The 138,297-nt window shown below is 40.6% G+C and overlaps 2 protein-coding genes and 2 pseudogenes across 4 annotated transcripts; all 4 read left to right on the top strand.

Moving 5' to 3' along the window:
- The first annotated feature begins 265 nt into the window (after nucleotides 1–265).
- LOC141564941 (uncharacterized) lies at nucleotides 266–26,796 on the top strand. The gene is given in 5 exon segments (XM_074307803.1): nucleotides 266–428; nucleotides 17,002–17,139; nucleotides 19,133–19,259; nucleotides 20,230–20,298; nucleotides 23,780–26,796. Coding segments are annotated over 4 exon segments (2,502 nt in total). The 5' UTR covers nucleotides 266–428; nucleotides 17,002–17,106; the 3' UTR covers nucleotides 26,053–26,796.
- Nucleotides 26,797–27,208: 412 nt separating this feature from the next.
- On the top strand, nucleotides 27,209–30,807 carry LOC141562627 (zinc finger and BTB domain-containing protein 10 pseudogene; annotated as a pseudogene).
- Nucleotides 30,808–42,964: 12,157 nt separating this feature from the next.
- On the top strand, nucleotides 42,965–108,203 carry LOC141564552 (uncharacterized). 3 transcript variants are annotated; one of them, XR_012488650.1, is made up of 6 exons: nucleotides 42,965–43,136; nucleotides 57,300–57,437; nucleotides 59,460–59,586; nucleotides 60,557–60,625; nucleotides 64,108–66,946; nucleotides 67,516–68,480. XR_012488650.1 is itself a non-coding variant. In XM_074307141.1 (5 exons), the coding sequence occupies exons 2-5, from the start codon at nucleotides 57,405–57,407 to the stop codon at nucleotides 104,852–104,854; spliced, it is 1,674 nt and encodes a 557-aa protein (XP_074163242.1). In that variant the 5' UTR covers nucleotides 42,965–43,136; nucleotides 57,300–57,404; the 3' UTR covers nucleotides 104,855–108,203. The 3 variants fall into 3 exon arrangements, 2 of the variants coding, with proteins under 2 accessions (XP_074163242.1, XP_074163244.1); XM_074307141.1 differs by lacking the exons at nucleotides 60,557–60,625; nucleotides 64,108–66,946; nucleotides 67,516–68,480 and adding exons at nucleotides 96,629–96,697; nucleotides 103,410–108,203; XM_074307143.1 differs by lacking the exons at nucleotides 42,965–43,136; nucleotides 57,300–57,437; nucleotides 59,460–59,586; ... (1 more) ...; nucleotides 64,108–66,946; nucleotides 67,516–68,480 and adding exons at nucleotides 83,252–83,423; nucleotides 93,428–93,565; nucleotides 95,535–95,661; nucleotides 96,629–96,697; nucleotides 103,410–108,203.
- On the top strand, nucleotides 66,307–70,414 carry LOC141559779 (zinc finger and BTB domain-containing protein 10 pseudogene; annotated as a pseudogene).
- Nucleotides 108,204–138,297: the final 30,094 nt, after the last annotated feature.

Raw genomic sequence — 138,297 nt, 5'->3', positions numbered from 1 at the left:
GCTCCGGTGCAAAAGGAGAGAGCCCCAGAGCTATGAAGGAGAGAGGGAAAAGGTGGCAGCCTGGGGGGAGGAGGAGATCTCAGAGCTGAACAGTGGGGTGGGTGGTGATCCAGGTGTTATAAGAGCCCTTGAGGGGGAGTTTGGAAGCCTGGGAGGAGTCCGGGATAAAAGTGGGGCCTCTCCATTGGTCAAGACATTTCTTGTGATGGAGGGCGGGGTTGGGACAGGAAGCAGTTCAGTGTCAGTCATCCTAGTCTTGGTTGTGGTAGGAGGAGACACTCTTTTTGGGAAGTCTCAGAGGCTGGCTAAGTTGGTAACTATTGTGTCCACGAGAAATTATCTAGAATGAGCTGGCTGGAAACTGGAACTTCCGGACTGGAGATCTCTCTGCCTCCTGCAAGCCAGCTCTGTAGAGGTGCAGGTCCCAGGTAGGTCCAACCACCTCCCAGAATATCTACCCCCACCCCTTCCCCTCCCCCTCAGAGGTTTGGCTAGTTTCCTTTGTCTTTGCTAATGGAGGGATGATCTGACCTTGGGCAGCACCTGGAAGGTGCTGCTCTACCAGACTGTGCTATTGAACAAGCTCTCCCTCCCCAGCCTCCCCTCTAATCTTCCCTTCCCTGACCGACCCTCTTTTTCACACCCCAAATACTTCTCTAACTTTGGAGGTTACTGTCCCGGGATTCATCATTGATTCTCATTTTCCCTGTTTCAGACCTTGCCCATAAGGAGCCAGGAGTGCAGCCTTGTTCCTGGATCCTGATTAGAAATGTAGATTTTTTTTCTCTTTCCACTTCTATCCTCTTCTAGAATTCAGGGCAATTTTCCTTCATAATTTCTTGTAATATTGTATCCAGAATCTTTTTTAAATAACCACTTTTAGGTAGTCTAATAATTGTCATGTTTTCTCTGTTCTGTTCTCTAAATTTTTTTTTCTCTGAGGCTGGGGTTAAATGACTTGCCCAGGGTCACACAGCTAGGAAGTGTTAAGTGTCTGAGACCAAATTTGAACTCGGGTCCTCCTGAATTCAGGGCTGGTGCTCTATCCACTGTGTCACCTAGCTGCCCCCGTTCTCTAGTTTTTCTAATGAGATGTTTCAGATTCTCTTCTATTTTTTTCTAGTTTAATTATTTTTTGGTGTATCATCATGTCACTCAATTCCTCTGGTTCAGTTCTATTTTTTAAGGACTTATTGAACCTCTTTCAAATTACCTTTCTTTTCATAATTTCTTGCATTGCTTTCATTTTCTTTCCCTTGCCCCCAACATTTTCTTTCTTTCTTTTTATTTTTTAATATAATTTATTAATTTTATAATTATAATTTTTTTGGACAGTACAGATGCATGGGTAATTTTTTTTTTTTAACAACATTATCCCTTGTATTCACTTTTCCAAATTTTCCCCTCCCTCCCTCTACTCCCTCCCCTAGATGACAGGCAATCCCATATATAATAAATGTGTTACAGTATATCCTAGATACAGTATATGTGTGTAAAAGCAAATTTCTTGTTGCTCGGTAAGATTTGGATTCCAAAGTTATAAGTAACTTGGGTAGAAAACAATAGTGCAAACATTTTACACTCCTTTCCCAGTGTTCCTTCTTTGGGTGTAGCTATTTCTGTCCATCATTGATCAAGTGGAACTGATTTGGATCTTCTCTATGTTGAAGATATTGACTTCAATTAGAATATATCTTCATACAATATCGTTGTTGTAGTGTATAGTGATCTCCTGGTTCTGCTCTTTTCACTCAGCGTCAGATCATGTAAGTCTCTCCAAGCCTCTGGTCATTTCTTACAGAACAATAATATTCCATAATCTTCATATACCACAATTGACCCAACCATTCTCCAATTGATGGGCATCCATTCATCTTCCATTTTCTAGCCACTATGAAAAGAGCTGCCACAAACATTTTGGCACATACAGGTCCCTTTCCCTTCTTTAGTATTTCTTTGGGATAAAAACCCAGTAGTAGCACTGCTGGATCAAAGGGCATGCACAACTTGATAACTTTTGCCCCCAACATTTTCTTGATCTCTTATTTGGCTTTTGAATTCCTTTTTATGTTCTTGCAGGAAGTCTATTGTCCTTGTTGTATGCCCTTGCTGTTATTCTTTGGGACAGGAATGGCTTATGTTTTAGGCTCACTATCTTCTGAAAAATTAACCCACATCTTGTTTTATTTCTAAAGTAGCCTGAATCCATGAATCCTATTTCTTGCCCCCACTTGAATCATGCCAACACTGCAACATCTCTGCCATCCATCTTCTCTACACTGATGTTTCCACCTTCTGCTCTAGCTCCTTGTCAGCTCACCCTTGGAGTACTGTAGCAGCCTGCTTGTGGGCTGGCCTGGCTCCATGGTGTCTGACTCCAATGCATCCCTCATTTAGCCAACAAGGTGATTTTCCTGAAGATCCAATTTTCCTGGACTGAGTAAACATTAGGGATTTTCTACCAACCTGCAAATGTGAACCCTTTCTATGTCTTGATGATGATGGGCAGGATTCTCACACCTTAGTTCTTTGGGAACTCATGACAATGGCTTCCTTGCATTCCAGGAAGATGATACCCTATCTCTCCCCTTCAAGAAATACCTCTGGCTATTCTCTGGCAATGTGGTCTCCCTTAATTGTGCCTACCAGTTACCTTCATTTTCCAACTGAAAGCTTTCTTTCTACAGGAAACCTGTTGAGTGGGACCACCGACAGCAATAAATCAGAGGCATCTTAAGGTAGAAAACAAAGGAGTTTTAATTGGCCAGATCTTGGGAGAGTTGACCATCTCCCCACCAGATAGGGTGGTCTGGCAGTGAAGAGAGGTAAGAGACAGGAGACAATGATTACATAAGGGTCTGAGGTAACACTCCTTATGGATTGGACCTTGGCCCTGATTGGACAGCGGAAATAACTTCACATTTCAAATTGTAAATGATGAAAAACTGCTAACCCAATCACATCTTTAGGATATTAAATTACCTTATATGGTACTTTTAATGCCAAGGTAGACCTTAGTCCCACAAAAGGATAATATTGTAATGCTGGAGAAACTGAGGCAAGAGAGAGATTAGAGAGTATTTAATAATTTATTTAAAAGGGAGAGATTTACTGGGACCAAATGGATCCATGGTTTGGTCCTAGGACTCAATGAGATCATCATCTCCAAGAATCCAGCAAATAATGTGAGTTCTCAATGACATATATATACATACACACACACACACACACACACACACACACACACACACACACATATATGGCTGAGACTCAAGGGGGCACAGCGAGGAGGCTGGGTATGGAGTCTGGGTGCTGAGAGAAGGATCAGGACTCTGACAAGCTGATTCTGTGAGGTTGAGGGGAGGCTTGGGGCATATCTGATCATTGGGATTATGGAGTGGGGAGAGGATGACTAAAGTAGAAGGTCTTTCTCCTTATCTGGATCATCTTGATTAGGAGGGAGTGTTGGTTGAGCAGAGTTGAACAGACCTATAATAAACCTCGGCAGAACAATTAGGGAAACTGAGGTAGGACTGGGTCAAGATAATAGGGAAAACTGAGTGAGGAACAATAAAAAAGAACTGTGCCAAAACAATATGATCCCACTCTTTGTGAAACCAGTGATCTCTGTGATGAGGTTTAGATTTGGGGAACCCAATGAAATTAGGGTTACTGGTGGTCAGAGTTAAATGAGGTCTAGTGGCAGGTTTGGGATTCAGGGAGTCAAATGGAGCCCCCCAACCTCTTTGGATACGGCTCAAGGGTAGGGAGTTTTGGGGAACTTCCTTCTGTTGGCTCAAGAAGTTCCCTGTAAAGAAATTTACATTCCTGAAAATCTAGATTGAAGAGATTTATTATGGGGATTGGAAGTAAGGTTAAGTCTGGTTAGGGAAATAGTTCAGGGTAAAGAGAAGATTTCACTGGAAACAGTATTCTAGTGGGCAGAAAGATCCTGGCTGTAAAGGGCACTGCCAAGGGCTACCTGTAAAAGCCTTAGCTGATGGAAGCTCATTATATTGCTTGTCTTGGTACGGCCCGAGTAGGTCATCAGAATGGGGGCTGGGAGAGCCCAAGTTGTCTCTGATGTTGTGGGGGCTGGGACAAGTCCAGATCTCCTATTAGAATTCAAAGGGGTCCTTGGACTAAGATTTTTGAATCAAAGGTGCAGACTTAATGCCTCAGCCAGGAGGGGCTGGAGTAATCTGAATCACAAATCAGTTTCTTAAAGGGACCACAACCTGCTTTATCTGGAGAAAGAAACTTGCATCTGTTGTATAGTGGACCTTCAATCAGTTTTTAGAATACTGTCTCCATTGTGTGAGAGAGCTTTCACAGTTCCCTTTATCCATAAGCTCTCTTGCTTCCAGTGTTTCCCTCTTTTCAGTGATATCCTATTTATCTTGTTTGCTTGTTTGCAGGTTATTTCTTATTGTTTCTCCCATTATTTTGTGAGTGTGTTGTGAGAAGACATTGTTATTTGCCTTTTTTTGGAAACCCCTGTCATTTAGCATCTGACACAAAGGAGGCTTTTAAAAAGTGTTTATTGTTGGACTGATTTAGCCTTACAGCTTAGGTTTGATATTTTCCTCCTTCTCTAAAGTATAGAAACTGAGGCAGACAGATTAAGTGATGATTTTAAAATGATAACACCCAATTTAACAATCAAGAAAATTCTATGTGGAATTTTCAGTAAGCATTGTTCAAAAATTTTAAAATAATAGCCACATAATAGTTATGATATAAAGCATAAAAATATACATTCAATAAGTGTGGGAAAGTCTTTGGTTGGAATTCATATCTTAGATATAAGATGCATCCCCTTGGGAAGCCTCAGAAATATAATGAATGTGTGGAGAGCTGGCCTGGAGGCAGGTTTTGGAAATTAAGTACCTGTTTAAGTTTTCCCTTTTACACTGAGGATAAGGTTTGCAAACTGGAACTTCTGGGCAGGAGATCTGCACTTGTTGCAGAAAAGATAGAGATTTTATGCACAAATCCTAAGTGGCAAGGTGGGGGGGGGGGGATTAAGTTACATTGCAACCACTGCCAGAGTTTGATTGGTTTCCCAATGGAAAAGGATACAACACTTCTTGGATTGTGTAATGTTCTCTAGTTCAGTTCTCTTGGGGTCTCTGGGAGCAGCCTTCATTTCAGTTCGGTAATCACCACTGCAGTAGCCAGAAGTTAAAGTCCAAATCCTTTACTGTCTCCTTCAAAGTCCTAGCTCCTTCCCTTGGGGCTTGGCTAGTTTTCTGGAGGCGTTCTGGAGTCTTAGTTTCAGCAGAGAAGTGAAGGAGGAGAGCCTGGCACCAAGGTAGTGTGAGATGGGATGAATCTGTCTGAGTTCAAAGGCTTGGCTTGTGCTCCACAGCCTCCAACCTTCTGGCCACTTGTCTTTGAATCTCTGAATCTCCCTGGGTGGGGCTTTTAGCTTATATGCTCCACATTGAGTACAAACCAATCATTATATCACTAGGAAACCATTATTTGGTATAGTCTTCTGCCACAATCTCCTTGAGCTGTTCTACCTCAGTTTCCCTGCACTAGTTTCCCTCATTGTCCTGACTGAATTTCCATGAATTGTTCTATCTCAGTTTCCTTAACTGTTCTGCCTCAGTCCCCTAAGTCATAAAACCCCCCTGGTTCCTTAAGACTGAGGATCATTTGCTCTAAAGTTACAAATTGTCAATGGGAGATGAGGAGCAGATCAGACTTCCTGACTCCTAGCTCCTTCTGCCCCCAAGAATTTATGACACTGCCCCTCTAAGATGTTCCAAAATATAAGACTATCACGGATACTTCACTGACATCTTGACTTCTGTTATTCAAACATCCAGACTCTGGCTTTTAGTAAAAGTTTATAACTTCCCCCCAATCCTGATTTTCCTGCTTTTTCCTCTCCTTTGTCTGAAGAGCTATAAAAGTGTTCATATTTCCCCCATTCATGACTGGACACTTTGAGACGAGAGTCCTGTCCAGTCAATTAAACTCTCCAATTAATAAAATATTAAAGAAAACTCTCTAATCTCTATCTTGCCTCAGTTTCTCTGGCATTACAATAGGATTAAATCATAAATGGTAAACTAGACTTAACCAGTGTCTCCTCAATTCCACTCAGTGCCTTATTTCAAGTTCTGGTCCATACCATCTCCTTGGAGGATCAGATCAATCATACTGAACCATGCTAAATGAGATAACTATTGTCCCTATCAATTCCACTGACTTAGTCCCTTGTAAGAATCCTCTGTTTCAAGTTCAGAGTTCTGGCCCCTTAACAGATTGTTTCAAATCTCCAGGGTTGTGACCAGCCCCTCTCCAAAGCACAGAGGTCTGTGATAAGTTTTCTGTATTTTCCAGCCTTCTTTCTCTGAGAATCCCTTAAATAGCCCAGTAAGATTACATCACTGCATCATACTGAGTTTGGGCAAACCCACTGAGCATGCAGGATTGTAGAACATTCCCCTAAATCTATGCTCACTGGATTGATTATGTCATTACATCACATTAAGCAGGTGCTTAGAGAACCATTATCTCACACTGAGTATGTACTTAACTATAAATTCCATGCTGACCTAGATTCAAGTTCATGTTCTCTTTTTGTTCTGGACCAGCCTTTTGTTCCATTCAGTAATCACCACAAGAGTAGCCAGTGGTTCAAATCCATGTGCTTGATTATCTCTTTGCCTGGGGCCCAGACCAGCTTTCTTGAGGCCCTCCACAAGGTGTCTTGGTTTCTGTGGGGGAGGCAGGAGGACCATCCTGGTCTCTGTCTTCCCTAGTTCTGATTCTGGCTGAGTTTGTCTGAGCTTATATGCTGTTATAGGTGTGAATCTTGCAGAACTGTATTAAGCACTAAGCACATGTACTGAACTACCACTGTCTTTTTCAGTTCTACTGACTTAACATCTTGTTTCCAGTTCAGAGTTCTGGCCCATAACAGTACAGCTTTTCAGCGCTCCTGCCCTCTACATTTTAGATTCAAAACAAGAAGAAAAATTGCCAGTGAAATAACATTAATGCATTCCTGAATTCTCCTCCATGGAAAAATCACATGATCCTTCTGACCATTTGAACCTCTGGATCTACTGCATTTCGAGTAGCATGGAGTCATTCTGATCCATTTATGCTGAATGTTTGTTCCTACAGCTCCTAATCATATGACCTCAATGTCAAAGTTTTAGTGATCTACATGTAGAGGCTCAAACATTAATAATACTGAGATGGGAGACAAGGGAGCCCTCATTCTAGTTTAGATTAGGAGAAAATCCAATCCAATCTGGATTAACAATTGAATTTAAATAGAATTTTCAATTTTCCCAAGGTCCCACCTCAAATATAGGACTTTCTGTTTGGCTGCTGCTCAGGTTTTATCTAAGCACCCTTTCTGCTCAGGTGCAAAAGGATTTTATGCACAAATCCTAAGTGGGAAGGGGGGGGGGGGAGTAAGTTACAATGCAACCACTGCCAGAGTTTGATTGGTTTCCCAATGGAAAAGGATACAACACTTCTTGGATTGTGTAATGTTCTCTAGTTCTGTTCTCTTGGGGTCTCTGGGAGCAGCCTTCATTTCAGTTCGGTAATCACCACTGCAGTAGCCAGAAGTTAAAGTCCAAATCCTTTACTGTCTCCTTCAAAGTCCTAGCTCCTTCCCTTGGGGCTTGGCTAGTTTTCTGGAGGCCTTCTGGAGTCTTAGTTTCAGCAGAGAAGTGAAGGCGGAGAGCCTGGCACCAAGGTAGTGTGAGATGGGATGAATCTGTCTGAGTTCAAAGGCTTGGCTTGTGCTCCACAGCCTCCAGCCTTCTGGCCACTTGTCTCTGAATCTCTGAATCTCCCTGGGTGGGGCTTTTAGCTTATATGCTCCACATTGAGTACAAACCAATCATTATATCACTAGGAAACCATTATTTGGTATAGGATTAAATCATAAATGGTAAACTAGACTTAACCAGTGTCTCCTCAATTCCACTCAGTGCCTTATTTCAAGTTCTGGTCCATACCATCTCCTTGGAGGATCAGATCAATCATACTGAACCATGCTAAATGAGATAACTATTGTCCCTATCAATTCCACTGACTTAGTCCCTTGTAAGAATCCTTTGTTTCAAGTTCAGAGTTCTGGCCCCTTAACAGATTGTTTCAAATCTCCAGGGTTGTGACCAGCCCCTCTCCAAAGAACAGAGGTCTGTGATAAGTTTTCTGTATTTTCCAGTCAATTCACTGATTGTACATAAGTACAGTACAGCACAAGGATCTACATTATCAGAATGTTTGATCATTTTAAGCTGCATTGTGAGTCCTGCCAGAAAAGGCAGCTCTGAGAAATCTAAATTATTAGTATATTTATTAGGAGTATAACACAAAATACTCATTTCAAAGACAATATAAAACTGAATGACCTGAAAATCATAATGGTTGCACTGTGGGAAGGCTTCTAGAAAGAGTTTTCATTTTTCAGAATCTAGGAAAGTTCTGTGGTCCATGATGTTTTGTTCTAGAAGAGGACCACAGGTAAAAGGGAGATGTCTTGATTTGTGTTGGAATGGGATGTAAGGGAGGCAGTGCTCTGCCAAGTCCAGTGGCAAGATAAAAGTCCTGAATCCTTCCTCCAACAAAACATGAGTTGATGGAAGCCTGGGGGAGGAGGAGCTCATGGGAGACTAGATGAACAGCCTGGTGGGTAAGTGGCCAGGTGAAATAAGAGTCCTAGGGTGGAGTTTGGAAGCCTGGGAGGAGTCTAGGGCTGGAGAAGAACCATTCCAGTGGTCACTGGCCATGTGATGATGGGCAGGGCTTGAGGAGGGGAGGCAGGCAACATTCAGAGGTCATCACTCTGGATGATTTTGGGAGTGAGCCCACCCTCCAACTTTCAGTGGATTTGCTGCTGGTACTCTTCAGACTCTGAGGACCTTCCTGGAATAGATGAATGGGAAGCAAGAAGGCTTGGGAATGAGATCTCTGGGTATTCTCTTAGATCTGCCATTTTCTACTTAGTGCAGCACATCTCTACTGGGGTAGGTCCCAGGTAGGTCTGAGCAGTGCTCCTCATGAGTCCCATTTTCAGCCTCCCCTTCTGGACTCCTCCCAGGCCCTCTCTCTGCCTCCAGTTCCTGTTTAGTGAATTGATTATACTGCCTTTAAACCTGATTTCTTTCTTTTTTTTTTTTTTTTAATTAATTAATTTATTTATTTATAATTTTTTAAAAATTAATTTTATAATTATAACATTTTTTGAGAGTGCATATGCATAAGTAATTTCTTACAACATTATCCCTTGTACTCCCTTCTGTTCCGAATTTTCCCCTCCTTCCCTCCATCCCCTCCCCTAGATGGCAGGCAGTCCCATACATATTAAGTATGTTATAGTATATCCTAGATACAATACATGTGTGCAAAACTGAATCTCTTGTTGCACAGGAAGGATTGGATTCAGAAGGTAAAAGCAATCTTGGAAGAAAGACAATAGTGCAAACAGTTTACACTCAGTTCCCAGTGTTCCTTCTCTGGATGTAGCTAATTCTGTCCCTCATTGATCAACTGGAATTGGATTAGCTCTTCTCTATGTTGAAGATTTCCACTTCCATCAGAATCCATCCTCATACAGTATTGTTGAAGAGTATAATGATCTCCTGGTTCTGCTCTCTTCACTCAGCATCAGTTCATGTAAGTCTCCCCAAACCTCTCTGTATTCATCCTGCTGTCCACCTGATTTCTAATGAGGTTCCACAGGCTCTGCCTTTCTGCTTCCTCGAACCCTGCTTCGTTTCAGGAACTAAAGGATTTTCCTGGGCCCATTTCTCTGGATCCACAGATCTTGGGCTTCTTCCCAGACATGAGGCTCATTGTCTCCACATTCCTTTAAAGATTCTAAGCCTAAAATCTACCCAAGTTTCTTAGGAACCTTCCCCCATCTTCCAGTTACATTTCAGGACACAGTCATCCAGTTTTTTTTCTGGTTCAGCTACCCACCTAAATCACTTCTGGACACTTAAATTTATTCTTTTTTACCCAGGCTTCCCAGCTCCCTGCCGCCTCCCTCACTTCAGGTCCTGGGAGCTGAGTCCCAGACTAGATTGGCTCTTAGCCTTAGGCTTCCTCTTGTCTTTCTCTGGGGGCTTCATCTCAGAGCCTTTACCTCCTTACTGGATCCCTCAGTTAGTTTATTGTCTAGACTATACGTCTAATGGGGAGAAGGGATGCTGGGAGGACCAAGTATCACTGGCAGGGAGATTTCTGACTCCAGGGACATTGAGTTTCTAAACACTCTCATCCCATCTGGGCCCCAAATCCTGCTGCCTCTAAGGTCTGTAGGTGGGTGGGGGAGAGGAAGGGAGTCAGAGGAGTAGGAGTAATTGAAGGTGAGCCCATCCTCCATTTTATTCCATTCCATCTCAGTCATCTCATTCCTGGGCCCTTCTATCTATGCAAACGCCTGCCTGCCCCTGTGGCCAATAGCCCTGGGGACTTTTCCTTCCCACTTTTGTTGTTTTTGACTGGGTAAAAGAGGTCATTTCCAGGCTTTAATCCCTCTGTGGGCGTTGCCTCCTTCATTCAGACTGATAGTTTAGCTTAAGGTCAAGGTGTCCCCTGCTTTCTGGGCCATCTGCAGTCATCCTGAGCTATATATACTGGCCACTGGAGCCAGGGGGCTCTGGAGGAGGAGGTGAGGCTGGAGACTTTGCACCTCACCATGGTCTCCTCCCCTGTCCCAGTTCAATTATCTGACTTCCCAATCTTGGCTTTCCCTTCCCAGTATTGGGGTCCTCTTAGAGAAGGAAGGGCAAAAAACAAGCCTGTAGAAATTCAGTTCTTTGTTAGGTTCTTACTAAGTGCTAACTAAGTGCAGTTTCTGGAGACCACAGAACTTTACAATTCTTAACTAGAGTTACAAGTATTATCTCAGGTAGGGACTTAGTTATTTCTTTTTTTTTCCTCTTTCCTTTTTTATGCTATTCTTTTTTTTCCCCCCTGAGGCTGGGGTTAAGTGACTTGCCCAGGGTCACACAGCTAGGAAGTGTTAAGTGTCTGAGACCTGATTTGAACTCCTGAATTCAGGCTCCTCCTGAATTCAAGGGTACTGCACCACCTAGCTGCCCCATTTTATGCTACTCTTAACTCTTTTATTGGAAAACTTAAATTCTCTGTTCTTCTCAGGCCTTTTCTTTTTCTTTCTTTTTTTTTTTTTTTTTATTTAATTATTTATTTATTTATTTTTAAAAATTTTTTTATTTTATTTTATAATTATAACATTTTTTGACAGTACATATGCATGGGTAATTTTTTACAACATTATCCCTTGCACTTACTTCTATTCAGATTTTTTCCCTTCCTCCCCCAACCCCCTCCCCCAGATGGCAAGCAGTCTTATATATGTTAAATATATTACAGTATAATTTAGATACAATATATGTGTGTAGAACCGAATTTTTTGTTGCACAGGAAGAATTGGATTCAGAAGGTAAAAATAACAGTTTACATTCATTTCCCAGTGTTCCTTTTCTGGATGTAGCTGGTTCTGTCCATCATTAATCAATTGGAATTGGATTAGCTCTTCTCTATGTTGAAGAAATCCACTTCCATCAGCATACATCCTCGTACAGTATCATTGTTGAAGTGTATAATGATCTTCTGGTTATGCTCGTTTCACTCAGCATCAGTTGATGTAAGTCTCTCCAAGCCTCTCTGTATTTCTCCTGCTGGTCATTTCTTACAGAACAATAATATTCCATAACATTCATATACCATAGTTTACCCAACCATTCTCCAATTGATGGACATCCATTCATCTTCCAGCTTCTAGCCACTATGAAAAGGGCTGCCACAAACATTTTGGCACATACAGGACCCTTTCCCTTCTCTAGTAGTTCCTTGGGGTATAAGCCCAGTAGTAGTATGGCTGGGTCAAAGGGTATGCACATTTTGATAACTTTTTGGGCATAATTCCAGATTGCTCTCCAGAATGGTTGGATTCTTTCACAACTCCACCAACAATGCATCAGTGTCCCAGTTTTCCCACAGCCCCTCCAACATTCATCGTTAGTTGTTCCTGTCATCTTAGCCAATCTGACAGGTGTGTAATGATACCTCAGAGTTGTCTTAATTTGCATTTCTCTGATCAATAGTGATTTGGAACACTCTTTCATATGAGTGGAAATAGTTTTAATTTCATCATCTGAAAATTGTCTGTTCATATCCTTTGACCATTTATCAATTGGAGAATGGCTTGATTTCTTATAAATTAAAGTCAATTCTCTGTATATTTTGGAGATGAGGCCTTTATCAGAACCTTTAACTGTAAAAAATTTTTCCCAATTTGTTACTTCCCTTCTAATCTTGTTTGCATTAGTTTTGTTTGTGCAGAAACTTTTTAATTTGGTGTAATCAAAATGTTCTATTTTGTGATCAATAATGGTCTCTAGTTCTCCCTTGGACACAAACTCCTTCTTCCTCCACAAGTCTGAGAGGTAAACCATCCCATGTTCCTCCAATTTATTTATGATTTCGTTCTTTATGCCTAAATCTTGGACTCATTTTGATCTAATCTTAGTATGTGGTGTTAAATGTGGGTCCATGCCTAGTTTCTGCCATACTAATTTCCAGTTTTCCCAGCAGTTTTTGTCAAATAATGAATTCTTATCCCAAAATTTGGGATCTTTGGGTTTGTCAAAGATTAGATTGCTATTTTTATTCACTATCTTGCCCTGTGAACCTAACCTATGCCACTGATCAACTAGTCTATTTCTTAGCCAATACCAAATGGTTTTGGTGACTGTTGCTTTATAATATAGCTTTAAATCAGGTACACTTAGACCACCTTCCTCTGACTTTTTTTTCATTAGTTCCCTTGCAATTCTTGACCTTTTATTCTTCCATATGAATTTTGTTGTTATTTTTTCTAGGTCATTAAAATAGTTTCTTGGGAGTCTGATTGGTATAGCACTAAATAAATAGATCAGTTTGGGGAGTATTGTCATCTTTATTATATTCGCTCGGCCTATCCAAGAGCACTGAATGTCTTTCCAATTATTTAAATCTGACTTTATTTTTGTGGCAAGTGTTTTGTAATTTTGCTCATATAATTCCTGACTCTCCTTTGGTAGATATATTCCCAAATATTTGATACTATCGACTGTTATTTTGAATGGAATTTCTCTTTGTATCTCTTGCTGTTGGATTGTGTTGGTAATGTATAAAAATCCTGAGGATTTATGTGGATTTATTTTGTATCCTGTGACTTTGCTAAAATTCTGAATTATTTCTAATAGCTTTTTAGCAGAGTCTTTGGGGTTCTCTAAGTATACCATCATGTCATCTGCGAAAAGTGACAACTTGATTTCTTCATTTCCTACTCTAATTCCTCGGATCTCTTTCTCGGCTCTTATTGCCAAGGCTAGAGTTTCTAGTACTATATTGAATAGTAATGCTGATGGTGGGCAACCTTGTTTCACTCCTGATCTTACAGGGATAGGTTCTAGTTTATCACCGTTACATATGATGTTTACTGAAGGTTTTAAATATATGCTCCTTATTATTCTAAGGAATAGTCCATTTATTCCTATACTCTCAAGCGTTTTTAGTAGGAATGGATGTTGGATTTTATCAAATGCCTTTTCTGCATCTATTGAGATGATCATATGGTTTTTGTTAATTTGATTATTAATATGGTCAATTATACTAATAGTTTTCCTAATATTAAACCAGCCCTGCATTCCTGGTATAAATCCCACTTGGTCATAATGTATTATCCTGGGGATGATTTTCTGAAGTCTATTTGCTAATATCTTATTTAAGATTTTAGCATCAATATTCATTAAAGAAATTGGTCTATAGTTTTCTTTCTCAGTTTTCGATCTACCTGGTTTAGGTATCAGTACCATGTCTGTGTCATAGAAGGAATTTGGTAGGACTCCTTCAATCCCTATTTTTTCAAATAGTTTACATAGCATTGGAGTTAGTTGTTCTTTCAATGTTTGGTAGAATTCACCTGTAAATCCATCTGGTCCTGGGGACTTTTTCTTTTGAAGTTGGTTAATAGCTTGGTCTATTTCTTTTTCTGAGATGGGACTATTTAGACTAGTTACTTCTTCCTCTGTTAATCTGGGCAAGCTATATTTTTGAAGGTATTCTTCCATTTCATTTAAGTTATCGAATTTATCGGCATAAAGTTGAGCAAAGTAGCTCCTAAGTATTGTTCTAATTTCCTCTTCATTAGTGGTGAGTTCACCCTTTTCATTTTCAAGACTATCAATTTGCTTTTTCTCTTTCCTTTTTTTAATCAGGTTTACTAAGGGTTTGTCTATTTTGTTGGTTTTTTCATAAAACCAACTCTTAGTTTTATTAATTAATTCAATAGTTTTTTTACTTTCCATTTTATTAATCTCACCTTTTATTTTTTGAATTTCAAGTTTTGTGTTTGTGTGGGGGTTTTTAATTTGTTCCTGTTCTAGCAATTTTAGTTGTAAACCCAATTCGTTGGCCCTCTCTTTCTCTATTTTATGCAAGTAGGCCTGTAGAGATATAAAACTTCCCCTAATTACTGCTTTGGCTGTATCCCACACATTTTGGTATGATGTCTCATTATTGTCATTTTCTTGGGTGAAGTTATTAATTATGTCTATGATTTGCTGTTTTCCCCAATCATTCTTTAGTATAAGATTATTTAGTTTCCAATTATTTTTTGGTCTATTTTCCCCTGGCTTTTTATTAAATGTTATTTTGATTGCATTATGGTCTGAAAAGGATGCATTTACTATTTCTGCCTTACTGCATTTGATTTTGAGGTTTTTATGCCCTAGTATATGATCAATTTTTGTATAGGTTCCATGAACTGCTGAGAAGAAAGTATATTCCTTTCTGTCTCCATTTAGCTTTCGCCAAAGATCTATCATATCAAACTTTTCTAGTATTCTATTTACCTCTTTGACTTCTTTCTTATTTATTTTGTGGTTTGATTTATCTAATTCTGAGAGTGCAAGGTTGAGATCTCCCGCTATTATAGTTTTGCTATCTATTTCCTCTTGCAGCTCTCTTAATTTCTCTTTTAAGAATTTAGATGCTGCACCACTTGGTGCATACATGTTTAATATTGATACTGCTTCACTACTGATGCTTCCCTTTAGCAGGATATAATGCCCATCCTTATCTCTTTTAATTAGATCAATTTTTGTTTTTGCTTGATCTGAGCTGAGGATGGCTACTCCTGCTTTTTTGGTTTTGCCTGAAGCATAATAGATTCTGCTCCACCCTTTTACTTTTAGTTTGAATGTCTCATCCTGTTTCAAGTGTGTTTCCTGTAAACAACATACAGTAGGATTCTCAGGCCTTTTCATGAAAAATGTTTGAAAATTGCCTTTTTCATTGAATTTTTTCCTTTGTGAAAGATGATGTTCAGTTAATTTGGGTAGTTATTTTGAGACGGCAATTCATGCTTCTTTGCCTTCTGGAATGTCATGTTGGAATCCTGACTGTGCCTGAACAATATATGAGTTGCTTCTGGCTCCTTCCAAATTTTATTCTTGACCTTCTGCAATTTGGCTATACTGTTCCTAGTGTGAGGGATGTAGAATACCCTTACCCAAAATACTACTTAGAGATCATTCAGTGAAAGGCTGAAAAGGTGTTTGTTGAAAACCTCCTGCTGATGAGCCATCCCATCAGGAGATAAAAAGAGAAAGCTCTTGGTAGGAGGGCTAAAGAAGTAGCAAAGATACACAGCTTTTATACAAGGGATTACATCTCTAGGAAGAGAGCATTGAGAAGGGGAGGGATGGGTTGTTGTTATCTGGAGAGATTGGAATGGAAGGTTTCTGTTTCTTGAAATCTCCAGTTTTCTAAGAAACAAAAAAATCAGGCCTTCACACTTAATCAAGCAGAGGTCAAGCTAATAGACTAAATATCAATAAATGTCAAACCTTGATAAATGCTCAGGTTAAGTAAATATGGGTATAGATGGCCAAGGCTCAAGTAAATATGAGCTGCACATATGATACATGTCATAGGGGAACCCCGAAATAATGAAAATAAAATACAGAAAAAGAATTCATACATTCCTGTAAGTTCTTCACTTTCTCTATTCCACACACTAGGAGTTTTCATTTGGGGATCTCTTTCAGGAGGTGATCAGTGGATTCTTCCATGTTTATTTCATTTATATTAGCTTCTAAATATTTAAGGAATTATTTTCTTCAGTGTATCTTCTTTTTCATGGAGCCAATTCTTGTAAAGGAGTTATTCTCTTTAATGGATTTTTGTGCTTTCCTTAAACCAAAGTGGTGACTTTTTTTTTTTTTCATGATTCTCTCATTCTAATCTGACTTCCTAATTTTTATTCTACTTCTCTTATTTGACTTTTAAATTCCTTTTGGAGCTCCTCCAGGAGGACTTTTTGGAGCTGTGACCAATCCATATTTCTCTTTGAGATTTCGTATTGGAGGCATTTTGATCTTGTCTTCCATGTTGTTAACCTTCCCTTCAACCATAACAATTTTCTATTTCAGAGTTTTTTTTGTTTGTTTGTTTGTTTTTTTGTTTTAAATTTTGTCCTGTTTTTTTTTTTTTCTCATTTTCCAGGCTAAACTGTGGTTTTTAAGGTTGAGCAGAGGACACTGTCCCAAGCTTTTTGCTCTGGGGTCAATTGCTTGGTCACTGGCTTCCTTCTTCAAAGACAGAGGCTCAGGGGCTGGCTCCTTGCCAGTTGTGCCAAGGGCTCTGGAACTGGCTGTATACATTCTCAGCCAATTTGCCACTGAGGTTGGGGAGAAAATTGTTTCTCCCCATTGTTTTGTAGGTTCTGTCACTCCTCTCTTAATTAAAAGTTATTTCCTAGGAAACTGCAGGGACTTCAAGCAATATCCTGCCTTTTCTCTCTTGACCCCACCAGTTTCATTTTTTAACCTGCTCCTCCTTTTAGCCTCCCTCCCCCTATTGGTTGGGGTCTCTTTTGTAAGGGCAGGGCCAAGGGCTTAGTAACTCCCCTGGGTCCTCACCCTCTGTAATTTCCTGTAGGCTAGCCCCCTGTCCAGGAAAAGAAGGGAAAGACATCTGATAATCATCCACCAACCTGCAGAGGACTAAGGCCTGACCTAAGCAGGGAGCCTGAAGCCAGAGGGAATGGCCCCTGAGATCCGCAGACCTCCACCCCAGGTGAGTGTATTCTGCCCACAGATGTGGCAACATCAGCCCAAGAGGCCATTTTTACAGATCTGGAGGATGGTCTGTGAGGCTGGCCATCTCTCTTATCTGTGGGTCCTTTACAAAAAGGACCGCAGGTAAGTGAATGCAGTAATAACAACACTGCCCTCCCCTCTCCTATGTTTTAGACTGATTCATTGTCCCTTTGGCATCTTGAGCACTAATGTCCTTCCCCCAGTCGCTGCCCCCAAGTTTGTTTAAATTTCCCCTCAATATAGGTCCCTGACAAGCATGACCCTTTCACTCATTTGTTTCTGTGTTATAGATACTATGTCTTTGCATTGGTCCAGCACCTTCTCCTCACTAGACACACACACACACACACACACACACACACACACACACACACCCCTTTTAGCCTCTCTGTGTCCTGTGGCCAAGGTCCCTTCTGTAGCCACTCACTGTTCTGGAAATCTTTGACCCTGAGTATTGTGTGGAGCAGAGCCCTTCCCCAGCTTTTGTCCTTTCGCTGGCTGGGAGCAGAGCAGAAATTGTCCTCCTGCTGCTGCTCAGCTCCTGCTGCCTCAGACCACACAGACCTTCCCAAATCTCTCTGAATCCCTTCTCTTTGCCATTTTTGTGTCTATTGTTATATTTTAATTTTTTTTCCCTCAGGCAATTGGGTTAAGTGACTTTGCCCAGGTTCACACACCTAGGAAGTATTAATTGTGTAAGGTCACATTGGAACTCAGAACTCAGGTTCTCCTGACTTCCCAGCCAGGGCACTTTGCCATCTAGTGGCCCCTATTGTAGTTTATTTTAACCTTAAATATGAAATAAGAGAAGAAATAAAGAGTCACCTAACCAGTGGAACATAAGAGCAGGTTCAATATAAAGCACACCTACATAATAACTGCTCCCCATGGTTCAGGAGCTGTCCAGCATTTCTTTACTTCCTGGTCGGTTTTCTATTATTCCATTTTATTTTCTTTATCTCCTGAAACTCTTCCATGCCCCCAAAGCTGCAATTAGGTACTTCTAGAATAACTCCATTAGAGTCATCTCATCACAAGCCTTTCTCTCCCTTTATCATTGCTTAGGTCAAAGCAACAGGCATTTAGAAAGGGAAGAGGCTCTGTGGGAATATAGAGGGAGATGCAAAGGAGGAAAAATCAGTTCCTTCCCTCAAGAAGTTTCCACTCTAACATGGAAGACAACATGTCAGCAGCTGAGTCCACACCAGCTGTGTACACTGTAGGTGGGAGGCCCATGCATGGCTGTGCTTCCAAGTGTTCTCGTAGAGGATGTGACCTTTGGATAAATCTCTTCTCTCTGCTTTAGTTTGCTTTTGTAAATTGTTAATCACTGGGCCAGATCCATTAAGAAGCCTGTGAGTCTGAAATTTGGAAGAAAAAATCTTACAAAACTGAATGTTGAAAACTATTTCCTTTATATACTAATATATTATATACTATAATAAAACTAAATATATTTTGTTTAGAAAAATAAAATACTCTTGTGGGGGGGAGGATAGTGTTTTCATCTGGATTAGACTTAATTTCTGGCCTTTGCAAAATTCACAGTATCTTTTTTCCTCCTCAGTGACCATGGAAATGTTTTAACTTTACAGCACATAATACTTGCTGGCTTCACACAAACACTTCATGCCATTTTCTTGGCATAGCACTGTCTGATTTCACCACCAAAAATCCTCATCTCTCTCTGATAGAAGCCATAACTTTCCTGATTCCACAGGCCGTACTATTTCCTAATAAGACATTTCTCAATTTTATTCCATCAGAAAATATAAGATGTGTTTCTCTATATTCCACTGGTCTTTGGGGGACTTTGGTTTCTGTTCTGGCTCTGAATACTGCCAGGATTGTCACCTTTGGGCAGATCCCTCTTCCATACGTCAGCTCCCTTCTATAAATTGAGGAGCATTGGATTAAGTGAGTTATGAAGCAGCTTCCACTCTTACATCCTCTGGGTGTTGGCGTTTTAGGAGTTGGTGACCTTCAAGGATGTGGCTGTGGACTTCAGCCCTGAGGAGTGGGATCTGTTGGACCCGGATCAGAAAGAGCTTCATAAAGAGGTCATGCTGGAGAATGCCGAGAACTTGCTCTCCCTGGGTAAGGAGCGCTTCCCTTGGAACTCTGGGAATGCCATCAAGAGGAATGTCGCCATCCCCTCCCTAGTGTTCAGAGTTTCAGGCTTTTATCAGTTGTTAGAAAGGCCCTCCTATCCCCATGAGGCAGGGTCCTCCTGCTGCCTGATTCTTTTAAACGTGGCCTTTGCATTGTAAGATGGGAACCCAGCACTTCTGTCTGCAAACCTTCTGAAAACAGGTCCTGTGCCTTTTCACTGAGGATGGGATAAGAGAAGGAACCCCCTTCCTCTTGGGGGAACCATTTTGTCTTTGTAATGTTCTTTTTGGTAAAAAATAAATAAATAAATAAATAAACATACAAATGTTTACCTCACTGCCCCTGGTGTAACCCATAAATCCCCAGCACAGCAAGTGGGCCCTTGTTCTTCCTTCCTACATCCCCCAAAGGCCTCCACAGATACAGGGAGAGAAAGGGAAGGGAGGAGGTGTTTTTATACATTTGCTGGGAGCCAGGTCTTGTGCTCAGAGCTTCCTTCATGCACTTATTGCACTTGATTCCCACCAAAACCCTTTGTAGTAGCTGCCATCTTTATCCCCATATTCCAAGTCTGGAGGCTGAACCAAACAAATGAAATGACTTACTCAGAGTCACATAGCCAGGATGTGTCTAAATCCAAATTTGAACTCGGGGGTTCTTGACTGCAGGCCCTGTGCTTCCTTCTCTGTGCTCCCGGCTGCCTCCTAAATCCAGAAAAATGAAGCAGTGAGATGAGGCCATCTTGCTGCGAAGGAGGCAGCAAAATCAAGATCTTCTGACTCCAGATTGCTTGCATGGCCTCCTTTCTCTCTGCCCTCTTCCCCTGGCAATAAGCACCCTGAACACCATCTTTGAGTTGTCCTTGGAACCACACAGTGGGCCTCATTCTCATTATTCTAATGAGGAATAAATGACAAGTTTCAAGTCTCACAGCCATTATCTTCCCCCTGCCCAGGACTTCCAGTTCCCAGAGAAGATTTCATCTCCCATGTGGAAAGAGGTGGCCTGAGGAACTCCTGTCCTGGTGAGTCCGTTGTAAGCTGGGGTGCAGGCTGCTATCCCAGGAGGCTTCTTCATGTGATGGGCCTGGGGGCAGGGAAACTGGCTTGGAATCCCTTTTCAGACTCTTGTGGTAGGGAGATCCTGAGCACTTCACTGAACCTCTGAACCTCAGTCTTTTCATCTATAAAATGAGGGGGTTGGACTCTGTGGCCTTTCAGTTCTCTTCTAATGGAGACCCTAGTGGAAGTCTTTTTTGGAAATTTGGGGCCGTCCAACTATCTACAAGCAAAGAAAGAGGTCCCAGGCTGTCTAATATGACTTTTCTCAGACCTTCCTTAAGTCTAAAAGCATTTATTTTTATGTTTTTGATATTTATTTAAAACTAAAAATGAAATAGAAAAAGACAGAAAAGAATTTTAAAAAATGTTTTACGATTAGTAGAACATGAGGATTCAAAATCTAAAATAATAAATTTCCATAAACCATAAATGTAAGATATTATATTTAGACCCATCCATTGCTTTTTGCTTCCTTGTATTTTCTTTTGTTCTCTGCTGTCACCTTTTCCTTTATTCCCCCCTCACCTCCCTTTCATCCTCTGATAACTCCCCACACATAGGCTACAGTTAAGCACAGAACTATGTAGGGAAAGCAACAACCTCTGAGGAAAGCCAGCCACCAGGCTGGAATCTATCCGTTGGAAGACTCCCTTCCTGCCTCTTTCCCCCTTCCTTCCTTCTTTCTTACTCCCCTCTTTTTCCTTCCTTACTTGTGTTTTATGATTTTAAAGGAAAGTTCGGATTCGCCCGTATAAATAACGCTCCACACACACGAAATTGAAAAGTGAAAGGAAAGAAAAATATTTTTATTAAATAGGGCAAGGTATAGACAATTTAGACTTACATAAAAAGCAAATAACAATAAGAATAGCTAATAATATAACAATCACTATTATAATGTATAGAGGAAGAGAATACATCACCAATTCAAGGGAACCCGCAAGATCATCAAACTGGTCTGGGAGCCCCTCTTTTTCAGCCTTCTCAACTTGAGTTGTGTAAAGATTTTCCCACACAAGGCGTCCCCTCACGGGCGAGGCTCTATCATAATATGGGGCCCTGACCTTTTTTATGGGTCTTTAGACAAAGAAGGATTTTTGCAAAAAAATTATATAAGCGTTTGGCACATACATCTGTGCGGGTGAGGGGTACGGGAGGGCTTCACTAGTTGACTCGTTCCACATCCTCTGCATCTTGACAGTTGTTTATTAATGCCTATGCTCAAGGGAGGGAGCCACTCCTCTCTGGAACATAAACATCTCTAGGAATGGCTAGTTCCCAGCATCTAGTGTCAAAAATATACAGAGTTCATGGAACGGTCAAGTTCCCAAAATTTGGAAGCTCAGGCCTGTTAGATTTGAGTGAGCTTATAATCCTAATATGAAATTTTAAATTTCTTATTCAGCTTGTTTCCTTCTTTTCTTTTTTCCTTTCTTCTCTCTGTTCACATAGGATATCCTATGCCCTTACCTACAGGTGCTCTTAAAAGCATTTTCCTCTCTCCTTCTTCATCACTGAACCATCACTGGATAGATTTCTTTCTTAGTTTTTACTGAGGCAATTGAGGTTAAGTGACTTGTCCAGGGGAACACATCTAGGAACTATTAAGTATTTCAGGCCAGGTTTGATGTCAGATCCTCTTGATTTCAGGGCTGGTGCTCTATCTATTGCACCACCTAGCTGTCCCAATTCTTCTCTTAGGAACAACCTTAAACCAAAATGAGTCTGATTCTCAATGATCACCCATAGGTCCCTTACTAAATCATATTTGGTCTTTATTGGGATGTTGACTAACTCAGACTGAGTATAAATCGCAAACATTTCTGCTTTGGCCAGGAACTCTGAGGGTCTTTTTAGAGTCACTGGTTTCTTTTTATTTATTGAGATGTTTTTGGACTAGGTGCTAGAGGAGATTCTTTGCTTCTATTGCTCCCTAGCCTTTATCACTTAATGCTGGAGCCTCACTCACAGGAGACCTGTTGGAGACCTTACCTTAACAAGGCCCAAGTCTCCCCCAGCACCCAGAGTCATCTGCAGTAATCCTGATCTATACATGCCCACTGGGTGCAGATGGCTCTGTGGGGGAAAGTGAGGCCTGTGACCTTGGGCACCCTGCCTCACTTAAGTCCCTCAGGTATCATGGCGTGACCTCCCTCTTGTCACTGTCCTCTCTTAGAAGAAGGGACTGACAAGAGCAGACCTGACTCTGCTTTCATGATTTTCTCTGTCCCCATTCATTAGTTTGTGAATGGGAGTGGAGCCCACCACCTTACTCAGAAAGAGTTCAGACCTAATTCAGCCACTTTCTTCCTTATCCTGGTTCCTGTTGACCAAACGTTAGCTCATTCTTGGGGGATGGTTGTTTACATAACTGACAGCTTCCCTTAGGTTAGGGATATGGGAGGGAAAGACTCCTGGTTTATTCCATAACAGAACCAGAAGCCCCAGGCCCTTGTTGTCTTCACAATGGGATTTGCTAATAGGTCAGAGGGAGCAGGAAAGAGACAGAAATAGAAACAGAGATTTGGCCCCTCAGAGGGACCAGCATGCAAGCACTGAGATGGGTAATGTCAGCCAATCAGTAAACATAGATTAAGCACCTGGTCTGTTCTATCCATTGCACTGAGCCCCAGGTATACAAAGAGAAGTAGTCCAGAAGTTTTAAATCCAGCATAGAAACTTGGAAATGGTTTGAGAATAAGCAACAGTTTATGAAATTTATTCTTAGCTAGTCCAGGCACAGGAAAGTGTATTTTATGGAAATGCATCATGTGAAACAGACATATGCATATAAAGAGAGAGGGGAAGGGAAGTTTATGAAGGAAGGAAGCAGTGAGATGGGAAGAATCGAAATCATAGTGACAACTATAGCAGTTAACAAGCATATGGTGCCTACTGTGTGCCAATAATTTTATAGGTATTATCTCATTTGATGTTCACCACAACATGGGACGTGGGTACAATTATTACCTTTACTCTACAGGAAAACTGAGGCAAGGAAGCACATTCCCAAGGGTGCAGAGCTAGTTTGTGCCTGAGATTGAATTTGAAAGAAAGGATCGAAAGTAAAATGGAGAACATGTGTCTAGTGCAATGGATTGAGAAGCCTCAGTTTCCAGGCTCAAGTTCCAATCTCTGCTGCAGGGATTTGAATCAGGTTTCTCAGCCATTCAGAGCTCATAGTCTGATTTCTAAATTAGGAGAACCTTCACCTGGCCTTTATCTCAGCTTTGTTGTGGTGGGGTCCAATGTCATTGTATTGTGTGTGGAACTGTGTGAGAATTGAATCTCTTTATTGGTGTGAGTTAAAAGCCTTTAAAAAGGATTGATTCTGTCCATTTTGGTTTGAAAACATTCTTCCTGAAGAAATCAAATGTCCATGACTTTCTTATCAGCCAGCATTAGAGGATTATTTATACACATATCTGTATTTGTTTCTTTTAGATTCAGAGACGTGTTTTGATATGAAGGTGATGAATGTGAATCTGAAAATGATCTCAGGGAAAGACCTTTGTCAATATCGTGAATACAGGCCTGTTCTTGCCAAGCACAAAAGAAACCCCACTGGAGAGGAACATTGTGAATGGAATACACACAAGAAAGCTTTAAGAAAGAGTTCCAGTGTTGCTAAAGATAAGGATATACATGCTGAAGAGAAAACACCTGAGTGTCATGAATGTGATAAAGCTTTTACTGCACTCTCTTCCTTTGCCAAGCACCAGAGAATCCATGCAGGAGAGAAACCTTATGAATGTAAGAACCATGGAAAGACTTTGAGAGAGAGATCTACTCCTGCTAAACATGAGAGAATGCACCCAGAAAAGCCATCTTACAAATGTACTGAATGTGGAAAGGATTTCAGAAGGCACAGCCATCTTACTTCCCATCAGAGAATCCACACTGGAGAGAAGCCTTATGAATGTGAACAATGTGGAAAGACTTTCTCACATTGCTCCAGTCTTACTGTCCATCAGAGAGTCCACACTGGTGAGAAGCCTTATAAGTGTAATGAATGTGGAAATGGTTTTACTTCCCACAGCTGTCTTACTTCCCATCAGAGAATCCACACTGGTGAGAAGCCTTATAAATGTGAACGATGTGGAAAGGCTTTCACTCGGCGCTCCCATCTTGCTTCCCATCAGAGAGTCCATACTGTGGAGGAGGCTTATGAATGTAAACAATGTGGAAAGACTTTCAAATACAAAAAAGGTCTTGAAACACATCATAAGATCCACACTGGGGAGAAACCTTATCAATGTAATGAATGTGGAAAGGCTTTCACCCTGCGCTACCTTCTGACTTCCCATCAGAGAATGCACACTGGAGAAAAGCCTTATGAATGCAATCAATGTGGAAAGACTTTCACATATAGCTCCAATCTTGCTAAACATCAGAGAATCCACACTAGAGAGAAGCCTTATGAATGTAATGAATGTGGAAAGGCTTTCACCCAGTGCAGCCGTCTTACTTCTCATAAGAGAATCCACACTGGAGAAAAGCCTTATGAATGTACCAGATGTGGAAAGGCTTTCACACGGAACTGCAATCTTGAAAGGCATCATAGAATCCACACCGGGGAGAAGCCTTATGAGTGCAATCAATGTGGAAGGGCTTTCGGAAGGCACAGCCATCTTACTTCCCATCAGAGAATCCATACTGGAGAAAAGCCTTATGAATGCAATCAATGTGGAAAGACTTTCACGTATCGCTCCAGTCTTGCTAAACATCAGAGAATCCACACTAGAGAGAAGCCTTATGAATGCAATCAATGTGGAAAGGCTTTCACCCACTGCAGCCGTCTTACTTCTCATAAGAGAATCCACACTGGAGAGAAGCCTTATGAATGCAATCAATGTGGAAAGGCTTTCAGTCACAGCAGCAGTCTTATTTTCCATCAGAGAGTCCACACTGGGGAGGAGGCTTATGAATGTAAGCAATGTGGAAAGACTTTCAAATACAAAAACAGTCTTGAAATCCATCAGAGAATCCACACTGGGGAGAAGCCTTATGAATGTAATGAATGTGGAAAGGCTTATACCCTGCGCAGCAAACTTTCTTCCCATCAGAGAATCCACACTGGAGAGAAGCCTTATAAGTGTAATGAATGTGGAAAAGTTTTCACCCAGAGCAACAGTCTTATTTGCCATCAGAGAATCCACACTGGAGAAAAGCCTTATAAATGTAATGAATGTGGAAATGTTTTCACTGCGCGCGGCAGTCTTATTTCCCATCAGAGAATCCACACTGGAGAGAAGCCTTATGAATGTACCAGATGTGGAAAGGCTTTCACACGGAACTGCGTTCTTGAAAGGCATCATAGAATCCACACTGGGGAGAAGCCTTATGAGTGCAATCAATGGGGAAGGGCTTTTGGAAGGCACAGCCATCTTACTTCCCATCAGAGAATCCATACTGGAGAAAAGCCTTATGAATGCAATCAATGTGGAAAGGCTTTCACCCAGTGCAGCCGTCTTACTTCTCATAAGAGAATCCACACTGGAGAGAAGCCTTATGAATGCAATCAATGTGGAAAGGCTTTCAGTCACAGCAGCAGTCTTACTTCCCATCAGAGAATCCACACTGGAGAGAAGCCTTAGATATGTAATCAATGTGGAAAAGCTTTCATATGGAGTTATAGTCTTCATGAACATCAGAAAATTCACACTGGAGAGAAATGTTATGAAGGTAATGACTTGTGGAAAGGCTTTCACTGCTAAGATGACAGGAACAAATAATGATGAATGTTGGAGGGGATGTGGGAAAACTGGGACATTAATACATTGTTGGTGGAGTTGTGAAAGAATCTGGCCATTTTGGAGAGCAATCTGGAAGTATGCCCAAAAAGTTATCAAACTGTGCATACCCTTTGATCCAGCAGTGCTACTACTGGGCTTATATCCCAAGGAAATACTAAAGAGGGGAAAGAGACTTGTATGTGCCAAAATGTTTGTGGCAGCTCTATTCATAGTGGCTAGAAACTGGAAGATGAATGGATGTCCATCAACTGGAGAATGGTTGGGTAAATTATGGTATATGAAGGTTATGAAATATTATTGCTCTGTAAGAAATGACCAGCAGGAGGAATACAGAGAGGCTTGGAGAGACTTACATCAACTGATGCTGAGTGAAATGAGCAGAACCAGAAGATCGCTGTACACTTCAATGCTGTATGAAGAGGTATTCTGATGGAAGTGGAAATCTTCAACATAAAGAAGATCCAACTCACTTCCAGTTGATCAATGATGGACAGAAACAACAACACCCAGAGAAGGAACACTGGGAAGTGAGTGTAAATTGTTAGCACTACTGTCTATCTACCCAGGTTATTTATATCTTCTGAATCTAATACTTAATGTGCAATAAGAAAATGGTTTTTATACACAAAATGGTTTTTATACACATATATTGTATCTAGGTTATATTGTAACACATGTAAAATATATGGGATTGCCTGTCATCAAGCGGAGGGAGTAGAGGGAGGGAGGGGAAAATGTGGAAAAAAGAATACAAGGGATAATGTTATAAAAAAAAAGTTACTCATGCATATATAATGTCAAAAAAATTTATAAATAAAATTAAAAAAAAAAAGATTGGAACTAAAGGTGTGAATTCTGAGCTAGAGAATTTTTAAGGAACAACTTAGCATTTAGTAAGAACCTACACATTGTATTGTGTGTGGAATTATTGGGAATTGAATCCCTTTATTGGTGTGAGTTAAAAGCATTTAAAAAGGATTGATTTGGTCCATTTTGATTTGAAAACATTTTTCCTGAAGAAATCCAATGTCCATGATTTTCTTATCAGCTAGCATTAGAGGATTATTTATATAAATATATGTATTTGTTTCTTTTAGATTCAGAGACGTGTTTTGATATGAAGGTGATGAATGCGAATCTGAAAATGATCTCAGGGAAAGACCTTTGTCAATATATTGAATACAGGCCTGTTCTTGCCAAGCACAAAAGAAACCACACTGGAAAGGAACATTGTGAATGGAATACACACAAGAAAGCTTTAAGAAAGAGTTCCAGTGTTGCTAAAGATAAGGATATTCATGTTGGGATTACTAGGTGAGAACTCGGGTTGTCTGGATAGTGACAAGGTGAGAATTCAGGTTGGACAATTACAAGGTGAGAACTCAGGTTGACTTGATGGAAGGAGCAGGCTCATTGGCTGAGGTGGTTCTTCCCAGAAGCCCTTGCATTATCCCACGCCCATTCTCTGGGAAAATAAAAGAGAGAACAGTGGGCCTGGAAAGTGAGTCTACATGGAGAAGGATAAGAGCTGGAGGAGATTCAAGGAGAAGACTTTGCATTACATCTGGCTTGACGGGGCTCTCTGCAGGAAGGGGAGTCACTTCTAAGGACAAGAGTTAACAGCAACTGCCTGGAGACAACGGTTCACTACAGGAAGAAGAATCTGTCTTAAAGATTTGAGTAGACACAGCAGATCTCTTCCCAGAGAGCGATCCGGCAGCTTCTAGAGACGACAGCTCGCTACAATTGGCGTCCACACGTGGGGCAAGGACTTTTACTTATCCTGACAAGAGGAGCTAGACCAGACCTTCGCAATTTGGCGTCCGAACAGGGACAGACTTTTTCATTATTTTCATTAATTAAGATGTTAGCTATATTCAATCCCTGGACCTCAGCTGACTCAACCCCAGCCCCAGAAGCAACCTCAGCTCCACCCCCATTCAGGAGTGGTACTATAGAGAGTATAATCAAGATAATTGAGGAGCAGAGTTTACTTGTAACTTGGGTACAGATTGCTAAACTCTTGGCTGCATTAAGACGCACATCCCCTTGGTTCTTAGAGGAAGAAAGGCATTCTTTGTGATGTCGACATTGTGGTGAGCGGACGAGTTTTCAGAGCTCACAAGAACATCCTGGTTGCAGGCAGCCGTTATTTCAAGACTCTATATTGCTTTACAAACAAAGAAAACCTTCCAAATAAAGAAAACCGTAACCAAACCACTGTTACCCATTTTGATGTTGCTGCAGTTCAAGGTTTTTCAGTCATCTTGGACTTCTTATATTCTGGTAATCTGGTGCTTACTAGCCAAAATGCCATTGAAGTAATGTCAGTGGCCAGCTACCTTCAGATGACTGAAGTTGTTCAATCTTGCCGCAATTTTATTAAAGATGCCTTAAATATAAGCATAAAATCAGAAGCTCCAGAGTCTGTAGTTGTGGACTATAACTGAAGATCTATTAGTAGAGATGGTCTGCCTTCATCAAGGGATCAGAAGGTTGCCAGATTTTGGGCAACTCGAAATCTTACGAATTTGGCAAGTAGTATAAAAAGTGAAAATGATGGTTGCAGTATTGATGAGGGCCAAATAGAAAACTACCAAATGAATGACTGCAGTTGGGTCCAGGATAGTTCACCTGAAACAGCTGAGAGTGAATCCCACGGTCAATCAAAAGTATTTGTTTGGAATGACATGGGATCACAAGGAATTCAAGAAACTGGCAAAGCAAGGAGAAAAAACCAAACTACAAAAAGATTTATTTATAATATACCACCTAATAATGAAGAAAACTTGGAAGATTGCTCAGTGATGCAGACATCTGCTTCTTACCAAGAGGAGGATTTGCAATTTATTAAGGAAGAGCCAGATTTGGATGGTGCTCTACTTTCAGGGCCTGACTGTGATAGGAACATGAATTCAGGTTTGCTGGCTGAAGCTAACTCAAGTCAAGACGGAGGTGATGCTGGAATCAGAAGGCATACCATCAGAATCAACTAATGAAGAGGGATACTGTGATTATAACAGTCGGCCAAATGAGAACTCTTACTGTTATCAACTTCTTCAAGAACTGAACCAGCAAGCAAGATCAGTTTCTTCTCACAGAGAGACCATTAATGGCCTGAGTCAAGAGACCCCCATCCCAAATAGACACAATGGACGGACTAAGTTAAGAGATGGTTTTTGGAGCAATGAATCAGGCAGGTTCGTGCCCTCTCCCCCAGGCACTTAACCTATCTTTGGCGCCATTTGGCCCGGTCACTGGCCAAAGATTAAAGCAGACACCTATATGTCTGGGGTGGGAGGATCAATAGCAGCAGAAGTTAGTGCTAGGCCTTTGAGATGGGTATTTGAAGGAGAAACAGGAGCTTTTACTCCTTTTGTGGTTGAAAAAATCCCCATCAATCTGTGGGGAAGAGACATTTTACAGCAGATAGGATTACAAATAAGCACTTCGGCTTTTTAGGCAGGGCTGCTGTTGAAGGCCTACCTGCACTTTCACCAGTTCCTATTCAGTGGAAGACTGATTCACCAGTGTGGGTAGAACAGTGGCCCTTAAGAAGTGATTTTATACATGCATATCCTGTGATTGAAAATACTGACTCTGTAGGTAAAAAAAGGAGAAGATATGCACCTTTAGATTTGAATAAAATTAAGGATTTGAAAAAAGGTTGTACCCTTTATGGGGCTACATCAGCTTATGTCAAAATGTTACTAGATGGTTTGTCTTATGAAGTCCTAACCCCGAATGATTGGAAATCCATAGCAAGGACATGTCTGGAACCTGGAGAAAATTTATTATGGCTTACAGAATTTCATGAATTATGTAAAATTCAAGTCAGATGCAATTTGGAAATAGGAGTTAACACACAATTCACTTTTGAGCACTTAGCTGGTGAAGGTCAGTATGGAGAGAATTCGGAACAGATTAATTATACCATGACAATATATGAACAAATTGCTAAGGCTGCAATAAAAGCTTGGGGTGTCCTACCTGGACAGAAAGATCGTGGAGAGGCTTTCACTAAAATACAGCAAGGTCCCAATGAACCTTTTGCAGATTTTGTGGGACGTTTACAAACTGCTGTCAAAAGAACTATTGGATAAAATGTAGCTACAGAAATAATGACCAGACATCTGGCTAAGGAAAATGCCAATGAGATTTGCAAAAGAATTATATGGGGATTAGACAAAGATGCTCCTTTAGAGGAGATCATAAGACGCTGTGCTACAGAGGGAACAAATGCTTTTTACACCCGGACAATGATGAATGTGGAAAGACAGGGTCCCTCCTGGCAAGGGCCTTCTAGAGAAACTCGGCGATGTTTTCAATGTGGAAAAATTGGACATCTAAGAGCTCAGTGTAGGTATGGAGATACAGTGAGAAGACAGGGTGAAAGAAGACCTAAAACCCCATGTCCAAAATGCAACAGAGGACTCCATTGGGCATCAGAGTGTAGAATAATTCAGAGAAATGGGATTAGGGGCCCAGGTCCAGGGCCCCAGGCAAAAAAGACTTGGGGCATGGTGGCAGCTGATGTTACACCCAAAGAGCCTTTAGAAGGTCAGGACTCTGATTTGATCAACCAGCAGAAAAGCAATCACATGGCAGAAAGGGATTACCTGATAAGTGAGTCAAAAGGCAATCAGATTGCAAAAATGGATTACACTTGGGGAGAATACAGGCCTTTTAAACCAACAGGGCTGTGTCTGTCCCTGTTCGGGCGCCAAATTGCGAAGGTCTGGTCTAGCTCCTCTTGTCAGGATAAGTAAAAGTCCTTGCCCCACGTGTGGACGCCAATTGTAGCGAGCTGTCGTCTCTAGAAGCTGCCGGATCGCTCTCTGGGAAGAGATCTGCTGTGTCTACTCAAATCTTTAAGACAGATTCTTCTTCCTGTAGTGAACCGTTGTCTCCAGGCAGTTGCTGTTAACTCTTGTCCTTAGAAGTGACTTCCCTTCCTGCAGAGAGCCCCGTCAAGCCAGATGTAATGCAAAGTCTTCTCCTTGAATCTCCTCCAGCTCTTACCCTTCTCCATGTAGACTCACTTTCCAGGCCCACTGTTCGCTCTTTTATTCTCCCAGAAAATGGGCAGGGATAATGCAAGGGCTTCTGGGAAGAACCACCTCAGCCAATGAGCCTGCTCCTTCCATCAAGTCAACCTGAGTTCTCACCTTGTAATTGTCCAACCTGAATTCTCACCTTGTCACTATCCAGACAACCCGAGTTCTCACTTAGTAATCCTAACATATACATGCTGAAGAGAAAACACCTGAGTGTCATGAATGTGATAAAGCTTTTACTGCACTCTCTTCCCTTGCCAAGCACCAGAGAATCCATGCAGGAGAGAAACCTTATGAATGTAAGAAACATGGAAAGACTTTGAGAGAGCGGTCTGATCCTACTAAACATGAGAGAATTAACCCAGAAAAGCAATTTACAAATGTACTGAATGTGGGAAGGATTTCAGAAAGCACAGCCATCTTACTTCCCATCAGAAAATCCACACTGGAGAGAAGTCTTATGAATGTAATGAATGTGGAAATGGTTTCATCCTGTGCAGCAGTCTTATTTCCCATCAGAGAATCCACACTGGGGAGAAGCCTTATGAATGCAATCAATGTGGAAAGGCTTTCAGTCCCAGCAGCAGTCTTACTTTCCATCAGAGAATCCACACTGGGGAGAAGCCTTATAAATGTAATGAATGTTGAAAGGCTTTCACCCAGTGCAGCCATCTTACTTCCCATCAGAGAATCCACACTGGAGAGACGCCTTAGATATGTAATCAATGTGGAAAAGCTTTCATTTGGAGTTATAGTCTTCATGAACATCAGAAAATTTACACTGGAGAGAAATGTTATGAAGGTAATGACTTGTGGAAAGGCTTTCATGGCTAAGATGGCAGGAACAAATAATGATGAATGTTGGAGGGGATGTGGGAAAACTGGGACAATAGAGTTGTGAAAGAATCCAGCCATTTTGGAGGACAATCTGGAACTATGCCCAAAAAGTTATCAAACTGTGCATACCCTTTGATCCAGCAGTGCTACTACTGGGCTTATATCCCAAAGAAATACTAAAGAGCTGAAAGGGACCTGTGTGTGCCAAAATGTCTGTGGCAGCTCTATTCGTAGTGACTAGAAACTGGAAGATGAATGGATGCCCATCAATTGGAGAATGGTTGGGTAAATTATGGTATATGAAGGTTATGGAATATTATTGCTGTGAAAGAAATGACCAGCAGGAGAAATACAGAGAGGCTTGGAGAGACATCAACTGATGCTGAGTGAAATGAGCAGAACCAGAAGATCACTGTACACTTCAACAACAATGCTGTATGAGGATGTATTCTGATGGAGGTGGATATCTTCAACATAAAGAAGATCAAACCCACTTCTAGTTGATCAATGATGGACAGAAAAACTACACCCAGAGAAGGAACACTGGGAATTGAATGAAAAATATTAGCACTACTGTCTATCTACCCAGGTTACTTATACCTTCTGAATCCAATTATTAATGTGCAACAAGAAAATGGGATTTACACACATATATTGTATCTAGGTTATATTGTAACACATGTAAAATGTATGGGATTGCCTGTCATCTAAGGGAGAAAGTAGAATGAGGGAGCGGAAAATCTGGAAAAATTAATACAAGGGATAATGTTATAAAAAAATTGCTCATGCAGATATACTGTCAAAAAAATGTATAATTATAATATTAATAAAAAAAAAAAAAAAACAGAAAAAGAAAGAAAAGAAAGGCTTTCACAGAACACAGCAGTCTTGAAAATTCCCTAGAAGATTGGTGTCCAAAAAAGAGTCATAACAATGACGGGAACCAATTGTTTTAATCTCTTTTCTCAATCAATAATTATTAAGAGATTTTAAAATCTTAATTTTCAATTGTTTTTATTACTTAATTTTCCTCTTCATTCTCTTGTTTATTCCTAAATGCTTTGGCTTTCCATCTTTGTGATAAGTTCTATGTTCCATGTCCTAATTTTTTTTTTTTAAATGTCTGCAAGTGTGGCTTAGGTCTCCATTTTGAATTGTTTTGTTCAATTTTGTCGGGTGGGTTTGAGGGAAAGTGAGGCCTTTTCAGAAAGCTGACACTCCCCAACCCCCAGAAAAGTGCCATAGTTTAGTGCTAAAGTTGCAGAAAAACTCTCCCCCTTCTGCCCTTGCTTAGTCTTGCACAAACCATTTGGTCACATCAGCAAGCTCTGAATGTATAGTTACTGTTCTAGAGACAGAAAAAAGAGATGCTGAGCCACCATCCTGAGTTCTCACAGCCATAGAACAGCTATAACTCCCCTTGCTATTGCAAAGTCTCAAGTCACAATTAGGGCATAGGTGGATGCCTCCTTCTTAAGAGAGGGACTTCTAAGTTTATCCCCTTCCCAAGGTTATTATGTTAATGTGACATTTCACAGCATCTACTAAAGTAAAGGCAAGATGGAGACATGACCTGCAATGTTTAAAAACTTACATGTTTAATTTTGACTTAGAGCTGAAAGGGACTTCTGGGCTCATCTAGTCCAACTCTCATCATCAGAGATGAGTACGCTGAAGAACAGAAAGGAAATGACCCAAAGGACCTATCCTTAATGAGGGCCCAGTCAAGACTTGAGACCATCATAAGAGAACAATGGAATATTTAGAAAAGTGTGTTCTGTGGTCAGCTGGAAGAAAGCAGAAAAATGTCTTTATGGAATGTGTCTCCTTATGGAACCTAAGAGCAAATGAGTGTTTCATCTGTGACCTTTGTGGATCTGTGGAGGAGAAAGACAGAAGATGTGAAAGTTCTTCCTTTATCAGAACTGACATGGGTTATATCTTATAAAGAAAACTCTAAAGCTTTAAGAATCTGGCAAGCACCGTGTATTCTAGGGTGATGGTAGGGGAGTAGATATGTGGTCACAAAAAAGAGAGGGGGGAAAGGAAAGATCTTGCTTATTTCCAGAGAGGTTGAAATGAAGTCGCTTCTCGACGAAATATGAGAATTCCAAAGATATATTAATTACTTGAAATGATTGATGCTGATTCCAATGATCTTGTGATGAAGAGAGTCATGTGCACCCAGAGGATTGTGGAAACTGGATGGGAATCACAACATAACATTCTCACTCTTCTCTGAGCACTCAGGGGATGGACTGCCTTCTCACAAGATTTTAATTAATCTTCATTCTGTGGGATCTCTGAGTAGTTATTTTTAGTCAGGGGTCGGGCTTTCCCACATACTATGGTTTCTCCAAATCTCAATATAAGAACAACTAAAGCATAACAATAATATAAATAAGGTTTTGTAATGCAGGAGAAACTTAAACAAGGTAGGAATTGAAAAGTTATATTATTTATTGGGGAGCTTAATTGAATAATCTTTGCCAATTATTACAAAGAATTCATTTAATATACAGTTGATCTTTAAATCTTTCATAGAATATACTTGTAAATCCATCTGGTCCTGGTGCTTTTTTCTTAGGAACTCATTTATGTCTTGTGCAATTTCTTTTTTTCTTTTTTAAATACCTTGCTTTAGACATTCTATTATGTCTTCTACTAATCTGATGAATTTACATCTTTGTAGATATTCTTTCATTTCACTTAAAATTGAGCCAGTCTGACCAGAACAGGGACCTTTCCATGTTGCTGATGCCCTTTGGAAAAATGGGATTGCCATGTTTCAACTTTGCCTTGTGTATCATAGAGATTAGATTTGTTTGAAGCTTTCAGAGCAGATGTGTTGCTTCATGACATGCTGGTCACCCTGATCACACTTTAATTATCTGGTGGTTGAGAAACCCAAAGACCCCAGATTTTGGTATAAGAACTCACTGTTTGACAAAAACTGCTGGGAAAATTGGAAATTAGTATGGCAGATACTTGGCATTGACCCACTTAACACTGTACACCAAGATAAGATCAAAATGGGTTCATGACCTAGGCATAAAGAATGAGATCATAAATAAGTTGGAAGAACATAGGATAGTTTACCTCTCAGGCCTGTGGAAGAGGAAGGAATTCATGACCAAAGAAGAACTAAAGATCATTATGGAACACAAAATAGAAATCAAAGGTTCTGATAAAAGCCTCATTTCCAAAATATATAGAGAATTGACTCTAATTTATAAGATATTGATATCATTAATAATTTCTTCAAGTATAATGTCCAGGTCTTGCTTTACATTAAAACTTTCAAATACTTCAGTGATTCCTAAATTATCATATCTGGATCTATTTTCTAGTTCAGGTGTTTTTTCAATGAAATAGTTTGCACTTTTTCTATTTTAAAAAATATTTTGTTTCATTGATTCTTGACACCCCATAGAATGAATTAGCTCCCACTTGCCCATTCCTAATTAAAAAAAAATCATTTTCTTCAATCTATTTGCTTTTTCTTTTTTTCTTTTTCTTTTTTTCTGAGGCTGGGGTTAAGTGACTTGCCCAGGTCACACAGCTAGAAAGTGTTCAGTGTCTGAGACCTGATTTGAACTTGGGTCCTCCTGAATTCAAGGCTGGTGCTCTATCCAATGGGCTGCTCAGCTACTTACATTTTCAAAGTGGTTTTTCTGTGTTTTTTTCTTTTTCTTTTTCTTTCTGGACTTGAGTCCTGTTCTGATTTTTCTTTATACTCTTCCCCTTAGGTATTTTGACATTTCTGCCCTCTTCTGAGTTTTTGTTTGATCTTCCTAGTCAGTATAACTTTCTATGCTCATTTTGTTTCTTTCCTTTTTTTTTTTTTTCCTCCAACTTTTCCCCTTAATTTGAGTTCTGCTCCTCAGGTGCAAGGGAAATAGTCTCAAGCTTCTTATGCCAGGTGTTATGTTGGCCCTAGATGTCTCCTTCATGTGGAGACAGTGCTCCCTTGAGGCTCACAAAGAACATTATTCCTGTTTCTGTACTGCGGGCCTGCAGAAGGATGGGGGTGACTGATATTGGTGAATGCTACAGGGATCTGACCTTGGGTTGCACTTAGATCTGTGGAATGGGGCTGATAAGGACCTTACACAGGGAGAGTAGGGATTCTTGCTGCTCTGCTATGACTGTAGACAGTTCAGGAAGTTATGTGGCTGGTAATTTACCACATCTCAAGAACAAGGAAGTTCCCCTTGGAAAGTTGGCAGATAAGACCCATGGTCAGAAGAGTTTCCCGGGCTGGTCTCTACCCGTTCACCGCAGCTGCATTGAGGAATGTGGCCGGATCCAATGTTGTTTGCCTCCTTGTCAGATACTGCATTGGGAGCTTAGGGCATCTTGCTGTTTTGCTGTACCAAGGAATGCTACTGCAATACTTTCTGTCCTGGACCATACTCTCGTTTCTTAGAAGTTTAAAAGACCTTACCTGACCAACTTCAAGTTTCTTTGAGCTAAAAGATTTGTCTGAGCCTTTCTTTTTCACTGGTTCTACAATTCTAAAATTCATTTTGAGGCATAAATGTATAATTTTTTTGAGGTGAATATGGGAAGAGTTTGGGCAATTTCCTGCTCATTCTGTCATGTTAGCTCCCAGAAGTCAAAGCTTTAAGATTCTGGGAAATACTGCCCATTTTTCTGGATTGAAGTACTATATGAAATGTAAAATTTCTAAGGAAATCTGTCCTGTGTCCCTTTACTTAGCTCCATATGTTTTATGTACATGATGATTTTTCCAGTGTACACCGAAATACACTGTGTCTAATAATGTCCATTTTGTAGGGGAAGTAGATTCTGAAATCTTTTCTCTCCTGAGAGTCTTAAGAGAGGATCTCTTTTGAAGACCTTCCCATGTTGAGTCCAGACAGGGCATGTTTCCAAAACGAATATCCTCGATATTTAACAAACTCTGTTCTAATCTGTATTGCCTTTCCACATTTGTTAAAGGGATGTAATTTCTATGTCCTTTTACTTCCTCTTCCCTGATGGGAAATAAGTGATGATTTTAGTCTAAATGCTTTTCCATGTGGCTACATTAATGATGTTTGTCCTCTGGTATGGATTCTTTTATTTTAGTTGGGGAAGAGGGCATATAAAAACCTTACCACAATCTAGACCCTTCTTCACTGTGGCTTCTCTAAAGGAGATAACATCAGAAGGATAAATAGGACCATTTTCACATCAAAGGTTTCACATCCAAAGGTTTCTCTGCAACTTGCATTCTCTGATGGTTGGAAAATGTTATATTGTTGGAAATTCTTTGCACATTGATCATGCTCATAAGGTTTCTGATATGCAGGTAAATTATGTTGTTTTTTTTTAAAGCCCTTTCCATATTCATTAAATGTACAATGTTTCTCTCCAGTGTGCATTCCCTGATGTACAACAAGATTCATTTTCATATGAAATCCTTTCCACATTGATTGCATTTATAAGGTTTCTGCGCACTGTGGATTCTCTGTATTATAGCAGCAATGGAACTCTACTTGAATGCATTTCACTCTCATTAAATTCATAAGGTTTCTCTGCAGTGTGAACTCTCTGGTGTTTAACAAAACCAGAACTTTTTCTAAAAGTCTTTACAAATTCATGACACTTATGTTTTTCTTCAGTGTGGATTCTCTGATGTATAGTAAGAGTAGTCTTCTGTTTGTAAGCCATTCCACACTGAACACATAAATAAGCTTTGTCTCCAATATGGATTTTCTGATGTACAATAAGAGCCTCTCTTCTGCTTGTAAGCCTTTCCACACTGATCACATAAATAAGGTCCTTTGCAGTATGAACTCTCTGATGTACAGTAAGACCAGTTTTGTTTTTGTAAGCCTTTTCACACCAATCACATTCATATAGTTTCTCTCCAGTATGAACTCGCTGATGTTTAACATGATTATAGCTTTTCCTAAAAGCCTTTCCACATTCATGACATTGAGAAGGTTTCTCTCCAGTGCCAATTCAGTGAAGTACAGTACAGATTGTTCTTTTAGTGAAGCCACAGGTAGCATTACTCATGAAGCTTTGCTGATGAGTTTCTTCCACAGAAATGCTCAGCTTCCCACTCATCTCTTTCATTTCAGGTCTAATCTCTCCTTCTCAAGAAAAAATAAAACAGGTACAAAGACACAGGTACACGCATATATAATAATATCCCATTGGTTTAAAGAAAACTGATCTACAGCCTTATTCTTCCAGGCTAAGATAAAAGTCTTAAGAGTTGAAAGGGTGCAATGAATCATTTGAAAATGCCAGTAGCTCACATCTGCAGGATGACTGGATTTACAAAGACTTTCATATAGAATCACCTTAGGTCCCAGGAGATATGGTTCATTACAACCTCGATTCCATTCCAGACAATATTAATCAGTTTTATAATGTACATAAATCACAGATAAATTTTATAGGAAGTGTTTATTGTAAGCCTGAAATTTTATTGGAACACTGGCCCCTTGTTTACTAGATATAAAGACTATTGGAGCATCCACAACAATCCGGTATCTACATTTTGTTTTTCCCAAATTCTATGTCTACACTTAGCATGAGTGACATGGTATAGTAAATCCCCAATTTGTTTTTGGTATCTCCGTACTATTTTTGCCCTCTCTTCTTGAGGAAGAACCCATCCTTCTTATGTCATTAGAGATAATCCAACCCCTCTGCTGATAACAAGGTCTACCAAGCAATGGGGATTTGTACTTTATTTCATTTTTCTAGAGTGTCCACTTATCAAACCCTAGAAAGACAAGATCCTAGGGAGCAGGGCCATCTCAGGAAGATCCAAGTCCACTTATTGGAGGGATCCATGCAGCCTTTTACAAAGTGGTTTTTCTTGTAGACTGAACAATTTTGGGCCTCACAATTCTCAAAACAAACCTATTTCAAAGGCAGGCCCAGCATTCTCATGTTCTGGCCTCACACAGTTTCTGCCTCTCATTCCCCTACAGTGATCGACCTCTGTCTGGCTCTAACCCTGTTCGAACCCGACTAAACCCATGGTGAAGATCACAGAAGTCCCTTTTACACCAGGGACTCTCTACCTCTCATCTCCCTAAACTGAGAGGGACCCCCATGAATCTGGCCAATGAGTTTCCAAGAATGGGTCAAAAATTGACACTTAGAGATAAGGGAGAAATTATGTTGATGACTTCTGTAAACCATAGCCTTAAATTAATTCTGTGTAAGGCAGTAGTCTTTATTGGTAGTTCCATGCTACTGAATGGAGGGAGAAAATCATGAAGTCAGGCTCCACTATAAATTTAGCCCACAAAATCTCAGTGTCGCTCTCACTGTGGCAAGGCTACCCTTTGACAAATACCAAATTGTCTCTTTGGGGAAACCAGGTGAAGGAACAGGAAATGAGCTGAACCTAGAATCAAGAACATCAAAGTTTCAGACACTTATTAGCTCTGTGACCCTGGCCAAGTCACTCCCCCTTCTTTGCCTCAGTTTCCTCACCTGCAAAATCAGTTGGAAAAGGAAATAAATCCAAAGTACTACTGTATCTTTGGAAAACAAAACAAAAACAAAGCCAAATAGGATCATGAAGGCTCAAAAATAACTGAAATGACCAAGCATAATTTGGCTGACTCCCTATTCTATTCACCACAGAAAGTTTCCCAATCATGTCATATGTTCCCATATGTTCTTCCCATCAATGATATTACCTTATATTGCCCTGAAAAAAATGGACATTTATTCAGTGCCAACTTCTCCTCACCTTCATAAATCAGAATTTTTCTTTTTGGCACAAGGACCAGATGAAACAATTCTCCTGCCACCTAAAGCAAGCTTGTTCTGCTTCCTTGGGTCCAATTTGCCCCTCAGTACACTACCTCTCTAGCATCTTTTTTCACCAATTTTCAGTCTTTCCCACCTTTTTCTAGTGACTCACAGGAGACTCATCTAGAGACTGGACAATTTGGGAGTCCATTCACCAGTCAGCTCCAATTACTCCCTTTTAAACGAATGTACCCCAAAGTTCTCTGGGAAAATGGGGATGAAAGATTATAAACACATGATGAGGTCTAGATAAGGTATATACCTAAATAAAATTAGGTTTAATTGGGGTCTAGTGGCAGGTTCGGGGTACAGGAAGTCTAATGGAGCTCCTCTGCAACCCCTTTGGATTCGTCACAAGGATACAAAGTTAAATGAGTTCTAGTGGTGGCCCAGAGTCCCCTCTAAAGGAATTTACAGGCCTGAAAACCTAGATTAATAAAAGAGGTTTTTGGGGGATTTGGAAATAAGGGTAAAGGTAGAGATGACAGGGCCAGAGCTAGCGCCAGGAGGATAGGAACCCAAACATGGCCAGAGTAAGGGTGCCATGTTTGGGGCTTCTGCAAAGAGTGGGCTCCAGAGTTCCCCTTTTTATACTGGGGTCTTTTGGTGATCTTAAAGGTAGGTGGAGTACCAGGCTTCTGGCTGGTTTCAGTCAGGGTTAGAAGTGAATAGAATTCAATGGGTTTTTAGATAAGGAGGAAGCTGTGTGTGGGTGTTGGGGAAACCTGAGGAGATCATTAGAGTGGGGGCTGAGACAGCCCAAGTTGGCTCAGATCCAGATATCTCCCTTTGGAATTCAAAAGGGTGCTTTTGACCAGGACTTGTAAATCAAAGTTCAGCCATGGGGGTTGGGGATCATAAAAGAATGTTAAAGGGAATGGGGGTTGGGGATCAGAAAGGAATCTTAAAGGGGCCACCCCCCCCCCTATCACACATACTACTGGGCTTATTTCCCAAAGAATTACTAAAGAAGGGAAAGGGAGCTGTATGTGCCAAAATGTTGGTGGCAGCTCTTTTTGTGGTGGCTAGAAACTGGAAGATGAATGGATGTCCATCAGTTGGAGAATGGTTGGGTAAATTATGGTATATGAAGGTTATGGAATATTATTGTTCTGTAAGAAATGACCAGCAGGAGGAATACAGAGAGGCTTGGAGAGACTTACAACAACTGATGCTGAGTGAAATGAGCAGAACCAGGAGATCATTTTACACTTCAACAACAATACTGTATGAGGATGAATTCTGATGGAAGTGGATATCTTTGACAAAGAGAAGACGTAATTCAGTTCCAGTTGATCAATGATAGACAGAATCAGCTACATCTAGAGAAGGAACACTGGGAAATGAGTGTGAACTGTTTACATTTTTGTTTTGCTTCCCAGATTGCTTTTACCTTCTGAATCCAATTCTTACGGTGCAACAAGAAATTTGGTTCTGCACACATATGTTTTATGTAGGATATACTATAACTCATTTAACATGTATGGGACTGCCTGCCATGTAAGGGAGGAGGGGAAAATTTGGAACAGAAGTGAGTGCAAGGGATAATGTAAAAAAAATACCCATGCATATGTACTGTCAAAAAAAAAAGTTATAATTATGAAATTAATTTTTAAAAAGTAAAAAAAAAAAAATTAGAAGCACAACATAATATAAACAACGTTTTAGTGTTGTATCCTGCTTTCTAGAACCCCCACAATAAGGTGATTACAATATAGTGTCAGGACTAGCTCTGTGGAGGATCTCCAGACCAGCCTGAATCCTTGGTTTTGGTGGAGGACCGAAGGAGGCAGGAGGGCCACCGGGCTGCTCACAGATGGAGTCTGGAGCCTGAGGTCTTCACTGTGTCTGTGGCTGAGAGCTGCTGCTCAGACAGAGCCTTCTTTCTCTGAGAATCCCTTAAATACCCCAGTAAGATTACATCACTGCATCATACTGAGTTTGGGCAAACCCACTGAGCATGCAGGATTGTAGAATATTCCCCTAAGTCTATTCCCCTAAATCTATGCTCACTGGATTGATTATGTCATTACATCACATTAAGCAGGTGCTTAGAGAACCATTATCTCACACTGAGTATGTACTTAACTATAAATTCCATGCTGACCTAGATTCAAGTTCATGTTCTCTTTTTGTTCTGGACCAGCCTTTTGTTCCATTCAGTAATCACCACAAGAGTAGCCAGTGGTTCAAATCCATGTGCTTGATTATCTCTTTACCTGGGGCCCAGACCAGCTTTCTTGAGGTCCTCCACAATGTGTCTTGGTTTCTGTGGGGGAGGCAGGAGGACCATCCTGGTCTCTGTCTTCCCTAGTTCTGATTCTGGCTGAGTTTGTCTGAGCTTATATGCTGTTATAGGTGTGAATCTTGCAGAACCGTATTAAGCACTAAGCACTTGTACTGAACTACCACTGTCTTTTTCAGTTCTACTGACTTAACATCTTGTTTCCAGTTCAGAGTTCTGGCCCATAACAGTACAGCTTTTCAGCGCTCCTGCCCTCTACCTTTTAGATTCAAAACAAGAAGAAAAATTGCCAGTGAAATAACATTAATGCATTCCTGAATTCTCCTCCATGGAAAAACCACATGATCCTTCTGACCATTTGAACCTCTGGATCTACTGCATTTCGAGTAGCATGGAGTCATTCTGATCCATTTATGCTGAATGTTTTTTCCTACAGCTCCTAATCATATGACCTCAATGTCAAAGTTTTAGTGATCTACATGTAGAGGCTCTAACATTAATAATACTGAGATGGGAGACAAGGGAGCCCTCATTCTAGTTTAGATTAGGAGAAAATCCAATCCAATCTGGATTAACAATTGAATTTAAATAGAATTTTCAATTTTCCCAAGGTCCCACCTCAAATATAGGACCCACTGCTTTCTGTTTGGCTGCTGCTCAGGTTTTATCTAAGCACCCTTTCTGCTCAGGTGCAAAAGGAGAGAGCCCCAGAGCTATGAAGGAGAGAGGGAAAAGGTGGCAGTCTGGGGGGGAGGAGGAGATCTCAGAGCTGAACAGTGGGGTGGGTGGTGATCCAGGTGTTATAAGAGCCCTTGAGGTGGAGTTTGGAAGCCTGGGAGGAGTCCGGGATAAAAGTGGGGCCTCTCCATTGGTGAAGACATTTCTTGTGATGGAGGGCGGGGTTGGGACAGGAAGCAGTTCAATGTCAGTCAACCTAGTCTTGGTTGTGGTAGGAGGAGACACTCTTTTTGGGAAGTCTCAGAGGCTGGCTAAGTTGGTAACTATTGTGTCCACGAGAAATTATCTAGAATGAGCTGGCTGGAAACTGGAACTTCCGGACTGGAGATCTCTCTGCCTCCTGCAAGCCAGCTCTGTAGAGGTGCAGGTCCCAGGTAGGTCCAACCACCTCCCAGAATATCTACCCCCACCCCTTCCCCTCCCCCTCAGAGGTTTGGCTAGTTTCCTTTGTCTTTGCTAATGGAGGGATGGTCTGACCTTGGGCAGCACCTGGAAGGTGCTGCTCTACCAGACTGTGCTATTGAACAAGTTCTCCCTCCCCAGCCTCCCCTCTAATCTTCCCTTTCCTGGCCGACCCTCTTTTTCACACCCCAAATACTTCTCTAACTTTGGAGGTTACTGTCCCGGGATTCATCATTGATTCTCATTTTCCCTGTTTCAGACCTTGCCCATAAGGAGCCAGGAGTGCAGCCTTGTTCCTGGATCCTGATTAGAAATGTAGATTTTTTTTCTCTTTCCACTTCTATCCTCTTCTAGAATTCAGGGCAATTTTCCTTCATAATTTCTTGTAATATTGTATCCAGAATCTTTTTTAAATAATCACTTTTAGGTAGTCTAATAATTGTCATGTTTTCTCTGTTCTGTTCTCTAAATTTTTTTTTTTCTCTGAGGCTGGGGTTAAGTGACTTGCCCAGGGTCACACAGCTAGGAAGTGTTAAGTGTCTGAGACCACATTTGAACTCGGGTCCTCCTGAATTCAGGGCTGGTGCTCTATCCACTGTGTCACCTAGCTGCCCCGTTCTCTAGTTTTTCTAATGAGATGTTTCAGATTCTCTTCTATTTTTTTCTAGTTTAATTATTTTTTGGTGTATCATGTCACTCAATTCTCTGGTTCAGTTCTATTTTTTAAGGACTTATTGAACCTCTTTCAAATTACCTTTCTTTTCATAATTTCTTGCATTGCTTTCATTTTCTTTCCCTTGCCCCCAACATTTTCTTTCTTTCTTTATTTTAATTTTTTAATATAATTTATTAATTTTATAATTATAATTTTTTTGGACAGTACAGATGCATGGGTAATTTTTTTTAACATTATCCCTTGTATTCACTTTTCCAAATTTTCCCCTCCCTCCCTCTACTCCCTCCCCTAGATGACAGGCAATGCCATATATAATAAATGTGTTACAGTATATCCTAGATACAGTATATGTGTGTAAAACCAAATTTCTTGTTGCATGGTAAGATTTGGATTCCGAAGTTATAAGTAACTTGGGTAGAAAACAATAGTGCAAACATTTTACACTCCTTTCCCAGTGTTCCTTCTTTGGGTGTAGCTATTTCTGTCCATCATTGATCAAGTGGAACTGAATTGGATCTTCTCTATGTTGAAGATATTGACTTCAATTAGAATATATCTTCATACAATGTCGTTGTTGTAGTGTATAGTGATCTCCTGGTTCTGCTCTTTTCACTCAGCGTCAGATCATGTAAGTCTCTCCAAGCCTCTGGTCATTTCTTACAGAACAATAATATTCCATAACCTTCATATACCATAATTTACCCAACCATTCTCCAATGGATGGACATCCATTCATCTTCCAGTTTCTAGCCACTATGAAAAGAGCTGCCACAAACATTTTGGCACATACAGGTCCCTTTAACTTCTTTAGTATTTCTTTGGGATAAAAACCCAGTAGTAGCACTGCTGGATCAAAGGGCATGCACAACTTGATAACTTTTGCCCCCAACATTTTCTTGATCTCTTATTTGGCTTTTGAATTCCTTTTTATGTTCTTGCAGGAAGTCTATTGTCCTTGTTGTATGCCCTTGCTGTTATTCTTTGGGACAGGAATGGCTTATGTTTTAGGCTCACTATCTTCTGAAAAATTAACCCAGATCTTGTTTTATTTCTAAAGTAGCCTGAATCCATGAATCCTATTTCTTGCCCCCACTTGAATCATGCCAACACTGCAACATCTCTGCCATCCATCTTCTCTACACTGATGTTTCAACCTTCTGCTCTAGCTCCTTGTCAGCTCACCCTTGGAGTACTGTAGCAGCCTGCTTGTGGGCTGGCCTGGCTCCATGGTGTCTGACTCCAATGCATCCCTCATTTAGCCAACAAGGTGATTTTCCTGAAGATCCAATTTTCCTGGACTGAGTAAACATTAGGGATTTTTTACCAACCTGCAAATGTGAACCCTTTCTATGTCTTGATGATGATGGGCAGGATTCTCATACCTTAGTTCTTTGGGAACTCATGACAATGGCTTCCTTGCATTCCAGGAAGATGATATTGTGTTTCTCCCCTTCAAGAAATATCTCTGGCTATTCTCTGGCAATGTGGTCTCCCTTATTTGTGCCTACCAGTTACCTTCATTTTCCAACTGAAAGCTTTCTTTCTACAGGAAACCTGTTGAGTGGGACCACCGACAGCAATAAATCAGAGGCATCTTAAGGTAGAAAACAAAGGAGTTTTAATTGGCCAGATCTTGGGAGAGTTGACCATCTCCCCACCAGATAGGGTGGTCTGGCAGTGAAGAGAGGTAAGAGACAGCAGACAATGATTACATAAGGGTCTGAGGTAACACTCCTTATGGATTGGACCTTGGCCCTGATTGGACAGCGGAAATAACTTCACATTTCAAGTTGTAAATGATGAAAAACTGCTAACCCAATCACATCTTTAGGATATTAAATTACCCTATATGGTACTTTTAATGCCAAGGTAGACCTTAGTCCCACAAAAGGATAATATTGTAATGCTGGAGAAACTGAGGCAAGAGAGAGATTAGAGAGTATTTAATAATTTATTTAAAAGGGAGAGATTTACTGGGACCAAATGGATCCATGGTTTGGTCCTAGGACTCAATGAGATCATCATCTCCAAGAATCCAGCAAATAATGTGAGTTCTCAATGACATATATATACATATACACACACACACACACACACACACACACACACACACACATACATATATGGCTGAGACTCAAGGGGGCACAGCGAGGAGGCTGGGTATGGAGTCTGGGTGCTGAAAGCAGGAACAGGACTCTGACAAGCTGATTCTGTGAGGTTGAGGGGAGGCTTGGGGCATATCTGATCATTGGGATTATGGAGTGGGGAGAGGCAAACTACATTCTGAGGATGACTAAAGTAGAAGGTCTTTCTCCTTATCTGGATCATCAGGATTAGGAGGGAGTGTTGGTTGAGCAGAGTTGAACAGACCTATAATAAACCTCGGCAGAACAATTAGGGAAACTGAGGTAGGACTGGGTCAAGATAATAGGGAAAACTGAATGAGGAACAATAAAAAAGAACTGTGCCATAACAATATGATCCCACTCTTTGTGAAACCAGTGATCTCTGTGATGAGGTTTAGATTTGGGGAACCCAATGAAATTAGGGTTACTGGTGGTCAGAGATTTAAATGAGGTCTAGTGGCAGGTTTGGGATTCAGGGAGTCAAATGGAGCCCCCAACCCCTTTGGATTTGGCTCAAGGGTAGGGAGTTTTGGGGAACTTCCTTCTGTCCCCTCAAGAAGTTCCCTTTAAAGAAATTTACATTCCTGAAAATCTAGATTGAAGAGATTTATTACGGGGATTGGAAGTAAGGTTAAAGTCTGGTTAGGGAAATAGTTCAGGGTAAAGAGAAGATTTCACTGGAAACAGTATTCTAGTGGGCAGAAAGATCCTGGCTGTAAAGGGCACTGCCAAGGGCCACCTGTAAAAGCTTAGCTGATGGAAGCTCATTATATTGCTTGTCTTGGTTGGGTTGGGAAGCCCGAGCAGGTCATCAGAATGGGGGCTGGGAGAGCCCAAGTTGTCTGTGATGTTGTGGGGGCTGGGGCAAGTCCAGATCTCCCATTAGAATTCAAAGGGGTCCTTGGACTAAGATTTTTGAATCAAAGGTGCAGACTTAATGCCTCAGCCAGGAGGGGCTGGAGTAATCTGAATCACAAATCAGTTTCTTAAAGGGACCACAACCTGCTTTATCTGGAGAAAGAAACTTGCATCTGTTGTATAGTGGACCTTCAATCAGTTTTTAGAATACTGTCTCCATTGTGTGAGAGAGCTTTCACAGTTCACTTTATCCATAAGCTCTCTTGCTTCTAGTGTTTCCCTCTTTTCAGTGATATCCTATTTATCTTGTTTGCTTATTTGCAGGTTATTTCTTATTGTTTCTCCCATTATTTTGTGAGTGTGTTGTGAGAAGAGTTTGTTATTTGCCTTTTTTTGGAAACCCCTGTCATTTAGCATCTGACACAAAGGAGGCTTTTAAAAAGTGTTTATTGTTGGACTGATTTAGCCTTACAGCTTAGGTTTGATATTTTCCTCCTTCTCTAAAGTATAGAAACTGAGGCAGACAGATTAAGTGATGATTATAAAATGATAACACCCAATTTAACAATCAAGAAAATTCTATGTGGAATTTTCAGTAAGCATTTTTCAAAAATTTTAAAATAATAGCCACATAATAGTTATGATATAAAGCATAAAAATATACATTCAATAAGTGTGGGAAAGTCTTTGGTTGGAATTCATATCTTAGATATAAGATGCATCCTCTTGGGAAGCCTCAGAAATATAATGAATGTGTGGAGAGCTGGCCTGGAGGCAGGTTTTGGAAATTAAGTACCTGTTTAAGTTTTCTCTTTTATAGTGAGGATAAGGTTTGCAAACTGGAACTTCTGGGCAGGAGATCTGCACTTGTTGCAGAAAAGATAGAGATTTTATGCACAAATCCTAAGTGGGAAGGGGGGGGGGGAGTAAGTTACAATGCAACCACTGCCAGAGTTTGATTGGTTTCCCAATGGAAAAGGATACAACACTTCTTGGATTGTGTAATGTTCTCTAGTTCAGTTCTCTTGGGGTCTCTGGGAGCAGCCTTCATTTCAGTTCGGTAATCACCACTGCAGTAGCCAGAAGTTAAAGTCCAAATCCTTTACTGTCTCCTTCAAAGTCCTAGCTCCTTCCCTTGGGGCTTGGCTAGTTTTCTGGAGGCCTTCTGGAGGCTTAGTTTCAGCAGAGAAGTGAAGGAGGAGAGCCTGGCACCAAGGTAGTGTGAGATGGGATGAATCTGTCTGAGTTCAAAGGCTTGGGCTTGTGCTCCACAGCCTCCAACCTTCTGGCCACTTGTCTCTGAATCTCTGAATCTCCCTGGCTGGGGCTTTTAGCTTATATGCTCCACATTGAGTACAAACCAATCATTATATCACTAGGAAACCATTATTTGGTATAGGATTAAATCATAAATGGTAAACTAGACTTAACCAGTGTCTCCTCAATTCCACTCAGTGCCTTATTTCAAGTTCTGGTCCATACCATCTCCTTGGAGGATCAGATCAATCATACTGAACCATGCTAAATGAGATAACTATTGTCCCTATCAATTCCACTGACTTAGTCCCTTGTAAGAATCCTTTGTTTCAAGTTCAGAGTTCTGGCCCCTTAACAGATTGTTTCAAATCTCCAGGGTTGTGACCAGCCCCTCTCCAAAGCACAGAGGTCTGTGATAAGTTTTCTGTATTTTCCAGTCAATTCACTGATTGTACATAAGTACAGTACAGCACAAGGATATACATTATCAGAATGTTTGATCATTTTAAGGTGCATTGTGAGTCCTGCCAGAAAAGGCAGCTCTGAGAAATCTAAATTATTAGCATATTTATTAGGAGTATAACACAAAAAACTCATTACAAAGACAATATAAAATTGAATGACCTGAACATCATAATGGTTGCACTGTGGGAAGGCTTCTAGAAAGAGTTTTCATTTTTCTGAATCTAGGAAAGTTCTGTGGTCCATGATGTTTTGTTCTAGAAGAGGACCACAGGTAAAAGGGAGATGTTTTGATTTGTGTTGGAATGGGATGTAAGGGAGGCAGTGCTCTGCCAAGTCCAGTGGCAAGATAAAAGTCCTGAATCCTTCCTCCAACAAAACATCAGGTGATGGAAGCCTGGGGGAGGGGGAGCTCATGGGAGACAAGATGAACAGCCTGGTGGGTAAGTGGCCAGGTGAAATAAGAGTCCTAGGGTGGAGTTTGGAAGCCTGGGAGGAGTCTAGGGCTGGAGAAGAGCCATTCCAGTGGTCACTGGCCATGTGATGATGGGCAGGGCTTGAGGAGGGGAGGCAGGCAACATTCAGAGGTCATCACTCTGGATGATTTTGGGAGTGAGCCCACCCTCCAACTTTCAGTGGATTTGCTGCTGGTGCTCTTCAGACTCAGAGGACCTTCCTGGAATAGATGAATGGGAAGCAAGAAGGCTTGGGAATGAGATCTCTGGGTATTCTCTTAGATCTGCCATTTTCTACTTAGTGCAGCACATCTCTACTGGGGTAGGTCCCAGGTAGGTCTGAGCAGTGCTCCTCATGAGTCCCATTTTCAGCCTCCCCTTCTGGACTCCTCCCAGGCCCTCTCTCTGCCTCCAGTTCCTGTTTAGTGAATTGATTATACTGCCTTTAAACCTGATTTCTTTCTTTCTTTTTTTTTTTAAATTAATTAATTTATTTATTTATAATTTTTTAAAAATTAATTTTATAATTATAACATTTTTTGAGAATACATATACATAAGTAATTTCTTACAACATTATCCCTTGTACTCCCTTCTGTTCCGAATTTTCCCCTCCTTCCCTCCATCCCCTCCCCTAGATGGCAGGCAGTCCCATACATATTAAGTATGTTATAGTATATCCTAGATACAATATATGTGTGCAAAACTGAATCTCTTGTTACACAGAAAGGATTGGATTCAGAAGGTAAAAGCAATCTTGGAAGAAAGACAATAGTGCAAACAGTTTACACTCAATTCCCAGTGTTCCTTCTCTGGATGTAGCTGATTCTGTCCCTCATTGATCAACTGGAATTGGATTAGCTCTTCTCTATGTTGAAGATATCCACTTCCATCAGAATCCATCCTCATACAGTATTGTTGAAGAGTAGAATGATCTCCTGGTTCTGCTCTTTTCACTCAGCATCAGTTCATGTAAGTCTCCCCAAACCTCTCTGTATTCATCCTGCTGTCCACCTGATTTCTAATGAGGTTCCACAGGCTCTGCCTTTCTGCTTCCTCGAACCCTGCTTCGTTTCAGGAACTAAAGGATTTTCCTGGGCCCATTTCTCTGGATCCACAGATCTTGGGCTTCTTCCCAGACATGAGGCTCATTGTCTCCACATTCCTTTAAAGATTCTAAGCCTAAAATCTACCCAAGTTTCTTAGGAACCTTCCCCCATCTTCCAGTTACATTTCAGGACACAGTCGTCCAGTTTTTTTTCTGGTTCAGCTACCCACCTAAATCACTTCTGGACACTTAAATTTATTCTTTTTTATCCAGGCTTCCCAGCTCCCTGCCGCCTCCCTCACTTCAGGTCCTGGGAGCTGAGTCCCAGACTAGATTGGCTCTTAGCCTTAGGCTTCCTCTTGTCTTTTCTGGGGGCTCCATCTCAGAGCCTTTACCTCCTTACTGGATCCCTCAGTTAGTTTATTGTCTAAACTATACGTCTAATGGGGAGAAGGGATGCTGGGAGGACCAAGTATCACTGGCAGGGAGATTTCTGACTCCAGGGACATTGAGTTTCTAAACACTCTCATCCCATCTGGGGCCCCAAATCCTCCTGCCTCTAAGGTCTGTAGGTGAGAGGGGGAGAGGAAGGGAGTCAGAGGAGTAGGAGTAATTGAAGGTGAGCCCATCCTCCATTTTATTCCATTCCTTCACAGTCATCTCATTCCTGGTCCCTTCTATCTATGCAAAGGCCTGCCTGCCCCTGGGGCCAATAGCCCTGGGGACTTTTCCTTCCCACTTTTGTTGTTTTTGACTGGGTAAAAGAGGTCATTTCCAGGCTTTAATCCCTCTGTGGGCGTTGCCTCCTTCAGACTGATAGCTTAGCTTAAGGTCTAGGTGTCCCCTGCTTTCTGGGCCATCTGCAGTCATCCTGAGCTATATATACTGGCCACTGGAGCCAGGGGGCTCTGGAGGAGGAGGTGAGGCTGGGGACTTTGCACTTCAGCATGGTCTCCTCCCCTGTCCCAGTTCAATTACCTGACTTCCCAATCTTGCCTTTCCCTTCCCAATATTGGGGTCCTCTTAAAGAAGGAAGGGCAAACAACAAGCCTGTAGAAATTCAGTTCTTTCTTAGGTTCTTAGTAAGTGCTAACTAAGTGCAGTTTCCGGAGACAACAGAACTTTACAATTCTTAACTAGAGTTACAAGTATTATCTCAGGTAGGGACTTAGTTATTTCTTTTTTTTTCCTCTTTCCTTTTTTATGCTATTCTTTTTTTTCCCCCCTGAGGCTGGGGTTAAGTGACTTGCCCAGGGTCACACAGCTAGGAAGTGTTAAGTGTCTGAGACCTGATTTGAACTCGGCTCCTCCTGAATTCAAGGCTACTGCACCACCTAGCTGCCCCATTTTATGCTACTCTTAACTCTTTTATTGGAAAACTTAAATTCTCTGTTCTTCTCAGGCCTTTTCTTTTTTTTTTCTTTTTTTTTTTCTTTTATTTATTTATTTATTTATTTATTTTTTAAAAAATTTTTATTTTATTTTATAATTATAACATTTTTTGACAGTACATATGCATGGGTAATTTTTTACAACATTATCCCTTGCACTTACTTCTATTCAGATTTTTTCCCTTCCTCCCCCAACCCCCTCCCCCAGATGGCAAGCAGTCTTATATATGTTAAATATATTACAGTATAATTTAGATACAATATATGTGTGTAGAACCGAATTTTTTGTTGCACAGGAAGAATTGGATTCAGAAGGTAAAAATAACAGTTTACATTCATTTCCCAGTGTTCCTTTTCTGGATGTAGCTGGTTCTGTCCATCATTAATCAATTGGAATTGGATTAGCTCTTCTCTATGTTGAAGAAATCCACTTCCATCAGCATACATCCTCGTACAGTATCACTGTTGAAGTGTATAATGATCTTCTGGCTCTGCTCGTTTCACTCAGCATCAGTTGATGTAAGTCTCTCCAAGCCTCTCTGTATTTCTCCTGTTGGTCATTTCTTATAGAACAATAATATTCCATAACATTCATATACCATAGTTTACCCAACCATTCTCCAATTGATGGACATCCATTCATCTTCCAGCTTCTAGCCACTATGAAAAGGGCTGTCACAAACATTTTGGCACATACAGGACCCTTTCCCTTCTCTAGTAGTTCCTTGGGGTATAAGCCCAGTAGTAGTATGGCTGGGTCAAAGGGTATGCACATTTTGATAACTTTTTGGGCATAATTCCAGATTGCTCTCCAGAATGGTTGGATTCTTTCACAACTCCACCAACAATGCATCAGTGTCCCAGTTTTCCCACAGCCCCTCCAACATTCATCGTTATTTGTTCCTGTCATCTTAGCCAATCTGACAGGTGTGTAATGATACCTCAAAGTATGCCTTAATTTGCATTTCTCTGATCAATAGTGATTTGGAACACTCTTTCATATGAGTGGAAATAGTTTTAATTTCATCATCTGAAAATTGTCTGTTCATATGCTTTGACCATTTATCAATTGGAGAATGGCTTGATTTCTTATAAATTAAAGTCAATTCTCTGTATATTTTGGAGATGAGGCCTTTATCAGAACCTTTAACTGTAAAAATTTTTTCCCAATTTGTTACTTCCCTTCTAATCTTGTTTGCATTAGTTTTGTTTGTGCAGAAACTTTTTAATTTGGTGTAATCAAAATGTTCTATTTTGTGATCAATAATGGTCTCTAGTTCTCCCTTGGACACAAACTCCTTCCTCCTCCACAAGTCTGAGAGGTAAACCATCCCATGTTCCTCCAATTTATTTATGATTTCGTTCTTTATGCCTAAATCTTGGACTCATTTTGATCTAATCTTAGTATGTGGTGTTAAATGTGGGTCCATGCCTAGTTTCTGCCATACTAATTTCCAGTTTTCCCAGCAGTTTTTGTCAAATAATGAATTCTTATCCCAAAATTTGGGATCTTTGGGTTTGTCAAAGATTAGATTGCTATTTTTATTCACTATCTTGCCCTCTGAACCTAACCTATGCCACTGATCCACTAGTCTATTTCTTAGCCAATACAAAATGGTTTTGGTGACTGTTCCTTTACAATACAGTTCTAGATCAGGTATAGCTAGACCACCTTCATTTAATTTTTTTTTCATTAGTTCCCTTGCAATTCTCAACCTTTTATTCTTCCATATGAATTTTGTTGTTATTTTTTCTAGGTCATTAAAATAGTTTCTTGTGAGTCTGATTGGTATAGCACTAAATAAATAGATTAGTTTGGGGAGTATTGTCATCTTTATTATATTCACTCGGCCTATCCAAGAGCACTGAATGTCTTTCCAATTATTTAAATCTGACTTTATTTTTGTGGCAAGTGTTTTGTAATTTTGCTCATATACTTCCTGACTCTCCTTTGGTAGATATATTCCCAAATATTTGATACTATCGACTGTTATTTTGAATGGAATTTCTCTTTGTATCTCTTGCTGTTGGATTGTGTTGGTAATGTATAAAAATCCTGAGGATTTATGTGGATTTATTTTGTATCCTGCGACTTTGCTAAAATTCTGAATTATTTCTAATAGCTTTTTAGCAGAGTCTTTGGGGTTCTCTAAGTATACCATCATGTCATCTGCGAAAAGTGACAATTTGATTTCTTCATTTCCTACTCTAATTCCTTGGATCTCTTTCTCGGCTCTTATTGCCAAGGCTAGAGTTTCTAGTTCTATATTGAATAGTAATGGTGATAGTGGGCAACCTTGTTTCACTCCTGATCTTACAGGGAAAGGTTCTAGTTTATCACCATTACATATGATGTTTACTGAAGGTTTTAAATATATGTTCCTTATTATTTTAAGGAATAGTCCATTTATTCCTATACTCTCAAGTGTTTTTAGTAGGAATGGATGTTGGATTTTTTCAAATGCCTTTTCTGCATCTATTGAGATGATCATATGCTTTTTATTAATTTGATTATTAATATGGTCAATTATACTAATAGTTTTCCTAATATTAAACCAGCCCTGCATTCCTGGTATAAATCCCACTTGGTCATAATGTATTATCCTGGGGATGATTTTCTGAAGTCTATTTGCTAATATCTTATTTAAGATTTTAGCATCAATATTCATTAAGGAAATTGGTCTATAGTTTTCTTTCTCAGTTTTCGATCTACCTGGTTTAGGTATCAGTACCATGTCTGTGTCATAGAAGGAATTTGGTAGGACTCCTTCAATCCCTATTTTTTCAAATAGTTTACATAGCATTGGAGTTAGTTGTTCTTTAAATGTTTGGTAGAATTCACCTGTAAATCCATCTGGTCCTGGGGACTTTTTCTTAGGAAGTTGGTTAATAGCTTGGTCTATTTCTTTTTCTGAGATGGGACTATTTAGACTAGTTACTTCTTGCTCTGTTAATCTGGGCAAGCTATATTTTTGAAGGTATTCTTCCATTTCATTTAAGTTATCGAATTTATCGGCATAAAGTTGAGCAAAGTAGCTCCTAAGTATTGTTCTAATTTCCTCTTCATTAGTGGTGAGTTCACCCTTTTCATTTTCAAGACTATCAATTTGCTTTTTCTCTTTCCTTTTTTTAATCAGGTTTACTAAGGGTTTGTCTATTTTGTTGGTTTTTTCATAAAACCAACTCTTAGTTTTATTAATTAATTCAATAGTTTTTTTACTTTCAATTTTATTAATCTCACCTTTTATTTTTTGAATTTCAAGTTTTGTGTTTGTGTGGGGGTTTTTAATTTGTTCCTGTTCTAGCAATTTTAGTTGTAAACCCAATTCGTTGGCCCTCTCTTTCTTTATTTTATGCAAGTAGGCCTGTAGAGATATAAAACTTCCCCTAATTACTGCTTTGGCTGTATCCCACACATTTTGGTATGATGTCTCATTATTGTCATGTTCTTGGGTGAAGTTATTAATTATGTCTATGATTTGCTGTTTTCCCCAATCATTCTTTAGTATAAGATTATTTAGTTTCCAATTATTTTTTGGTCTATTTTCCCCTGGCTTTTTATTAAATGTTATTTTGATTGCATTATGGTCTGAAAAGGATGCATTTACTATTTCTGCCTTACTGCATTTGATTTTGAGGTTTTTATGCCCTAGTATATGATCAATTTTTGTATAGGTTCCATGAACTGCTGAGAAGAAAGTATATTCCTTTCTGTCTCCATTTAGCTTTCGCCAAAGATCTATCATATCAAACTTTTCTAGTATTCTATTTACCTCTTTGACTTCTTTCTTATTTATTTTGTGGTTTGATTTATCTAATTCTGAGAGTGCAAGGTTGAGATCTCCCTCTATTATAGTTTTGCTATCTATTTCCTCTTGCAGCTCTCTTAATTTCTCTTTTAAGAATTTAGATGCTGCACTACTTGGTGCATACATGTTTAATATTGATACTGCTTCACTATTGATGCTTCCCTTTAGCAGGATATAATGCCCTTCCTTATCCCTTTTAATTAGATCAATTTTTGTTTTTGCTTGATCTGAGCTGAGGATGGCTACTCCTGCTTTTTTGGTTTTGCCTGAAGCATAATAGATTCTGCTCCACCCTTTTACTTTTAGTTTGAATGTCTCATCCTGTTTCAGGTGTGTTTCCTGTAAACAACATACAGTAGGATTCTCAGGCCTTTTCATGAAAAATGTTTGAAAATTGCCTTTTTCATTGAATTTTTTCCTTTGTGAAAGATGATGTTCAGTTTATTTGGGTAGTTATTTTGAGAGGGCAATTCATGCTTCTTTGCCTTCTGGAATGTCATGTTGGGATCCTGACTGTGCCTGAACAATATATGAGTTGCTTCTGGCTCCTTCCAAATTTTATTCTTGACCTTCTGCAATTTGGCTATACTGTTCCTAGTGTGAGGGATGTAGAATACCCTTACCCAAAATACTACTTAGAGATCATTCAGTGAAAGGCAGAAAAGGTGTTTGTTGAAAACCTCCTGCTGATGAGCCATCCCATCAGGAGATAAAAAGAGAAAGCTCTTGGTAGGAGGGCTAAAGAAGTAGCAAAGATACACAGCTTTTATACAAGGGATTACATCTCTAGGAAGAGAGCATTGAGAAGGGGAGGGATGGGTTGTTTATCTGGAGAGATTGGAATGGAAGGTTTCTGTTTCCTGAAATCTCCAGATTTCTAAGAAACAAAAAAATCAGGCCTTCAGGCTTAATCAAGCAGAGGTCAAGCTAATAGACTAAATATCAATAAATGTCAAACCTTGATAAATGCTCAGGTTAAGTAAATATGGTTATATATGGCCAAGGCTCAAGTAAATATGAGCCTGCACATATGATACATGTCATAGGGGAACCCCAGAAATAATGAAAATAAAATACAGAAAAAGAATTCATACATTCCTGTAAGTTCTTCACTTTCTCTATTCCACACACTAGGAGTTTTCATTTGGGGATCTCTTTCAGGAGGTGATCAGTGGGTTCTTCCCATGTTTATTTCATTTATATTAGCTTCTAAATATTTAAGGAATTATTTTCTTCAGTGTAGCTTCTTTTTCATGGAGCCAATTCTTGTAAAGGAGTTATTCTCTTTAATGGATTTTTGTGCTTTCCTTAAACCAAAGTGGTGACTTTTTTTTTTTTTCACATGATTCTCTCATTCTAATCTGACTTCCTAATTTTTATTCTACTTCTCTTATTTGACTTTTAAATTCCTTTTGGAGCTCCTCCAGGAGGACTTTTTGGACCTGTGACCAATCCATATTTCTCTTTGAGATTTCGTATTGGAGGCATTTTGATCTTGTCTTCCATGTTGTTAACCTTCCCTTCAACCATAACAATTTTCTATTTCAGAGTTTTTTTTGTTTGTTTGTTTGTTTTTTTGTTTTAAATTTTGTCCTGTTTTTTTTTTTCTCATTTTCCAGGCTAAACTGTGGTTTTTAAGGTTGAGCAGAGGACACTGTCCCAAGCTTTTTGCTCTGGGGTCAATTGCTTGGTCACTGGCTTCCTTCTTCAAAGACAGAGGCTCAGGGGCTGGCTCCTTGCCAGTTGTGCCAAGGGCTCTGGAACTGGCTGTATACATTCTCAGCCAATTTGCCACTGAGGTTGGGGAGAAAATTGTTTCTCCCCATTGTTTTGTAGGTTCTGTCACTCCTCTCTTAATTAAAAGTTATTTCCTAGGAAACTGCAGGGACTTCAAGCAATATCCTGCCTTTTCTCTCTTGACTCCACCACTTTCATTTTTTAACCTGCTCCTCCTTTCAGCCTCCCTCCCCCTATTGGTTGGGGTCTCTTTTGTAAGGGCAGGGCCAAGGGCTTAGTAACTCCCCTGGGTCCTCATCCTCTGTAATTTCCTCTAGGCTAGCCCCCTGTCCAGGAAAAGAAGGGAAAGACATCTGATAATCATCCACCAACCTGCAGAGGACTAAGGCCTGACCTAAGCAGGGAGCCTGGAGCCAGAGGGAATGGCCCCTGAGATCCGCAGACCTCCACCCCAGGTGAGTGTATTCTGCCCACAGATGTGGCAACATCAGCCCAAGAGGCCATTTTTACAGATCTGGAGGATGGTCTGTGAGGCTGGCCATCTCTCTTATCTGTGGATCCTTTACAAAAATAGGCAGGTAAGTGAATGCAGTAATAACAACACTGCCCTCCTCTCTCCTATGTTTTAGACTGATTCATTGTCCCTTTGGCATCTTGAGCACTAACTCCCTTCCCCCAGTCGCTGCCCCCAAGTTTGTTTAAATTTCTCCTCAATATAGGTCCCTGACAAGCATGACCCTTTCACTCATTTGTATTTATAGATACTATGTCTATGCATTGGTCCAGCACCTTCTCCTCAATAGACACACACAGAGACACACACACACACACACACACACACACACACACACACACACACACACAGACACACACACCCCTTTTAGCCTCTCTGTGTCCTGTGGCCAAGGTCCCTTCTGTAGCCACTCACTGTTCTGGAAATCTTTGACCCTGAGTATTGTGTGGAGCAGAGCCCTTCCCCAGCTTTTGTCCTTTCCCTGGCTGGGAGCAGAGCAGAAATTGTCCTCCTGCTGCTGCTCAGCTCCTGCTGCCTCAGACCACACAGACCTTCCCAAATCTCTCTGAATCCCTTCTCTTTGCCATTTTTGTGGCTATTGTTATATTTTAATTTTTAATTTTTTTTCCCTGAGGCAATTGGGTTAAGTGACTTTGCCCAGGTTCACACACCTAGGAAGTATTAATTGTGTGAGGTCACATTGGAACTCAGAACTCAGGTTCTCCTGACTTCCCAGCCAGGGCACTTTGCCATCTAGTGGCCCCTATTGTAATTTATTTTAACCTTAAACATGAAATAAGAGAAGAAATAAAGAGTCACCTAACCAGTGGAACATAAGAGCAGGTTCAATATAAAGCACACCTACATAATAACTGCTCCCCATGTTTCAGGAGCTGTCCAGCATTTCTTTACTTCCTGGTCGGTTTTCTATTATTCCATTTTATTTTCTTTATCTCCTGAAACCCTTCCATGCCCCCAAAGCTGCAATTAGGTACTTCTAGAATAACTCCATTAGAGTCATCTCATCACAAGCCTTTCTCTCCCTTTATCATTGCTTAGGTCAAAGCAACAGGCATTTAGAAAGGGAAGAGGCTCTGTGGGAATATAGAGGAGATGCAAAGAAAGAAAAATCAGTTCCTTCCCTCAAGAAGTTTCCACTCTAACATGGAAGACAACATGTCAGCAGCTGAGTCCACACCAGCTGTGTACACTGTAGGTGGGAGGCCCATGCATGGCTGTGCTTCCAAGTGTTCTCGTAGAGGATGTGACCTTTGGATAAATCTCTTCTCTCTGCTTTAGTTTGCTTTTGTAAATTGTTAATCACTGGGCCAGATCCATTAAGAAGCCTGTGAGTCTGAAATTTGGAAGAAAAAATCTTACAAAACTGAATGTTGAAAACTATTTCCTTTATATACTAATATATTATATACTATAATAAAACTAAATATATTTTGTTTAGAAAAATAAAATACTCTTGTGGGGGGGAGGATAGTGTTTTCATCTGGATTAGACTTAATTTCTGGCCTTTGCAAAATTCACAGTATCTTTTTTCCTCCTCAGTGATCATGGAAATGTTTTAACTTTACAGCACATAATACTTGCTAGCTTCACACAAACACTTCATGCCATTTTCTTGGCATAGCACTGTCTGATTTCACCACCAAAAATCCTCATCTCTCTCTGATAGAAGCCATAACTTTCCTGATTCCACAGGCAGTACTATTTCCTAATAAGACATTTCTCAATTTTATTCCATCAGAAAATCTAAGATGTGTTTCTCTATATTCCACTGGTCTTTGGGGGACTTTGGTTTCTGTTCTGGCTCTGAATCCTGCCAGGATTGTCACCTTTGGGCAGATCCCTCCTCCATACTTCAGCTCCCTTCTATAAATTGAGGAGTATTGTATTAGGTCAGTTATGAATGTGCTTCCCCTCTTATGTCCTCTGGGTGTTGGTGTTTTAGGAGTTGGTGACCTTCAAGGATGTGGCTGTGGACTTCAGCCCTGAGGAGTGGGATCTGTTGGACCCGGATCAGAAAGAGCTTCATAAAGAGGTCATGCTGGAGAATGCCGAGAACTTGCTCTCCCTGGGTAAGGAGCGCTTCCCTTGGAACTCTGGGAATGCCATCAAGAGGAATGTCGCCATCCCCTCCCTAGTGTTCAGAGTTTCAGGCTTTTATCAGTTGTTAGAAAGGCCCTCCTATCCCCATGAGGCAGGGTCCTCCTGCTGCCTGATTCTTTTAAACGTGGCCTTTGCATTGTAAGATGGGAACCCAGCACTTCTGTCTGCAAACCTTCTGAAAACAGGTCCTGTCCCTTTTCACTGAGGATGGGATAAGAGAAGGAACCCCCTTCCTCTTGGGGGAACCATTTTGTCTTTGTAATGTTCTTTTCGGTAAAAAATAAATAAATAAATAAATAAACAAACAAGTGTTTACCTCACTGCCCCTGGTGTAACCCATAAATCTCCAGCACAGCAAGTGGGCCCTTGTTCTTCCTTCCTACATCCCCCAAAGGCCTCCACAGATACAGGGAGAGAAAGGGAAGGGAGGAGGTGTTTTTATACATTTGCTGGGAGCCAGGTCTTGTGCTCAGAGCTTCCTTCATGCACTTATTGCACTTGATTCCCACCAAAACCCTTTGTAGTAGCTGCCATCTTTATCCCCATATTCCAAGTCTGGAGGCTGAACCAAACAAATGAAATGACTTACTCAGAGTCACATAGCCAGGATGTGTCTAAATCCAAATTTGAACTCGGGGGTTCTTGACTGCAGGCCCTGTGCTCCCTTCTCTGTGCTCCCGGCTGCCTCCTAAATCCAGAAAAATGAAGCAGTGGGATGAGGCCATCTTGCTGCGAAGGAGGCAGCAAAATCAAGATCTTGTGACTCCAGATTGCTTGCATGGCCTCCTTTCTCTCTGCCCTCTTTCCCTGGCAATAAGCACCCTGAACACCATCTTTGAGTTGTCCTTGGAACCACTCAGTGGGCCTCATTCTCATTATTCTAATGAGGAATAAATGACAAGTTTCAAGTCTCACAGCCACCATCTTCCCCCTGCCCAGGACTTCCAGTTCCCAGAGAAGATTTCATCTCCCATGTGGAAAGAGGTGGCCTGAGGAACTCCTGTCCTGGTGAGTCCGTTGTAAGCTGGGGTGCAGGCTGCTATCCCAGGAGGCTTCTTCATGTGATGGGCCTGGGGGCAGGGAAACTGGCTTGGAATCCCTTTTCAGACTCTTGTGGTAGGGAGATCCTGAGCACTTCACTGAACCTCTGAACCTCAGTCTTTTCATCTATAAAATGAGGGGGTTGGACTCCATGGCCTTTCAGTTCTCTTCTAATGGAGATCCTAGTGGAAGTCTTTTTTGGAAATTTGGGGCCGTCCAACTATCTACAAGCAAAGAAAGAGGTCCCAGGCTGTCTAATATGACTTTTCTCAGACCTTCCTTAAGTCTAAAAGCATTTATTTTTATGTTTTTGATATTTATTTAAAACTAAAAATGAAATAGAAAAAGACAGAAAAGAATTTTAAAAAATGTTTTACGATTAGTAGAACATGAGGATTCAAAATCTAAAATAATAAATTTCCATAAACCATAAATGTAAGATATTATATTTAGACCCATCCATTGCTTTTTGCTTCCTTGTATTTTCTTTTGTTCTCTGCTGTCACCTTTTCCTTTATTCCCCCCTCACCTCCCTTACATCCTCTGGCAACTCCCCACACATAGGCTATAGTTAAGCACAGATCTATGTAGGGAAAGCAACAACCTCTGAGGAAAGCCAGCCACCAGGCTGGAATCTATCAGTTGGAAGACTCCCTTCCTGCCTCTTTCCCCCTTCCTTCCTTCTTTCTTTCTCCCCTCTTTTTCCTTCCTTACTTGTGTTTTATGATTTTAAAGGAAAGTTCGGATTCGCCCGTATAAATAACGCTCCACACACACGAAATTGAAAAGTGAAAGGAAAGAAAAATATTTTTATTAAATAGGGCAAGGTATAGACAATTTAGACTTACATAAAAAGCAAATAACAATAAGAATAGCTAATAATATAACAATCACTATTATAATGGATAGAGGAAGAGAATACATCACCAATCCAAGGGAACCCACAAGATCATCAAACTGGTCTGGGAGCCCCTCTTTTTCAGCCTTCTCAACTTGAGTTGTGTAAAGATTTTCCCACACAAGGCGTCCCCTCACGGGCGAGGCTCTATCATAATATGGGGCCCTGACCTTTTTTATGGGTCTTTAGACAAAGAAGGATTTTTGCAAAAAAATTATATAAGGGTTTGGCACATACATCTGTGCGGGTGCGGGGTACGGGAGGGCTTCACTAGTTGACTCGTTCCACATCCTCTGCATCTTGACAATTCTTTATTAATTGCCTATGCTCAAGGGAGGGAGCCACTCCTCTCTGGAACATAAACATCTCTAGGAATGGCTAGTTCCCAGCATCTAGTGTCAAAAATATACAGAGTTCATGGAACGGTCAAGTTCCCAAAATTTGGAAGCTCAGGCCTGTTAGATTTGAGTGAGCTTATAATCCTAATATGAAATTTTAAATTTCTTATTCAGCTTGTTTCCTTCTTTTCTTTTTTCCTTTCTTCTCTCTGTTCACATAGGATATCCTATGTCCTTACCTATAGATGCTCTTAAAAGCATTTTCCTCTCTCCTTCTTCATCACTGAACCATCACTGGATAGATTTCTTTCTTAGTTTTTACTGAGGCAATTGAGGTTAAGTGACTTGTCCAGGGGAACACATCTAGGAACTATTAAGTATTTCAGGCCAGGTTTGATCTCAGATCCTCTTGATTTCAGGGCTGGTGCTCTATCTATTGCACCACCTAGCTGTCCCAATTCTTCTCTTAGGAACAACCTTAAACCAAAATGAGTCTGATTCTCAATGATCACCCATAGGTCCCTTACTAAATCATATTTGGTCTTTATTGGGATGTTGACTAACTCAGACTGAGTATAAATCGCAAACATTTCTGCTTTGGCCAGGAACTCTGAGGGTCTTTTTAGAGTCACTGGTTTCTTTTTATTTATTGAGATGTTTTTGGACTAAGTGCTACAGGAGATTCTTTGCTTCCATTGCTCCCTAGCCTTTATCACTGAATGCTGGAGCCTCACTCACAGGAGACCTGTTGGAGACCTTACCTTAACAAGGCCCAAGTCTCCCCCAGCACCCAGAGTCATCTGCAGTAATCCTGATCTATACATGCCCACTGGGTGCAGATGGCTCTGTGGGGGAAAGTGAGGCCTGTGACCTTGGGCACCCTGCCTCACTTAAGTCCCTCAGGTATCATGGCGTGACCTCCCTCTTGTCACTGTCCTCTCTTAGAAGAAGGGACTGACAAGAGCAGACCTGACTCTGCTTTCATGATTTTCTCTGTCCCCATTCATTAGTTTGTGAATGGGAGTGGAGCCCACCACCTTACTCAGAGAAAATTCAGACCTAATTCATCCACTTTCTGCCTTATCCTGGTTCCTGTTGACCAAACCTAAGCTCATTCTTGGGGGATGGTTGTTTACATAACTGACAGCTTCCCTTAGGTTAGGGATATGGGAGGGAAAGACTCCTGGTTTATTCCATAACAGAACCAGAAGCCCCAGGCCCTTGTTGTCTTCACAATGGGATTTGCTAATAGGTCAGAGGGAGCAGGAAAGAGACAGAAATAGAAACAGAGATTTGGCCCCTCAGAGGGACCAGCATGCAAGCACTGAGATGGGTAATGTCAGCCAATCAGTAAACATAGATTAAGCACCTGGTCTGTTCTATCCATTGCACTGAGCCCCAGGTATACAAAGAGAAGTAGTCCAGAAGTTTTAAATCCAGCATAGAAACTTGGAAATGGTTTGAGAATAAGCAACAGTTTATGAAATTTATTCTTAGCTAGTCCAGGCACAGGAAAGTGTATTTTATGGAAATGCATCATGTGAAACAGACATATGCATATAAAGAGAGAGGGGAAGGGAAGTTTATGAAGGAAGGAAGCAGTGAGATGGGAAGAATCGAAATCATAGTGACAACGATAGCAGTTAACAAGCATATGGTGCCTACTGTGTGCCAATAATTTTATAGGTATTATCTCATTTGATGTTCACCACAACATGGGACGTGGGTACAATTATTACCTTTACTCTACAGGAAAACTGAGGCAAGGAAGCACATTCCCAAGGGTGCAGAGCTAGTTTGTGCCTGAGATTGAATTTGAAAGAAAGGATCGAAAGTAAAATGGAGAACATGTGTCTAGTGCAATGGATTGAGAAGCCTCAGTTTCCAGTCTCAAGTTCCAATCTCTGCTGCAGGGATTTGAATCAGGTTTCTCAGCCTTTCAGAGCTCATAGTCTGATTTCTAAATTAGGAGAACCTTCACCTGGCCTTTATCTCAGCTTTGTTGTGGTGGGGTCCAATGTCATTGTATTGTGTGTGGAACTGTGTGAGAATTGAATCTCTTTATTGGTGTGAGTTAAAAGCCTTTAAAAAGGATTGATTCTGTCCATTTTGGTTTGAAAACATTCTTCCTGAAGAAATCAAATGTCCATGACTTTCTTATCAGCCAGCATTAGAGGATTATTTATACACATATCTGTATTTGTTTCTTTTAGATTCAGAGACGTGTTTTGATATGAAGGTGATGAATGTGAATCTGAAAATGATCTCATGGAAAGACCTTTGTCAATATCGTGAATACAGGCCTGTTCTTGCCAAGCACAAAAGAAACCACACTGGAGAGGAACATTGTGAATGGAATACACACAAGAAAGCTTTAAGAAAGAGTTCCAGTGTTGCTAAAGATAAGGATATACATGCTGAAGAGAAAACACCTGAGTGTCATGAATGTGATAAAGCTTTTCCTGCACTCTCTTCCCTTGCCAAGCACCAGAGAATCCATGCTGGAGAGAAACCTTATGAATGTAAGAACCATGGAAAGACTTTGAGAGAGAGATCTACTCCTGCTAAACATGAGAGAATGCACCCAGAAAAGCCATCTTACAAATGTACTGAATGTGGAAAGGATTTCAGAAGGCACAGCCATCTTACTTCCCATCAGAGAATCCACACTGGAGAGAAGCCTTATGAATGTGAACAATGTGGAAAGACTTTCTCACATTGCTCCAGTCTTACTGTCCATCAGAGAGTCCACACTGGTGAGAAGCCTTATAAGTGTAATGAATGTGGAAATGGTTTTACTTCCCACAGCTGTCTTACTTCCCATCAGAGAATCCACACTGGTGAGAAGCCTTATAAATGTGAACGATGTGGAAAGGCTTTCACTCAGCGCTCCCATCTTGCTTCCCATCAGAGAGTCCATACTGTGGAGGAGGCTTATGAATGTAAGCAATGTGGAAAGACTTTCAAATACAAAAAAGGTCTTGAAACACATCATAAGATCCACACTGGGGAGAAACCTTATCAATGTAATGAATGTGGAAAGGCTTTCACCCTGCGCTACCTTCTGACTTCCCATCAGAGAATGCACACTGGAGAAAAGCCTTATGAATGCAATCAATGTGGAAAGACTTTCACATATAGCTCCAATCTTGCTAAACATCAGAGAATCCACACTAGAGAGAAGCCTTATGAATGTAATGAATGTGGAAAGGCTTTCACCCAGTGCAGCCGTCTTACTTCTCATAAGAGAATCCACACTGGAGAAAAGCCTTATGAATGTACCAGATGTGGAAAGGCTTTCACACGGAACTGCAATCTTGAAAGGCATCATAGAATCCACACCGGGGAGAAGCCTTATGAGTGCAATCAATGTGGAAGGGCTTTCGGAAGGCACAGCCATCTTACTTCCCATCAGAGAATCCATACTGGAGAAAAGCCTTATGAATGCAATCAATGTGGAAAGACTTTCACGTATCGCTCCAGTCTTGCTAAACATCAGAGAATCCACACTAGAGAGAAGCCTTATGAATGCAATCAATGTGGAAAGGCTTTCACCCACTGCAGCCGTCTTACTTCTCATAAGAGAATCCACACTGGAGAGAAGCCTTATGAATGCAATCAATGTGGAAAGGCTTTCAGTCACAGCAGCAGTCTTATTTTCCATCAGAGAGTCCACACTGGGGAGGAGGCTTATGAATGTAAGCAATGTGGAAAGACTTTCAAATACAAAAACAGTCTTGAAATCCATCAGAGAATCCACACTGGGGAGAAGCCTTATGAATGTAATGAATGTGGAAAGGCTTATACCCTGCGCAGCAAACTTTCTTCCCATCAGAGAATCCACACTGGAGAGAAGCCTTATAAGTGTAATGAATGTGGAAAAGTTTTCACCCAGAGCAACAGTCTTATTTGCCATCAGAGAATCCACACTGGAGAAAAGCCTTATAAATATAATGAATCTGGAAATGTTTTCACTGCGCGCGGCAGTCTTATTTCCCATCAGAGAATCCACACTGGAGAGAAGCCTTATGAATGTACCAGATGTGGAAAGGCTTTCACACGGAACTGCGTTCTTGAAAGGCATCATAGAATCCACACTGGGGAGAAGCCTTATGAGTGCAATCAATGGGGAAGGGCTTTTGGAAGGCACAGCCATCTTACTTCCCATCAGAGAATCCATACTGGAGAAAAGCCTTATGAATGCAATCAATGTGGAAAGGCTTTCACCCAGTGCAGCCGTCTTACTTCTCATAAGAGAATCCACACTGGAGAGAAGCCTTATGAATGCAATCAATGTGGAAAGGCTTTCAGTCACAGCAGCAGTCTTACTTCCCATCAGAGAATCCACACTGGAGAGAAGCCTTAGATATGTAATCAATGTGGAAAAGCTTTCATATGGAGTTATAGTCTTCATGAACATCAGAAAATTCACACTGGAGAGAAATGTTATGAAGGTAATGACTTGTGGAAAGGCTTTCACTGCTAAGATGACAGGAACAAATAATGATGAATGTTGGAGGGGATGTGGGAAAACTGGGACATTAATACATTGTTGGTGGAGTTGTGAAAGAATCTGGCCATTTTGGAGAGCAATCTGGAAGTATGCCCAAAAAGTTATCAAACTGTGCATACCCTTTGATCCAGCAGTGCTACTACTGGGCTTATATCCCAAGGAAATACTAAAGAGGGGAAAGAGACTTGTATGTGCCAAAATGTTTGTGGCAGCTCTATTCATAGTGGCTAGAAACTGGAAGATGAATGGATGTCCATCAACTGGAGAATGGTTGGGTAAATTATGGTATATGAAGGTTATGAAATATTATTGCTCTGTAAGAAATGACCAGCAGGAGGAATACAGAGAGGCTTGGAGAGACTTACATCAACTGATGCTGAGTGAAATGAGCAGAACCAGAAGATCGCTGTACACTTCAATGCTGTATGAAGAGGTATTCTGATGGAAGTGGAAATCTTCAACATAAAGAAGATCCAACTCACTTCCAGTTGATCAATGATGGACAGAAACAACAACACCCAGAGAAGGAACACTGGGAAGTGAGTGTAAATTGTTAGCACTACTATCTATCTACCCAGGTTATTTATATCTTCTGAATCTAATACTTAATGTGCAATAAGAAAATGGTTTTTATACACAAAATGGTTTTTATACACATATATTGTATCTAGGTTATATTGTAACACATGTAAAATATATGGGATTGCCTGTCATCAAGGGGAGGGAGTAGAGGGAGGGAGGGGAAAATGTGGAAAAATGAATACAAGGGATAATGTTATAAAAAAAAGTTACTCATGCATATATAATGTCAAAAAAATTTATAAATAAAATTTAAAAAAAAAAGATTGGAACTAAAGGTGTGAATTCTGAGCTAGAGAATTTTTAAGGAACAACTTAGCATTTAGTAAGAACCTACACATTGTATTGTGTGTGGAATTATTGGGAATTGAATCCCTTTATTGGTGTGAGTTAAAAGCATTTAAAAAGGATTGATTTGGTCCATTTTGATTTGAAAACATTTTTCCTGAAGAAATCCAATGTCCATGATTTTCTTATCAGCCAGCATTAGAGGATTATTTATATAAATATATGTATTTGTTTCTTTTAGATTCAGAGACGTGTTTTGATATGAAGGTGATGAATGCGAATCTGAAAATGATCTCAGGGAAAGACCTTTGTCAATATCATGAATACAGGCCTGTTCTTGCCAAGCACAAAAGAAACCACACTGGAAAGGAACATTGTGAATGGAATACACACAAGAAAGCTTTAAGAAAGAGTTCCAGTGTTGCTAAAGATAAGGATATTCATGTTGGGATTACTAGGTGAGAACTCGGGTTGTCTGGATAGTGACAAGGTGAGAATTCAGGTTGGACAATTACAAGGTGAGAACTCAGGTTGACTTGATGGAAGGAGCAGGCTCATTGGCTGAGGTGGTTCTTCCCAGAAGCCCTTGCATTATCCCACGCCCATTCTCTGGGAAAATAAAAGAGAGAACGGTGGGCCTGGAAAGTGAGTCTACATGGAGAAGGATAAGAGCTGGAGGAGATTCAAGGAGAAGACTTTGCATTACATCTGGCTTGACGGGGCTCTCTGCAGGAAGGGAAGTCACTTCTAAGGACAAGAGTTAACAGCAACTGCCTGGAGACAACGGTTCACTACAGGAAGAAGAATCTGTCTTAAAGATTTGAGTAGACACAGCAGATCTCTTCCCAGAGAGCGATCCGGCAGCTTCTAGAGACGACAGCTCGCTACAATTGGCGTCCACACGTGGGGCAAGGACTTTTACTTATCCTGACAAGAGGAGCTAGACCAGACCTTCGCAATTTGGCGCCCGAACAGGCACAGACTTTTTCATTATTTTCATTAATTAAGATGTTAGCTATATTCAATCCCTGGACCTCAGCTGACTCAACCCCAGCCCCAGAAGCAACCTCAGCTCCACCCCCATTCAGGAGTGGTACTATAGAGAGTATAATCAAGATAATTGAGGAGCAGAGTTTACTTGTAACTTGGGTACAGATTGCTAAACTCTTGGCTGCATTAAGACGCACATCCCCTTGGTTCTTAGAGGAAGAAAGGCATTCTTTGTGATGTCGACATTGTGGTGAGCGGACGAGTTTTCAGAGCTCACAAGAACATCCTGGTTGCAGGCAGCCGTTATTTCAAGACTCTATATTGCTTTACAAACAAAGAAAACCTTCCAAATAAAGAAAACCGTAACCAAACCACTGTTACCCATTTTGATGTTGCTGCAGTTCAAGGTTTTTCAGTCATCTTGGACTTCTTATATTCTGGTAATCTGGTGCTTACTAGCCAAAATGCCATTGAAGTAATGTCAGTGGCCAGCTACCTTCAGATGACTGAAGTTGTTCAATCTTGCCGCAATTTTATTAAAGATGCCTTAAATATAAGCATAAAATCAGAAGCTCCAGAGTCTGTAGTTGTGGACTATAACCGAAGATCTATTAGTAGAGATGGTCTGCCTTCATCAAGGGATCAGAAGGTTGCCAGATTTTGGGCAACTCGAAATCTTACGAATTTGGCAAGTAGTATAAAAAGTGAAAATGATGGTTGCAGTATTGATGAGGGCCAAATAGAAAACTACCAAATGAATGACTGTAGTTGGGTCCAGGATAGTTCACCTGAAACGGCTGAGAGTGAATCCCACGGTCAATCAAAAGTATTTGTTTGGAATGACATGGGATCACAAGGAATTCAAGAAACTGGCAAAGCAAGGAGAAAAAACCAAACTACAAAAAGATTTATTTATAATATACCACCTAATAATGAAGAAAACTTGGAAGATTGCTCAGTGATGCAGACATCTGCTTCTTACCAAGAGGAGGATTTGCAATTTATTAAGGAAGAGCCAGATTTGGATGGTGCTCTACTTTCAGGGCCTGACTGTGATAGGAACATGAATTCAGGTTTGCTGGCTGAAGCTAACTCAAGTCAAGACGGAGGTGATGCTGGAATCAGAAGGCATACCATCAGAATCAACTAATGAAGAGGGATACTGTGATTATGACAGTCGGCCAAATGAGAACTCTTACTGTTATCAACTTCTTCAAGAACTGAACCAGCAAGCAAGATCAGTTTCTTCTCACAGAGAGACCATTAATGGCCTGAGTCAAGAGACCCCCATCCCAAATAGACACAATGGACGGACTAAGTTAAGAGATGGTTTTTGGAGCAATGAATCAGGCAGGTTCGTGCCCTCTCCCCCAGGCAGTTAACCTATCTTTGGCGCCATTTGGCCCGGTCACTGGCCAAAGATTAAAGCAGACACCTATATGTCTGGGGTGGGAGGATCAATAGCAGCAGAAGTTAGTGCTAGGCCTTTGAGATTGGTATTTGAAGGAGAAACAGGAGCTTTTACTCCTTTTGTGGTTGAAAAAATCCCCATCAATCTGTGGGGAAGAGACATTTTACAGCAGATAGGATTACAAATAAGCACTTCGGCTTTTTAGGCAGGGCTGCTGTTGAAGGCCTACCTGCACTTTCACCAGTTCCTATTCAGTGGAAGACTGATTCACCAGTGTGGGTAGAACAGTGGCCCTTAAGAAGTGATTTTATACATGCATATCCTGTGATTGAAAATACTGACTCTGTAGGTAAAAAAAGGAGAAGATATGCACCTTTAGATTTGAATAAAATTAAGGATTTGAAAAAAGGTTGTACCCTTTATGGGGCTACATCAGCTTATGTCAAAATGTTACTAGATGGTTTGTCTTATGAAGTCCTAACCCCGAATGATTGGAAATCCATAGCAAGGACATGTCTGGAACCTGGAGAAAATTTATTATGGCTTACGGAATTTCATGAATTATGTAAAATTCAAGTCAGATGCAATTTGGAAATAGGAGTTAACACACAATTCACTTTTGAGCACTTAGCTGGTGAAGGTCAGTATGGAGAGAATTCGGAACAGATTAATTATACCATGACAATATATGAACAAATTGCTAAGGCTGCAATAAAAGCTTGGGGTGTCCTTCCTGGACAGAAAGATTGTGGAGAGGCTTTCACTAAAATACAGCAAGGTCCCAATGAACCTTTTGCAGATTTTGTGGGACGTTTACAAACTGCTGTCAAAAGAACTATTGGATAAAATGTAGCTACAGAAATAATGACCAGACATCTGGCTAAGGAAAATGCCAATGAGATTTGCAAAAGAATTATATGGGGATTAGACAAAGATGCTCCTTTAGAGGAGATCATAAGACGCTGTGCTACAGTGGGAACAAATGCTTTTTACACCCGGACAATGATGAATGTGGAAAGACAGGGTCCCTCCTGGCAAGGGCCTTCTAGAGAAACTCGGCGATGTTTTCAATGTGGAAAAATTGGACATCTAAGAGCTCAGTGTAGGTATGGAGATACAGTGAGAAGACAGGGTGAAAGAAGACCTAAAACCCCATGTCCAAAATGCAACAGAGGACTCCATTGGGCATCAGAGTGTAGAATAATTCAGAGAAATGGGATTAGGGGCCCAGGTCCAGGGCCCCAGGCAAAAAAGACTTGGGGCATGGTGGCAGCTGATGTTACACCCAAAGAGCCTTTAGAAGGTCAGGACTCTGATTTGATCAACCAGCAGAAAAGCAATCACATGGCAGAAAGGGATTACCTGATAAGTGAGTCAAAAGGCAATCAGATTGCAAAAATGGATTACACTTGGGGAGAATACAGGCCTTTTAAACCAACAGGGCTGTGTCTGTCCCTGTTCGGGCGCCAAATTGCGAAGGTCTGGTCTAGCTCCTCTTGTCAGGATAAGTAAAAGTCCTTGCCCCACGTGTGGACGCCAATTGTAGCGAGCTGTCGTCTCTAGAAGCTGCCGGATCGCTCTCTGGGAAGAGATCTGCTGTGTCTACTCAAATCTTTAAGACAGATTCTTCTTCCTGTAGTGAACCGTTGTCTCCAGGCAGTTGCTGTTAACTCTTGTCCTTAGAAGTGACTTCCCTTCCTGCAGAGAGCCCCGTCAAGCCAGATGTAATGCAAAGTCTTCTCCTTGAATCTCCTCCAGCTCTTATCCTTCTCCATGTAGACTCACTTTCCAGGCCCACTGTTCTCTCTTTTATTCTCCCAGAGAATGGGCGTGGGATAATGCAAGGGCTTCTGGGAAGAACCACCTCAGCCAATGAGCCTGCTCCTTCCATCAAGTCAACCTGAGTTCTCACCTTGTAATTGTCCAACCTGAATTCTCACCTTGTCACTATCCAGACAACCCGAGTTCTCACTTAGTAATCCTAACATATACATGCTGAAGAGAAAACACCTGAGTGTCATGAATGTGATAAAGCTTTTACTGCACTCTCTTCCCTTGCCAAGCACCAGAGAATCCATGCAGGAGAGAAACCTTATGAATGTAAGAAACATGGAAAGACTTTGAGAGAGCGGTCTGATCCTACTAAACATGAGAGAATTCACCCAGAAAAGCAATTTACAAATGTACTGAATGTGGGAAGGATTTCAGAAAGCACAGCCATCTTACTTCCCATCAGAGAATCCACACTGGAGAGAAGTCTTATGAATGTAATGAATGTGGAAATGGTTTCATCCTGTGCAGCAGTCTTATTTCCCATCAGAGAATCCACACTGGGGAGAAGCCTTATGAATGCAATCAATGTGGAAAGGCTTTCAGTCCCAGCAGCAGTCTTACTTTCCATCAGAGAATCCACACTGGGGAGAAGCCTTATAAATGTAATGAATGTTGAAAGGCTTTCACCCAGTGCAGCCATCTTACTTCCCATCAGAGAATCCACACTGGAGAGACGCCTTAGATATGTAATCAATGTGGAAAAGCTTTCATTTGGAGTTATAGTCTTCATGAACATCAGAAAATTCACACTGGAGAGAAATGTTATGAAGGTAATGACTTGTGGAAAGGCTTTCATGGCTAAGATGGCAGGAACAAATAATGATGAATGTTGGAGGGGATGTGGGAAAACTGGGACAATAGAGTTGTGAAAGAATCCAGCCATTTTGGAGGACAATCTGGAACTATGCCCAAAAAGTTATCAAACTGTGCATACCCTTTGATCCAGCAGTGCTACTACTGGGCTTATATCCCAAAGAAATACTAAAGAGCTGAAAGGGACCTGTGTGTGCCAAAATGTCTGTGGCAGCTCTATTCGTAGTGACTAGAAACTGGAAGATGAATGGATGTCTATCAATTGGAGAATGGTTGGGTAAATTATGGTATATGAAGGTTATGGAATATTATTGCTGTGAAAGAAATGACCAGCAGGAGAAATACAGAGAGGCTTGGAGAGACATCAACTGATGCTGAGTGAAATGAGCAGGACCAGAAGATCACTGTACACTTCAACAACAATGCTGTATGAGGATGTATTCTGATGGAGGTGGATATCTTCAACATAAAGAAGATCAAACCCACTTCTAGTTGATCAATGATGGACAGAAACAACTACACCCAGAGAAGGAACACTGGGAATTGAATGAAAAATATTAGCACTACTGTCTATCTACCCAGGTTACTTATACCTTCTGAATCCAATTATTAATGTGCAACAAGAAAATGGGATTTACACACATATATTGTATCTAGGTTATATTGTAACACATGTAAAATGTATGGGATTGCCTGTCATCTAAGGGAGAAAGTAGAATGAGGGAGCGGAAAATCTGGAAAAATTAATACAAGGGATAATGTTATAAAAAAATTGCTCATGCAGATATACTGTCAAAAAATGTATAATTATAAAATTAATAATAAAAAAAAAAAAAACAGAAAAAGAAAGAAAAGAAAGGCTTTCACAGAACACAGCAGTCTTGAAAATTCCCTAGAAGATTGGTGTCCAAAAAAGAGTCATAACAATTACGGGAACCAATTGTTTTAATCTCTTTTCTCAATCAATAATTATTAAGAGATTTTAAAATCTTAATTTTCAATTGTTTTTATTACTTAATTTTCCTCTTCATTCTCTTGTTTATTCCTAAATGCTTTGGCTTTCCATCTTTGTGATAAGTTCTATGTTCCATGTCCTAATTTTTTTTTTTTAAATGTCTGCAAGTGTGGCTTAGGTCTCCATTTTGAATTGTTTTGTTCAATTTTGTCGGGTGGGTTTGAGGGAAAGTGAGGCCTTTTCAGAAAGCTGACACTCCCTAACCCCCAGAAAAGTGCCATAGTTTAGTGCTAAAGTTGCAGAAAAACTCTCCCCCTTCTGCCCTTGCTTAGTCTTGCACAAACCATTTGGTCACATCAGCAAGCTCTGAATGTATAGTTACTGTTCTAGAGACAGAAAAAAGAGGTGCTGAGCCACCATCCTGAGTTCTCACAGCCATAGAACAGCTATAACTCCCCTTGCTATTGCAAAGTCTCAAGTCACAATTAGGGCATAGGTGGATGCCTCCTTCTTAAGAGAGGGGCTTCTAAGTTTATCCCCTTCCCAAGGTTATTATCTTAACGTGATATTTCACAGCATCTACTAAAGTAAAGGCAAGATGGAGACATGACCTGCAATGTTTAAAAACTTACATGTTTAATTTTGACTTAGAGCTGAAAGGGACTTCTGGGCTCATCTAGTCCAACTCTCATCATCAGAGATGAGTAAGCTGAAGAACAGAAAGGAAATAACCCAAAGGACCTATCCTTAATGAGGGCCCAGTCAAGACTTGAGACCATAATAAGAGAACAATGGAATATTTAGAAAAGTGTGTTCTGTGGTCAGCTGGAAGAAAGCAGAAAAATGTCTTTATGGAATGTGTCTCCTTATGGAACCTAAGAGCAAATGAGTGTTTCATCTGTGACCTTTGTGGATCTGTGGAGGAGAAAGACAGAAGATGTGAAAGTTCTTCTTTTATCAGAACTGACATGGGTTATATCTTATAAAGAAAACTCTAAAGCTTTAAGAATCTGGCAAGCACCGTGTATTCTAGGGTGATGGTAGGGGAGTAGATATGTGGTCACAAAAAAGAGAGGGGGGAAAGGAAAGATCTTGCTTATTTCCAGAGAGGTTGAAATGAAGTCGCTTCTCGACGAAATATGAGAATTCCAAAGATATATTAATTACTTGAAATGATTGATGCTGATTCCAATGATCTTGTGATGAAGAGAGTCATGTGCACCCAGAGGATTGTGGAAACTGGATGGGAATCACAACATAACATTCTCACTCTTCTCTGAGCACTCAGGGGATGGACTGCCTTCTCACAAGATTTTAATTAATCTTCATTCTGTGGGATCTCTGAGTAGTTATTTTTAGTCAGGGGTCGGGCTTTCCCACATACTATGGTTTCTCCAAATCTCAATATAAGAACAACTAAAGCATAACAATAATATAAATAAGGTTTTGTAATGCAGGAGAAACTTAAACAAGGTAGGAATTGAAAAGTTATATTATTTATTGGGGAGCTTAATTGAATAATCTTTGCCAATTATTACAAAGAATTCATTTAATATACAGTTGATCTTTAAATCTTTCATAGAATATACTTGTAAATCCATCTGGTCCTGATGCTTTTTTCTTAGGAACTCATTTATGTCTTGTGCAATTTCTTTTTTTCTTTTTTAATTACCTTGCTTTAGACATTCTATTATGTCTTCTACTAATCTGATGAATTTACATCTTTGTAGATATTCTTTCATTTCACTTAAAATTGAGCCAGTCTGACCACAACAGGGACCTTTCCATGTTGCTGATGCCCTTTGGAAAAATGGGATTGCCATGTTTCAACTTTGCCTTGTGTATCATAGAGATTAGATTTGTTTGAAGCTTTCAGAGCAGATGTGTTGCTTCATGACATGCTGGTCACCCTGATCACACTTTAATTATCTGGTGGTTGAGAAACCCAAAGACCCCAGATTTTGGTATAAGAACTCACTGTTTGACAAAAACTGCTGGGAAAATTGGAAATTAGTATGGCAGATACTTGGCATTGACCCACTTAACACTGTACACCAAGATAAGATCAAAATGGGTTCATGACCTAGGCATAAAGAATGAGATCATAAATAAGTTGGAAGAACATAGGATAGTTTACCTCTCAGGCCTGTGGAAGAGGAAGGAATTCATGACCAAAGAAGAACTAAAGATCATTATGGAACACAAAATAGAAATCAAAGGTTCTGATAAAAGCCTCATTTCCAAAATATATAGAGAATTGACTCTAATTTATAAGATATTGATATCATTAATAATTTCTTCAAGTATAATGTCCAGGTCTTGCTTTACATTAAAACTTTCAAATACTTCAGTGATTCCTAAATTATCATATCTGGATCTATTTTCTAGTTCAGGTGTTTTTTCAATGAAATAGTTTGCACTTTTTCTATTTTAAAAAATATTTTGTTTCATTGATTCTTGACACCCCATAGAATGAATTAGCTCCCACTTGCCCATTCCTAATTAAAAAAAAATCATTTTCTTCAATCTATTTGCTTTTTCTTTTTTTCTTTTTCTTTTTTTCTGAGGCTGGGGTTAAATGACTTGCCCAGGTCACACAGCTAGAAAGTGTTCAGTGTCTGAGACCTGATTTGAACTTGGGTCCTCCTGAATTCAAGGCTGGTGCTCTATCCAATGGGCTGCTCAGCTACTTACATTTTCAAAGTGGTTTTTCTGTGTTTTTTTCTTTTTCTTTCTGGACTTGAGTCCTGTTCTGATTTTTCTTTATACTCTTCCCCTTAGGTATTTTGACATTTCTGCCCTCTTCTGAGTTTTTGTTTGATCTTCCTAGTCAGTATAACTTTCTATGCTCATTTTGTTTCTTTCCTTTTTTTTTTTTTTCCTCCAACTTTTCCCCTTAATTTGAGTTCTGCTCCTCAGGTGCAAGGGAAATAGTCTCAAGCTTCTTATGCCAGGTGTTTTGTTGGCCCTAGATGTCTCCTTCATGTGGAGACAGTGCTCCCTTGAGGCTCACAAAGAACATTATTCCTGTTTCTGTACTGCAGGCCTGCAGAAGGATGGGGGTGACTGATATTGGTGAATGCTACAGGGATCTGACTTTGGGTTGCACTTAGATCTGTGGAATGGGGCTGATAAGGACCTTACACAAGGAGAGTAGGGATTCTTGCTGCTCTGCTATGACTGTAGACCGTTCAGGAAGTTATGTGGCTGGTAATTTACCACATCTCAAGAACAAGGAAGTTCCCCTTGGAAAGTTGGCAGATAAGACCCATGGTCAGAAGAGTTTCCCGGGCTGGTCTCTACCCGTTCACCGCAGCTGCATTGAGGAATGTGGCCGGATCCAATGTTGTTTGCCTCCTTGTCAGATACTGCATTGGGAGCTTAGGGCATCTTGCTGTTTTGCTGTACCAAGGGATGCTACTGCAATACTTTCTGTTCTGGACCATACTCTCGTTTCTTAGAAGTTTAAAAGACCTTACCTGACCAACTTCAAGTTTCTTTGAGCTAAAAGATTTGTCTGAGCCTTTCTTTTTCACTGGTTCTATAATTCTAAAATTCATTTTGAGGCATAAATGTATAATTTTTTTGAGGTGAATATGGGAAGAGTTTGGGCAATTTCCTGCTCATTCTGTCATGTTAGCTCCCAGAAGTCAAAGCTTTAAGATTCTGGGAAATACTGCCCATTTTTCTGGATTGAAGTACTATATGAAATGTAAAATTTCTAAGGAAATCTGTCCTGTGTCCCTTTACTTAGCTCCATATGTTTTATGTACATGATGATTTTTCCAATGTACATCGAAATACACTGTGTCTAATAATGTCCATTTTGTAGGGGAAGTAGATTCTGAAATCTTTTCTCTCCTGAGAGTCTTAAGAGAGGATCTCTTTTGAAAACCTTCCCATGTTGAGTCCAGACAGGGCATGTTTCCAAAACGAATATCCTCGATATTTAACAAACTCTGTTCTAATCTGTATTGCCTTTCCACATTTGTTAAAGGGATGTAATTTCTATGGCCTTTTACTTCCTCTTCCCTGATGGGAAATAAGTGATGATTTTAGTCTAAATGCTTTTCCATGTGGCTACATTAATGATGTTTGTCCTCTGGTATGGATTCTTTTATTTTAGTTGGGGAAGAGGGCATATAAAAACCTTACCACAATCTAGACCCTTCTTCACTGTGGCTTCTCTAAAGGAGATAACATCAGAAGGATAAATAGGAGCATTTTCACATCAAAGGTTTCACATCCAAAGGTTTCTCTGCAACTTGCATTCTCTGATGGTTGGAAAATGTTATATTGTTGGAAATTCTTTGCACATTGATCATGCTCATAAGGTTTCTGATATGCCGGTAAATTATGTTGTTTTTTTTTAAAGCCCTTTCCATATTCATTAAATGTACAATGTTTCTCTCCAGTGTGCATTCCCTGATGTACAACAAGATTCATTTTCATATGAAATCCTTTCCACATTGATTGCATTTATAAGGTTTCTGCCCACTGTGGATTCTCTGTATTATAGCAGCAATGGAACTCTACTTGAATGCATTTCACTCTCATTAAATTCATAAGGTTTCTCTGCAGTGTGAACTCTCTGGTGTTTAACAAAACCAGAACTTTTTCTAAAAGTCTTTACAAATTCATGACACTTATGTTTTTCTTCAGTGTGGATTCTCTGATGTATAGTAAGAGTAGTCTTCTGTTTGTAAGCCATTCCACACTGAACACATAAATAAGCTTTCTCTCCAATATGGATTTTCTGATGTACAATAAGAGCCTCTCTTCTGCTTGTAAGCCTTTCCACACTGATCACATATAAGCCTTTTCACACCAATCACATTCATATAGTTTCTCTCCAGTGTGAACTCGCTGATGTTTAACATGATTATAGCTTTTCCTAAAAGCCTTTCCACATTCATGACATTGAGAAGGTTTCTCTCCAGTGCCAATTCTGTGAAGTACAGTACAGATTGTTCTTTTAGTGAAGCCACAGGTAGCATTACTCATGAAGCTTTGCTGATGAGTTTCTTCCACAGAAATGCTCAGCTTCCCACTCATCTCTTTCATTTCAGGTCTAATCTCTCCTTCTCAAGAAAAAATAAAACATAGGTACAAAGACACAGGTACACGCATATATAATAATATCCCATTGGTTTAAAGAAAACTGATCTACAGCCTTATTCTTCCAGGCTAAGATAAAAGTCTTAAGAGTTGAAAGGGTGCAATTAATCATTTGAAAATGCCAGTAGCTCACATCTGCAGGATGACTGGATTTACAAAGACTTTCATATAGAATCACCTTAGGTCCCAGGAGATATGGTTCATTACAACCTCGATTCCATTCCAGACAATATTAATCAGTTTTATAATGTACATAAATCACAGATAAATTTTTATAGGAAGTGTTTATTGTAAGCCTAAAATTTTATTGGAACACTGGCCCCTTGTTTACTAGATATAAAGACTATTGGAGCATCCACAACAATCCAGTATCTACATTTTGTTTTTCCCAAATTCTATGTCTACACTTAGCATGAGTGACATGGTATAGTAAATCCCCAATTTGTTTTTGGTATCTCCGTACTATTTTTGCCATCTCTTCTTGAGGAAGAACCCATCCTTCTTATGTCATCAGAGATAATCCAACCCCTCTGCTGATAACAAGGTCTACCAAGCAATGGGGATTTGTACTTTATTTCATTTTTCTAGAGTGTCCACTTATCAAACCCTAGAAAGACAAGATCCTAGGGAGCAGGGCCATCTCAGGAAGATCCAAGTCCACTTATTGGAGGGATCCATGCAGCCTTTTACAAAGTGGGTTTTCTTGTAGACTGAACAATTTTGGGCCTCACAATTCTCAAAACAAACCTATGACAAAGGCAGGCCCAGCATTCTCATGTTCTGGCCTCACACAGTTTCTGCCTCTTATTCCCCTACAGTGATCGACCTCTGTCTGGCTCTAACCCTGTTGGGACCCGACTAAACCCATGGTGAAGATCACAGAAGTCCTTTTTACACCAGGGACCCTCTACCTCTCATCTCCCTAAACTGAGAGGGACCCCCATGAATCTGGCCAATGAGTTTCCAAGAATGGGTCAAAAATTGACACTTAGAGATCAGGGAGAAATTATGTTGATGACTTCTGTAAACCATAGCCTTAAATTAATTCTGTGTAAGGCAGTAGTTTTTATTGGTAGTTCCATGCTACTGAATGGAGGGAGAAAATCATGAAATCAGGCTCCACTATAAATTTAGCCCACAAAATCTCAGTGTCGCTCTCACTGTGGCAAGGCTACCCTTTGACAAATACCAAATTGTCTCTTTGGGGAAACCAGGTGAAGGAACAGGAAATGAGCTGGACCTAGAATCAAGAACATCAAAGTTTCAGACACTTATTAGCTCTGTGACCCTGGCCAAGTCACTCCCCCTTCTTTGCCTCAGTTTCCTCACCTGTAAAATCAGTTGGAAAAGGAAATAAATCCAAAGTACTACAGTATCTTTGGGAAAAAAAAAAAAAAAAACAAAAAAAACAAAAACAAAGCCAAATAGGATCATGAAGGCTCAAAAATAACTGAAATGACCAAGCATAATTTGGCTGACTCCCTATTCTATTCACCACAGAAAGTTTCCCAATCATGTCATATGTTCCCATATGTTCTTCCCATCAGTGATATTACCTTATATTGCCCTGAAAAAAATGGACATTTATTCAGTGCCAACTTCTCCTCACCTTCATAAATCAGAATTTTTCTTTTTGGCACAAGGACCAGATGAAACAATTCTCCTGCCACCTAAAGCAAGCTTGTTCTGCTTCCTTGGGTCCAATTTTCCCCTCAGTACACTACCTCTCTAGCATCTTGATTTTTTCACCAATTTTCAGTCTTTCCCACCTTTTTCTAGTGACTCACAGGAGACTCATCTAGAGACTGGACAATTTGGGAGTCCATTCACCAGTCAGCTCCAATTACTCCCTTTTAAACAAATGTACCCCAAAGTTCTCTGGGAAAATGGGGATGAAAGATTATAAACACATGATGAGGTCTAGATAAGGTATATACCTAAATAAAATTAGTTTTAATTGGGGTCTAGTGGCAGGTTCGGGGTACAGGAAGTCTAATGGAGCTCCCCTGCAACCCCTTTGGATTCAGCACAAGGATACAAAGTTAAATGAGTTCTAGTGGTGGCCCAGAGTCCCCTGTAAAGGAATTTACAGGCCTGAAAACCTAGATTAATAAAAGAGGTTTATTTGGGGGTTTGGAAATAAGGGTAAAGGTAGAGAGATGCCAGGGCCAGAGCTAGCGCCAGGAGGATAGGAACCCAAACATGGCCAGAGTAAGGGTGCCATGTTTGGGGCTTCTGCAAAGAGTGGGCTCCAGAGTTCCCCTTTTTATAGGGGGGTCTTTTGGTGATCTTAAAGGTGGGTGGAGTACCAGGCTCCTGGCTGGTTTCAGTCAAGGTTAGAAGTGAATAGAATTCAATGGGTTTTGAGATAAGGAGGAAGCTGTGTGTGGGTATTGGGGAAACCTGAGCAGATCATTAGAGTGGGGGCTGAGACAGCCTAAGTTGGCTCAGATCCAGATATCTCCCTTTGGAATTCAAAAGGGTGCTTTTGACCAGGACTTGTAAATCAAAGTTCAGCCATGGGGGTTGGGGATCATAAAAGAATGTTAAAGGGAATGGGGGTTGGGGATCAGAAAGGAATCTTAAAGGGGTCACCCCCCCTCATCACACATACTACTGGGCTTATATCCCAAAGAATTACTAAAGAAGGAAAAGGGCCTCTATGTGCCAAAATGTTGGTGGCAGCTCTTTTTGTGGTGGCTAGAAACTGGAAGATGAATGGATGTCCATCAATTGGAGAATGGTTGGGTAAATTATGGTATATGAAGGTTATGGAATATTATTGTTCTGTAAGAAATGACCAGCAGGAGGAATATAGAGAGGCTTAGAGAGACTTACATCAACTGATGCTGAGTGAAATGAGCAGAACCAGGAGGTCATTTTACACTTCAACAATGATACTGTATGAGGATGTATTCTGATGGAAGTGGATATCTTTGACAAAGAGAAGACGTAATTCAGTTCCAGTTGATCAATGATAGACAGAATCTGCTCCACCTAGAGAAGGAACACTGGGAAATGAGTGTGAACTGTTTACATTTTTGTTTTTCTCCCCAGGTTATTTTTACCTTCTGAATCCAATTCTCCCTGTGCAACAAGAAATTTGGTTCTGCACACTTATGTTTTATGTAGGATATACTATAACTTATTTAACATGTATGGGACTGCCTGCCATGTAAGGGAGGAGGGGAAAATTTGGAACAGAAGTGAGTGCAAGGGATAATGTAAAAAAAATACCCATGCATATGTACTGTCAAAAAAAAAAGTTATAATTATGAAATTAATTTTTAAAAAGTAAAAAAAAAAATTAGAAGCACAACATAATATGAACAACGTTTTAGTGTTGTATCCTGCTTTCTAGAACCCCCACAATAGGGTGATTACAATATAGTGTCAGGACTAGCTCTGTGGAGGATCTCCAGACCAGCCTGAATCCTTGGTTTTGGTGGAGGACCGAAGGAGGCAGGGGGGCCACCGTGCTGCTCACAGTTGGAGTCTGGAGCCTGAGGTCTTCACTGTGTCTGTGGCTGAGAGCTGCTGCTCAGACAGAGCCTTCTTTCTCTGAGAATCCCTTAAATACCCCAGTATGATTACATCACTGCATCATACTGAGTTTGGGCAAACCCACTGAGCATGCAGGATTGTAGAATATTCCCCTAAGTCTATTCCAGTAAATCTATGCTCACTGGATTGATTATGTCATTACATCACATTAAGCAGGTGCTTAGAGAACCATTATCTCACACTGAGTATGTACTTAACTATAAATTCCATGCTGAGCTAGATTCAAGTTCATGTTCTCTTTTTGATCTGGACCAGCCTTTTTTTCCATTCAGTAATCACCACAAGAGTAGCCAGTGGTTCAAATCCCTGTGCTTGATTATCTCTTTGCCTGGGGCCCAGACCAGCTTTCTTGAGGTCCTCCACAATGTGTCTTGGTTTCTGTGGGGGAGGCAGGAGGACCATCCTGGTCTCTGTCTTCCCTAGTTATGATTCTGGCTGAGTTTGTCTGAGCTTATATGCTGTTATAGGTGTGAGTCTTGCAGAACTGTATTAAGCACTAAGCACTTGTACTGAACTACCACTGTCTTTTTCAGTTCTACTGACTTAACATCTTGTTTCCAGTTCAGAGTTCTGGCCCATAACAGTACAGCTTTTCAGCGCTCCTGCCCTCTACATTTTAGATTCAAAACAAGAAGAAAAATTGCCAGTGAAATAACATTAATGCATTCCTGAATTCTCCTCCATGGAAAAACCACATGATCCTTCTGACCATTTGAACCTCTGGATCTACTGCATTTCGAGTAGCATGGAGTCATTCTGATCCATTTATGCTGAATGTTTTTTCCTACAGCTCCTAATCATATGACCTCAATGTCAAAGTTTTAGTGATCTACATGTAGAGGCTCAAACATTAATAATACTGAGATGGGAGACAAGGGAGCCCTCATTCTAGTTTAGATTAGGAGAAAATCCAATCCAATCTGGATTAACAATTGAATTTAAATAGAATTTTCAATTTTCCCAAGGTCCCACCTCAAATATAGGACCCACTGCTTTCTGTTTGGCTGCTGCTCAGGTTTTATCTAAGCACCCTTTCTGCTCAGGTGCAAAAGGAGAGAGCCCCAGAGGTATGAAGGAGAGAGGGAAAAGGTGGCAGCCTGGGGGGAGGAGGAGATCTCAGAGCTGAACAGTGGGGTGGGTGGTGATCCAGGTGTTATAAGAGCCCTTGAGGTGGAGTTTGGAAGCCTGGGAGGAGTCCGGGATAAAAGTGGGGCCTCTCCATTGGTGAAGACATTTCTTGTGATGGAGGGCGGGGTTGGGACAGGAAGCAGTTCAATGTCAGTCAACCTAGTCTTGGTTGTGGTAGGAGGAGACACTCTTTTTGGGAAGTCTCAGAGGCTGGCTAAGTTGGTAACTATTGTGTCCACGAGAAATTATCTAGAATGAGCTGGCTGGAAACTGGAACTTCCGGACTGGAGATCTCTCTGCCTCCTGCAAGCCAGCTCTGTAGAGGTGCAGGTCCCAGGTAGGTCCAACCACCTCCCAGAATATCTACCCCCACCCCTTCCCCTCCCCCTCAGAGGTTTGGCTAGTTTCCTTTGTCTTTGCTAATGGAGGGATGGTCTGACCTTGGGCAGCACCTGGAAGGTGCTGCTCTACCAGACTGTGCTATTGAACAAGTTCTCCCTCCCCAGCCTCCCCTCTAATCTTCCCTTTCCTGGCCGACCCTCTTTTTCACACCCCAAATACTTCTCTAACTTTGGAGGTTACTGTCCCGGGATTCATCATTGATTCTCATTTTCCCTGTTTCAGACCTTGCCCATAAGGAGCCAGGAGTGCAGCCTTGTTCCTGGATCCTGATTAGAAATGTAGATTTTTTTTCTCTTTCCACTTCTATCCTCTTCTAGAATTCAGGGCAATTTTCCTTCATAATTTCTTGTAATATTGTATCCAGAATCTTTTTTAAATAATCACTTTTAGGTAGTCTAATAATTGTCATGTTTTCTCTGTTCTGTTCTCTAAATTTTTTTTTTTCTCTGAGGCTGGGGTTAAGTGACTTGCCCAGGGTCACACAGCTAGGAAGTGTTAAGTGTCTGAGACCACATTTGAACTCGGGTCCTCCTGAATTCAGGGCTGGTGCTCTATCCACTGTGTCACCTAGCTGCCCCGTTCTCTAGTTTTTCTAATGAGATGTTTCAGATTCTCTTCTATTTTTTTCTAGTTTAATTATTTTTTGGTGTATCATGTCACTCAATTCTCTGGTTCAGTTCTATTTTTTAAGGACTTATTGAACCTCTTTCAAATTACCTTTCTTTTCATAATTTCTTGCATTGCTTTCATTTTCTTTCCCTTGCCCCCAACATTTTCTTTCTTTCTTTATTTTAATTTTTTAATATAATTTATTAATTTTATAATTATAATTTTTTTGGACAGTACAGATGCATGGGTAATTTTTTTTAACATTATCCCTTGTATTCACTTTTCCAAATTTTCCCCTCCCTCCCTCTACTCCCTCCCCTAGATGACAGGCAATGCCATATATAATAAATGTGTTACAGTATATCCTAGATACAGTATATGTGTGTAAAACCAAATTTCTTGTTGCATGGTAAGATTTGGATTCCGAAGTTATAAGTAACTTGGGTAGAAAACAATAGTGCAAACATTTTACACTCCTTTCCCAGTGTTCCTTCTTTGGGTGTAGCTATTTCTGTCCATCATTGATCAAGTGGAACTGAATTGGATCTTCTCTATGTTGAAGATATTGACTTCAATTAGAATATATCTTCATACAATGTCGTTGTTGTAGTGTATAGTGATCTCCTGGTTCTGCTCTTTTCACTCAGCGTCAGATCATGTAAGTCTCTCCAAGCCTCTGGTCATTTCTTACAGAACAATAATATTCCATAACCTTCATATACCATAATTTACCCAACCATTCTCCAATGGATGGACATCCATTCATCTTCCAGTTTCTAGCCACTATGAAAAGAGCTGCCACAAACATTTTGGCACATACAGGTCCCTTTAACTTCTTTAGTATTTCTTTGGGATAAAAACCCAGTAGTAGCACTGCTGGATCAAAGGGCATGCACAACTTGATAACTTTTGCCCCCAACATTTTCTTGATCTCTTATTTGGCTTTTGAATTCCTTTTTATGTTCTTGCAGGAAGTCTATTGTCCTTGTTGTATGCCCTTGCTGTTATTCTTTGGGACAGGAATGGCTTATGTTTTAGGCTCACTATCTTCTGAAAAATTAACCCAGATCTTGTTTTATTTCTAAAGTAGCCTGAATCCATGAATCCTATTTCTTGCCCCCACTTGAATCATGCCAACACTGCAACATCTCTGCCATCCATCTTCTCTACACTGATGTTTCAACCTTCTGCTCTAGCTCCTTGTCAGCTCACCCTTGGAGTACTGTAGCAGCCTGCTTGTGGGCTGGCCTGGCTCCATGGTGTCTGACTCCAATGCATCCCTCATTTAGCCAACAAGGTGATTTTCCTGAAGATCCAATTTTCCTGGACTGAGTAAACATTAGGGATTTTTTACCAACCTGCAAATGTGAACCCTTTCTATGTCTTGATGATGATGGGCAGGATTCTCATACCTTAGTTCTTTGGGAACTCATGACAATGGCTTCCTTGCATTCCAGGAAGATGATATTGTGTTTCTCCCCTTCAAGAAATATCTCTGGCTATTCTCTGGCAATGTGGTCTCCCTTATTTGTGCCTACCAGTTACCTTCATTTTCCAACTGAAAGCTTTCTTTCTACAGGAAACCTGTTGAGTGGGACCACCGACAGCAATAAATCAGAGGCATCTTAAGGTAGAAAACAAAGGAGTTTTAATTGGCCAGATCTTGGGAGAGTTGACCATCTCCCCACCAGATAGGGTGGTCTGGCAGTGAAGAGAGGTAAGAGACAGCAGACAATGATTACATAAGGGTCTGAGGTAACACTCCTTATGGATTGGACCTTGGCCCTGATTGGACAGCGGAAATAACTTCACATTTCAAGTTGTAAATGATGAAAAACTGCTAACCCAATCACATCTTTAGGATATTAAATTACCCTATATGGTACTTTTAATGCCAAGGTAGACCTTAGTCCCACAAAAGGATAATATTGTAATGCTGGAGAAACTGAGGCAAGAGAGAGATTAGAGAGTATTTAATAATTTATTTAAAAGGGAGAGATTTACTGGGACCAAATGGATCCATGGTTTGGTCCTAGGACTCAATGAGATCATCATCTCCAAGAATCCAGCAAATAATGTGAGTTCTCAATGACATATATATACATATACACACACACACACACACACACACACACACACACACACATACATATATGGCTGAGACTCAAGGGGGCACAGCGAGGAGGCTGGGTATGGAGTCTGGGTGCTGAAAGCAGGAACAGGACTCTGACAAGCTGATTCTGTGAGGTTGAGGGGAGGCTTGGGGCATATCTGATCATTGGGATTATGGAGTGGGGAGAGGCAAACTACATTCTGAGGATGACTAAAGTAGAAGGTCTTTCTCCTTATCTGGATCATCAGGATTAGGAGGGAGTGTTGGTTGAGCAGAGTTGAACAGACCTATAATAAACCTCGGCAGAACAATTAGGGAAACTGAGGTAGGACTGGGTCAAGATAATAGGGAAAACTGAATGAGGAACAATAAAAAAGAACTGTGCCATAACAATATGATCCCACTCTTTGTGAAACCAGTGATCTCTGTGATGAGGTTTAGATTTGGGGAACCCAATGAAATTAGGGTTACTGGTGGTCAGAGATTTAAATGAGGTCTAGTGGCAGGTTTGGGATTCAGGGAGTCAAATGGAGCCCCCAACCCCTTTGGATTTGGCTCAAGGGTAGGGAGTTTTGGGGAACTTCCTTCTGTCCCCTCAAGAAGTTCCCTTTAAAGAAATTTACATTCCTGAAAATCTAGATTGAAGAGATTTATTACGGGGATTGGAAGTAAGGTTAAAGTCTGGTTAGGGAAATAGTTCAGGGTAAAGAGAAGATTTCACTGGAAACAGTATTCTAGTGGGCAGAAAGATCCTGGCTGTAAAGGGCACTGCCAAGGGCCACCTGTAAAAGCTTAGCTGATGGAAGCTCATTATATTGCTTGTCTTGGTTGGGTTGGGAAGCCCGAGCAGGTCATCAGAATGGGGGCTGGGAGAGCCCAAGTTGTCTGTGATGTTGTGGGGGCTGGGGCAAGTCCAGATCTCCCATTAGAATTCAAAGGGGTCCTTGGACTAAGATTTTTGAATCAAAGGTGCAGACTTAATGCCTCAGCCAGGAGGGGCTGGAGTAATCTGAATCACAAATCAGTTTCTTAAAGGGACCACAACCTGCTTTATCTGGAGAAAGAAACTTGCATCTGTTGTATAGTGGACCTTCAATCAGTTTTTAGAATACTGTCTCCATTGTGTGAGAGAGCTTTCACAGTTCACTTTATCCATAAGCTCTCTTGCTTCTAGTGTTTCCCTCTTTTCAGTGATATCCTATTTATCTTGTTTGCTTATTTGCAGGTTATTTCTTATTGTTTCTCCCATTATTTTGTGAGTGTGTTGTGAGAAGAGTTTGTTATTTGCCTTTTTTTGGAAACCCCTGTCATTTAGCATCTGACACAAAGGAGGCTTTTAAAAAGTGTTTATTGTTGGACTGATTTAGCCTTACAGCTTAGGTTTGATATTTTCCTCCTTCTCTAAAGTATAGAAACTGAGGCAGACAGATTAAGTGATGATTATAAAATGATAACACCCAATTTAACAATCAAGAAAATTCTATGTGGAATTTTCAGTAAGCATTTTTCAAAAATTTTAAAATAATAGCCACATAATAGTTATGATATAAAGCATAAAAATATACATTCAATAAGTGTGGGAAAGTCTTTGGTTGGAATTCATATCTTAGATATAAGATGCATCCTCTTGGGAAGCCTCAGAAATATAATGAATGTGTGGAGAGCTGGCCTGGAGGCAGGTTTTGGAAATTAAGTACCTGTTTAAGTTTTCTCTTTTATAGTGAGGATAAGGTTTGCAAACTGGAACTTCTGGGCAGGAGATCTGCACTTGTTGCAGAAAAGATAGAGATTTTATGCACAAATCCTAAGTGGGAAGGGGGGGGGGGAGTAAGTTACAATGCAACCACTGCCAGAGTTTGATTGGTTTCCCAATGGAAAAGGATACAACACTTCTTGGATTGTGTAATGTTCTCTAGTTCAGTTCTCTTGGGGTCTCTGGGAGCAGCCTTCATTTCAGTTCGGTAATCACCACTGCAGTAGCCAGAAGTTAAAGTCCAAATCCTTTACTGTCTCCTTCAAAGTCCTAGCTCCTTCCCTTGGGGCTTGGCTAGTTTTCTGGAGGCCTTCTGGAGGCTTAGTTTCAGCAGAGAAGTGAAGGAGGAGAGCCTGGCACCAAGGTAGTGTGAGATGGGATGAATCTGTCTGAGTTCAAAGGCTTGGGCTTGTGCTCCACAGCCTCCAACCTTCTGGCCACTTGTCTCTGAATCTCTGAATCTCCCTGGCTGGGGCTTTTAGCTTATATGCTCCACATTGAGTACAAACCAATCATTATATCACTAGGAAACCATTATTTGGTATAGGATTAAATCATAAATGGTAAACTAGACTTAACCAGTGTCTCCTCAATTCCACTCAGTGCCTTATTTCAAGTTCTGGTCCATACCATCTCCTTGGAGGATCAGATCAATCATACTGAACCATGCTAAATGAGATAACTATTGTCCCTATCAATTCCACTGACTTAGTCCCTTGTAAGAATCCTTTGTTTCAAGTTCAGAGTTCTGGCCCCTTAACAGATTGTTTCAAATCTCCAGGGTTGTGACCAGCCCCTCTCCAAAGCACAGAGGTCTGTGATAAGTTTTCTGTATTTTCCAGTCAATTCACTGATTGTACATAAGTACAGTACAGCACAAGGATATACATTATCAGAATGTTTGATCATTTTAAGGTGCATTGTGAGTCCTGCCAGAAAAGGCAGCTCTGAGAAATCTAAATTATTAGCATATTTATTAGGAGTATAACACAAAAAACTCATTACAAAGACAATATAAAATTGAATGACCTGAACATCCATAATGGTTGCACTGTGGGAAGGCTTCTAGAAAGAGTTTTCATTTTTCTGAATCTAGGAAAGTTCTGTGGTCCATGATGTTTTGTTCTAGAAGAGGACCACAGGTAAAAGGGAGATGTTTTGATTTGTGTTGGAATGGGATGTAAGGGAGGCAGTGCTCTGCCAAGTCCAGTGGCAAGATAAAAGTCCTGAATCCTTCCTCCAACAAAACATCAGGTGATGGAAGCCTGGGGGAGGGGGAGCTCATGAGAGACAAGATGAACAGCCTGGTGGGTAAGTGGCCAGGTGAAATAAGAGTCCTAGGGTGGAGTTTGGAAGCCTGGGAGGAGTCTAGGGCTGGAGAAGAACCATTCCAGTGGTCACTGGCCATGTGATGATGGGCAGGGCTTGAGGAGGGGAGGCAGGTAACATTCAGAGGTCATCACTCTGGATGATTTTGGGAGTGAGCCCACCCTCCAACTTTCAGTGGATTTGCTGCTGGTGCCCTTCAGACTCAGAGGACCTTCCTGGAATAGATGAATGGGAAGCAAGAAGGCTTGGGAATGAGATCTCTGGGTATTCTCTTAGATCTGCCATTTTCTACTTAGTGCAGCACATCTCTACGGGGGTAGGTCCCAGGTAGGTCTGAGCAGTGCTCCTCATGAGTCCCATTTTCAGCCTCCCCTTCTGGACTCCTCCCAGGCCCTCTCTCTGCCTCCAGTTCCTGTTTAGTGAATTGATTATACTGCCTTTAAACCTGATTTCTTTCTTTCTTTTTTTTTTAAATTAATTAATTTATTTATTTATAATTTTTTCAAAATTAATTTTATAATTATAACATTTTTTGGCAGTACATATGCATAAGTAATTTCTTATAACATTATCCCTTGTACTCCCTTCTGTTCCGAATTTTCCCCTCCTTCCCTCCATCCCCTCCCCTAGATGGCAGGCAGTCCCATACATATTAAGTATGTTATAGTATATCCTAGATACAATATATGTGTGCAAAACTGAATCTCTTGTTGCACAGGAAGGATTGGATTCAGAAGGTAAAAGCAATCTTGGAAGAAAGACAATAGTGCAAAGAGTTTACACTCAATTCCCAGTGTTCCTTCTCTGGATGTAGCTAATTCTGTCTCTCATTGATCAACTGGAATTGGATTAGCTCTTCTCTATGTTGAAGATTTCCACTTCCATCAGAATCCATCCTCATACAGTATTGTTGAAGAGTATAATGATCTCCTGGTTCTGCTCTTTTCACTCAGCATCAGTTCATGTAAGTCTCTCCAAACCTCTCTGTATTCATCCTGCTGTCCACCTGATTTCTAATGAGGTTCCACAGGCTCTGCCTTTCTGCTTCCTCGAACCCTGCTTCATTTCAGGAACTAAAGGATTTTCCTGGGCCCATTTCTCTGGATCCACAGATCTTGGGCTTCTTCCCAGACATGAGGCTCATTGTCTCCACATTCCTTTAAAGATTCTAAGCCTAAAATCTACCCAAGTTTCTTAGGAACCTTCCCCCATCTTCCAGTTACATTTCAGGACACAGTCATCCAGTTTTTTTTCTGGTTCAGCTACCCGCCTAAATCACTTCTGGACACTTAAATTTATTCTTTTTTACCCAGGCTTCCCAGCTCCCTGCCGCCTCCCTCACTTCAGGTCCTGGGAGCTGAGTCCCAGACTAGATTGGCTCTTAGCCTTAGGCTTCCTCTTGTCTTTCTCTGGGGGCTCCATCTCAGAGCCTTTACCTCCTTACTGGATCCCTCAGTTAGTTTATTGTCTAGACTATACGTCTAATGGGGAGAAGGGATGCTGGGAGGACCAAGTATCACTGGCAGGGAGATTTCTGAGTCCAGGGACATTGAGTTTCTAAACACTCTCATCCCATCTGGGCCCCAAATCCTGCTGCCTCTAAGGTCTGTAGGTGGGTGGGGGAGAGGAAGGGAGTCAGAGGAGTAGGAGTAATTGAAGGTGAGCCCATCCTCCATTTTATTCCATTCCATCACAGTCATCTCATTCCTGGTCCCTTCTATCTATGCAAACGCCTGCCTGCCCCTGTGGCCAATAGCCCTGGGGACTTTTCCTTCCCACTTTTGTTGTTTTTGACTGGGTAAAAGAGGTCATTTCCAGGCTTTAATCCCTCTGTGGGCGTTGCCTCCTTCAGACTGGTAGCTTAGCTTAAGGTCAAGGTGTCCCCTGCTTTCTGGGCCATCTGCAGTCATCCTGAGCTATATATACTGGCCACTGGAGCCAGGGGGCTCTGGAGGAGGAGGTGAGGCTGGGGACTTTGCACCTCACCATGGTCTCCTCCCCTGTCCCAGTTCAATTATCTGACTTCCCAATCTTGGCTTTCCCTTCCCAGTATTGGGGTCCTCTTAGAGAAGGAAGGGCAAACCACAAGCCTGTAGAAATTCAGTTCTTTGTTAGGTTCTTACTAAGTGCTAACTAAGTGCAGTTTCCTGAGACCACAGAACTTTACAATTCTTAACTAGAGTTACAAGTATTATCTCAGGTAGGGACTTAGTTATTTCTTTTTTTTCCTCTTTCCTTTTTTATGCTATTCTTTTTTTTCCCCCCTGAGGCTGGGGTTAAGTGACTTGCCCAGGGTCACACAGCTAGGAAGTGTTAAGTGTCTGAGACCTGATTTGAACTCGGCTCCTCCTGAATTCAAGGCTACTGCACCACCTAGTTGCCCCATTTTATGCTACTCTTAGCTCTTTTATTGGAAAACTTAAATTCTCTGTTCTTCTCAGGCCTTTTCATGAAAAATGTTTGAAAATTGCCTTTTTCATTGAATTTTTTCCTTTGTGAAAGATGATGTTCAGTTTATTTGGGTAGTTATTTTGAGAGGGCAATTCATGCTTCTTTGCCTTCTGGAATGTCATGTTGGGATCCTGACTGTGCCTGAACAATATATGAGTTGCTTCTGGCTCCTTCCAAATTTTATTCTTGACCTTCTGCAATTTGGCTATACTGTTCCTAGTGTGAGGGATGTAGAATACCCTTACCCAAAATACTACTTAGAGATCATTCAGGGAAAGGCAGAAAAGGTGTTTGTTGAAAACCTCCTGCTGATGAGCCATCCCATCAGGAGATAAAAAGAGAAAGCTCTTGGTAGGAGGGCTAAAGAAGTAGCAAAGATACACAGCTTTTATACCAGGGATTACATCTCTAGGAAGAGAGCATTGAGAAGGGGAGGGATGGGTTGTTGTTATCTGGAGAGATTGGAATGGGAGGTTTCTGTTTCCTGAAATCTCCAGATTTCTAAGAAACAAAAAAATCAGGCCTTCAGGCTTAATCAAGCAGAGGTCAAGCTAATAGACTGAATATCAATAAATGTCAAACCTTGATAAATGCTCAGGTTAAGTAAATATGGGTATAGATGGCCAAGGCTCAAGTAAATATGAGCCTGCACATATGATACATGTCATAGGGGAACCCCAGAAATAATGAAAATAAAATACAGAAAAAGAATTCATACATTCCTGTAAGTTCTTCACTTTCTCTATTCCACACACTAGGAGTTTTCATTTGGGGATCTCTTTCAGGAGGTGCTCAGTGGGTTCTTCCCATGTTTATTTCATTTATATTAGCTTCTAAATATTTAAGGAATTATTTTCTTCAGTGTATCTTCTTTTTCATGGAGCCAATTCTTGTAAAGGAGTTATTCTCTTTAATGGATTTTTGTGCTTTCCTTAAACCAAAGTGGTGACTTTTTTTTTTTTTTTCATGATTCTCTCATTCTAATCTGACTTCCTAATTTTTATTCTACTTCTCTTATTTGACTTTTAAATTCCTTTTGGAGCTCCTCCAGGAGGACTTTTTGGAGCTGTGACCAATCCATATTTCTCTTTGAGATTTCGTATTGGAGGCATTTTGATCTTGTCTTCCATGTTGTTAACCTTCCCTTCAACCATAACAATTTTCTATTTCAGAGTTTTTTTTGTTTGTTTGTTTGTTTTTTTGTTTTAAATTTTGTCCTGTTTTTTTTTTTTCTCATTTTCCAGGCTAAACTGTGGTTTTTAAGGTTGAGCAGAGGACACTGTCCCAAGCTTTTTGCTCTGGGGTCAATTGCTTGGTCACTGGCTTCCTTCTTCAAAGACAGAGGCTCAGGGGCTGGCTCCTTGCCAGTTGTGCCAAGGGCTCTGGAACTGGCTGTATACATTCTCAGCCAATTTGCCACTGAGGTTGGGGAGAAAATTGTTTCTCCCCATTGTTTTGTAGGTTCTGTCACTCCTCTCTTAATTAAAAGTTATTTCCTAGGAAACTGCAGGGACTTCAAGCAATATCCTGCCTTTTCTCTCCTATCTTGACTCCACCAGTTTCATTTTTTAACCTGCTCCTCCTTTCAGCCTCCCTCCCCCTATTGGTTGGGGTCTCTTTTGTAAGGGCAGGGCCAAGGGCTTAGTAACTCCCCTGGGTCCTCACTCTCTGTAATTTCCTGTAGGCTAGCCCCCTGTCCAGGAAAAGAAGGGAAAGACATCTGATAATCATCCACCAACCTGCAGAGGACTAAGGCCTGACCGAAGCAGGGAGCCTGGAGCCAGAGGGAATGGCCCCTGAGATCCGCAGACCTCCACCCCAGGTGAGTGTATTCTGCCCACAGATGTGGCAACATCAGCCCAAGAGGCCATTTTTACAGATCTGGAGGATGATCTGTGAGGCTGGCCATCTCTCTTATCTGTGGATCCTTTACAAAAATAGGCAAGTAAGTGAATGCAGTAATAACAACACTGCCCTCCACTCTCCTATGTTTTAGACTGATTCATTGTCCCTTTGGCATCTTGAGCACTAACTCCCTTCCCCCAGTCGCTGCCCCCAAGTTTGTTTAAATTTCCCCTCAATATAGGTCCCTGACAAGCATGACCCTTTCACTCATTTGTTTCTGTGTTATAGATACTATGTCTTTGCATTGGTCCAGCACCTTCTCCTCACTAGACATACACAGAGACACACACCCCTTTTAGCCTCTCTGTGTCCTGTGGCCAAGGTCCCTTCTGTAGCCACTCACTGTTCTGGAAATCTTTGACCCGGAGTATTGTGTGGAGCAGAGCCCTTCCCCAGCTTTTGTCCTTTCCCTGGCTGGGAGCAGAGCAGAAGTTGTCCTCCTGCTGCTGCTCAGTTCCTGCTGCCTCAGACCACACAGACCTTCCCAAATCTCTCTGAATCCCTTCTCTTTGCCATTTTTGTGTCTATTGTTATATTTTAATTTTTTTTCCCTCAGGCAATTGGGTTAAGTGACTTTGCCCAGGTTCACACACCTAGGAAGTATTAATTGTGTGAGGTCACATTGGAACTCAGAACTCAGGTTCTCCTGACTTCCCAGCCAGGGCACTTTGCCATCTAGTGGCCCCTATTGTAGTTTATTTTAACCTTAAATATGAAATAAGAGAAGAAATAAAGAGTCACCTAACCAGTGGAACATAAGAGCAGGTTCAATATAAAGCACACCTACATAATAACTGCTCCCCATGGTTCAGGAGCTGTCCAGCATTTCTTTACTTCCTGGTCGGTTTTCTGTTATTCCATTTTATTTTCTTTATCTCCTGAAACCCTTCCATGCCCCCAAAGCTGCAATTAGCTACTTCTAGAATAACTCCATTAGAGTCATCTCATCACAAGCCTTTCTCTCCCTTTATCACTGCTTAGGTCAAAGCAACAGGCATTTAGAAAGGGAAGAGGCTCTGTGGGAATATAGAGGGAGATGCAAAGGAGGAAAAATCAGTTCCTTCCCTCAAGAAGTTTCCACTCTAACATGGAAGACAACATGTCAGCAGCTGAGTCCACACCAGCTGTGTACACTGTAGGTGGGAGGCCCATGCATGGCTGTGCTTCCAAGTGTTCTCGTAGAGGATGTGACCTTTGGATAAATCTCTTCTCTCTGCTTTAGTTTGCTTTTGTAAATTGTTAATCACTGGGCCAGATCCATTAAGAAGCCTGTGAGTCTGAAATTTGGAAGAAAAAATCTTACAAAACTGAATGTTGAAAACTATTTCCTTTATATACTAATATATTATATACTATAATAAAACTAAATATATTTTGTTTAGAAAAATAAAATACTCTTGTGGGGGGGAGGATAGTGTTTTCATCTGGATTAGACTTAATTTCTGGCCCTTGCAAAATTCACAGTATCTTTTTTCCTCCTCAGTGATCATGGAAATGTTTTAACTTTACAGCACATAATACTTGCTGGCTTCACACAAACACTTCATGCCATTTTCTTGGCATAGCACTGTCTGATTTCACCACCAAAAATCCTCATCTCTCTCTGATAGAAGCCATAACTTTCCTGATTCCACAGGCAGTACTATTTCCTAATAAGACATTTCTCAATTTTATTCCATCAGAAAATATAAGATGTGTTTCTCTATATTCCACTGGTCTTTGGGGGACTTTGGTTTCTGTTCTGGCTCTGAATACTGCCAGGATTGTCACCTTTGGGCAGATCCCTCCTCCATGCTTCAGCTCCCTTCTATAAATTGAGGAGTATTGGATTAGGTCAGTTATGAATGTGCTTCCCCTCTTACGTCCTCTGGGTGTTGGTGTTTTAGGAGTTGGTGACCTTCAAGGATGTGGCTGTGGACTTCACCCCTGAGGAGTGGGGTCTGTTGGACCCAGATCAGAAAGAGCTGCACAAGGAAGTCATGCTGGAGAATGCCGAGAACTTGCTCTCCCTGGGTAAGGAGCGCTTCCCTTGGAACTCTGGGAATGCCATCAAGAGGAATGTCACCATCCCCTCCCTAGTGTTCAGAGTTTCAGGCTTTTATCAGTTCTTAGAAAGGCCCTCCTATCCCCATGAGGCAGGGTCCTCCTGCTGCCTGATTCTTTTAAACGTGGCCTTTGCATTGTAAGATGGGAACCCAGCACTTCTGTCTGCAAACCTTCTGAAAACAGGTCCTGTCCCTTTTCACTGAGGATGGGATAAGATAAGGAACCCCCTTCCTCTTGGGGGAACCATTTTGTCTTTGTAATGTTCGTTTTGGTAAATAAATAAATAAATAAACAAACAAACAAATGTTTACCTCACTGCCCCTGGTGTAACCCATAAATCTCCAGCACAGCAAGTGGGCCCTTGTTCTTCCTTCCTACATCCCCCAAAGGCCTCCACAGATACAGGGAGAGAAAGGGAAAGGAGGAGGTCTTTTTATACATTTGCTGGGAGCCAGGTCTTGTGCTCAGAGCTTCCTTCATGCACTTATTGCACTTGATTCCCACCAAAACCCTTTGTAGTAGCTGCCATCTTTATCCCCATATTCCAAGTCTGGAGGCTGAACCAAACAAATGAAATGACTTACTCAGAGTCACATAGCCAGGATGTGTCTAAATCCAAATTTGAACTCGGGGGTTCTTGACTGCAGGCCCTGTGCTCCCTTCTCTGTGCTCCCGGCTGCCTCCTAAATCCAGAAAAATGAAGCAGTGGGATGAGGCCATCTTGCTGCGAAGGAGGCAGCAAAATCAAGATCTTGTGACTCCAGATTGCTTGCATGGCCTCCTTTCTCTCTGCCCTCTTCCCCTGGCAATAAGCACCCTGAAAACCATCTTTGAGTTGTCCTTGGAACCACTCAGTGGGCCTCATTCTCATTATTCTAATGAGGAATAAATGACAAGTTTCAAGTCTCACAGCCACCATCTTCCCCCTGCCCAGGACTTCCAGTTCCCAGAGAAGATTTCATCTCCCATGTGGAAAGAGGTGGCCTGAGGAACTCCTGTCCTGGTGAGTCCGTTGTAAGCTGGGGTGCAGGCTGCTATCCCAGGAGGCTTCTTCATGTGATGGGCCTGGGGGCAGGGAAACTGGCTTGGAATCCCTTTTCAGACTCTTGTGGTAGGGAGATCCTGAGCACTTCACTGAACCTCTGAACGTCAGTCTTTTCATCTATAAAATGAGGGGGTTGGATTCCGTGGCCTTTCAGTTCTCTTCTAATGGAGATCCTAGTGGAAGTCTTTTTTGGAAATTTGGGGCCATCCAACTATCTACAACCAAAGAAAGAGGTCCCAGGCTGTCTAATATGACTTTTCTCAGACCTTCCTTAAGTCTAAAAGCATTTATTTTTATGCTTTTGATATTTATTTAAAACTAAAAATGAAATAGAAAAAGACAGAAAAGAATTTTAAAAAATGTTTTACGATTAGTAGAACATGAGGATTCAAAATCTAAAATAATAAATTTCCATAAACCATAAATGTAAGATATTATATTTAGACCCATCCGTTGCTTTTTGCTTCCTTGTAGTTTTCTTTTGTTCTCTGCTGTCACCTTTTACTTTATTCCCCCCTCACCTCCCTTTCATCCTCTGGCAACTCCCCACACATAGGCTACAGTTAAGCACAGATCTATGTAGGGAAAGCAACAACCTCTGAGGAAAGCCAGCCACCAGGCTGGAATCTATCAGTTGGAAGACTCCCTTCCTGCCTCTTTCCCCCTTCCTTCCTTCTTTCTTACTCCCCTCTTTTTCCTTCCTTACTTGTGTTTTATGATTTTAAAGGAAAGTTCGGATTCGCCCGTATAAATAACGCTCCACACACAAAAAATTAAAAAGTGAAAGGAAAGAAAAATATTTTAATTAGATAGGGCAAGGTATAGACAATTTAGACTTACATAAAAAGCAAATAACAATAAGAATAGCTAATAATATAACAATCAGTATTATAATGGATAGAGGAAGAGAATACATCACCAACTCAAGGGAACCCGCAAGATCATCAAACTGGTCCGGGAGCCCCTCTTTTTCAGCCTTCTCAACTTGAGTTGTGTAAAGATTTTCCCGTGCAAGGCGTCCCCTCACGGGCGAGGCTCTATCATAATATGGGGCCCTGACCTTTTTTATAGGTCTTTAGACAAAGAAGGATTTTTGCCAAAAAATTATATAAGCGTTTGGCACATACATCTGTGCGGGTGCGGGGTACGGGAGGGCTTCACTAGTTGACTCGTTCCATATCGTCTGCATCTTGACAGTTCTTTATTAATTGCCTATGCTCAGGGAGGGAGCCACTCTTCTCTGGAGCACAAACATCTCTAGGAATGGCTAGTTCCCAGCATCTAGTGTCAAAAATATACAGAGTTCATGGAACGGTCAAGTGCCCATAATTTGGAAGCTGAGGCCTGTTAGTTTTGAGTGAGCTTATAATCCTAATATGAAATTTTAAATTTCTTATTCATTTGGCCTTAAGATCACGAAAATAATAAGAGGACTGAGCTAGTGGGGTGAAATTAGAGTAAATTAATTTCATTTTCCAGTACATAAGACAATTACACATGCATAATATAACTAGAAAGAGTAATAATAACACTATGGGCATAGCTAGATCATTAAAATAAGTAGTAGCGCTATTTGATCTAAATAAGAAATCACACCAATGGTGGTTAGTATCCGATGTTACTAAATGAGAGGCCTCGATAAGTTGTCCTGCAGCTGTAAGAGTCTGTATTCGATGTTCATTTAATGCGCGCTGATTAGACTTCATAACTAAAGATCTGTTTAGGATATCCATTAAAGGTTGTAGTGAAAGGGAAACATGGGGTAAAGGAAGGAGTTTGGGTACCCAGCTTATTAGAAGCCATACAGAGATGTTGCGAAGATACCTCATAGATCATGGAGAAGTTATTCACAGGATACAATGTTAAATCCCACAAACTGGATGAATGTGAGAGAAGGCAGGGTTCCATCTGCTGAAACATCATCCCACAAACAATCCCTCTATCAGTTGCAGTACAGTCAGACAAAGTGTGGGTTACATTATTCAAATCTATATAGTTTCCATATATATGAGCAAAGAAATTAGGTAAGACAAAAGGTAACACATGAAATTAACACATAACAGCCCATATCTTAACTTGACAATACACAATAGTTCCAGTACACCAAAGAGAAGTACACGTAGCATTTTCAGGTCATTGTTTTTCCATGCTTCTGGTAAATTAAACATATAACCCCACATTGCAACAATCTCTGAGCATTTTCTTTTTGTATTAAAGTATACATATTTTGTAAAGAGCATTTGGTCCAATTAAATAATTTTCTAATATTTCCAGTAAAACCCAAACTAGTAATAATACTCTCATTAAAAATCTGTAGAAAGTGGCCTCGATATTTTAATGTATTTTGGTGGGGTAGGATCGTCGTGGGCAACTATTGAGTTAAAAAGTCAAAGCCTGAGAAACATCTTGCCCAGCACTGCGCAGTCTGCTGGCCAAGGTCTCAAGGTCTATTGAATTAACTATACCCAAACCGGTTCCAGCACCACCAAATAGAGTGTCATACCGGGTTCTTTTCTTTCTAACACAATTCATCAGAGGAGGAAAAGTTACATTATTGGTACAAGTTTTAGGAACTCTTATGATTGATGGAGGATGTTTTGTAGGAGGGGAGGTGTCAGTAATAGATATTTTATCTAATGGTGAGGCTTCAATACCGCTATCAAGATTTTACATGCACAGTTCATCAGTTGCTTTTCAATGTTGGTCTCAGCTTGTTCTCTGCATTCAGTTGGGAAGTCCACACCCTCGGAGTCCACCAGTCCTTTAATTCTGATCTCTTTCCTGTGTAGCACTGCTGTATCTGGATCTGGATCAGTCCTTTCCAGCTCAGGGTCAGCTTGTCCTCCTTCCCTGTCTGAACCAGGACCCCATCTCCAAGCTAGAACTCATGCACTGTTGAAATCCTATATATCACATTTCTGATCATGTTCTTTAAACACAAAAACCATTATGTATTTTAGAAACAAACGTTCGCTCAATTAACATCTTGTATGAGTAACCAGACCCTTTAAATCAGTTTGCTTTCTTCAGCCAAAAACGGCTGCAGCTTTCCACTGCTGTTCTCCTCCTGCAAAAACACGTCCTGTCTCACAGTCATCTCTCCATGACTACCTTTTCCAACCAGTTCCTTCTTTTCCCCACTGATTTCTTCTTGAAATCACTTGTTCCCACTAATCAATCCTTCTTTAAATCACCTTTATTCTCCTGTCCCATCTCTCTGTTTCTCTCTTCCCAATGCCTACTTGCTCAAACTTTCTCCGACATACTTTAAACACTTCCAAACCAATAACTCTTCTGACTAGATGCTTCATTTAAACTATTAATTGCTTTTGTAAATCAATCTCTCTTGTCCCTTTTCTTTAATCACCTTTTTTTTTAAACTTTAAACTTTAAGATTCATAACCCATAATGATAACAAATTACCCAATGTTTCAGAAGCAAATCAATTAATTTTTCTTTTTTTTTCCTTCTTCTGCCTGAGTGCTTCAAGGCCACTAGTAAGAAGCTTCCCAGGTGGTATTAAGCAGATAAGATTGTATTGCTTTTATACTTCTCTTTAGCAGAGCAGACTTTGAAAATCTGCTTTTCAGAGAAAACTTTCCCACCAGTTTAAAATAGTCAAGTTTTTTTTTCTTTTGTTTTACTTACAAATTGGTGCAACAGGTTAAAAAGTTTAAAATCACAATTTTTAAGACCAATACATTTGGAAGCACTCTGAAAGAATTACTATTCTGAATGAATTCCAATTTCCACAATTCAGCCTGATAGTTTTCTAAGCCTGTAACACAGAGGCTGAATTCTTATCTCTTATGAGCTTGCTAACTTTTAACACAGAACAAAAAAATTCAAAGCAGACAAACATACACAGACAGACACAGAGTTCTATTTTTCTTAAAGAGAGGCATTTATACAGCGAATCCTGCTGACTATGCTAATTATGTTTTATGATTTTAAAGGAAAGTTCGGATTCGCCCGTATAAATAATGCTCCACACACACGAAATTGAAAAGTGAAAGGAAAGAAAAATATTTTAATTAGATAGGGTAAGGTATAGACAATTTAGACTTACATAAAAAACAAATAACAATAAGAATAGCTAATAATATAACAATCACTATTATAATGGATAGAGGAAGAGAATACACCACCAACTCAAGGTTACCCGCAAGATCATCAAAAGGCTGGGAGCCCCTCTTTTTCAGCCTTCTCAACTTGAGTTGTGTAAAGATTTTCCCACACAAGGCGTCCCCTCACGGGCGAGGCTCTATCATAGTATGGGGCCCTGACCTTTTTTATATGTTTAGACAAAGAAGGCTTTTTGCCAAAAAATTATATAAGGGTTTGGCACATACATCTGTGCGGGTGCGGGGTACGGGAGGGCTTCACTAGTTGACTCGTTCCATGTCGTCTGCATCTTGACAGTTCTTTATTAATTGCCTATGCTCAAGGGAGGGAGCCACTCTTCTCTGGAGCATAAACATCTCTAGGAATGGCTAGTTCCTAGTATCTACTGTCAAAAATATACAGAGTTCATGGAACGGTCAAGTGCCCATAATTTGTAAGCTGAGGCCTGTCAGATTTGAGTGAGCTTATAATTCTAATATGAAATTTTAAATTTCTTATTCAGCTTGTTTCCTTCTTTTCTTTTTTCCTTTCTTCTCTCTGTTCACATAGGATATCCTATGCCCTTACCTATAGGTGCTCTGAAAAGCATTTTCCTCTCTCCTTCTTCATCACTGAACCATCACTGGATAGATTTCTTTCTTAGTTTTTACTGAGGCAATTGGGGTTAAGCGACTTGTCCAGGGGCACACATCTAGGAACTATTAAGTATTTCAGGCCAGATTTGATCTCAGATCCTCTTGATTTCAGGGCTGGTGCTCTATCTATTGCACCACCTAGCTGTCCCAATTCTTCTCTTAGGAACAACCCTAAACCAAAATGAGTCTGATTCTCAATGATCACCCATAGGTCCCTTACTAAATCATATTTGGTCTTTATTGGGATGTTGACTAACTCAGACTGAGTATAAATCGCAAACATTTCTGCTTTGGCCAGGAACTCTGAGGGTCTTTTTAGAGTCACTGGTTTCTTTTTATTTATTGAGATGTTTTTGGACTAGGTGCTAGAGGAGATTCTTTGCTTCCATTGCTCCCTAGCCTTTATCACTGAATGCTGGAGCCTCACTCCCAGGAGACCTGTTGGAGACCTTACCTTAACAAGGCCCAAGTCTCCCCCAGTACCCAGAGTCATCTGCAGTAATCCTGATCTATACATGCCCACTGGGTGCAGATGGCTCTGTGGGGGAAAGTGAGGCCTGTGACCTTGGGCACCTCGCCTCACTTAATTCCAAGTCCCTCAGGTGTCATGGCGTGACCTCCCTCTTGTCACTGTCCTCTCTTAGAAGAAGGGACTGACAAGAGCAGACCTGACTCTGCTTTCATGATTTTCTCTGTCCCCATTCATTATTTGTGAATGAGAGTGGAGCCCACCACCTTACTCAGAAAGAATTCAGACCTAATTCATCCACTTTCTGCCTTATCCTGCTTCCTGTTGACCAAACGTTAGCTCATTCTTGGGGGATGGTTGTTTACATAACTGACAGCTTCCCTTAGGTTAGGGATATGGGAGGGAAAGACTCCTGGTTATTCCATAACAGAACCAGAAGCCCCAGCCCCTTGTTGTCTTCACAATGGGATTTGCTAATAGGTCAGAGGGAGCAGGAAAGAGATAGAAATAGAAACAGAGATTTGGCCCCTCAGAGGGACCAGCATGCAAGCACTGAGATGGGTAATGTCAGCCAATCAGTAAACATAGATTAAGCACCTGGTCTGTTCTATCCATTGCACTGAGCCCCAGGTGTACAAAGAGAAGTAGTCCAGAAGTTTTAAATCCAGCATAGAAACTTGGAAATGGTTTGAGAATAAGCAACAGTTTATGAAATTTATTCTTAGCTAGTCCAGGCACAGGAAAGTGTATTTTATGGAAATGCATCATGTGAAACAGACATATGCATATAAAGAGAGAGGGGCAGGGAAGTTTATGAAGGAAGGAAGCAGTGAGATGGGAAGAATCGAAATCATAGTGACAACGATAGCAGTTAACAAGCATATGGTGCCTACTGTGTGCCAATAATTTTATAGGTATTATCTCATTTGATGTTCACCACAACATGGGACGTGGGTACAATTATTACCTTTACTCTACAGGAAAACTGAGGCAAGGAAGCACATTGCCAAGGGTGCAGAGCTAGTTTGTGCCTGAGATTGAATCTGAAAGAAAGGATCGAAAGTAAAATGGAGAACATGTGTCTAGTGCAATGGATTGAGAAGCCTCAGTTTCCAGTCTCAAGTTCCAATCTCTGCTGCAGGGATTTGAATTAAGTTTCTCAGCCTTTCAGAGCTCATAGTCTGATTTCTAAATGAGGAGAACCTTCACCTGGCCTTTATCTCAGCTTTGTTGTGGTGGGGTCCAATGTCATTGTATTGTGTGTGGAACTGTGTGAGAATTGAATCTCTTTATTGGTGTGAGTTAAAAGCCTTTAAAAAGGATTGATTCTGTCCATTTTGGTTTGAAAACATTCTTCCTGAAGAAATCAAATGTCCATGACTTTCTTATCAGCCAGCATTAGAGGATTATTTATACACATATCTGTATTTGTTTCTTTTAGATTCAGAGACGTGTTTTGATATGAAGGTGATGAATGTGAATCTGAAAATGATCTCATGGAAAGACCTTTGTCAATATCGTGAATACAGGCCTGTTCTTGCCAAGCACAAAAGAAACCACACTGGAGAGGAACATTGTGAATGGAATACACACAAGAAAGCTTTAAGAAAGAGTTCCAGTGTTGCTAAAGATAAGGATATACATGCTGAAGAGAAAACACCTGAGTGTCATGAATGTGATAAAGCTTTTCCTGTCCTCTCTTCCCTTGCCAAGCACCAGAGAATCCATGCAGGAGAGAAACCTTATGAATGTAAGAACCATGGAAAGACTTTGAGAGAGAAATCTATTCCTGCTAAACATGAGAGAATTCACCCAGAAAAGCCATCTTACAAATGTACTGAATGTGGAAAGCATTTCAGAAAGCACGGCCATCTTATTTCCCATCAGAGAATCCACACTGGAGAGAAGCCTTATGAATGTGAACAATGTGGAAAGGCTTTCACTCATCGCTTCCATCTTACTTCCCATCACAGAGTCCACATTGTGGAAGAGGGTTATGAATGTAAGCAATGTGGAAAGACTTTCACATATCGCTCCAATCTTGCCAAACATCAGATAATCCACACTGGAGAGAAGCCTTATGAATGTACTGAATGTGGAAAGGCTTTCACACAGTGTAGCCATCTTACTTCCCATCAGAGAATCCACACTGGTGAGAAGCCTTATAAATGTGAACGATGTGGAAAGGCTTTCACTCAGCGTGGCCATCTTGCTTCCCATCAGAGAGTCCATACTGTGGAGGAGGCTTATGAATGTAAGCAATGTGGAAAAACTTTCAAATACAAAAATAGTCTTGAAAAACATCATAAAATCCACACTGGGGAGAAACCTTATCGATGTAATGAATGTGGAAAGGCTTTCACCCTGCGCTACCTTCTGACTTCTCATCAAATAATCCACACTGGAGAAAAGCCTTATGAATGTACTGAATGTGGAAAGGCTTTTAGAAAGTATATTTATCTTACTTTCCATGAGAGAATCCATACTGGAGAGAAGCCTTATGAATGTACCGAATGTGGAAAGGCTTTCAGAAAGGGCAGCCATCTTACTTCCCATCAGAGAATCCATACTGCAGAGGAGGCTTATGAATGTAAGCAATGTGGAAAGACTTTCAAATACAAAAAAAGTCTTGAAAACCATTATAAAATTCACACTGGGGAGAAGCCTTATGAATGTACTCAATGTGGAAAGGCTTTCAGAAGGCACGACCATCTTAGTTCCCATCAGAGAATCCACACTGGGGAGAAGCCTTATGAATGTGAACGATGTGGAAAGGCTTTCACACAGAAGGGTAATCTTCGTGAACATGAGAGACGAATCCACACTCAGGAGAAGCCTTATGAAGGTAACGACTTTGGAAAGGCTTCCACAGCACAACAGTCTTAGGAATCATGAGAAAATCCACGTTGGATAGAAAACTCATGAAAATTGAAACCTTCAGACAAAGCTCAAATCTTGCTTAACGAGAACACATTAGAGAAAAGTTGAGTATGTGGATCATGGTAAAGTTGTTATTATATATTAGTCCCTGACTAGACTTGAAAGATCCCATACTAGATATAAAATCTCATTCATATAATCTACATGGAAAATCATTCAGGCTCACTTCATCCCTGAATTGCCTCTACAAAATTCCCTAGAAGATTGAAATCATGGATAAAGGCATAAAGATGGAGGACAGAGCTTGTTAATCATCAGGGATTTTCTGCTTGGAACAAATTCCCTAAAGACCTTTCCATGTCTTTAGCCCAGGTTCCTCTCTGAGTTTACATCTGAGGATACAGAGTGGAGAGAAGACTTAGAAATGTGCTGAAGCAAGACTTGCTCTTACCTTGAAGATAAAGGTCAATATAAATCCCTATATTCATACTGGAAAGACACATTGTACAAAATGTATTTGCAGAAATGCTTTCACCTGGATCTCATGCTTTGTGAAGAAATCTTGCTGCAGATGAAACGTGAATATAATGAATGAGGGAAGTTCTCTTCCTACAGCACATATCTCACTAGATATTGCAATTTTATATGTGTAAAAAGGTCAGAAAATATATTTGAGTTTTTCTCTGAAATCTCAAGATTGGTGTTCAAAGAAGAGTCTTTATAATGAGGGAAACCAATTGTTTTAATCTCTTTTCTCAATCAATAATTATTGAGATTTTAAAATCTGATTTTAAATTGTTTTTATTACTTAATTTTCCTCTTGTTTATTCCTAAATGCTTTGGCTTTCCATCTTTGTGATAAGTTCTATGTCCCATGTTCTAATTTTCTTTTAAAATGTCTGCAAATGTGGCTTAGGTCTCCATTTTGAATTGTTTTGTTCAATTTTGTCGGGTGGATTTGCGGGGAAGTGAGAGAAAGCTGACCCCCACAAAAGTGCATCGCTTAGGGCTAAAGGTCCAGAAAAACTCTCCCCCTTCTGCCCTTGCTTAGTCTTGCACAAACCACTTTGTCACAACAGCAAGCTCTGAATGTATAGTTACTGTTCTAGAGACAGAACAGAGGGGTGCTCAGCTACCATCCTGAGTTCTCACAGCCATATAACAAGGGACAAGCTACAGGGAAAACCTGCGTCAATCTAGAACCTCTGACTCCTAGGAGCTGACCCTCAACCTCTCCCTGTTGAGACTTCTCCCTCTTCTTCTGTGCTACCTTGAGATAAAGAAGGGATGCTTGAAACTCACCAAGGATTGCCGAGCGTGTCTTAGAAAACAAGGTAGGAGGAAATATGCCAGGGTAACAAAACATATCCAAGGCACAAAATGCAACAGCAAGCTTGATACATTATTAAGAGCACTGGGTTGATTGATTCAGTTCCACAACCTATTTCCAATATCATGAGGATCAATGCAATCAATCTGAGAATCGGCTATTTTGTTCTAAATCTTAGACAAATGACTAATTTTCCATGTAGTATTTTCAGAATGCCAAGCACCCTGTAGCTTGTTCTGTATTTGTTCAGTACTTCAGCTGGTAAAATTGGAACATACATAAGGACTTTCCCAAGTCAAGTGAGCTTCCAATTGTCTACCTATTGCTATTACTGAGCATTCTAAACATTCTTGTTGCATCATAGCTTCTATATCAATTTCATGTTGTAAGGCTGCAGACATGTTCTGAATAAATCATTAGAAAGTGAATTTTTGAGGCAACTGCAGACAGGAAAGGTGAGCCAATTATTGAAACTGCAGCTAAAATTCCTACACCTGGAACCAATAAATCTTTTGGTTCTAAGATTCCAAGACCTGTTTCCTGAGTTGTTAGGTCAAAAGTTTCTTCTGCAGCAGACTGATCCCACACTTTGATTAAAAACAAGGCATTACGTGGTTATTCTACAATCCAAAGTATAGGTTTTGAAGTGGTATCTTGAGAGAGTTCAATTAATATAAGATATAGTAAGGACTTGTTTTATGAAACTTTGGATAGATAAATTTCCATCAAGAAACATTTCAGCATACTTAATATAAAAAAATCTATAGTTCACCATCTCATCAAGATCTTTTGTGGAAAATACATGGGAATAATATTGCCAAATTTCAAATTTTCAAAACCCCCTTCTCTTCCTCCTTCCCCCCACCTTTTCCCCCATTAGCTGGAACGTCCTAATTGACACAGAGACTAAATATCTATGGACCCCACAATACTTCCTTAGATATTTAACTAATGAAAAGGTGTGTCTGTGTGTGTAGAGGGGAACAAGAGAGAAATGTCTGTTTTATCTAAGATGACAGAACACTTGTACCCTTTAGCTGCAGCTCCACCTGCTATTACAAAGTCTCAAGTCACAATTAGGGCATAGGTGGATGCCTCATTCTTAAAAGAGCGGCTTGTCAGTTTATCCCCTTCCCAAGGTTATTATGTTAATGTGATATTTCACAGCATTTACCAAAGTGAAGGCAAAATGAGTCCATGACCTTTAATGTTTAAAAACTTATATGTTTAATTTCGACTTAGAGGTGAAAGGGACTTCTGGGCTCATCTAGTCCAACTCTCATCATCAGAGATGAGTAAGCTGAAGAACAGAAAGGAAATAACCCAAAGGTCCTATCCTTAATGAGGGCCCAGTCAAGACTTGAAGCCATAGTAAGAGAACAATGCAATATTGAGAAAAGCATTTTTTGTGGTCAGCTGGAAGAAAGCAGAAAAATGTCTTTTTATGGAATGTGTCTCCTTATGGAATCTAGGAGCAAATGAGTGTTTGATCTGTGACCTTTGTGGATCTGTGGAGGAGAAAGACAGAAAATGTGAAAGTTCTTCCTTTATCAGAACTGACATGGATTATATCCTGTAAAGCTGTAAGAAGCTGGCAAGCACCGTGTATTCTAGTGTGATAGTGGGGGAGTAGATGTGTGGTCACAAAAGAGAGAGGGGGGGGGGGGAAAGGAAAGATCTTGCTTATTTCCAGAGAGGTTAAAATAAAATCTCATATGAGAATTCCAAAGATATATTAATTACTTGAGATGATTGATGCTGATTCCAATGATCTTGTGATGACGAGAGCTATCTGCACCCAGAGGACTGTGGGAACTGAATGTGAATCACAACATAACATTCTCACTCTTCTCTGAGCACTCAGGGGAGGGACTGTCTTCTCACAAGATTCTAATAAATCTTCTAATCTTTATTCTGAGGGATCTTTGTCTGAGTAGTCATTTTGAATTAGGGGTTGGCTATTCCACATCCTATGGTTTCTCCAAATCTCAATATAAGAACAACTAGAAGCATAATAATAATAAAAATCAGGTTTTGTAATGCAGAAGAAACTTAGACAAGGTAGAAATTAGAAAGTTATATTATTTATTGGAGAGCTTAATTGAATAATCTTTACCATTATTACAAAGAATTCATTTAATATTATACTTAGTTGATCTTTAAATGTTTCATAGAATTCACTTGTAAATCCATATGGTCCTGGTGCTTTTTTCTTAGGAACTCATTTATGTCTTGAGCAATTTCTTTTTTTCTTTTTTTAAATACCTTGCTTTAGAAATTCTATTTTGTCTTCTACTAATCTGATCAATTTACATCTTTGTAGGTATTCTTCCATTTCAATTAAAATTGAGCCAGTCTGACCCTAACAGGTACCTTTCCGTGTTCCTGATACTCCTTGGGAAAAAAGGATTGCCGTGTTTGAACTTTGCCTTGTGTATCATAGAGATTAGATTTCTTTGAAGCTTTCAGACCAGATATGTTGCTTCATGACATGCTGGTCACACTGATCACACTTCAATTATCTGGTGTTTGAGAAACCCAAAGACCCCAACTTTTAGTATAGGAACTCACTATTTGACAAAAACTGCTGGGAAAATTGGAAATTAGTGTGGCAAATACTTGGCATTGACCCACACAACACTGTATACCAAGATAAGATCAAAATGGGTTCATGACCTAGGCATAAAGAATGAGATTATAAATAAGTTAGAAGAACATAGGATAGTTTACCTCTCAGGCCTGTGGAAGAGGAAGGAGTTCATGACCAAAGAAGAACTAAAGATCATTATGGAACACAAATTAGAAAATGTTGATTATATCAAATGGAAAAGTTTTTGTACAAATAAAACTAATGCAGACAAAATTAGAAGAGAAGCAATAAACTGGGAAAAACATTTTCCGAAAAAGGCCTCATTTCCAAAATGTATAGAGAATCGACTCTAATTCATAAAAAATCAAGCCATTCTCCAATTGATAAATGGACAAAGGACATTAATAGACAAAGAAATTGGAAATATTTCTAGCAATATGAAAAGATGCTTCAAATCATTATTAATCAGAGGAATGCAAATTAAGACAACTCTGAGATACCACGACCCACCTGCCAGATTGGCTAGAATGACAAGGAAAGATAATGTGGAATGTTGGACATGTGTGGGAAAACTGGGACACTGATATGTTATTGGTGGAATCATGAATACATCCAGCCATTCTGGAGAGTGGTTTGGAACTATGCTGAAAAAGTTATCAAACTGTGCATCCCCTTTGATCTAGCACTATTACTTCTGGGCTTATATCCCAAAGAGATTTTAATCAAAGGAAAGTGACCTGTATATGCAAGAATGTTTGTGGCAGCCCTCTTTATAGTGGCCAGAAACTGGAAACTGAGTGGATGCCCATCAATCGGAGAGATGCTGAATAAATTGTGGCATATGAACATTATGGGATATTATTGTTCTGTAAGAAATGGTCAACAGGGTGGAACTATGAATACATCCAGCCATTCTGGAGAACAATTTGGAACTAGGCTCAAAAAGTTACCAAACTGTGCATACCCTTTGACCCAGCAGTGTTGCTACTGGGTTTGTATCTCAGATCTTAAAGAAGGGAAAGGGACCTTGTATGTCCAAGACTGTTTGTGGCAACCTTCTTTGTGGTGGCCAGAAACTGGAAACTATGTGGATGCCCATCAATTGGAGATTGGCTGAATAAATTGTGGTATATGAATGTTATGGAATATAATTATTCTGTAAGAAAGGACCAACAGGATGATTTCAGAAAGGCCCGGAAAGACTTACACGAACTGATGCTGAGTGAAATGAGCAGGATCGTTGTATACTTCAACAACAATACTATATGATGATCAATTCTGATGCATGTGGCCATTTTTAACAATGAGATGAACCAAATCATTTCCAATAGAGCAGTAATGAACTGAACCAGCTACACCCAGCAAAAGAACTCTGGGAGATTATTATGAATCACTACATAGAATTTCCAATCCCTCTAATTTTGTCCACCTGAATTTTGGATTTCCTTCCCAGGTTAATTTGTACACTATTTCAAAGTCCGATTCTTTTTGTATAGCAAACCAACTGTTTGGTCATATATACATGTATTGTATTTAACTTATACTCTATCATTTTTAACATGTATTGGTCAACCTGACATCTGGGGGGGGGGGAGGGCATGAAGGAGGGAAAAAATTAGAACAAAATGTTTGGCAATTGTCAATGTTGTAAAATTTACCCATGCATATATCTGGTAAATAAAAACTATTAAAAAAAAAAAAAAGAAAGAAAGAAAAAGAAAAGAAATGACCAACAGGATGATTTTAGAAAGGCCTGGAGAGACTTACAAGCACTGATGCCGAGTGAAATGAGCAGGACCAGGAGATCATTTTATACTTCAACAACAATACTATATGATCATCAATTCTGATGGATTTTGCTAATATTTTATTCAAAATTTTTCCATCAAAATTCATTAGGGAGATTACTCTGTCATTTTATTCCTCTATTTTGGTTCTTCCTGGTTTATCAGAATTTGTAACACAAAAGGAATTTGATAGCTCTCCTTCACCTATTTTTCCAAATACTTTATATAGTGAAATTATTTATGTAGTAGAATTCAAGTGTAAATTTATCTAGCCCTGGAGGTTTTTCCTTAAGGAATTCACTTATGCTTTGTTCATTTTTTTTTTCTAAAATAGTGTTATTTTATTTTCCCTTCTGTTAATTTGAGTAATTTATATTTTTATGAATATTCCTCTATTTCAGTTACATTATTAGACTTATGAGCATGTAATTGGGAAATAAAACCTGTAACTGTTTAGTTTCTTCATTTGTAGTAAATTCATCTTCCTTTTTGATACTATCATTATGGTTATTTAAAAAAATTCAAATTACCCCAAGATTTCATTGTGTTTTTCTTATAAAACCAACTGTTTTATTTGTGCAACAGTTTTTTTTTTAACTTTCAATTTTACTAATTTATCCTTTGATGTGATTTTGAACATTTGTTATGTAATTGGAGATTTTTAATTTGTTCTTTTTCTACTTTAAAAAAAAAAAAACTTGGCTGCTATATTCCATGGAACTTTTTTCCTCTCTAATTTTATTGGTGTAAGTGTATATAAAATTTCCCCTATGTATAGCTTTGGCTGAATGTCATACTTTTTGGTATGTTGTCTCATCATTCTTTTTGATGAAATTGTTTCCATGATTAGTCATTTGACCCACTCATTCTTTAGGGTTATTTAGTTTCTGATTAATTTTTAATCTAGCTTTTCATAGTCCTTTCTTGTAACTTGTATTGCATTTAATATTTCTGTTTCTGTATTTGATTGAGAGTTTTATGCCCTAATGTAAGGTTAATTTCGTTTAGGTGCTGTGCATGACTGAGGAAAAACATCCTTTTTATTTTTATATCACTCTGTTTTGGGGGGGTTATACGTGTACATTAACTTTTTTAATACACATGTCTTTATGAATTATGTAGAGAGAGAAAATTCAGAAAACAAGGGGGAAAAGCTCAGGAAAGGGAAAAAAAACTAGAAAAAAGTGAAAATAACTGTAACATACTGCTGTTTCCAGAAGCTGCTGATCGCTCTCTGGGAGGAGATCTGCTGTCAACTCAAATCTCTTGGACAGATTCTTCTTCCTGTAGAGAGCCGACTTCCCTTCCTGCAGAGAGCAGCCTCAAATCTCGTCCAGACAAAACTCCTGTGATCTCTTCAGTTGGTGAAAAGTAGATTTTTTTCTTTCCCCTTTTTCCCTCTTGTTCTAGAATTTCTGGGCAATTTTGTCTTATAATTTCCTGAAATATTGTATCCAGATTCTTTAAATAATAACCTTTAGGTAGTCCAACAATTCTTATATTGTCTCTCCTTGATGTGTTCTCCAGTTTTTCTAATGAGATGATTCAGATTCACTTCTATGTTTTCTAGTTTAGTTCGTTTTTAGTCTCTTTAATGCTACTCGATTCCTGTTTTTCAAGAACTTTTTTTGTTAGCTCTTTTCATAATTACTTAGATTGCTTTCATTTCTCCTCCTAATATTTCCTTGATCTTTTATTTGGTTATTATCCAATAATCCTTGGCCGACGTGTAAAAATAGGCATATAACAAATATTGAGGCTCCCTTAGCTTGAAGGTTGGAGATTAGTCAACCGTAGTTGACCTCGCCACAGATATGGGGGACTGAGGAGAAGGCAGTTAACAGGTATCAGAGATATAGTGTACACCGAGAAATAATCCTGTCAGGATTTGGATAATTAAACAGATGCCAAGTAAGGAATCAAAATTCCATCAGGCACAAATGATAGAAGGTTCAGGGAGTCAATGAAGGAGTGGTTGATGATTTTTATTAGTGGGTGGGTTTGATGTAGGTTGGTCATTAGTTTTTGTAGTTGAATTACACAATGGTTTTCCTTGCCATAGGTTATGGTTAGAATCCATACTAAAATTATAATGGAAATGATAGTAATTGTCTTATTGTCTTTGTTACTGATCTTTGGGTTTGTTGCTTTTGCTTCTAAGCCTTCTGCAGTGTATGGGGTTTAGGTCTTGTAGCTAGCGGGGGTGTGCAATTCCTTTTTTATATTCATGCAGGAACTCCTTTTGGGCTTGTCTTGTACCTTTGAAGTCATCCTTTGGGATAGGAATAGCTTATTATTTAACCTCACTATTTTCTGCATATTAATCATGCTCTTCTTTTATACTAGAGTAGCTGTTGTGAGGTTCTTTTTCCTTTGCTTGCTCATCCTGAATTTTCATTTGGTCTTGTTTTATATTGAGCAGCTTATAACTGATAATTATTACAGTCAAGTTGGATTTCTGAGCTGGGTAATGCTGCCTTAACCCTCAGCTCCTCATTACTGTTATGTTCTGAATTCTGTCAAGAGACTCAACCTCAGCAACAATTGTCACCTACAGCACAAGGAGGGTGCCTCAATTGCTGTCCTGGAAATGTTTTTCCTCAGTAAAATACTGCACTTTCCTAGTTCATTCCTCCTTGTCCACAGCCTCAACCCAGCATAATGTCTGGCCAGCACTGCCAGCCCCGACTAGGATCCTTCACTCTTGCCCTACTCGGTTTTCATAGCGTGAAAATTCTTGAGCAAAATGTTTTACATGTTTGCACTTATATAACCTTTGCAAATTGTTTATTATTTATTTATTTTTTTTGCTGAAAACAAATTTTAAAATGTTAAAAAATTGTCTTTACATGTCATTGGGAAATAAAATACTTTTTTATATATAAATAAATGAGGTAAAGCAACCTCAATCCCCTCTGTTCCAAAGTATCTTTTCGACATATCGAACTAGTTCTCTAATTTGAGATGTCTTACGATTACCATGTAAAACTAAACCCATTTTGTTTTCCTTCTCTTTTGCTTCTTCCTATTAGGGGCCCCACTACTCTCTCCGTCCCTCAGGCTCCATGAATCCTGCCACATCTCTGGAATCCATCTTCTCTCCACTGGTGTTTCCTCCTTCTTGCTGTAGCTCCTTGTCACCTCACCCTTGGAGTACTGCAGCAGCCTGCTTGGGGCTTGGCTGCTTGGGGCTCTTAAGACTCAGAGGACTTTCCTGGAATAGATGAATGGGAACCAGGAAAGCTTGAAAATGAGATCTCTGGGCATTCTCTTGGATCTGCCATTTTCTACTTACTGCAAACCTTCTTTGTTTGGGTAGGACCCAGGTAAGTCTGAACCAGGGCTCCTCACAAGTCCTGGCTTCTGCTGGCTGCCCTTGCCATTCATACTTCTTATCTGCTCTGATGGCCAGTGTCCTCCCCATCTGTCAGAACAATTCCCTTCCAGGTCTGGGTACTTAATGAATTCTTGGCCCCTACCACTTTTCCAGGTTTCCAAACACTTCAGAAATATCCACTGACCCTCTTCCTCAAGCTTCCCATTGAGCTGTATTTGCCCAAAGGCAGGCTTTCCCCATAGTAACCCAGGAGTCCCACTTTCAGCCTCCCCTTGTGGCCCTGGGTGCCCTAACTCTGCTCCCAGCTCCTGTTGTGTGGCTTCAGACGTGATTTCTTAAGAAGTTTCACAGGCACTGCCTTTCTGGCCCAGGGACCCACCTTGTTTGCAGGAACTGAAGCATATGCTTGTCTCAAAGATTAAGCCATGCATGTCTAAGTACACACGGCCGGTACAGTGAAACTGCGAATGGCTCATTAAATCAGTTATGGTTCCTTTGGTCGCTCGCTCCCTCCTACTTGGATAACTGTGGTAATTCTAGAGCTAATACATGCCGACGAACGCTGACCCGGGCTCCCTTCCCCCCGCGGGTGGGGGCCCCCGGGGATGCGTGCATTTATCAGACCAAAACCAACCCGGCGGCTTCCCCCCAACCCCCCAACCAGGGGCGGGGGTGCCCCGGCCGCTTTGGTGACTCTAGATAACCTCGGGCCGATCGCACGCCCCCCGTGGCGGCGATGACCCATTCGAACGTCTGCCCTATCAACTTTCGATGGTACTTGCCGTGCCTACCATGGTGACCACGGGTGCAGATCGTACAGTTATTAGAGGTGCCAATTGGCCCGGTCACTGGCCAAAGATTAAAGCAGACATCTATATGTCTGGGGTGGGAGGATCAATAGCAGCAGAAGTTAGTGCTAGGCCTTTGAGATGGGTATTTGAAGGAGAAACAGGAGCTTTTACTCCTTTTGTGGTTGAAAAAATCCCCATCAATCTGTGGGGAAGAGACATTTTATAGCAGATAGGATTACAAATAAGCACTTCGGCTTTTTAGGCAGGGCTGCTGTTGAAGGCCTACCTGCACTTTCACCAGTTCCTATTCAGTGGAAGACTGATTCACCAGTGTGGGTAGAACAGTGGCCCTTAAGAAGTGATAAAATTCAGGCCTTATTAGACATAGTGCAAGAACAACTTGACCAAGGACACTTGCGGCCTTCTCTAAGTCCTTGGAATTCCCCAGTATTTGTGGTGAAAAAGAAATCTGGAAAATGGAGGATGTTAACTGATCTAAGAAGAGTAAATGAACAGATGGAAACTATGGGCACTCTTCAACCTGGACTTCCATCTCCTACTCAGTTGCCAAGAGAATGGCCTCTATGGGTTATAGACATTAAGGATTGTTTCTATTCTATTCCTCTAGATAAGGAGGATATGAAAAGATTTGCTTTTTCAGTGCCTAGTGTTAATTTGGCCGAGCCTTATAAAAGATATGAATGGACAGTTTTGCCACAGGGAATGAAAAACAGCCCTACTATGTGCCAAATGTATGTTGCTGCTGCTCTTGCTCCAGTAAGAAAAGCTTTTCCAAAAGTAATATTGTTACATTATATGGATGATATTTTGGGATGTGCACCTGAGGAACAAATGTTAGAGGCATGTCTACAAAGGACCATGGAAACATTAAAGTACTACAAACTGCATATAGCTACAGAAAAAATTCAAAGACATACTCCTTTTCAATATTTAGGATATGAAGTATATGCTAAGACACTCACAGTACAAAAGCTTTCTTTAAGAACAGAGAAGTTGAACACCTTAAATGACTTTCAAAAATTAATAGGAGATATCCAATGGATGCGTCCAGTGTTAGGCTTAACTACCAATCAACTACAACCTGTATATGACATTTTAAGGGGAGACAGTGCTTTAAATTCACCACGCCAGCTTACAAAAGAAGCACAAAAGGCTTTGAGAGAAGTTGAACTGGCTTTATCCAATGTAGTTGAAAGAGTCACTCAAAAACCCTTGGAAATATCAGTTTTTGCTACAAAAGAGGCACCCACAGCAATCCTTCATCAAGGAGACAGAGTGATTGAGTGGGTGAATGTTAGGATTACTAAGTGAGAACTCAGGTTGTCTGGACAGTGACAAGGTGAGAATTCAGGTTTTCTGGACAATTACAAGGTGAGAACTCAGGTTGACTTGATAGAGGGGGCAAGCTCATTGGCTGGGGTGGTTCTTCCCAGAAGCCCTTGCATTATCCCACGCCCATTCTCTGGGAGGATAAAAGAGACAGCATTGGGCCCAGAGAGCAGATTGGCCTGGAGAAGGATAAGAGCTGGAGGAGATTCAGAGCCAGGATTCAAGAAGAGGGTCTCTGCATTACATCAGGCCTGACGGGGCTCTCTGCAGGAAGGGAAGTCACTTCTCTGGACAAGAGTTAACAGCAACTGCCTGGAGACAACGGTTCACTACAGGAAGAAGAATCTGTCTGAGAGATTTGAGTAGACACAGCAGATCTCTTCCCAGAGAGCGATCCGGCAGCTTCTGGAGACGACAGCACGCTACAATTTGCAAAAGAATTATATGGGGATTAGACAAAGATGCTCCTTTAGAGGAGATCATAAGACGCTGTGCTACAGTGGGAACAAATGCTTTTTACACCCGGACAATGATGAATGTGGAAAGACAGGGTCCCTCCTGGCAAGGGACTTCTAGAGAAACTCGGCGATGTTTTCAATGTGGAAAAATTGGACATCTAAGAGGTCAGTGTAGGTATGGAGATACAGTGAGAAGACAGGGTGAAAGAAGACCTAAAACCCCATGTCCAAAATGCAATAGAGGACTCCATTGGGCATCAGAGTGTAGAATAATTCAGGGAAATGGGATGAGGGGCCCAGGTCCAGGGCCCCAGGCAAAAAAGACTTGGGGCATGATGGCAGCTGATGTTACACCCAAAGAGCCTTTAGAAGGTCAGGACTCTGATTTGATCAACCAGCAGAAAAGCAATCACATGGCAGAAAGGGATTACCTGATAAGTGAGCCAAAAGGCAATCAGATAGCAAGAATGGATTACACTTGGGGAGAATACAGGCCTTTTAAACCAACAGGGCTGTGTCCAGTGCAAACAACTCCAATGTAATTGCCAGATGATGTGAAGAGATTTAGAAAGTGGTAAATAGAAGGGAATTAGATAGGTTAACTGCCTGGGAGAGAGGGTTTGCTTGTATTTCTTCAGCAGGAGAAGGAATCAGATGGGTGAGTCGTATTTGCCTTGTCCATCAGAGAGAGACAGAAAAAGAGAAAGACCTCAAAATAAAGGAGAAGATCTAAGAAACATCTGACACTGAAAGAGCATGGATAATAAGAAGACTGTTAAAGAACTTTAAAAACCAGCAGGAATCATTGGACTTCCTCACACAAGATGAGACTAATGGACAATGGACTTATGGACATTTATAAATTTTCAATTTATGATTATGTTATATACTTCTAGCATGTGTTATGTTGCTATGTTACTATGTGCTTATGTAATTTCTGTAATTATCTGTAATACTTCCCATATTGATGGATTTATGTTTCAAGGTCATTTATGTAATTATCTGTAATACTTCCCATATTGATGGATTTGTTTCAAGGTCATGACTGTCCTATGTTCTAAATCAAAAGAAAGGGGGAGATGTTAGGATTACTAAGTGAGAACTCAGGTTGTCTGGACAGTGACAAGGTGAGAATTCAGGTTTTCTGGACAATTACAAGGTGAGAACTCAGGTTGACTTGATAGAGGGGGCAAGCTCATTGGCTGGGGTGGTTCTTCCCAGAAGCCCTTGCATTATCCCACGCCCATTCTCTGGGAGGATAAAAGAGACAGCATTGGGCCCAGAGAGCAGATCGGCCTGGAGAAGGATAAGAGCTGGAGGAGATTCAGAGCCAGGATTCAAGAAGAGGGTCTCTGCATTACATCAGGCCTGACGGGGCTCTCTGCAGGAAGGGAAGTCACTTCTCTGGACAAGAGTTAACAGCAACTGCCTGGAGACAACGGTTCACTACAGGAAGAAGACTATGTCTGAGAGATTTGAGTAGACACAGCAGATCTCTTCCCAGAGATCGATCCGGCAGCTTCTGGAGACGACAGCACGCTACAGGTGAACCTCCCAGCACAACCAGAACAAAGCCTTACACCTTACCCAGTGCTTGTGGCTAGGATTTTATTAAAGGCTATTAAGAGAGTAACACAATTATCTGGAATAAGTCCTGAAAAAATATACACATTCTATACTAACGCACAAATTAATGTATGCTGTGAGACCATCCCAGAATGGCAAATTTTATTGGCCACCGCTCCAAATTTTGCACATGGATCTCCATTAAAGATAACCCGGCTACTACATAATTGGAGATGGATTTTTGAAGAAAAGGTTTCTAAGGTTCCTCTTAAAGGACCAACAATCTTTACAGATGCCTCCAAAGAAAATATTTGTGCCATATACTCTCATGATTTAACCATAAAGAGAGTAATCAGGACTCCTTTTCAATCCACTCAACAGAATGAATTATTTGCTATCATGCTAGCTCTTACTTATTACCCAGGAGACGTAAATATAATTACTGATTCAGCCTATTCAGTAGGTGTAGTACAAAGAATTGCCACAGCCCAAATAAAATTTGCAGCCTCCAATATTTATCAGCTCTTTAAGGAACTTCAAGAGCAAGTGAGAAAACATCCAGGCAAGATTTATATCTTGCATGTCCACTCACATAGTGGACTTCCAGGTCCCATTTTTGATGGAAATTCAAAGGCAGATAGCCTTCTAACCATGTTAGCCAGTAGTCCTTTATTTCAGGAAGCACAAGAATCTCATTCTAAATATCATCAGGCTGCTCGAGCTTTACGTTTACAATTTTGAATCACAAGAGAGGAAGCTAGGAGCATAGTAAAAAGCTGTACAGCTTGTCTTCCTTTCCATGCTCCTACACTCCCTCCAGGGAAGAATCCTCGTGGTTTGAGACCCAATGAAATCTGGCAAATGGATGTGACCCATTATAAATCTTTTGGTCGTCTATCTTTTATTCATGTTGTGGTAGACACCTTTTCAGGATTCACATTTGCAATGCCAGCAGCAAAAGAGACAGCCCGAGTGGTCACTGAATTCCTTATACAAGCTTTTGCAATTATGGGTGTGCCACAAGCAATAAAAACAGACAATGGACCTGCATATACGTACAAACATTTTACACACTTTTGTGCACAGTATAAGATTTTACATACCACGGGCATAGCCTTTAATCCTCAAGGGCAGGCAATAGTAGAGAGAAGAAACAGAGATATTAAGACACTCCTCCAAAAACAAAAGAAAGGGGGAGCCACAGGTAGCCCTAGGGAACTTCTAAATTTAGTTCTCTATACCATTAATTTTCTAATTTTTGACAAAGATGCACTGGCTCCGGCAGACAGGTTTTATAACCCACCAGAAGGGCAGTGTCCAGTGCAAGCATCTCCACTGTCCTTAGATAATCGCCAGGTGATGTGGAGAGATCCAGGAAGTGGTGAATGGAAGGGACCAGATAGGTTAACTGCATGGGGGAGAGGGTTTGCTTGTATTTCTTCAGCAGGAAAAGGAATCAGATGGGTGCCAACGAGTCATATTCGCCTTGTCCATCAGAGAGAGACAGAAAAAGAGAAAGACCTCAAAATAAAGGAGAAGATCTAAGAAACATCTGACACTGAAAGAGCATGGATAATAAGAAGACTGTTAAAGAACTTTAAAAACCAGCAGGAATCATTGGACTTCCTCACACAAGATGAGACTAATGGACAATGGACTTATGGACATTTATAAATTTTCAATTTATGATTATTTGATTATGTTATTTGTTATATACTTCTAGAATGTATTATGTTACTATGTTACTATGTGCTCATGTAATTTATGTAATTATCTGTAATACTTCCCATATTGATGGATTTATGTTTCAAGGTCATGACTGTCCTATGTTCTAAATCAAAAGAAAGGGGGAGATGTTAGGATTACTAGGTGAGAACTCGGGTTGTCTGGACAGTGACAAGGTGAGAATTCAAGTTGTCTGGATAATTACAAGGTGAGAACTCAGGTTGACTTGATAGAGGGGGCAAGCTCATTGGCTGGGGTGGTTCTTCCCAGAAGCCCTTGCATTATCCCATGCCCATTCTCTGGGAGGATAAAAGAGACAGCATTGGGCCCAGAGAGCAGATCGGCCTGGAGAAGGATAAGAGCTGGAGGAGATTCAGAGCCAGGATTCAAGAAGAGGGTCTCTGCATTACATCAGGCCTGACGGGGCTCTCTGCAGGAAGGGAAGTCACTTCTCTGGACAAGAGTTAACAGCAACTGCCTGGAGACAACGGTTCACTACAGGAAGAAGAATCTGTCTGAGAGATTTGAGTAGACACAGCAGATCTCTTCCCAGAGAGCGATCCGGCAGCTTCTGGAGACGACAGCACGCTACAATTTGCAAAAGAATTATATGGGGATTAGACAAAGATGCTCCTTTAGAGGAGATCATAAGACGCTGTGCTACAGTGGGAACAAATGCTTTTTACACCCGGACAATGATGAATGTGGAAAGACAGGGTCCCTCCTGGCAAGGGACTTCTAGAGAAACTTGGTGATGTTTTCAATGTGGAAAAATTGGACATCTAAGAGGTCAGTGTAGGTATGGAGATACAGTGAGAAGACAGGGTGAAAGAAGACCTAAAACCCCATGTCCAAAATGCAATAGAGGACTCCATTGGGCATCAGAGTGTAGAATAATTCAGGGAAATGGGATGAGGGGCCCAGGTCCAGGGCCCCAGGCAAAAAAGACTTGGGGCATGATGGCAGCTGATGTTACACCCAAAGAGCCTTTAGAAGGTCAGGACTCTGATTTGATCAACCAGCAGAAAAGCAATCACATGGCAGAAAGGGATTACCTGATAAGTGAGCCAAAAGGCAATCAGATAGCAAGAATGGATTACACTTGGGGAGAATACAGGCCTTTTAAACCAACAGGGCTGTGTCCAGTGCAAACAACTCCAATGTAATTGCCAGATGATGTGAAGAGATTTAGAAAGTGGTAAATAGAAGGGAATTAGATAGGTTAACTGCCTGGGAGAGAGGGTTTGCTTGTATTTCTTCAGCAGGAGAAGGAATCAGATGGGTGAGTCGTATTTGCCTTGTCCATCAGAGAGAGACAGAAAAAGAGAAAGACCTCAAAATAAAGGAGAAGATCTAAGAAACATCTGACACTGAAAGAGCATGGATAATAAGAAGACTGTTAAAGAACTTTAAAAACCAGCAGGAATCATTGGACTTCCTCACACAAGATGAGACTAATGGACAATGGACTTATGGACATTTATAAATTTTCAATTTATGATTATGTTATATACTTCTAGCATGTGTTATGTTGCTATGTTACTATGTGCTTATGTAATTTCTGTAATTATCTGTAATACTTCCCATATTGATGGATTTATGTTTCAAGGTCATTTATGTAATTATCTGTAATACTTCCCATATTGATGGATTTGTTTCAAGGTCATGACTGTCCTATGTTCTAAATCAAAAGAAAGGGGGAGATGTTAGGATTACTAAGTGAGAACTCAGGTTGTCTGGACAGTGACAAGGTGAGAATTCAGGTTTTCTGGACAATTACAAGGTGAGAACTCAGGTTGACTTGATAGAGGGGGCAAGCTCATTGGCTGGGGTGGTTCTTCCCAGAAGCCCTTGCATTATCCCACGCCCATTCTCTGGGAGGATAAAAGAGACAGCATTGGGCCCAGAGAGCAGATCGGCCTGGAGAAGGATAAGAGCTGGAGGAGATTCAGAGCCAGGATTCAAGAAGAGGGTCTCTGCATTACATCAGGCCTGACGGGGCTCTCTGCAGGAAGGGAAGTCACTTCTCTGGACAAGAGTTAACAGCAACTGCCTGGAGACAACGGTTCACTACAGGAAGAAGAATCTGTCTGAGAGATTTGAGTAGACACAGCAGATCTCTTCCCAGAGAGCGATCCGGCAGCTTCTGGAGACGACAGCACGCTACAATTTGCAAAAGAATTATATGGGGATTAGACAAAGATGCTCCTTTAGAGGAGATCATAAGACGCTGTGCTACAGTGGGAACAAATGCTTTTTACACCCGGACAATGATGAATGTGGAAAGACAGGGTCCCTCCTGGCAAGGGACTTCTAGAGAAACTTGGTGATGTTTTCAATGTGGAAAAATTGGACATCTAAGAGGTCAGTGTAGGTATGGAGATACAGTGAGAAGACAGGGTGAAAGAAGACCTAAAACCCCATGTCCAAAATGCAATAGAGGACTCCATTGGGCATCAGAGTGTAGAATAATTCAGGGAAATGGGATGAGGGGCCCAGGTCCAGGGCCCCAGGCAAAAAAGACTTGGGGCATGATGGCAGCTGATGTTACACCCAAAGAGCCTTTAGAAGGTCAGGACTCTGATTTGATCAACCAGCAGAAAAGCAATCACATGGCAGAAAGGGATTACCTGATAAGTGAGCCAAAAGGCAATCAGATAGCAAGAATGGATTACACTTGGGGAGAATACAGGCCTTTTAAACCAACAGGGCTGTGTCCAGTGCAAACAACTCCAATGTAATTGCCAGATGATGTGAAGAGATTTAGAAAGTGGTAAATAGAAGGGAATTAGATAGGTTAACTGCCTGGGAGAGAGGGTTTGCTTGTATTTCTTCAGCAGGAGAAGGAATCAGATGGGTGAGTCGTATTTGCCTTGTCCATCAGAGAGAGACAGAAAAAGAGAAAGACCTCAAAATAAAGGAGAAGATCTAAGAAACATCTGACACTGAAAGAGCATGGATAATAAGAAGACTGTTAAAGAACTTTAAAAACCAGCAGGAATCATTGGACTTCCTCACACAAGATGAGACTAATGGACAATGGACTTATGGACATTTATAAATTTTCAATTTATGATTATGTTATATACTTCTAGCATGTGTTATGTTGCTATGTTACTATGTGCTTATGTAATTTCTGTAATTATCTGTAATACTTCCCATATTGATGGATTTATGTTTCAAGGTCATTTATGTAATTATCTGTAATACTTCCCATATTGATGGATTTGTTTCAAGGTCATGACTGTCCTATGTTCTAAATCAAAAGAAAGGGGGAGATGTTAGGATTACTAAGTGAGAACTCAGGTTGTCTGGACAGTGACAAGGTGAGAATTCAGGTTTTCTGGACAATTACAAGGTGAGAACTCAGGTTGACTTGATAGAGGGGGCAAGCTCATTGGCTGGGGTGGTTCTTCCCAGAAGCCCTTGCATTATCCCACGCCCATTCTCTGGGAGGATAAAAGAGACAGCATTGGGCCCAGAGAGCAGATCGGCCTGGAGAAGGATAAGAGCTGGAGGAGATTCAGAGCCAGGATTCAAGAAGAGGGTCTCTGCATTACATCAGGCCTGACGGGGCTCTCTGCAGGAAGGGAAGTCACTTCTCTGGACAAGAGTTAACAGCAACTGCCTGGAGACAACGGTTCACTACAGGAAGAAGACTATGTCTGAGAGATTTGAGTAGACACAGCAGATCTCTTCCCAGAGATCGATCCGGCAGCTTCTGGAGACGACAGCACGCTACAGGTGAACCTCCCAGCACAACCAGAACAAAGCCTTACACCTTACCCAGTGCTTGTGGCTAGGATTTTATTAAAGGCTATTAAGAGAGTAACACAATTATCTGGAATAAGTCCTGAAAAAATATACACATTCTATACTAACGCACAAATTAATGTATGCTGTGAGACCATCCCAGAATGGCAAATTTTATTGGCCACCGCTCCAAATTTTGCACATGGATCTCCATTAAAGATAACCCGGCTACTACATAATTGGAGATGGATTTTTGAAGAAAAGGTTTCTAAGGTTCCTCTTAAAGGACCAACAATCTTTACAGATGCCTCCAAAGAAAATATTTGTGCCATATACTCTCATGATTTAACCATAAAGAGAGTAATCAGGACTCCTTTTCAATCCACTCAACAGAATGAATTATTTGCTATCATGCTAGCTCTTACTTATTACCAGGAGACGTAAATATAATTACTGATTCAGCCTATTCAGTAGGTGTAGTACAAAGAATTGCCACAGCCCAAATAAAATTTGCAGCCTCCAATATTTATCAGCTCTTTAAGGAACTTCAAGAGCAAGTGAGAAAACATCCAGGCAAGATTTATATCTTGCATGTCCACTCACATAGTGGACTTCCAGGTCCCATTTTTGATGGAAATTCAAAGGCAGATAGCCTTCTAACCATGTTAGCCAGTAGTCCTTTATTTCAGAAAGCACAAGAATCTCATTCTAAATATCATCAGGCTGCTCGAGCTTTACGTTTACAATTTGGAATCACAAGAGAGGAAGCTAGGAGCATAGTAAAAAGCTGTACAGCTTGTCTTCCTTTCCATGCTCCTACACTCCCTCCAGGGAAGAATCCTCGTGGTTTGAGACCCAATGAAATCTGGCAAATGGATGTGACCCATTATAAATCTTTTGGTCGTCTATCTTTTATTCATGTTGTGGTAGACACCTTTTCAGGATTCACATTTGCAATGCCAGCAGCAAAAGAGACAGCCCGAGTGGTCACTGAATTCCTTATACAAGCTTTTGCAATTATGGGTGTGCCACAAGCAATAAAAACAGACAATGGACCTGCATATACGTACAAACATTTTACACACTTTTGTGCACAGTATAAGATTTTACATACCACGGGCATAGCCTTTAATCCTCAAGGGCAGGCAATAGTAGAGAGAAGAAACAGAGATATTAAGACACTCCTCCAAAAACAAAAGAAAGGGGGAGCCACAGGTAGCCCTAGGGAACTTCTAAATTTAGTTCTCTATACCATTAATTTTCTAATTTTTGACAAAGATGCACTGGCTCCGGCAGACAGGTTTTATAACCCACCAGAAGGGCAGTGTCCAGTGCAAGCATCTCCACTGTCCTTAGATAATCGCCAGGTGATGTGGAGAGATCCAGGAAGTGGTGAATGGAAGGGACCAGATAGGTTAACTGCATGGGGGAGAGGGTTTGCTTGTATTTCTTCAGCAGGAAAAGGAATCAGATGGGTGCCAACGAGTCATATTCGCCTTGTCCATCAGAGAGAGACAGAAAAAGAGAAAGACCTCAAAATAAAGGAGAAGATCTAAGAAACATCTGACACTGAAAGAGCATGGATAATAAGAAGACTGTTAAAGAACTTTAAAAACCAGCAGGAATCATTGGACTTCCTCACACAAGATGAGACTAATGGACAATGGACTTATGGACATTTATAAATTTTCAATTTATGATTATTTGATTATGTTATTTGTTATATACTTCTAGAATGTATTATGTTACTATGTTACTATGTGCTCATGTAATTTATGTAATTATCTGTAATACTTCCCATATTGATGGATTTATGTTTCAAGGTCATGACTGTCCTATGTTCTAAATCAAAAGAAAGGGGGAGATGTTAGGATTACTAGGTGAGAACTCGGGTTGTCTGGACAGTGACAAGGTGAGAATTCAAGTTGTCTGGATAATTACAAGGTGAGAACTCAGGTTGACTTGATAGAGGGGGCAAGCTCATTGGCTGGGGTGGTTCTTCCCAGAAGCCCTTGCATTATCCCACGCCCATTCTCTGGGAGGATAAAAGAGACAGCATTGGGCCCAGAGAGCAGATCGGCCTGGAGAAGGATAAGAGCTGGAGGAGATTCAGAGCCAGGATTCAAGAAGAGGGTCTCTGCATTACATCAGGCCTGACGGGGCTCTCTGCAGGAAGGGAAGTCACTTCTCTGGACAAGAGTTAACAGCAACTGCCTGGAGACAACGGTTCACTACAGGAAGAAGAATCTGTCTGAGAGATTTGAGTAGACACAGCAGATCTCTTCCCAGAGAGCGATCCGGCAGCTTCTGGAGACGACAGCACGCTACAATTTGCAAAAGAATTATATGGGGATTAGACAAAGATGCTCCTTTAGAGGAGATCATAAGACGCTGTGCTACAGTGGGAACAAATGCTTTTTACACCCGGACAATGATGAATGTGGAAAGACAGGGTCCCTCCTGGCAAGGGACTTCTAGAGAAACTCGGCGATGTTTTCAATGTGGAAAAATTGGACATCTAAGAGGTCAGTGTAGGTATGGAGATACAGTGAGAAGACAGGGTGAAAGAAGACCTAAAACCCCATGTCCAAAATGCAATAGAGGACTCCATTGGGCATCAGAGTGTAGAATAATTCAGGGAAATGGGATGAGGGGCCCAGGTCCAGGGCCCCAGGCAAAAAAGACTTGGGGCATGATGGCAGCTGATGTTACACCCAAAGAGCCTTTAGAAGGTCAGGACTCTGATTTGATCAACCAGCAGAAAAGCAATCACATGGCAGAAAGGGATTACCTGATAAGTGAGCCAAAAGGCAATCAGATAGCAAGAATGGATTACACTTGGGGAGAATACAGGCCTTTTAAACCAACAGGGCTGTGTCCAGTGCAAACAACTCCAATGTAATTGCCAGATGATGTGAAGAGATTTAGAAAGTGGTAAATAGAAGGGAATTAGATAGGTTAACTGCCTGGGAGAGAGGGTTTGCTTGTATTTCTTCAGCAGGAGAAGGAATCAGATGGGTGAGTCGTATTTGCCTTGTCCATCAGAGAGAGACAGAAAAAGAGAAAGACCTCAAAATAAAGGAGAAGATCTAAGAAACATCTGACACTGAAAGAGCATGGATAATAAGAAGACTGTTAAAGAACTTTAAAAACCAGCAGGAATCATTGGACTTCCTCACACAAGATGAGACTAATGGACAATGGACTTATGGACATTTATAAATTTTCAATTTATGATTATGTTATATACTTCTAGCATGTGTTATGTTGCTATGTTACTATGTGCTTATGTAATTTCTGTAATTATCTGTAATACTTCCCATATTGATGGATTTATGTTTCAAGGTCATTTATGTAATTATCTGTAATACTTCCCATATTGATGGATTTGTTTCAAGGTCATGACTGTCCTATGTTCTAAATCAAAAGAAAGGGGGAGATGTTAGGATTACTAAGTGAGAACTCAGGTTGTCTGGACAGTGACAAGGTGAGAATTCAGGTTTTCTGGACAATTACAAGGTGAGAACTCAGGTTGACTTGATAGAGGGGGCAAGCTCATTGGCTGGGGTGGTTCTTCCCAGAAGCCCTTGCATTATCCCACGCCCATTCTCTGGGAGGATAAAAGAGACAGCATTGGGCCCAGAGAGCAGATCGGCCTGGAGAAGGATAAGAGCTGGAGGAGATTCAGAGCCAGGATTCAAGAAGAGGGTCTCTGCATTACATCAGGCCTGACGGGGCTCTCTGCAGGAAGGGAAGTCACTTCTCTGGACAAGAGTTAACAGCAACTGCCTGGAGACAACGGTTCACTACAGGAAGAAGACTATGTCTGAGAGATTTGAGTAGACACAGCAGATCTCTTCCCAGAGATCGATCCGGCAGCTTCTGGAGACGACAGCACGCTACAGGTGAACCTCCCAGCACAACCAGAACAAAGCCTTACACCTTACCCAGTGCTTGTGGCTAGGATTTTATTAAAGGCTATTAAGAGAGTAACACAATTATCTGGAATAAGTCCTGAAAAAATATACACATTCTATACTAACGCACAAATTAATGTATGCTGTGAGACCATCCCAGAATGGCAAATTTTATTGGCCACCGCTCCAAATTTTGCACATGGATCTCCATTAAAGATAACCCGGCTACTACATAATTGGAGATGGATTTTTGAAGAAAAGGTTTCTAAGGTTCCTCTTAAAGGACCAACAATCTTTACAGATGCCTCCAAAGAAAATATTTGTGCCATATACTCTCATGATTTAACCATAAAGAGAGTAATCAGGACTCCTTTTCAATCCACTCAACAGAATGAATTATTTGCTATCATGCTAGCTCTTACTTATTACCCAGGAGACGTAAATATAATTACTGATTCAGCCTATTCAGTAGGTGTAGTACAAAGAATTGCCACAGCCCAAATAAAATTTGCAGCCTCCAATATTTATCAGCTCTTTAAGGAACTTCAAGAGCAAGTGAGAAAACATCCAGGCAAGATTTATATCTTGCATGTCCACTCACATAGTGGACTTCCAGGTCCCATTTTTGATGGAAATTCAAAGGCAGATAGCCTTCTAACCATGTTAGCCAGTAGTCCTTTATTTCAGAAAGCACAAGAATCTCATTCTAAATATCATCAGGCTGCTCGAGCTTTACGTTTACAATTTGGAATCACAAGAGAGGAAGCTAGGAGCATAGTAAAAAGCTGTACAGCTTGTCTTCCTTTCCATGCTCCTACACTCCCTCCAGGGAAGAATCCTCGTGGTTTGAGACCCAATGAAATCTGGCAAATGGATGTGACCCATTATAAATCTTTTGGTCGTCTATCTTTTATTCATGTTGTGGTAGACACCTTTTCAGGATTCACATTTGCAATGCCAGCAGCAAAAGAGACAGCCCGAGTGGTCACTGAATTCCTTATACAAGCTTTTGCAATTATGGGTGTGCCACAAGCAATAAAAACAGACAATGGACCTGCATATACGTACAAACATTTTACACACTTTTGTGCACAGTATAAGATTTTACATACCACGGGCATAGCCTTTAATCCTCAAGGGCAGGCAATAGTAGAGAGAAGAAACAGAGATATTAAGACACTCCTCCAAAAACAAAAGAAAGGGGGAGCCACAGGTAGCCCTAGGGAACTTCTAAATTTAGTTCTCTATACCATTAATTTTCTAATTTTTGACAAAGATGCACTGGCTCCGGCAGACAGGTTTTATAACCCACCAGAAGGGCAGTGTCCAGTGCAAGCATCTCCACTGTCCTTAGATAATCGCCAGGTGATGTGGAGAGATCCAGGAAGTGGTGAATGGAAGGGACCAGATAGGTTAACTGCATGGGGGAGAGGGTTTGCTTGTATTTCTTCAGCAGGAAAAGGAATCAGATGGGTGCCAACGAGTCATATTCGCCTTGTCCATCAGAGAGAGACAGAAAAAGAGAAAGACCTCAAAATAAAGGAGAAGATCTAAGAAACATCTGACACTGAAAGAGCATGGATAATAAGAAGACTGTTAAAGAACTTTAAAAACCAGCAGGAATCATTGGACTTCCTCACACAAGATGAGACTAATGGACAATGGACTTATGGACATTTATAAATTTTCAATTTATGATTATTTGATTATGTTATTTGTTATATACTTCTAGAATGTATTATGTTACTATGTTACTATGTGCTCATGTAATTTATGTAATTATCTGTAATACTTCCCATATTGATGGATTTATGTTTCAAGGTCATGACTGTCCTATGTTCTAAATCAAAAGAAAGGGGGAGATGTTAGGATTACTAGGTGAGAACTCGGGTTGTCTGGACAGTGACAAGGTGAGAATTCAAGTTGTCTGGATAATTACAAGGTGAGAACTCAGGTTGACTTGATAGAGGGGGCAAGCTCATTGGCTGGGGTGGTTCTTCCCAGAAGCCCTTGCATTATCCCACGCCCATTCTCTGGGAGGATAAAAGAGACAGCATTGGGCCCAGAGAGCAGATCGGCCTGGAGAAGGATAAGAGCTGGAGGAGATTCAGAGCCAGGATTCAAGAAGAGGGTCTCTGCATTACATCAGGCCTGACGGGGCTCTCTGCAGGAAGGGAAGTCACTTCTCTGGACAAGAGTTAACAGCAACTGCCTGGAGACAACGGTTCACTACAGGAAGAAGAATCTGTCTGAGAGATTTGAGTAGACACAGCAGATCTCTTCCCAGAGAGCGATCCGGCAGCTTCTGGAGACGACAGCACGCTACAATTTGCAAAAGAATTATATGGGGATTAGACAAAGATGCTCCTTTAGAGGAGATCATAAGACGCTGTGCTACAGTGGGAACAAATGCTTTTTACACCCGGACAATGATGAATGTGGAAAGACAGGGTCCCTCCTGGCAAGGGACTTCTAGAGAAACTCGGCGATGTTTTCAATGTGGAAAAATTGGACATCTAAGAGGTCAGTGTAGGTATGGAGATACAGTGAGAAGACAGGGTGAAAGAAGACCTAAAACCCCATGTCCAAAATGCAATAGAGGACTCCATTGGGCATCAGAGTGTAGAATAATTCAGGGAAATGGGATGAGGGGCCCAGGTCCAGGGCCCCAGGCAAAAAAGACTTGGGGCATGATGGCAGCTGATGTTACACCCAAAGAGCCTTTAGAAGGTCAGGACTCTGATTTGATCAACCAGCAGAAAAGCAATCACATGGCAGAAAGGGATTACCTGATAAGTGAGCCAAAAGGCAATCAGATAGCAAGAATGGATTACACTTGGGGAGAATACAGGCCTTTTAAACCAACAGGGCTGTGTCCAGTGCAAACAACTCCAATGTAATTGCCAGATGATGTGAAGAGATTTAGAAAGTGGTAAATAGAAGGGAATTAGATAGGTTAACTGCCTGGGAGAGAGGGTTTGCTTGTATTTCTTCAGCAGGAGAAGGAATCAGATGGGTGAGTCGTATTTGCCTTGTCCATCAGAGAGAGACAGAAAAAGAGAAAGACCTCAAAATAAAGGAGAAGATCTAAGAAACATCTGACACTGAAAGAGCATGGATAATAAGAAGACTGTTAAAGAACTTTAAAAACCAGCAGGAATCATTGGACTTCCTCACACAAGATGAGACTAATGGACAATGGACTTATGGACATTTATAAATTTTCAATTTATGATTATGTTATATACTTCTAGCATGTGTTATGTTGCTATGTTACTATGTGCTTATGTAATTTCTGTAATTATCTGTAATACTTCCCATATTGATGGATTTATGTTTCAAGGTCATTTATGTAATTATCTGTAATACTTCCCATATTGATGGATTTGTTTCAAGGTCATGACTGTCCTATGTTCTAAATCAAAAGAAAGGGGGAGATGTTAGGATTACTAAGTGAGAACTCAGGTTGTCTGGACAGTGACAAGGTGAGAATTCAGGTTTTCTGGACAATTACAAGGTGAGAACTCAGGTTGACTTGATAGAGGGGGCAAGCTCATTGGCTGGGGTGGTTCTTCCCAGAAGCCCTTGCATTATCCCACGCCCATTCTCTGGGAGGATAAAAGAGACAGCATTGGGCCCAGAGAGCAGATCGGCCTGGAGAAGGATAAGAGCTGGAGGAGATTCAGAGCCAGGATTCAAGAAGAGGGTCTCTGCATTACATCAGGCCTGACGGGGCTCTCTGCAGGAAGGGAAGTCACTTCTCTGGACAAGAGTTAACAGCAACTGCCTGGAGACAACGGTTCACTACAGGAAGAAGACTATGTCTGAGAGATTTGAGTAGACACAGCAGATCTCTTCCCAGAGATCGATCCGGCAGCTTCTGGAGACGACAGCACGCTACAGGTGAACCTCCCAGCACAACCAGAACAAAGCCTTACACCTTACCCAGTGCTTGTGGCTAGGATTTTATTAAAGGCTATTAAGAGAGTAACACAATTATCTGGAATAAGTCCTGAAAAAATATACACATTCTATACTAACGCACAAATTAATGTATGCTGTGAGACCATCCCAGAATGGCAAATTTTATTGGCCACCGCTCCAAATTTTGCACATGGATCTCCATTAAAGATAACCCGGCTACTACATAATTGGAGATGGATTTTTGAAGAAAAGGTTTCTAAGGTTCCTCTTAAAGGACCAACAATCTTTACAGATGCCTCCAAAGAAAATATTTGTGCCATATACTCTCATGATTTAACCATAAAGAGAGTAATCAGGACTCCTTTTCAATCCACTCAACAGAATGAATTATTTGCTATCATGCTAGCTCTTACTTATTACCCAGGAGACGTAAATATAATTACTGATTCAGCCTATTCAGTAGGTGTAGTACAAAGAATTGCCACAGCCCAAATAAAATTTGCAGCCTCCAATATTTATCAGCTCTTTAAGGAACTTCAAGAGCAAGTGAGAAAACATCCAGGCAAGATTTATATCTTGCATGTCCACTCACATAGTGGACTTCCAGGTCCCATTTTTGATGGAAATTCAAAGGCAGATAGCCTTCTAACCATGTTAGCCAGTAGTCCTTTATTTCAGAAAGCACAAGAATCTCATTCTAAATATCATCAGGCTGCTCGAGCTTTACGTTTACAATTTGGAATCACAAGAGAGGAAGCTAGGAGCATAGTAAAAAGCTGTACAGCTTGTCTTCCTTTCCATGCTCCTACACTCCCTCCAGGGAAGAATCCTCGTGGTTTGAGACCCAATGAAATCTGGCAAATGGATGTGACCCATTATAAATCTTTTGGTCGTCTATCTTTTATTCATGTCGTGGTAGACACCTTTTCAGGATTCACATTTGCAATGCCAGCAGCAAAAGAGACAGCCCGAGTGGTCACTGAATTCCTTATACAAGCTTGTGCAATTATGGGTGTGCCACAAGCAATAAAAACAGACAATGGACCTGCATATACGTACAAACATTTTACACACTTTTGTGCACAGTATAAGATTTTACATACCACGGGCATAGCCTTTAATCCTCAAGGGCAGGCAATAGTAGAGAGAAGAAACAGAGATATTAAGACACTCCTCCAAAAACAAAAGAAAGGGGGAGCCACAGGTAGCCCTAGGGAACTTCTAAATTTAGTTCTCTATACCATTAATTTTCTAATTTTTGACAAAGATGCACTGGCTCCGGCAGACAGGTTTTATAACCCACCAGAAGGGCAGTGTCCAGTGCAAGCATCTCCACTGTCCTTAGATAATCGCCAGGTGATGTGGAGAGATCCAGAAAGTGGTGAATGGAAGGGACCAGATAGGTTAACTGCATGGGGGAGAGGGTTTGCTTGTATTTCTTCAGCAGGAAAAGGAATCAGATGGGTGCCAACGAGTCATATTCGCCTTGTCCATCAGAGAGAGACAGAAAAAGAGAAAGACCTCAAAATAAAGGAGAAGATCTAAGAAACATCTGACACTGAAAGAGCATGGATAATAAGAAGACTGTTAAAGAACTTTAAAAACCAGCAGGAATCATTGGACTTCCTCACACAAGATGAGACTAATGGACAATGGACTTATGGACATTTATAAATTTTCAATTTATGATTATTTGATTATGTTATTTGTCATATACTTCTAGCATGTATTATGTTACTATGTTACTATGTGCTTATGTAATTTATGTAATTATGTGTAATACTTCCCATATTGATGGATTTATGTTTCAAGATCATGACTGTCCTATGTTCTAAATCAAAAGAAAGGGGGAGATGTTGGGATTACTAGGTGAGAGCTCGGGTTGTCTGGATAGTGACAAGGTGAGAATTCAGGTTGGACAATTACAAGGTGAGAACTCAGGTTGACTTGATGGAAGGAGCAAGCTCATTGGCTGAAGTGGTTCTTCCCAGAAGCCCTTGCATTATCCCACACCCATTCTCTGGGAGGATAAAAGAGACAGCATTGGGCCCAGAGAGCAGATCGGCCTGGAGAAGGATAAGAGCTGGAGGAGATTCAGAGCCAGGATTCAAGAAGAAGACTCTGCATTGCATCAGGCTTGATGGGGCTCCCTGCAGGAAGGGAAGTCACTTCTCTGGACAAGAGTTAACAGCAACTGCCTGGAGACAACGGTTCATTACAGGAAGAAGAATCTGTCGGAGAGATTTGAGTAGAAGACACAGCAGATCTCTTCCCAGAGAGTGATCCGGCAGCTTCTAGAGACAATAGCTCGTTACAGCATGTCCACTCACATAATGGACTTCCATGTCCTATTTTTGATGGAAATTCAAAGGCAGATAGCCTTTTATCTATGTTAGCCAGTAGTCCTTTATTTCAGGAAGCACAAGAATCTCAATCTAAATATCATCAGGCTGCTCGAGCTTTACATTTACAATTTGGAATAACAAGAGAGAAAGCTAGGAGCATAGTAAAAAGCTGTACAGCTTGCTTTCCTTTCCACCCTCCTACACGCCCTCCAGAGAAGAATCCTCGTGGTTTGAGACCCAATGAAATCTGGCAAATGGATGTGACCATAAATCTTTTGGTCGTCTGTCTTTTATCCATGTGATGGTAGATACCTTTTCAGGATTCCCTTTTGCAGTGCCAACAGGAAAAGAGACAGCCTAAGTGTTCACTGAATTCCTTATCCAAGCATTTGCAATTATGGGTGTGCCACAAGAAATAAAAACAGATAATGGACCTGCATATACATCTAAACATTTTGCACATTTTTTTGTGCAGTATAAGATTTTACACACCTGGCATACCTTTTAATCACCAAGGTCAAGCAACAGTAGAGAGAAGAAACAGAGTCATTAAGGGGGAGCCACGGGTAACCCTAGAGAACTTCTAAATTTAGTTCTCTATACCATTAATTTTCTAATTTTTGACAAAGATACACTGGCTCTGGCAGACAGGTTTTATAACCCACCAGAAGGTCAGTGTCCAGTGCAAGCAGCTTCACTGTCCTTAGATAATCGCCAAGTGATGTGGAGAGACCCAGAAAATGGTGAATGGAAGGGATCAGATGGGTTAACTGCTTGGGGGAGAGGGTTTGCTTGTATTTCTTCAGCAGGAAAAGGAATCAGATGGGTGCCAACGAGTCATATTTGTCTTGTCCATCAGAGAGAGACAGAAAAAGAGAAAGACCTCAAAACAAAGGAGAAAATCTAAGAAACATTGGACACTGAAAGAGCATGGCTAATAAGAAGACTGCTAAAGAATTTTAAAACCAGCAGGAATCCTTGGATTTCCTAACACAAGATGAGACTAATGGACAATGGACTTATGGACATTTATAAATTCTCAATTTATGATTATTTGATCATGTTATTTGTTACATACTTCTAGTATGTATTATGTTACTATGTATTTATGTAATCTATGTAATTATGTGTAATGCCGCCTATATTGATGGATTTATGTTTCAAGGTCATGACCACCTTATGTTCTAAATCAAAAGAAAGGGGGAGATGTTAATTTCTTACTATGTGCTAATGAGATAATGAGATGATAGATTCTTACTAAGTGGTAAGTTGGTACTTAACAATTCTCTAGTGCTGGCCTTTACTAGGAGTTTTACCCCTTCTAACTTCTGGGAAGGAGCTTACATGTTTAAGAGGAGCAAGTTCATTGGTGAAGTATTTTTTCCAAGAAGCCCCTGAGTTATTCTACGTCCCTTCTCTGGGAAGATAAAAGAAGTAACATTGAGCAAGGGAGAGGAGTCTACTCTAGGTCAGAGTAGGCGGCTCTCTACAGGAAGCAGAATCTGGCCGAGAGATTGAGTTGAGACAGCAGATCTCCCAGAGAGCGATCGGCAGTTTCTGGAGACAACAGAACATTACACATATGTCTTGTAACTGAAAAGGTATAATAATAATAAAAAAAATTGTTTCTGCTCACAAGTCAAATTGACACTAGAGAAACATCTAGGAGCTCTGGTAGGTAAAACATGCAAAGATACAATCATATATATTTACAATATGTGGGTTATGTACTTTTCTTTGGAAACTACCAGTATCATTTACAGTAATTGGGGCCAAGTTATCATACCAAGTGACCTAAGGAGGGATAAGGCATATAAGTCGAATGCAATCTTTTTTTCCATCCTATAGGTAACCATGATAGACATCATTTCCAGGAGACAGATCAATGTCCTATCCCCTTTCTCCACTGGGGTCTTGGTTTCATGTAAAGTTCTCTAATTCACATTTCTTGGGGTCTCTAGAAGCAATCACCACAAGTACAGTCTGGGGTTAAATTCCAAATCCTTTTTTGTCTCTTTCCAAATCTTGTCTCCTTTCCTGGGTCCCAGTTACTTTTCTTAGAGGCCTATCTCTCTCCTAGGTTTTGACAGCTTGGGCTTCTGCCACCAGTACTTTGTCTTCTCTGCCTTCTGAATGCTCCTCCAATTGAAAGGTTTGTACTTCAGCCTCTGGCCGCCAAATTGGTGGATGATGGAATGAATCTGTCTCAGTCTCAGAGAGCTTCTAGTGGGCTTGCCTTTTTTGGCCCTGAGAGCTTTTTGATTATATGCTCCACACTGAGTATACGCCAATCCTTATATCACTAGGAAACCATTATTTGTTGTAGGATTAAATTGATGCTAAAGTAGATTTAACCACTGTCTCCTCAATTCCACTTAGTACCTTGTAAGCATCCTTTCTTTCAGGTTCAGAGTTCTGTCCCATAACATTTTTTGTCTCCCTATTGGTCCTTTTTTTGGGAGGTTTTTCCTCAATACTCAGCGTCCTCATCTTCATGACTAGTGTGTTGACACATGGAGGTGTTTTACTCTGGGACCTAGACTAGTACTGCATTTTCTGGAAAACACAAACATAATCTCAAACATACGTTAGTAATTTGGATGGATCAGAGCAATGACCCATTACTGGATGTTTACACATGGCTGAATTTATGTGAAATATGGCTGCTTGACAACCTGTTCCTTTGTCATGTAAGTGTTTTTGAGCAGGAATACTTCCTTGCCTATCTAAAATTAGAAAAAAAATTAACATACATATTAGCTAATTCACACTTCTTGCTCAATTTCCTATTCCCCCCCTTTTTTCTGTTTGATAAGGAGGATTTTAATATGCTTATTTTGTCTTTTAACAATAGTATATATTGAATATATCTAAAAGATGGGTCATGAATGATATCCACCTGTCATATATCAGGATGAAGGCCTCTCAGATGGTGGATTATTGACTTGATTTAGCAAACAATAATAACAATTCCACAAATATTAGCTATAATTTCAGGAAATTATTATCTTACATAGAAAGTTTCATCAACTTAAAGTTCAGGTGTATTTAAGGTCACAGGATCATATATTTTGAATAAATATTGCTTAGCTAACAATAAGACATTCATCCCTGGGTGCTGCTAGGTGACAGTGAACAGAGCACCAGCCCTGAAATCAGGAAGACTTGAATTTAAATCTGGTCTCAGATATTTAACACTTCCTAGCATTGTGATCCTGGGTAAGTCACTTAAGACCAATCACCTTAGCAGGGGAAAAAAAAAAAAAAAAAAGATTCATCCCTGTCATGGGCCAGAACTCTGAACTTGAAACCAAGAATTCTTACAAGGGACTAAGTCTGTGGAATTGATAGAGACAATAGTTATCTAATTTAGCATGGTTCAGTATGATTGATTTAATCTTACAAGGAGATGGTTATGGGCCAAAACTTGAAACAAGGTACTGAGTGGAATTGAGGAGACAATAGTTAAATCTAGTTTAGCATTGATTTAATCCTACAACAAATAATGATTTACTAGTGATATAATGATTGGTGTATACTCAGTGTGGAACATATAAGCGAGAAGCTTTCGGGGCCAAAAAAGCAGGTGCACTGGAAGCTCTTGGAGGCTGAGACAGATTCACTTCATTTTCCACCTTTGTGGTGACTGGAGACTGAAACACAAACCTTTGGATTCAGAGACAATCGGGGGAGATTCAGAAGGCAGAGAAGGCAGGCAGGAGCTCAAGCTCTTAGATCCAAGGAGAGAGATAGGCCTCCAGAAAAACTAGGGGACCCTCAAGTGAAGGGTCACAACTTTGAAGGAGACAATAAATGATTTGGACTTTAACCCCTGGCTACTCATGTGATGATTACTGAACTGAAATGAAGGCTGCTCAGAGAGACCCCAAGAAAACCTCAACAGAGAACATTATATTTTAGAGAGAACTTTACACATCCATGAATGTTCACAGCTAATCTTCATATTTGAATAGATGGCTTTATGTTCAACATTACACAAATAATTTTGCTTTAAAATACTTAATAAACAATAACCAAAGATTTAAAATTTTAAAATAGTAAAAAGCCCCAAATCCAAATTCTATATTGCCTGGGAAAAACATGTTCAGATATCACCCATGTTCAAAGTGACAAAGGCATAGACTATTCTCATAATCACTTTAAATGTGGTAACAGAGGCAGCTTGATGGTGCAGTGGATAGAGTACAAGTTCTGAAGTCAGGAGGACCTGAGTTCAAATATGACCTCAGACACATAACACTTCCAGCTGTGTGATCCTAGGCAAGTCACTTAACCCATATTGCCTCAGGGAAAAAAAAACATCAATGGGAACACATATACATTGTGTACATACTTCTGAAAGAACGTTGAGGGTTTCAGCAACATGATTAGTTAAGAGTATTACTAAGATTTCAGCCTTCTGTAATGAACTCTATTCAGTTTGTATGGCATAACATTTCTTATCTACATAGTATCCTGATTGTCCTGAACTAAAGCCATCTGTAATTGCAATAAGTACAGAATCAATAGGACAGTTCTTCATTGTCTTTGGGAATATCCACTGATACTTTTCAGA

This window comes from Sminthopsis crassicaudata, chromosome 3, assembly GCF_048593235.1.
Source record: "Sminthopsis crassicaudata isolate SCR6 chromosome 3, ASM4859323v1, whole genome shotgun sequence".
Taxonomy (NCBI): domain Eukaryota; kingdom Metazoa; phylum Chordata; class Mammalia; order Dasyuromorphia; family Dasyuridae; genus Sminthopsis; species Sminthopsis crassicaudata.
Note: the sequence above shows the minus strand (reverse complement) of the source record. Positions and strands in the feature narration are given on the sequence as shown.

Excerpts from the sequence above, each read along its gene's own strand:
- LOC141564552 (XM_074307141.1), top strand. The coding sequence starts at position 57,405 with ATGGCCCCTGAGATCCGCAGACCTCCACCCCAG. Across the intron at positions 57,438-59,459 it reads TCCGCAGACCTCCACCCCAG|GAGTTGGTGACCTTCAAGGA; the intron begins GTGAGTGTATTC and ends TTGGTGTTTTAG. Across the intron at positions 59,587-96,628 it reads CGAGAACTTGCTCTCCCTGG|GACTTCCAGTTCCCAGAGAA; the intron begins GTAAGGAGCGCT and ends CCCCCTGCCCAG.